Genomic DNA, 144,179 nt, shown 5'->3' on the forward strand with positions numbered 1-144,179 from the left:
GTCAAGTTATAACCAAAGGAACTGTCATTATTTGGATTAGCAATAAAAGTTGACGGAGCTGAAACCGGTTTGGCTCAGTGGATAGAGCGTTGGCCTGCGGACTGAAAGGTCCCAGGTTCGATTCCAGTCAAGGGCATGTACCTGGGTTGCGGGCACATCCCCGGTGGGAGATGTGCAGGAGGCGGCTGATCGATGTTTCTCTCTCATCGATGTTTCTAACTCTCTATCTCTCTCCCTTCCTCTCTGTAAAAAATCAATAAAATATATTAAAAAAAAAAAGTTAATGGAAAAGTCCTTTTGAGTCAGAATGAGCTTTTTGTGACATTCTCTATCGGACTCTGAAGAGAGTTGTGGCCTTAGCTGCATGAAGCAGACCCAAGCTGCATAAAGCCTGACCTGCTTTAGCCACATTATCTCTGCTTTTTCTCTGTTTTATATTGGATCATGACCAAAGATTCCACTGAATTTAGAGCTCTGCAGTTTAAGAAAGGAAAACACCTTCCACAACAAGAAAAATATCTGAAGAGCACTGGTCTAATTTACTTATGACGTGAAGTGGTACATACTTGGAGTTCTTTCCTCTTCTCTCCTGCTGTCAGTTAAGCATCATTAAGGAGGCAATATTTGTAGCAGATAATTCCTATCTGTGTTTCTTGGTAGCCACAGAACTGAGTTTTTTTAAATCCAAACTTACCTCAGTAGAATTTGGAAAATGTAACTTAATTGATGGTGATTTAATGATTCCATATTTTAGAGAACAAATATTGGATAAAGTATGTAAATCCATTTCAAAATATTCAGTTATCTAAACAGAATATTTCTTTCAAATTAGCATTTACTACTAATTTCTACATAATTAGATGTTTTCTCTTTATTTGGTGTGATAGAATGCAGTGTTTATGACAATCTTAACAATGTGACACTTGAATTTTAGAATAAAGTCAAATATCAAGGGCATAATTGATAGGAATTTGCATTCTGCCCTTTCAAATACAAATAGTTCTTCTTTCTATTACTATATTCCCAGAATACTCAATTATTTCAACTCAATAAGAAATACTAAAGACTTCTTTCTGTCTTAGTGACTCAATCATTAATACTACATGACGGAAAGAAATTTGATTAAAATATGCAATAGGAAATGAGGGAATGAATATTCTTCAGGAAAAAATAATACATGCTTGTCTTCTTTAAGATATTTTTCTTTTCTAAAATAATGCATCATAAAAAACTAGCTTCCCCCCTCCACATAATTATGTTGTTAAATTTCAAAGCTAATTTTAATTTAAGTATCATTCTTAAGGAGAAAGGAACTTTTAACAATTTCAACAGTGTCTGTGTTTTCCATGTTCACACAAATTCAAGCTAACGTATTCATAGGCTACAGCCAATTCTTCTCAGTCAGGCTTGCACCACTGTCCCTGCCCTTCAGGAAATGTTTGCCTCTAGTCTTCATGATCATTTGCTAAGTACCTGGTGATAATCTGTCTGCTTTGGTTGACAGCCTTCCAATCCTGTCTAGAGCTATGGTGCATCACTCTAGGAGACTCATAAATAAATCGCTGTCACTTCTTCTACTGCCTAGTAAGCCTAGGAAATCAATATGCTTCTTTTTATGTGTGGGCTTCCAGGAAAGTTTCTCATAAAAACTGTCAAATTGCTTGATAACTGAACTACTTCCAATTTTAAGCATGTAAAGTTGCCAGTCCGGGACACACTGTAAAAGCAAAATGTTAATGCAAATGTAATCTGGATATTTAAAAACTCCATATGTCTTCATAAGGATTCTCCTATAGTAAGGTCTGTATGCCCCATAAAGTACATGCATTCTGTCTTTTGTCCTCACCGAGTTTTCTGGCAACGATTCTGCATATCTCTAAGATAGTTCTTCAAACAATTATAGTGAATGTTTTTTATTTGCTTTTGCTTTTGCTTACCTTTATGGTTGTCTTTATGTCATCATTATAATACATTATTAAAATAATTCATTTGTAATCCTTAAATCAATTTTGGCAATTTGTATTTTGTAAAATTAATGTATAAAATATGTTAATGTCTCTATCAAAACTGTGAATGCAGCCAAACTTAGAAGGAAATTCATAACTTTAAAGTAATATATTACAAAAAATACTGAAAATACATGTCGCATATGCCCCTGATAGAAAATAAAGCAAACTAAACCCAAAATTTAAATTAAAAAGATATGTATGGCATTAATTAAATATTTTATTTTTTAAAGATACTAATAAAACTGAGAAAAAACTAAACAAATAAAAATATAAATTTTAAAAGATATAATCACTACCTATTTCTTGCACACATTTAAAAATTAAGAAAATATTAGAAATAACTTTATGCCAATAACTGTCAAAGTATGGTATATAAAAATCCCAGGAAAAAATTGTTCTTTGCAAAATTTAACCAAGAAAATTCAAAATCTATTATTTTATAATTATTAAATCTAATCTATTAATTTTGAATGTTCTCAAAGGAAATTCTGGACTAAGACAGCTATACTAAATAATGAGTGAGTAATACCAGTCTTACATAGACTTTAAAAGTTTGATAAGGCCAGCATAACCTTAATACTTTAACATTATTTGACAATATACATATATAAATATCTTCAAATTTACTGTGTATATTAAATGTAATCACAATGGATATTCCATACTTTTTTGTTTTATGTAGAACTTGACTCATGATTTTAAGCTTATATGAAAATGTAAAGGCCAAGAATAGATATTTGGGAAATAAAAGATAATAAGGAAAGATTTGCTTTACTGATATCAAAAGTTTTGATAAAATCCAGTCATCAAATTTTTTGAACAAAAATTTTTTTTAAAAAAAATAGACTAGTGGGACTTAAAAGAGAATTCAGAGATAGGCCAATGACCTGATTCTATAAAGCACTGGGGGGAAATTGTCTTTTTCAGTAAATGGTGCTAAACAATTGGATAACCTTAAGGAAGTAAAGGAAACAATTTCTGCCTTACATCATCACAAAATTAAATTACAGATGTATTATAGATCAATATATAAGATGAAAAATAATTAAATTTGAGAAGATAATATAGAAGAATATCTCTATGGTCTTGAAGTAGGCAACGATTTATTAAATACTAGGGGCCTGGTGCATGATTGTGCACCGGTAGGGTCCCTCAGCCTGGCCTGTGCCCTCTCACAATCTGGGACCCTTCAGGGAAAGTCAGACTGCCAGTTTTGGCCTGATCCCCACAGACCAGGCCTAGGGACCCCACTGGTGCATGAATCCATGCACCGGACCCCTAGTATGTATATAAGATCTTTGGGTAATCTCTTCCTGCCCTCCCCACTTCCTTCTGAGATTCATCAGTATGTTCCATATTTCCATGCCTCTGCATTGAGCATCTGCCCTCTGGTGGTCAGTGTGTGTCATAGCTACCGGTTGAATGGTCAGACCATCACTTAGGCTATTAGATATAGATGATATTTAAAGTAAGTTCTGACTATAAAGGTTAAAACATAAATTGATCTGTGTATAAGACATGTATCCTAAACTATTCATAACTGCATCTGTTAATTAATGAAAAATTTGAATAGTAGGGTGCATAAATAACTTGTGTTTTATTTATAGAATGGAATACAGTGCATCATATAAAAATCAAGAAACTGTAGTTACATTCACTAACACAAGTGAATCTCACAAACATAATCTTAAGCATAGGAAGCAAACATAAGTTTAAATAAAAGAAGCCAGACCAAAAAGTATACATCTCATATGATTTCATTTACATAAAATGAGGTGTTTTAAAAGCTATAAATAAATGCAAATAAATAATTGTCATAAATGTCAAGATAGAAGTAACATTAAATAGGGAACACTATGAGATTTCTAGAGGGACTATGGTGTGCTGATTATATTCTGGTTTTTAAGTGCCTTGGTTAACCACATGTTAACTTCGTGATATATTATTAAACTGTAAGATTCTGTGTTCTCATATTTTATTAAATCTAACATGTAATGGATTAAAACAGAAAAAAGGAACAATGAGAAGAGAGGTAACAAAGAAGCAAGAGGGAAGAGGCTCTGTGTTCTACTATGGTAATTAGCTGGTAGTTTTTGCATAATTTTCCCAAAATATATGTAGGATATTAATTTTGGTATATTTAAATTTGAGTTTCCAGTTTGAACTTAACCCTAGTTCATCTTTAGCAATATTCAGAAAAACTCTAAAATCTGGCTTAAGTTGTCTATTGGTAACATGCACACTAATCAAAGAGAGAACTACAAAACAGATCGCCAGCACCACACATGATATCTATAGTTTGGCTGGCCAATATCATTTTCCACTTCACTGATATCCATGTTCTCCTGTTTGTTTCCCAACAGATTTCTAAAGATATGAATTAAAATATGTTCCCAAGAAGCACTGTGTAATCTTTATTAAGTTTAATTTCAAAAAGAAAAATATTCTTATATCTAATCTGTCCCTGTCTCTGGACAAAAATGTACCAATGAATCTGATGACTAATTGGTACCATTTTAAGCTCTCTACTGTTTTAATTCATGACATTGTTATATTATCGAATACAAAACAATTATATGAAATTTGACAGCTAAATGTCTATTTGCTATATCTAATTCCATAGATTTTAAAGTCTAGGTTAGATTAAAATTTTTTTCTTGAAGGAAATAATATTTTCTTGGACGTACATTATGTAAAACTAGTGGCCCAGTGAGCAGATCCGTGCACATTCAATGGAAGTTAATTAGGAGAAACATTTGTGCGGTAATTTGCAGAAAATTACATGTCAAAATAGTATATATAATATAGTATTATAAAATTAAAATACAAAATATTTTAATATAGCTTTTGTCTATAATAGAAGTGTCAGACATAAAAAAAATTACCAATTAGTGATTAATGAATAAACAATAACATGATATGAAACAGCAGACATGATATAAAAATAACATGATATAGGAGAAACCAAGATGGCAGCATAGGTAAACACTGGAGATTGCTGCCTCGCACAACCACTTCAAAAATACAACTAAAAGACGGAACGGACATCACCCAGAAACACAGGTTGGCTGGCTGAGTGGAAATTCTACAACTAGAAGGAAAGAGAAAAGCATACCGAGAGTCAGAGGAGGCACAGTGCAAGTGAAATACTAAGGTACAGAGGTGCATGTGGAGCAGGCTGGCGGCTGAGGGTGCGGTTGTCGTTTTCAATCGGGAGGGAGTCTCAGGCTCTGAGTTCCAGTTCTTGGAGAGTCTCTAGGGACTCAGACTCATACGGGAGAAGCGGGACTGTCTGGCATAGGTCGGAGCTCGAGGGCAGCTTTCTCTCGGAGGGGCTTGCAGCGATTACTGGGACACTGAGAAGCAAAGCCTCTGAGGGCAGGACTGAGAGCAGCCATAACTGCTAGCCCCGCCCTGTTGATCCTGTGGGACCTGCCCCGCCCAAACCCTGCAGGGAGGCTTTTGCTGGATAGCCTCAGGCAAAGGCTAGATTAGTACCTCCTTAGAAATCCAGGAGCCAGGAAGCCCAGAGGTCAGAGTGGGACCATCCAGTTTTCAGCTCTGTGGAAACATAAAGGACACACTCAGGGGGCAGACTCAGTGAGCACCAATTCCCATTGAAGCAAGTCTTTCCCCAGAGGGGTGTCTCCAGCACAGAAGTTCTCCCACTGCAGACACAGCTGATTCTCACAGCCAATTGGCCTGGAGGCCAATTCCTCCCAGTGATACCTACAACAATCAAGGCTTAACTACAACAAAACTGTGCACAAAGACCACAAGGGGGTGCACTAAGAGTGTCCTCCTCAGGTTATTGGGGAGGCTGAACCACTGGGCCCTAGAGGACACTTAGCACAGAAAACCACTGTATCAACACAGGGAAGCATAAAAAATGCAGAGACAAAGAAAAAGGACACAAATGACAGAAATGGAGGAAAGCAAACTACTGGATATAGAGTTCAAAACCACACTTTTAAGGTCTTTCAATAATCTTCTAGAAACTGCCGATAAACTTAATGAGAGCTATAAGAAATCTAATGAGACCCTCGATGTTGTGATAAAGAACCAACTTGAAATTAAGCATAGACTGAAATAAAGAATATTATACAGAATTCCAACAGCAGACTAGAGGATCGCAAGAATCAAGTCAACGATTTGAAATACGAAGAAGCAAAAAACAGCCAACCGGAAAAGCAAAATGAAAAAAGAATCCAAAAATATGAAGATAGCGTAAGGAGCCTCTGGGACAGCTTCAAGCGTACCAACATCCAAATTATAGGGGTGCCAGAGAAGAGAGAGACCAAGATATTGAAAACCTATTTGAAGAAATAATGACAGAAAACTTCCCCTACCTGGTGAAAGAAATAGACTTACAAGTCCAGGAAGTGCGGAGAGCCCCAAACAAAAGGAATCCAAAGAGGACCACACTAAGACACATCATAATTAAAATGCCAAGAGCAAAAGACAAAGAGAAAATCCTAAAATCAGCAAGAGAAAGAAAGTCAGTTACCTACAAGGGAGTACCCATATGAATGTCAGCTGATTTCTCAACAGAAACTTTGCAGGCTAGAAGTGAATGGCAAGAAATATTCAAAGTGATGAATACCAAGAACCCACAACCAAGATTACTTTATCCAGCAAAGTTATCATTCAGAATTGAAGGTCAGATAAAGAGCTTCACAGATAAGAAAAAGCTAAAGGAGTTCATCACCACCAAACCAGTATTATATGAAATGCTGAAAGGTATCCTTTAAGAAGAGGAGGAAGAAGAAAAAGGTAAAGATACAAATTATGAACAACAAACACACATCTATCAAGTGAATCTGAAAATCAAGTGAATAATCTGATGAACACAATGAACTGGTGCCACTCAAATGCATAAAGAAAACATAAATAAGAAAAGCAAAGCCAGCTTTTAAAAATCCAAACAAAAATAATTTTTTCTGTCGACATATTTTGTCGACAATGCTGCTTTCCTTCAGCTTCAGAGGTACGTTGTGCCAATAGTTGGTCTTCAGATACATTCTGGCGGCACGTGCGATTGGAGCCAGCGAGAGCTTTGTATGTATTAAACATGTGCAAGTCAACATTTATTTTTAAATTGTCAGTGCATGTCATAAGGACCAGCTGGTTGGTCAGTTAGACAGTTGGACAGACGTATGGTCAAGTCACTTAGCCTTTTATATGTAGAGATGGGTTTTAAAAAATGCTGTTCTGGCTTTCATGGTATAGGAGACCACAATTTGAAAATAATTCCATTGGTGCATTCTTTATGCTAGTAGAAGTTCCAAAATTAAGTAAAAAGTCAATATGATTTTAGTAAAAGCAGTACAGGTAATCATTCACTTGGAAATAAGAAATTACAGCACTGGGTAGCACAATCAGTTTTCTGCTGACGGCAAATGGTTTATTCTGCTTTTATATGCTTTAGATTTGTCAGGGCTTTGTAACTGTTTTTAAGAACTAATGCTAAATTAGCAGCTTCATTCAAAAATAAAAAGTATCTTTTAAAACTGCAAAGCCTGAATTAATTAAAACTTAATGACAAGAGGAAAAATCTTCACTAAAAGGTAAAATTTAATAGTCATTTATTTGATTTAGATACATCTAAGAACTAGCAAAACGTACTAATCTGCATTCAATTCTCATGAATACTGGCTGTAGAAAGCAAACAAATTCTGGTGAAGAGTTTCTAAAATCATAAAAATGTTGCACTTCATTGAAAATTATTTTTGTTTGGATTTTTAAAAGCTGGCTTTGCTTTTCTTATTTATGTTTTCTTTATGCATTTGAGTGGCACAAGCTGTTTTACACTAAAGAGTTTGGTCAGCATTCTTGGCAGGCTGCAGATTTAGATTTAAAGAATCGTTAGTATGTTACTATTTCCACTCTCCCAATCATCCTTTCTTACCTAGTTTAAAGCAGTGCCAGCACAAGTAGAAAGATAATGAAAGGTCAAATAAACAATATAAAACATAAATATCATTTTAATTTAAATAGCATTTTATAACGCATTTAGATGCTAAGACTATCTCTCATACTCTTTCTACATGCTGATAATGGTATATCTTTTGGCAAAATATATTGAAAATAATTTGACAAAAACACGGAAGGTGATTGATATTTTGTGTATTCATACAGATTGAAGGATAAACAATAAGGCTTAATTTCTCTAAGGTTTTGTTCATTTTTTTTCCAGTTGTCTTATTTTCTTCTCCCCCTGAAAGTCACTGTATTTCAAATTTGCAATAGTCTTACTATTTAACTAGTCACCAGTAATCAGATAGCTATCATGAATATTATGTTTCATTATTTGAGGGCATATGATCATTTGTCTTAATAACCAATTTCTTGATAGATAATATTTGTACAACAATACATTCCTGTGATAGGTACCCCCAATATTCTATTATCATATAGCTTCACAGTCTTATAAGGATCATTAGAAAATTTTCAAGCTAGACAAAGGACAGTGATCATGTGATTTCCTTTCACCACTATTTAATATACTAAAAATAAGTTTCCTACTTTCAATGTCAGAGAGCACATATCATTAATATATTTCCAAATATTATTTTCCATGCTCTTTAAGCTCTAACTCTGTGAAAACTATTTCCCAGTATATCAAAAGTGTATAAAAATAAAAATATATTTATTGCAAAATAATGGTTTGCAATAAATGTATCTTTGGAAATCTATATTTCCAGGTTTAATTATTTTAGAACACGCATTAATGAGGTCATATTCTGAAATTCCAAAATGTATAAGATTCTGCTCCTAATAGGAGTAATCTTTTAAAAAGCTACTAGAAAGATCAGCAAACAAAAGTTTACAATTAAATTATATGATAGCACCATGAGCCTGAGGCATCAAGTGAAGATGAGCTACTAAAAAAGAATCCCACTCTTAACTACATTCATCCAGTATATGTAGATATTAAGGCCTTTTGTTGCTAATGTATTGCCTTTAAAAAGCAGACATCAGACTTTTTTTTATAGTGAGAATTAAGTAGAGCAACATAAAAAGGATAAAACTCCATTATTATTTCTTCTTTGAAAAACTTGCAGGAAATAAGCCCCCTTTCTTCCCCCCCCCCCCCCCCGGCTTTTTTTTCCTTTTATTCTTCTGTAGATTAAGGTTGTTCTCATCTGTGGAATGAGGTTCATCACCTACATAAATTCTTTTTACTTTCTTTTATAGGCAAATAGGCTCCCTGTTGACTAATTTAACACCTGCAGATTGGCCCTATTATAAGCATACAATCTGAATAACTGAGATGGTTAAAGTTGCTTATGCTCATTCAGAAGATTCTGCCTGGCACTAAAATGTCTTTCATGGTCAGGAACACACAAAGTGAATTTTGAACTGAACAAATAAAATAGAGTGATTGTCCCCATGTGATGATTCCAAGGGATTATGCTGTTCTATTTTGAGAATTGATATTTCACATGTAAAGGATTTCTCTGTTACTCCTTTCTAACCTTCTTAACTCAATTCATATTTATTAAACACTATTAGTGAGCACTAAGGAAAGTTTTCTGTGTGGATAGAAGCTCACAGGTATTATGAGAAGTAACCTGACCAGAATATTCCAGAAAATTGGTAATCTACTAGATGTCATACAATTATATGCTAAACCGCCATTGAAATGTTATATGTAAGTACATCCCCATATTGGACAAATGCCTAAGGACACTCAAGTTAAAGGGATATTCAAAGTGAAATAGAATTAATCTAGTAAGATTTCTTAGAGAAGTCAATTCTTAAACCAAAAGTTTAAAGCAAATGATGAGCACAGATTGCTAAAGGAGAGTTGTTTACCTTCTAGTCAGCATTGATTGAAAAGGTAATAATTCTTTATTAAATGTCCTTATGGCATCATTTATTTAGCCTTTTTAAATCAACTTACCACATTTGATTTCTTTATTTATTATATTATTAAGCTGTAATCTCCATGAAGGCAGAAGCCATAATGTTTCACCCATAATTGTATTCCCAGAAATTAACATTGACTCTGCTATAGTAGCCAACAATTAGACATTTGTTGAGTTATTTTACAGATAGACATGGAAATAAATAAGTTTCAATACATTAGTAGAAAACTAATTTCAAATATCATATTGTCATCTCCCAAATTTGCTATGAATTCCCCTCTGAGAACTGCTTTTGCTGTGTCCCATAGATTTTGGGTTGATTGCTTTATAATTTAGCAAAAATCTAATTTGTTATCAGGAGGAGCTAATATTATATATATATATATATATATATATATATATATATATATATATATACATACTAGAGGCCCGGTGCATGAAATTCGTGCACTGGGGGGTGGGGTTCCCTCAGCCCAGCCTGCTCCTCTCACAGTCCGGGAGCCCTCAGTGGATGTCCTACTGATGGCCACAGTCTGGCAGCAGAGGCTCAGAGCAGGCGTCCCGTGTGTGTGTGTGTGTGTGTGTGTGTGTGTGTGTGTGTGTGTGCCTGCTGGGGCCTGCCCCCAGCCACACCATGGAGGCTTGGAGCAGGAGCCCCTCTGTGTTGATCTCTCAGGCTCCTGGCCTCCACTGCATGTTGTATTCTCCCTTGAGCTATGGCCAGGATGGGGGTGTTGCTTGCAAGCTGGGCTGTCCTGCTCCCAGATCACCATGGCGACCGGGGAGTAGGGAAAGTCTGGGGCTGCCTGCAGGCCAGGCTTGCTTTCCTGCTCCCAGATCACAATGGCAACTGGGGAGCAGGCAAAGTTTGGAGCTGCCTGCAGGCTGGGCTTGCTTTCCTGCTCCCAGATCAGGCGCAGCTGGGGGCTGCCTACAGGCCGCACTTTTCTACTTACCGATGGCCGGATCACCACAGCGACCCAGGGCCCAGCAGTGTGGGGCTTAGGCGGCACGGGGGTCCTGGCTGAGGGCTCAGGTGGCACACAGGGGTCCCGGCTGGGAGTGGGACTTATGTCCCGCTGCCCAGGGCTGCACATGGGGCCCAGATGGCAGCTCGCGCTGTCCCGCCCTACCTGTGGTATAGGATAGAGGCCTGGTGCATGGGTGGGGGCTGGCTGGTTTGCCCTGAAGGGTGTCCCGGATTAGGGTGGGGGTCCCACTTGGGTGCCTGGCCAGCCTGGATGATGGGATGATGGCTGTTTGCAGCTGGTCACACCCCCTTGAGGGTGGGGGTCCCCACTGGGGTGCCTGGCCAGTCTGGGTGAGGGCCTGAGAGCCGTTTTCAGGCTGGAGGGCAACTTAAGCTCCCAGCCTCTCCTTTTTTTCTTTTTTTTTTATTCTGGGATTTATTTACCTTCTATATCTGTCACTGGAGCTGAGAGCCAGCTCCAGCTCTGAGGGCTGAAAGCAGGTTTCTGGGTCTGTTTGGCTTCTATAATTGAAACTCTTGCCATCACTGCAGCTCTAAGCTCTGAGGCTGAAGCTGGCTGAAAGCAGGTCTCTGGAGCTTGTTTAGCTTCTATAATTGCAACATAGTTGCTTAGAGTGCAGCTCAGAGGCTGGCAGCGGCAGGCGGGGAACATTGGATTCCTCCATCACTGGAGCAAGCAAGCCTCCTCTTCGCTTCAGCTGCATGGCTGCTGGCCGCCATCTTGGTTGGCACTTAATTTGCATATCGCTCTGATTAGCCAATGGAAGGGTGTTGAGGGTTATGGTCAATTTGCATGTTTCTTTTATTAGATAGGAGATTATATATATAATTTAAATTCTTTATTGTTTAAAGTATTACATTAGTCTCCTTTTTTCCCTCATTGACTTCTCCCCGGCCGCTCCCACCCCCCAGCTCATGCCCTCACCCTCCTACTGTCTGTGTCCATTGGTTTTGCTTATACGCTTGCATACAAGTCCTTTGGTTGATCTCTTACCCACACCCCCCTTCCCTGCCTTCCCTCTGAGGTTTGATGGTCTGTTCAATGCTTCTCTGTCTCTGGATCTATTTTTGTTCATCAGTTTATGTTGTTCATTATACTCCACAAATGAGTGAGATCACATGATATTTATCTTTCTCTGATTAGCTTGATTGGCTTAGCATAATTCTTTCCAGGTCCATCCATGCTGTTGCAAATGGTAAGAGTTCTTTCCTTTTTACAGCAGCATAGTATTCCATTGTGAAGATGTACCACTGTTTTCTAATCCACTCATCTGCTGATGGGCACTTAGGCTGTTTCCAAATCTTAGCTGCTATTAGCATAGAGGAACATATATCCTTTCTGATTGGTGTTTCTGGTTTCTTGAGATATATCCCTAGAATTGGGATTACTGGGTCAAATGGGAGTTCCATTTTTAATTTTTTGAGGAAACTCCATACTGTTTTTCACAATGGCTGAACCAGTCTGCATTCCCACTAGCAGTGCATTATGGTTCCTTTTCCTCCATATCCTCACCTGCACTTGATGTTTATTGATGTTTGTTGATGATAGCCATTCTGACAGGAGTGAGATGGTACCCCATTGTTGTTTTAATTTACATCTCTCGGATGATTAGTGACTTTGAGCAGGTTTTCATATGTCTCTTGGCTTTCTGTATGTCCTCTTTCAAAAAGTGTCTATTTAGGTCCTTTGGCCATTTTTTTTATTGAATTCTTTACCTTCCTTTTGGTAAGTTGTATGAGTTCCCTATAAATTTTGGAGATTAAACCCTTATGGGATATAACATTGGCTAATGTGTTCTCCCATGCAGTGGGCTCTCGTTTTGTTGATGGTTTATTTTGCTGTGCATAAGCTGTTTATTTAGATAGTAGTCCCATTTTCTTATTTTCTACTTAGTTTTCATTGTCCTAGGAGCTGTCTGTAAAGATATTTCTCCGACATATGTCTGATATTTGCTGCCTATAGATTCTTCTAAGATTTTTATGGTTTCCCTCTTACCTTTAAGTCCTTTTTCCATTTTAATTTTATTTTTGTGTATGGTGTAAGATAGTGGTCTAGTTTCATTTTTTTTCAGGCATCTGTCCAATTTTCCCAACACCATTTATTGAAGAGACTGTCTTGATTCCATTGTATGCTCTTGCTTCCTTTGTCAAATATTAATTGCATAGTGGTTTGGGTCAATCTCTGGGTTCTCTGTTCTGTTCCATTGATCTATATGTCTGTTCTTGTGCCAGTATCAGGCTGTTTTGAGAACAGTGGCTTTGTAACACAGCTTGATATCTGGCATTGTGATCCCTCCAACTTTGTTCTATTATTACATAATACTATTAGAATTATAATATTGTTAATATTATAATAAGCTAGTATTATTTCTCCACTCTATTGACTTTTCACTCTCTTAATAGTTTATAAACAAAAATTTTCATTTTTACTATAATCCTTTAATTGACATTTTTTCCATCTAATACATAAACCATGGTCTTCTCTAGGGCCATAATGTTCACCTAAATTTTTCTCTTAAAGTTATTTTTTACATCTATGTGAAATATATTTAATATATATTGTGGCACCACTTTGAGTTCATTGTGTCATCTGAATGTTCTATGGTGCACAGTTTAGGAACTATAGGGGTATTGAGATTTCATATTTCTTCTTTTTTATACTTGTTTTATGGCCCATTTCAATGTCTATATTGGTAAATATTTCATTTTCAGTTGAGTAGAATTTGTATTCTCTAGGTATTAGCTATAGTGTTCTATAAATATCATCTATAATAATAAAAGGGTAATATGTTAATTACAACAGACATCCTTCCAGATGAAGCTGGGGCCAGAGGGAAGCCCAAGTCCCCGGTGCCGGAGGGAAGCCGGTGCTGGTAACTGGGGGAAGGAAGGCCTACTCTTGCATGAATATCATGCATCATGCCTCTAGTTAGGAATAAAGTAATCAATAGTGATATTGAGATCTTTCATATCTATATCGATGTTTTATCTAGTTTTCTGTCAATTACTTAGTGGTGTTAAAGATTACAAGTATGATTATGGATTTGCCATGTGGTCTTGCCAGAACATATTTTATGTATTTTTCAGTTACATTATTTCGGAAATGAATATTGATGAGTGTTATGTTTTCTTGATATATTGAGCATGTAGTCATTATGAAATGTCACTGCGCCCTTTGGTAATACTCCTTGTCTTGATAGCTATTTGTTCCTATATGTAGATGATTAGTCACTCCATGTTTATTATGATTCAATATGCATAGTATACTAGTATAATATCCTTCCTTTTAGTCTCAGTGTCTTTGTATCTTTATACATAACACGTATCTTTAGTAAAAGTTGTAAACCAAGAAAGAAGCTTAAGCTAAGAGAGAAACAAAAACATTGTATTTTAACGTTAGCGGTTACAACTGATTCAGGTAGCAATCTGAAGAGTGCTCAGAAGGGAGCCAAGAAAGGCAGAGTTTATAAAAGCTTGAGTTACATGTATCATTCTCATTCTGGACCTCTTTATGTAAGTGAAGGATTCTGGTTAGGTTAATAAGAATTGGTTGAGTTTAACATGCAAATGAAAGAAGCTGGTTGGTAAAACAGGTTGGCTCCTTTCAAAATAAAGAATGTAGATCATCTGGTTGTCATGGTGAGGAAGAAATTAAGGTCCAAGCATGACTGAACAGTTCAGAAGTTCCTTGAGAAACATGCTGGGCGATGCCTGACAACTATATCTAGTATCACACAGAATTGTCGTTAAAATGCCCTTAAAATGCCCTTTCTCTACTTATTCATTCTTCCATTCCGCCCACCCCAAGAAAACCCCTGGCAACCACTGATCTTTTTACCATCTCCATTGTATTGCCTTTTCTAGAATGTCATATAGTTGGAATCATATACTATTTATTTTTCTCATATTAGTTTCTTTCATATAGCAATACGTATTTAGGTTTTTTCATGGCTTTTAATTCATTTCAGTTTAGCAGTAAACAACATTCCATATCTGGCCTTACCACAGTTTATCCATTCATATATTGAAGGACATCTCAGTTGCTTTCAAATTTTGGTGATTATGCATAAAGCTACTGTTGACATTCTTGTGCCTTTGTGTGTGTGTGTGTGGGGTGGGGGGCAGAGTTTCCAGAAGTTGCTGTTTCTTTGTCAACCTCCTCTGGCCTTCCCGAAGTTGTGTAGTTCAGTGGTCAGCAAAGGATTTGCAAAGATTTTGCATGCCGATTTCAGTGCTCTTCTCCCTTGGTTTCCGCCTTCCCATGTCTTTCATCCACCCTTCTGGATTTTCACCCAGCCCTGAAGTATGTGCTCTGTGACATATCACTTCAGTAAGGCTGTAGCTCTCTGCCTTCCTAAACAGCCCATGGATTAGAGATCGTCATTGAACAAAGACCCACAAATGAGTTATTTTCATAAGAGTAGATTCTGTATTGTGATGGTAGAGCCCTCTTTGGTATCACTCTGCTTTTGCTCACTTTCCATCACCTTTAAGTAGATGTTCCCTCCAGATTTTTTGTAGGATAATTAATCTAAATTAACTACTTTGTGTTGACAGTGAAGAAGTTCAGAACATGCCATTCCCAAATATGCCATTTGTTATATTGATTAATTTGAGTTGAAGGCTCTCTCTGAACTCCCCTCATCTGTCTAAAGAGAGATCCTACAGAAGGAACTCAGTCCTCATAAATCTTCTCTCTGGGAGTTTCATCCACCAGAGTTCTTATTACCGAAAGAAAACTGGAAGGTGACAACCACACCCAGACATGGTTTCTCACAAACCACAAGGCCCATTCATCTTTCCTAAAGATTATTTACTCTCCCCTAAGGTGCCTACATCCCTCTACCCCTTTCCATATTAACTTGGTATATAAGCTCTCAAATTTTCTACCTTTTAGGTATTCACTTCTTTTCCTATGATAATCCTGTTCATTATCAACTTACTGACATCAATAAATGTGTATACCTTTGTTCTCTTAATCTGCCTGCTTCAGTTTGTTTTATAGACTCAACTATTAAACCTAAGAGCATAGAGGGAAAGTGTCACCTCTCCTACAACAGAACCCGGGAGCTCTGAGTTATAAATCATCAGTAGTAGTGAAAGTCATGACCTTTTCCGATTCTGATGCTTTCATAGTTTATGCACATGGGGACGAAAAATGTAATGAATATAGGTTTTTACATTTTAGTAGTTTATCAGTACAGGGCAATATGTAAATTTTTCCAAAACAAGACCTTAACTTCGGATCATTGTTTTCTAGAAGAGCATTGTTTAGTTGTTCCTTTTGCCTTCATTTAAGAAAGACAGTTTTGGCTGTGTTAAAGCCCTGGATTGATAATGTTTTTGTTTGTACAATGAGAAGCAGTTGTTTTGGCTAGATTTTTCTGGTAAAAGAAAGAACTCATAACTCAAAAGTAAAATGGCAGACAATCTAATTAAAGTAGACAAAAGGTAGAACATGTTCAGAAAACTCTTTGCCAGTTGCTTTATATATAGCAGAGAACTGAGAAAGTAAGTCCATTAAAAGTCTTGTACAAGAATCTTTATAGCATGTTTATGCATAGTAACTCAAAAGTGGAAATAACAGATGTCCATAAATGGGGCAATGGATAAACAAACTACAGTATTATAATAAAATTAAATACCACCTGGTCATAAAAAGGAATTAGCTACTGATGTGTGCAACAACATGGGTGAATCTAAAAAATAATTATACTTAATTGAAGAGTTTTATACATAAATAGATATATGTACAAGAAGTTCTAGAATGTTTAAAACTAACATATGGTGGTAGAAATAACATTGATGTTTCTTCTGGGCATTTGTGGGTAGAAAACTGATTGACTGAGAAAAGATACAGGAAATATTCCAGAGTTATAGAAATGATCTATGCCTTGATAATGACGCAGGCTATATGACATATGGATTTTCAAAGTTCAACTGTAAAGCAATTTTAAGTTCTGAATATTTCATTGTAGGTAAATTATACTTCAATAAAAAGCTGACATGAATTGCAAAAACTTATAGAGAAACTTTATAAAAAGACTCATCATTTTTAGTTATCAGGAAAGAAAAATTAAAATCAAAATGAGATAGACCTCACTCACACCAGAATGACTAAAAAAAATGACATCAAGTGTTGGTGACAATATAGAGAAGAACATGGTAAAATGTTACTGTAAAGTAATTGGCAATTTTTAATAGGATTAAACATATACCTGCTGTATTACCAGTGATTTTATTCCTAGTTATTAGCTCAACCTAAGTCACCCATGTTCCAGGAAGCAAGTGGTAAGAGGGAGGGTGTGCTTCCTGGTCATCTACATGAAGACAGTAATTTCAGACACAGGAGGAAGCTGGACATTGAGGGGAGTATTTTGTCGCCAGTGAGTGAGGAAGGCAGTGATGGGGACCCAGGGTTGAAAGGAAGTTGGTTCCGGCAGTCTGGAGAATGGGATGGTACAAGGTCAGACAGAGGAGGTAATCGGAGTGATTCGAGTCTGGTTACATTGAACAAATAAGTTTGTTGATTAGGCAAATAAGTCAGTACATTGGGACTGATTAGATTTACAAGTATCTTACTTATTGAGAAATTATTTTACAAACATGGAAAGAGGGAAGGCTCATTAGAACCTGAGGTTTTGTATTGGAAGTAGAGGAATGAACTGTGTTTTGTTTTTAATATATAGTCTATTCCTCATGATTCACAGATTCCATATTTGAGAATTCACTTACTTGCTAAAATTTATCTGTAACCCCAAAGTCAATATGGCACTCATGGTCGTTCATGGCCATGGACAGAATAGTGAAAGTTTTAGTTGCCTGACTTGCACATGCCCACTATTTTCTGTACAGGTATGTGGACTGAAAATGATACATTGATGTGATGGTTGGCAAAATTAACCCAGAGTTGGTGGATTGGAAGATAATATTGTAGGAGTCTTGATTTCCTAAATGAATGGGTTACATGGTGGCAATGTAGGAGAGTGACCTGGATTATTTTAAGAGTGAAGGGACATGACAACAGAAAGAACACTATGTCCATCTTTCTATCTTTCTGTTTTAGTATCTTTCTTTTTGTCTATCTATGTGATGTATAAAAGACAACATTTCTCAATCTTTTTATTCTAGGAAATCCTTGAAATACATTTTTTTTTTTAGATTTCTCAGAAACAAAAATGTATAGCATTGGCTCTTAGTAACTTAATAAGGTCATTAACTTATAGATATACTGTGACAACAATAATTTTAGTACAATTTTAAGTAGAAAATGATATTTTCCTGTGGATGTGCTTATTTTAGCCAATTCATTAGCCTATGCTATTTGTGTGGTTTTCCTTCCCTATTAATTACATTCACTTTAATGTGAGCCTGTAAGGCAGATAGAGAAATTTTTAGCTTTTCCATTACATTTTTTTTTGTATCCAAGTAGATCTTACAATCTTACTATAAATTTTTGCTATGCAAGTTGCTAATAAAGTATATATATGGTACATTGTGTGTATATATATGGTACATTATTTGTTTAGGGGCAGTTTCAAGCTTCCTTCTTTTTAAATCTATAGGCAACCTTTCTTTGGAAAAAATGGAAAGGTGGTTCGGCATAGCTTACCTTTCATGAATTTAATTTTGTTTCTTTGTATAAATTTTCAAAACCATAAGGCAAACTTCAGTTTTTGTTAAATTGTGGCTTAAAGGAAAATGGAATTTAATTTAGAAAGGTAGGCTAAATATATTTAAATAAAAGTTGTAAGTTAACATTTATTGATTATATTGACAATATTCAATAGCAAATTTGATCAAACATGATCCAAACAATATGAATACAAACTTGCCTAAGACACTGATTGATATAAGACTTAGAAAAAACTTTCTTTCACTGCATGGTATCATGGAGGGTAACATATAAACATAGTGATACAAAATTATCATAGAAAGGTGCTGGTTTCTTGAACTCTTATAGGCCTATGTTTGCTTAAAAACATTATTTTTAATAATAAAAAATAAAGAATAAAACGTCTTTAATGTGAAACCTGAATTTACATTTTGCTACACAAAATACTCAATTCTCAGATAAAATTGAGATAAATACAAAGGCATTCATTTTCAATTAGAAATTAATTATATTGCTCAAGATGCTTGTTACACAAAGCAGCTTGCTCACACATGTAAGAAGCTGAAAACAGTAGCTTATTATGAATGGCCTGATCTTCTTTCGCAGAAATTGTGAAAGAAATGGACTGCTCGCTTAGGATAGAGCAGAAATCCAATTCTCTGCCCAACAGTAGGTTCAGAAGAAGGATCGTGGCCGGCTCAGTCTAGAAAGGGAAGGCAAATACTGTTAAATTCTGTTCTGCAATTTTTTAGAATCTTTTAATGGAGTTGAGACTTGTTGATTTTCTTTCCTCTGTCTCAAGATTTTCTTTTTTATTGTCATTGTTTTGGCTTTTTTTGGCAACATGATATTTCATAGATTTAGTTTCCTTTTACATCCAAAGACCTTGTTACCTGAAGTCAAAGCATTTTCTCCAAGGCCTTGCAGAAACTTGTTCAACTGGTTGATGTATTGAAAACTCTCTCTTAAGCAGACTAATTTTTAAACTCATTCTTTACCTTCAAAGCACTAAGCAAAATCTGGCCTACTATTTTCTTGAAAGTACTCATGCAGTTCGCGTTTTGGCTAGAGCCTCTTGCCTCAGCCTTCCTCTGCTAAACCATCACAACAGTCTTCACTTAGCAGAGGATTTATGTGCTCCTTGTCTGCATTTTCACACAATTTATAAATATGTTCAAGTGAACTGGTTTTTGAGTAATAAAGCCAAGATTTTTGTAAATTATCCTGATTATCTCCCCCCTTCCCCCTCCCCCCCAATTTATCATTATGAATTGTGGACATAGCACCTCTCTTTGAGAAAACAATTCTTCATTGTTTACATTCCTTTTTTTTTTTCAACAGTCAAGACCTCTGCTAAAACAAATTATTGATGGAACATCATAAATATAGATACCAATATAGTTTCTCCAAAATAGGCCTTTTGTTTCTAGGTATGAAGACAAATATACTAAATATGTCTTTACCTTTGCTTGTTTCAAGCAGTATTTTGCAACAGAAAAAAAAAGTTTTCTTAAATTTCACCATCATTTATAAAATTTGAAAATGATAGAGCATGATACTTATTGCTGAAATAGGATTGCTCATCATCTGAATAGAACTGCTATTTTTCAGTTATTATAAAAACCTTATTTAGCATATTGACTTTTTCTGCTGTTTGAGAATGTAGTTGATTAGATTTTGCACACTGAGACTTGTCCTAGAATTTTACTGACTATAATTTTACATGCTAGTATTAGTTTCTCTTCAATGGCAGGACTTTTTCTTTCCTAAGCATTAATTACTCCAACTAAATAACTTGCCTCCTGATAACTGTTATTAAATGTGACATTTTTAATAAAGCTTTATTCTGTACATTTTGAGATTCGAGTGGAACGTTAAAGTAATCAACACCTTTTCTTTTCATATAAATGTCATTTTTAGCTATTTCCTTTCAATTTGAGTGAAGCTGTTGCTTTATTTGTAAGTTATTTGTTGCAAACTATAAGAAAGGAATAGGGCAAATTGGAATATCTAGTCATGTAAAAAAAAGGTTACATACTTCATTATATGGGCAAACTTCTTCAGTGTCTTTTGTTGCAATAGTGTATATGCACTATAGTGAGTATGTACATGATTCAGAAACTTGCTATTGTTCACATTAACCTTGTCAGAATTTACTGAAAGTCAAAGCCTAGTACAGTGATGGCGAACCTATGACACGTGTGTCAGAGGTGACACGCGAACTCATTTTTTTGGTTGATTTTTCTTTGTTAAATGGCATTTAAATATATAAAATAAATATCAAAAATATAAGTCTTTGTTTTACTATGGTTGCAAATATCAAAAAATTTCTATATGTGACACGGCACCAGAGTTAAGTTAGGGTTTTTCAAAATGCTGATACACCGAGCTCAAAAGGTTCGCCATCACTGGCCTAGTATTCTCCTCTGTATCAAAACTAATATTTTAAAATTGCTATATAGGATTTTCAAAGCAATGTAAACACACTCATAAAATATAAAACAGAAAAACAAATTACAAATGAGAAAAATTTTAAAAAACATGAAGAATTACAATACTATCCGTATCTGACCTTCACAATTCATGTTTTGCAATGTTTAAAAAAATACTCCTAAAATTATGGTGGTGTAGGAAAAGACAAGTGAGTTATATAGCCACGAAAATGCTTCATGTAGAATAAACATTTCTTCCTATGTTCTTCCTATTTTTTTTTTATTAACTTGTGGATATTGTTCCTCTCCACAAATCAATCAAAATGGATTAAGGGGAAACTGAGAATGGTAATTAGAGAGGAAGAGGTTTATGCAGTTCACAGTTTACTAATTGTCTCTGATATTCTCACCTCATTTTAGACCCTGAGAATGGAATCACACTGCATTCCCCAAGTGGAGTGTAAGACCATCAGTCAGTCTGCTAAGTGAGCTGCGTCATCAGTGTCGATCACTGCAAACTTTAATGTCACCTCGTGCCCCAAGTTATAGTGACATTTCATGACACCCTAAATGTCTACAAAACTCTATTTGAAAACTATATGTGTATACAAAATTAAATATTACTATGTATTACACATATTATATGTACATATAAATTACTATATATGTATGAAAAATACAGAATTAACCGGTTTTCATATTCATATATCTGTGTACATTTATATACATATACAGACAGAGAAAATTGTTAATAGTATTGTCATTGTTAAATTTTCTAATTTTTATAATTTTACAGTAGTTAGGTAATTAATGTAAGAAAATGTCTAGAATTTAGGAGTTAATGGTGTTTTCAATTTTCTAATGGTTTGAAAAAAAGAGGAATACAAAATCCAATGGGAAAAATTTAAATGAGGAACCTGGAGAAATATATATATATATAAATACTCTTTATATTACTTTTGCAACATTATGTGAAAATAAAATAGAAATCAGCTGACATTAACCCTAATGTAAACTACGGACTTTGGATAGTAATGATGTCAAAGGAGGTTGTAACAAATAAGGAAATTTGCTTTTTTTTTGGTTCTTTTGTTGTTGTTGTTAATCCTCACCTGAGAATATTTTTCCATTGATTTTTAGAGAGAGTGGAAAGGAGAGGGAGAGACAGAGGGAAACATCAATGTGAGAGAGACACATCGAATGGTTGCCTCCTGCAGGTTCCAACCAGGGCCAGGGAACCTGCAACCAAGGCACATGCTCTTGACCAGAATCGAACCCGGGACCTTCAGGCCTTGGGCAGATGCTCTAGCCACTGAGTAAACTGGCTAGGGCAAGGGAATTTGCTTTTTATTAAAGGCCCTGCTGCTTCTTATTAAAGGTCCTGCTGCTTCTTTTAAATCATTTGTAAGATTATTTTGATAATTCATCAAACCAATTTTTCTCATACAGCAAGCATTAACCTAAAAAATTTGCATTTTCTCATTTCATAACAGGTTTCTTAACACTCCTACTTACAGTAGCAAATTTCAGGTCTAATTGTGATATCAATAAGTAAAACACACAGAATGGCTCGCTGAATCACTACTTCCTGGTGCACTTTGCAAAACCCAAATGATTTCGTTTTTCTATATTTAAAATCTTTTTTTTTTTTTGCTTGGTTCTTTATGATATAAATGCCAGCTGTTGTGATGGTTTGATTTGGTTTTTAAGAAACTCATCAAACATTTTATGTCATTCCAACTTCAAGCAGAAGGCACTAATAGTCCTCAAGGTACAGAGCCATAGCATTTCCTTCTGGAACATTGAAAATTTTCTTGAAAAATGAAGGCAGTTGCATGTTTTAAAACATTTTGGAAGATAATCCAACAAAAACAATGATATTTCATTTGCATCAGCCTCTCAAGCATTCCAGCATTTTTCTAGGGTGCATTAATCAAACTTGAGCATCTGCTGATATTGAAGGGCAAATTTAAAAACTAAATTCTCAAAAGGAGAGACTGAGGTCAGCTTGGATTAGCTTTCAAGTTCACTTACAACTTGTTACATTGGTCAAGTTCTTATTCTGTCCATTTCTGGTTTCCCGGTGTGGGACACAGTATTAATTATTTCTATCATCTGTGTATATTGTGAAGTTACACGTTACTGATTTTGCACAATTCCTGGCAAAAATGAACTCTGTACTTCATGGCAGGTAATGTTGTAGCTGCTGCTGCTGCTGAGGGTTCTGATAATCTGATCATCACTGCAAACCCCAATCTTCTCAACAGAGCCTTTTGTTTTTCCTGAGTGCTATTCAACAGAGGCGGTATCACTAATTCTCCCTTCCAGCCAAAAATATGCATGGCTGCAGAAATGTCACCAGTAGATAGATAGATAGGCTGAAAGAGGTGGCATTATGAGCAATTCAAGGTATGACCACAGAAAAATGTAACTACATTCCTTATGGCACTTATAAAATGCCTTTATAGCTAATTCCAGATGAGCTGCTACTTGAAAGAGATATTAGTGATTGCGAGAATATTGTCAGGTAGGTGATGACTTAGGAACACAATAGATATTTGATTATGTAAGTTCTGGTATGTGTTAGAAAGTTTATTTCATACTCATATTTTATACTACTGTCAACAGAGTACAGAGGCATTATGTTAAAGAGAAAATACTCAGCCTTCACCAGTGTTGCCCAATGGATAGAGTTTGGTCCATATACTGATGGGTCGTGGGTTCAATTCCCTGTCAAGGGCAAGTACCTGGGTTATGGGTATGCTCTCACCCTCAGTCAGGGCACATGTGGAAGGCAAGTATAAGTTTTTTATTTTTATTTATTTAACAGCTTATTGAGGTATACTTGATATACCAAAAAAAAAAAGTGCACGTATATAATTTCACTTTCAAATGCAAAACAAAAAAAGGGCTTTTGATTCTGTCACAAGTACATAATCTACGTAGAATGATTGAACAACTTTATCAAAATTCTTTCTTGAACTAAGTCAAGAAGGCTCCATTTTGCCGTATTATGTATAAGGAACTCATACACACCCTCTGGATAAATCCACGTATTCTTGAGCACTTTTAAGATGTAGTTTGTGAGGTTCTACATTCTTTATAAAATTGCTTTGTTGAGTGGAACATGGTTATCAAGAGAACTAGTTTTCTAGTGTTCCGATGTCAACAAGCATGAGAGTATTCAAAGATAAGATCACAAAATGCATTTTCCTCAATAAATGCCAGCATCCCTTTAGCCTCAGTTCAGCTGGAGATGGTGTTAGTGCTGTATATGGGACATACTGATCTTTACAACCACTTCGCCACCTTTTCTATTTTCTGAGCCACACTGGGATTTATTTTTGCTGGGTGCATTCACTTTTAATCATGTTTTTGTCGTGCTATTTTCTGCTGTGCTCTAAATTATCATATATATATAACCCCTGGCTGCTGTATTCCCTGGAGTCTGTTTGGGAATGCAACATCTCTTGGCTTTGGTTTTTGTTTACTTTGTGCCAAGTACTTCACCATCTGGACATCCTCCTCTATTACCTACCAATCACATTGAAGTCCCCAATTCAACATTTCTGTTGTTAGATGTGTGGTATTTTTTTTTTTATGAAAAAGCAACAGGCTACAGCAGTTATTATATTTTTTTTCTTCATGATCATTCAAATTTCAAAGTAGCTTCTTTCTATTGATATTTAATAGCTCTTTATTTACTAATTTTTTAAGTATTATGGGGTTAAATATTGTATAGTACCAAAGCAGGAAAAAGAATTACCACATAACATAGCCCTGGCTGTCTGGCTGTCTGTGCACCAGCTCACTTCCCTTCGTAATGCTCACCGGCGTAACTGGGCAGTGCATGGAAGTGGAAAACAGTTATCATTCACTTCTGTAATTCCCATTTCTGTCAAATTCACCTACACAATTACATAGATTTTATCTGCTTACTTAGCTTTCATGAATTAAAAGTAAATTGGATATATATATTCAATATATATATTTCAATCTTTTGACAAAGTCATATTATAGTAGTGGTATTTTTAAAAGCCAAAGGAATTTGAGAAAATGGAAATTCACAATTTCTCCATAGATAATCAAGTCAATTTTCACACAAGACAGTTTTCACACACTATACATTTGTGACTGAAAATGATTGAGAAGTCAATTATATTTTTCTGCCTCCTCTTTCTAGTTCCCTTTAATACACACACATGCTCTTATACACACATACACACACACACACACACACACACACACACACAAGCTCTCTTTGCTGCTTTTACTCTTTAGGGCCCATAAACTACTTATTTCTGCTTCAAATCTTTCTCTATGCACAGCAGATGAAAGATGCATTGAAGCTGCTAATATTATAAATCCCTCCGGTGTTTAGTGAAATGTACGTGGGCAGAGCTTTTGACAGGAATAGAATTTCAACAACACCACTCAGTGATAGGAGTATTTTCTTCACAAATACAACCAGCAAGGCTAAACCAACCTGTCATCATACTTTGCATTTAATACATGCAATTAATCAGTGTGGTGTCAGTTACCTATCACGATTTTCAAAAGTCAATTAATAGCCTACAGAGTCTTGGGCTGGTTATCACTCCTTTAGGAAGACATACCTAATGCTTTATTGTGCAAGGTTTCCTATGGTCCACTGTGATGAGGCAGACATGTTTTGCTGCAATACCGACCATATATCTCCTATGCTATCACCACCTGAAGGGAAGGAAGAGAAAGTCGGTACTTCTGTAATTTTCTCCTCTTACCTAATATACGCACTGTCTTCACAAAAATCACAAAACATTAAGGCATCAGGATGTCTAAAGATTAGGAAACTTATAATTTTACTTCTGTTTCTTGCTAGAATCTGCTCTGACATTTTTAGCTAATTGGCTATTTCATTCATCAATAATTTCAACAAAACACATCCCATGATATTTACTCATTTATACATTCATTCATTGACTGCTCCGAAGGTATAACAAATACATAAAAAGCAAAATTCTCAGCTCTCATGAATTTCACATTCTAGTAGGGAAGATAAAAACCAGAAATGATTAAGTAAAAAGATAGGATGTTAATATCACTAAGTGGGTTCAATTGCTGCTGCTGAGGGTTCTGATAAACTTGATCATCATCATGGTGAAAACAAAGGAAGAAATTGCTAAAGAGACTAATGGACCTCAATTTTAAATAAGACCATTAGGAAAGGCCTCATTGAGGGAGTTTCTGGAGAACAAAGATTAAGGAGGTGAGTGCAGGTACTATTCGTAGAAGAGCTTTCTGGGCAAAATAAACAGACCAAAATCAAGCACCTATGGATGTTAATGCCTTACGTATATATTGCCAGATGTGGGGTGAAAACAGAATGAATAAGGGGGATAATAACAGGGCAAGAGGTCAGAGAGGATATGTGGTTGGAAGATAAAAGATACACATCATGTAAGTCACAGGGGTGGGGAACCTTTTTTCTGCCAAGGGCCATTTGGATCGTTATAACATCATTCACTTAAGCAATTGACTTAATATAAATTTATGTTGCTATGAAAACCCCTACATTTATTGAATTTCAAGGTCTGCCTGTGGTTGCCTTGGCAGGGCCAGACCAAATGATTTTGTGGGCCTTGGACAGCTCAGGCCAGATGTTCCCCATCCCTGGTCTGGGACATTGTAGGCTACTATGATTTTTTTTTGTTTTCTTTCTGACTGGTATGGGAAGCCATTAATGAGTTTTGAGGCATGAGAGCAACATTATATGATTGGCATTTAAAAATATATGTCTATATATCAACATATTGATGTCAATATAGACATAGATATAGATATGGATATAATAGATAAGTTTCCCCAGCTTCCGTGTGGATATTAGACAGTTGGATCAAGATCAGAATTAGGGAACAAATTAAGAGTCCTTTGGTCATGTCACTGTGGTGGAGGTCGTACATAAACTATTAGCTGAATTTTAAATATGTTTTGAGAGTAGAGCTGATAGTATTTGCTGCCAAATTGAATGTTTGTTATAAAAGAAGAAATATCAAGGGTAACGAGATTTTTAGCCTTAGCAGCTAAATACTGGTGTAGCTGCAACCAAGATGAAGATTTGAAGAAAGGCAGGCTTTGGGTGATAAAACAAATCTGCTTTGAAAATGTTAAGCTTGAGAGGTCTTTTGAATACTTTGCTAGAGATATTGAGTAGGTGGTATTATATAGGTTGGAATTTAGGGATTTAGAGAAGTCCAGGCTGGAGAATACTTTTATAATTTATTGATATTTAGAGAATATTTAAAGCCATGATTATCAGAGAATGAATTTAAAAAAAAAACACACAACAAAAACAAGCTAAAGATTGTGTCTAGAGGCCCTCCAATGTTGAAATACTAGAAGATAAAAGGAACAACTATTGATACAGAAGGCAAACTACCAGGAGAGTGAATACACTGGAATACAATTGAAGAATTATTTTTAGAAAGTGGCTACATCTAAAACTAATATAATGTTATATGTCAATCATATTTAAATTTTTTTAAAGTGTGAGTGATTAATATATAATATACTGCGCATAACTAAAGGATGATAAAACTGAAGAATGCTATTAGATTTAGCAATGTAGGCATTGTAAGTGATTTTGATAGAAGTAGTTGTGGTATGAAAGTCTCATTGCAATAGCTTCAAGTGAGAATAGGAGAACTGCAGATAGTAAAGATAAACAATTATCTATTAAGTAACATAAAGGAAGAGTGATACCTGGGGAGAAATGGGGGCAGTGTGTGTATATATATATATATGTATTCCAAGATAAAAAAATATCATATGTGAATTGCATTATATGGGAATGGTATCATATCAAAGTCAGCTGAAGCCATCTTTGACCTGTTTTGACTTTTACATTTTATTTTATTTTAAATCTTTATTGTTGGAAGTATTACATATGTCCTACCCCCTACATTTATTTTGATCATCCACTAAGCTTTCTTACTACTAACTCTGTTATAATTTTCTTGAACTTTGTTCAGTTATCTTTCTACCTCTTCTGCCAAACCATTAATAAAATTCTGGGCTCCAAATCCCACTTCCATTAGAGTGTGGTAGTCTTAATATTAAAAATGTGTCTTTCTAAACAGGGTAAAATAAGCAGTTATTTTTTCCTAAATGCATAGATTCAAGCTCCATTTTTCTACATCTCAAATAAAACTCCAAAATAAGCTCAATATTAGCACAAGGCAGATAATATGCATCCATTTAATCAATATTTTGCTTCTATTGTTATCAGTAAATCTTAATTTTTAGGATATAGAGGACTTGTTTAAATTGAGATTGCTTCTGACTAAAAATGTGGATCCATCGTTATTTTAAATCAGTAATTTATACTTTTTTAAACACACATTTAATTAAATGTTTCTGAGGTAATGGCTTCTCAGTAGATGTATTTAAATGACCTTCTGGGTACATTAGAGACTAAACTGAAAATTAAAATATACCAATAGATTTTCATAAATTTGGAAAGGACTTGGCAATGTCTATTGTATTTTTCAACTATCATCACAAAAAATGATGCATAAGAAACCACTTATTGATATATGTGCCCAGTATACATGAGGTGGAGAAACACAGTACACTGTTAATTGGCAGGACTGCAAAGTCAGTTTACAGGGAAAGTAAACATAGAAAGGTTTGAAAATTGTAAATGAGAGCAGTTTCATTCAACCTACCCCGCTATTATTGCCTTTTGCTAAATTCTCAACTGATAACAAGGCACAGTTCAAGATCTGTCCTCAGTAGTGGAAATTAAAAATAAAATGATAGTATTTAAAGTAGTTCAACTAATATTAATTTTAGTGATTACGTATAAAGTAATATTATGGTTGAGACCAGGGTTTTTTTTAGAAAAGTCTGACATGAGTTCATATCTCAACTTTTTCACTCAATTAACTATGTGTCCATGAACAGAGGTATCTTCTCTCTCTTCACTGAATTTATGATGATTTGGATTTCATATACTTATCTAATTGTTAGTGTTTGGCCTGTCACTCCTGGCAAACTGAAAGGTCCACAAAGACATGGATCGTATCATTTTTGATTGCCAGTGTATAACTAGCACTTGTCACACAATAGGGACTCAATAAATAGGAGTTGAAGGAAAGGAGGAGGAAAGGAACTTATGAGTGATGGGTAACTGGATGAAAGGAGGAGACAAAGAGTTTTAGGCAGAGGAGAACTCAGAAGAGTAGGTTCTGAAATAAGAAAGAATATAGTGTGGAGGTTTGAAAGTGGTCTGACCAGTGTGATTAGCTGAGTGGGAAGTGGCATTAAAAATGGTTTATAAAAAATTAGTACGCTGATGGTGTAAGGAATCAAAAGTCAATTTTAATAGTAATATTTTTTATATCTTTATTGTTGAAAGTATTACAGTTGCCCCCCCCCCCATTAACCCCCTTCACCTTGCCCCTGCACCCCCCCCAGGCCTTCATCACACTATTGTTTGTGTCATGTGTTATGCATACTAGTATATGCATATAAATTCTTTGGTTAATCTCTCCCACCAGCACCACCCCTGCCTTTCATGGAAGTTATGTGATCAGATCTGCCTTTTAAAAAACACTCCTATGGTTTCCACCAAAATGGTTCTGGGTAGATGTGGCAAACGTATTCTCATCCAGCTGCACACACATTGCTCTGTCACCTCCCCTGCGCTAGGCATTCAGGGAGCTGGGCAGGACTGGTACCCCATGCACAGCCCAGTAGGGAGCTGGGGCTGAGCTTTTTTCCAAAGGCCCGCTGAGAGTCTGAGAGAGCTTGCTGTTTATCGGAGGTTGACTAGGCCAGTTGTAAGCATGTCTGCTATTCCTGGTCCTCTGGAAGCTGAAGAATAGCCAGCTGCCTGGACTGGACCCTATGCCTGCTCTGGTCTGGGAGAGCTCTAGGAACAGGTTGAGTGAAGATTCTTCCTCCAGATGCCTCCACCACCTAGCCAGTCCTCAGGGGCAAAGTTTTTATCTCCCTTGTGAAAAATGAGGCACATCCTATTACACCAACACACATTTGGAGGCTGTGAAAAATGTGTTTTTTTAAAAAACAAATGAATACTAATCCATAAAAGGTGAGACAAAACATCTTGTCCCAGAAAATCAAGTAGAAATAATATTTCAAAGTATCAAGTAAAAATAAAATGAAGGAAAATATGAGACCTGAAAAAAAGACTCCTAATATAGTAATACTAGAGCCCTAGTGCACGAAATTTGTGCACTGGGGAGGAGTTGCTCAGCCTGGCCTGTGCCCTCTTGCAGTCCAGGACCCCTGCCTCCTTACCACCCACCTGCTCGCTGCTTTTTACCACTCTGCTCACTACTCCTTAGCACTGCCACGGAGGTGGGAGTGGCTCCCGCCACCACCACTGCACTCACCAGCAATGAGCCCCACTTCTGGCTGAGCGGCACTCCCCCTATGGGAGCACACTGACCACCAGGGGGCAGCTCCTGCATTAAGCGTCTGCCCCTAGGTGTTCAGTGTGCATCATAGCAACCGGTTGTTCTGGTCGTTCCACCATAATGGTTGCTTAGGCTTTTATTATATAGACTAGAGGCCCAGTGCACAAAAATGTGTGCACTTGGCGGGGGGGGGGGGGGGGTTCTCAGCCCAGCCTGTGCCCTCTCGCAGTCTGGGACCCCTCGGGGGATGACCACCAGCTGGCTTAGGCCTGTTCCCCAGGGGATTGGGCCTAAGCTGACAATCAGACATCCCTCTGGCAGCCCGGCAGCCCTCCGGGGATGTCCACTTGCCAGTGGGGAGCAGACCTAAGCTGCAGTCGGACATACTTAGCGCTGCTGAGGAGGCAGGAGAGGCTCCCACCACCACCGCTGTACTGGCAGCCATCAGCCTGATTTGTGGCTGAGCAGAGCTCCTCCATGTGGGAGCTCACTGACCACCAGAGGGCAGTTCCTGCATTGAGCGTCTTCCCCCTGGTGGTCAGTGTGTGTCATAGTGACCAGTCATTCCCAGTTGTTCTGATATTAGGGTCAGTTTTCATATTACCCTTTTATTATATAGGATAGAGGCCTGGTGCACTGGTGGGGGCCAGCTGGTTTGCCCTGAAGGGTGTCCCAGATCAGGGTGGGGGTCCTGCTTGGGTGCCTGGCCAGCCTGGATGAGGGGCTGAGGGCTGTTTTCAGGCTGCCCACACTCCCTCAGGGTGGGGGTCCCCAGTGGGGTGTCTGGCCAGCCTGGATGAGGGGCTGATGGCTGTTTTCAGGCTTCCCCACCCCCTTCAGGGTTGGGGTCCCCACTGGGGTGCCTGGCCAGCCTGGATGAGGGGCTGAGGGCTGTTTGCAGGCTTCCCCACCCCCTTCAGGGTTGGGGTCCCTACTGGGGTGCCTGGCCAGCCTGGATGAGGGGCTGAGGGCTGTTTTCAGGCGGGCCAAGCCTGCAACGGAAGCTCCCAGTTTCTCCTTTTTTTCTTTTTCTTTTTTATCTGGGATTTATTTACCTTCTGTAATTGAAACTTTGTTGCAGCTCCAACTCTGAGGTCGGCTGGCTGAAAGCAGGTATCTGGGGTTTGTTTAGCTTCTATAATTGCAACATTGTTGCTTAGAGTGCAGCTCAGAGCCCAGCAGTGGCAGGCGGGGAACCTTGGCTTCCTCCATCACTGGAGCAAGCAAGCCTCCTGTTCACTTCAGCTGCCTGGCTGCCAGCCGCCATCTTTGTTGGCAGTTAATTTGCTTATCACCCTGATTAGCCTATGGGAAGCATAGCGGAGGTACGGTTAATTACCATGTTTGTCTATTATTAGATAGGATTAGTATTGTCAGAAAGAGAAAAAACTGAATGAAGGACCAGTTATCATTAAAAAAAAATAAGAAAAGGCAATTTTCCTAAGCTAAAGAGAAAAAGAATATAACTCCCAAGAGAAGTCTGCCTGTGTTTTTCTTCACTGAATCCCCAGAGAATGAAAAATGCTTGGTACATAGTAGGTACTAAATTGATTTTTATGTGAATTAAAAAATCCCCAGTTTCCTTCTGGCTAAATATTACGAAGTGCTTTTAAGATAAAGTGGTAAAAATTAAATATAATTTACTCCAGATGGTGAAAACATTGCAATCGCAATCAAATAGGAAACAACAATGAAACGTTGGGATTTTACTAATATGCCTCTGCATTTTACTCTTAATACAAAAGATAATTAGATATTATTGATCACTCCTATGTGTCATAAATATGTCAGCCATGGTGATTCCACAAGAAATGATCAATGGCCAAAAGATTTTCAAAAGTATGTTTAGGCTAAATTTGAAAAAGCTTAAACAAAACTAGGTAACACTGAAATACATGGCATTTAATTATGTGAATGAAAGTGTGTTGTTGTTGTTTTTAGTAAAAAAAAAAGGTGACTATTTAATATAGTAGTTTTGTAATCTTTTATAACACTCAAACACTTGTTAAAATATAAGTAATGGGCTTTATATCAGCATATAGCCATTGGACCTTAAGGGAATGGATAGGTTACCATGGAAGAGAGATGTATCGCTGTGGTTTTACCCTTACTGGAGTGTTGCATGTCTTTTACTGAGTGAGTAAGGCAGCATGGTGTCAGGAATAAAAAATTGAATGTAAGGATCTTGGATTTACTTTCTCTAAAATTTTATAATTTCCTATTGATAACTGCTATTTATAAGGATGATTTTTGTTAAGTTCTTAAAATTTTTACAGTGTAGTTTCTCCCTAAAGCTACTATTATTTGTTGTTTGGGATTTTGATAATGATTAGTTCAAAATTAACTGTAGATAACTTTTTAAACCACTCAAAGATGAACTACTTTTAGAAAATAAAATCCCCAAGTATATATTATAAACTGCATAAAAAGGAATTACATTCCCTTCTGGCTATGTCTGCCAATAATTCCAAATAATTTCATATGACTCCCATTCTCCTTTGGTATATAGGGAAGTATAAAAAGAAATAACAGCAACTTTTCAAAGATCTCTCAGGACTGCAAATATCTCCATGACTTTTATGGGATAGAATGAATCATGTCCTATCTATTTTTAACATGGTTCTAATAGTAAATGTTTACTGACTTGTTTATCCCAGCCAATTTTCTCTATATCACCCATTAGGTTGTATAATGTTTATTCATTTCAAATGATAAAATATGCCATTAGGTACATGAGTGTGCAGTACTGCCAAACTCAGGAAGGCAAAAAGAACCGCAGCCCCCCTTTTTTTGCTTTTGGTACCATGTATCCATGTGGTGAAATGTTGCTAAATTGTTGTATGAAAAAGTCTAATAATTTATCAGATTGCCTAGACATAGACTATCAATGAGATTTGCTTTGTAGAAATACATAATGCAGTATTATTAAACGGGACACAGTAATGATTATATTGAGAACAAAATGAAGTTTTCTCTTGTTTCTGGCTCTAAAATCATATTCTACTGACTAAATACAAAGATAAAAATAATACCTTTGGCCGTAACCGGTTTGGCTCAGTGGATAGAGCATCGGCCTGCGGACTTAAGGGTCCCAGGTTCGATTCCAGTCAAGGGTATGTACCTGGGTTGCGGGCGCATCCCCAGTGGGGAGTGTGCAGGAGGCAGCTGATCGATGTTTCTCTCTCATCGATGTTTCTAACTCTCTATCCCTCTCCCTTCCTCTCTGTAAAAAATCAATAAAATATATTTAAAAAATATATATATATTTTTTTTAAAAAAAATACCTTTGGCAAAAATGGAAGACTGTTTAGCATTAAGTACAGAAGCATCCAAAAAGAGGAGGAAGACACCACATGGGACTTTGGTAAAATGCTCAAACAGTTTATTCTGCTGATTAAGTATTAGTCCTTTTTTTTTTTTAGTAGAAAATGTTTATTTTGTTTAGGAGCATGTTCTTTTAATAAGAGAAATAACATCAAGTGCTTTTCTCCTACTAATAGGTTTATTTTTAACAGTTTCAACTAGCATGATTTTCTGGTTAACTATCCCCACTTCAGCATCTAATGCCACTGCAATCTGGCCTCCCACAGAGCTTATTGTACCAAAGAAAGGTGAATTGTAAGCAATCTATTCAGATGTGGGAGAGTCTTATAATTGATGTTCTATTGATTTTTATCCATCTCCCTTTTATAGAAACTCTGAACCAATAAACCAAGAATCTTGAATTTTTTAAATCAAATCACTTCCATAATCACTGCATCTCTTCCATAATCAACCCTTGCACTGCTTTGCTCCACATGTTTCTAGGGAATTCCCATCATTGCTGTTCTTCTCATGTATTTTTTTTTTTAATTTTCCACTTCAGGTCCCTGGACAAATACTTAAGCCCTAGAGGAATACTATGTTATAATGAGTATAATAATGAAGTAATATTGCTACATGCAACAGAATGTGTAAATTTCACAAAAATAATGTTGAGGAAATAAAAGAGTGAATATATTTAAAGTTGAAACTAAGATATAACTAGAAGTCACAATCACCAATACATTTCCCAGTTCTCCCTAGGATGAAAAAATAGAGTAATTTATAAAATATCTTGCATTAAAGTTTGAAATATGCAGAATTTGAACATTACCTGCCACTTACTTAGTGATAATATTTGCTTCCAGACAAAGTATCTAAAAGGAAAGGTGCTTTGAGTGCTGAAGTAGCGTATAAAATTGCATATGCCTATTGTAAAACATGTTGTAAGAATGAAAATAGAAAAATATATTTATCCTAATCAGCTAGCAAAGGTTCACTCATGAGGAGTTAAATTAGATTCATTACCGTGAAAGACTCATCATTCAAATGTTAGCATTAGAGCACATACATGATCTTCATAATGCACTTATTTTGTAAGAAGATAACTAGATCCTTCTGCCTTTAGTGTTTATTTTATTATTTTTTAAAATATTTTTTTATTGATTTCAGAGAGAGGAAGGGAAAGAGAGAAACATGGATTGGCTGCCTCCTGCATGCCCTCTGCTGGGGGTTGAGCCTACTACTGGACATGTGACCTGAGCAGGAATTGAACCAGTGACCTCTTGGTTCATGGGATGATGTTCAACCAACTAGGCCACAATGGCCAGGCAGTATTTATTTAACTCACAACACACTTTAGTTTCAGTATTACCAGTTTTCCATGACTATGAATGCCAAAAAAATAAAAATAATAATCTAAGGAAGTCTTTTGCTTGAGCTTCAATTCTAGGAAACTTAACCTATATCTGCCTCTATTCACTATATTCATAGAGAGTAAGTTAGAGGTAGATGGCCGTTTCATAATATTTCATTGACAAAAATTGTAACGGTCCAATCATATATTTTCACCAAATAAGGTTTTGCTAAAACTCAAGGCTTTAAGAGAAATAGATTTGTATAGACAAAATATAGCAAAAGTTCAAGGAATCAAATGAATAGGGTATGACACTTAGCAACTAAAATGGAAACACCAAAAGTAATATCAATTGTCCAGGAATAAAATGGATTTCCAGGGCAAATATGATTTATTCATGCCATGCCAAACTGTTTTGCTAAAGGAGACAACATCCATCATTGTAAGAAAGTGCTGTTTTCAGGCTACCCAATAGCCATGAAATATTCTCAGTCCAATTAAAGACCAAGTCAGAACTTTAAAAACTGACAGCGTATCATTTATCTCTATTCAGTAAAGAAAACTTTTCATTTTATATGTCACTGCTTAGGGCCTCTGCTTTCTTAAAAATCTGAAAGAAAAATAAAAGTGTTCTCTTTCTTTATTGGCTTATTAACTTTCTTATGTAGTGTTTGTGAGAATGCACTGTCCTGAAGGAAAAGAAATAAAAATCTAAATGATTTTTAGCCCAAAAAGCAAAATAAGATTTTCCCAATTGGTAAATTTATTCAAAATGGAATATTAAAGTCAAATAGCTCCAGGCAAAAACAGTGACAATTAAGGGCAATGAGTATGAAAAGCAAGGATTTAAGAGGGAAAAGGAAATCACTTTGCTTGTCATTAAAAGTGAAAATGATTCTAACATATCAGTCTCACTATAAACTGCTTGATGAGGCAGAGAGCAAATGCTCTTGTTGGCAAATGCTTAGCTGAGATCAAAGAATATTGTAAAAGGAGAAAAAGAGCAAATAGTGAATATAAGCAAGGTGCTCTAACAGAAAATTCACCTGTACCTCTCTATTCACATATAAATACTACTGACTATTAATCTGTACAAGAGGTTAAGAATAATGAGACTTTGGTTATTTTTGTTTTTTCAGAAATAATCCACTAAGCTTCTAGTATGTGGCAGGTGCTGGGCCCGGTCCTACTGATTTTACTCAGTTAGGGGAGGGGGGGGGAGATATAGTAATAAATAACAAAATGTGCTCACTCCTTCAGAAGATTGCAGATTAGGAGCAATGGCCAATAATCACAGTAGTAATAACTAGTAGTAGTAATCACACCACTTCCTATGTGCCACAGATTGTTCTAAATACTCTACACCTGCTAAGTTATTTAATCCTTATAACCATACTAGGGGCTCGATGTATGAAATTCATGCAAGGGGCTCAGCCCTCGCAGCCTCAGCTTCATCCAGAAGGTCGTTAGGCAGTCCAGTCTAATTAAGCACATCGTGCTTTTATTATTACAGATGAAGCAGGTGCTATTATGATGTATAGTTTTCAGATAAAAAAATTGCATTCGAGAAAGGTAAATTGTCTTGTGTAAGATCATTCAAATATTAAGTAGCAGAGTTGAGTTTCAGACCTACGGTCATCTGGCTTCATGGAACTGTAGAAATTAATTTATGAAATCATGGAGATCTATGCAAAACCCCATACATTCCTATTGCATATGGTCATAGCAATTGTGATGTTGCACAGAATGATACCAACCATCAAAAAGGCCCTCTTTGCATTATTAAACAAGCATTAGAGACATAAAGAATTACAGAATGATGCTACAACTGTACTCCAATACTTTGTGGCACCAAGCAAATGACAGGGAAAAAAAATCTGTGTTCCAAGTCATTTGATGCCTCAAACAATTTTGAAAACATTGGATATCTGACAAAACCAAAATTGCCTCAGCAATTTTAATCCATTTATTCCTTAAAGTTAGTGTATTTCTAAGGAATTAAAATATCCACTTGTCTAATTCAACTTGTCAAAATGTGTCTAAGGGCTATGTGCTGCTGTCGAGTATCTATGATACTTGGAGAAAATAAAAGCGTATTGACTATCAGAAAAACTGAAATGACATGAGTTGGTTTAAGTGCCCTTTTGCTCATTGATCTCTTGTACCAAATTAAGTATATCTCATTCTCTATAAACTTACTAAGAAATAATGATGCTATTAACAATGGTCATTTTTTGTTTAAATATTTTTTATTGATTTCAGAGAGGAAAAGAAAGGGAGAGAGAGCTAGAAATATCAATGATGAGAGAGAATCATTGATTGGCTGCCTCCTGCACAACCCCACCTGGGGGTAGAGCCCGAAACCCAGGCATGTGCCCTTACCGGGAACCATACCATGACCTCCTGGTTCATAGGTCAACACTCAACCATTGAGCCATGCCAGCTGGGGAGACCATTATTTTTTGAACACTAATCATGTGCTAGGACTCATAATAAGATAATGGTAAGATTCTAAAGCTTGGACTAGTTGCTGCTTCCCAAGCCTTGTTGATGGCCTCGACTTGCTGTATTAGTTAGAAATCTTTTGGCCAGAAGTGTGAAGAATCTACTGCAAATTGATGTTAGAAATATCAAGTCAGGTATATAAAAATCAAGTCAGGGACTGGATTGGCTCCAGGGACTCAAAGCGTTTTTTGAGAACCCAATCTTATCTTTCTCTGTCATCTCCGCTCAGCTTTCTTTTGTATTGTTTTTGTTTATCTTTTATTGCATAGTCTCTCTCTGGCAGCTCCTGGCTTACATTCTAACCCTTTCAACCACCAGAGGAAAACTGTTTCAGGTTTTAGTAGTTTTAGCAGAGGTAATACGGTTGTTTTGGACCTGGTTAAGGATATAATCTTATATCTCATTCTATGACTTCTAGATTAAACTAACCACACTGTGATTCTATTATGGGGTGTGGGCACTTTCTGTACCCAATCATAGAGTCTGGATCACTCACAAGATTACCTTCCAAGACAGGTCAATGACAAATAATCCAGGATCTTTACAGAAACTACAGGAGAACAGAATCAATACTTACTGAGGGGTTGAAGAGTTGTTAGAATATTACATAGATATGCATGAAATTCTTGAAACATACTTATAGTAAAAAATATTACTTATCTGAAATTCAAATTTAGCTGAATATTCCATACTTTTATTTGTTAAATCTGGCAACCTTGCTCAAGACATTATTGCTTATATGATAAATTACTTTTTTTCAGATATGTTAATAAGCAGGTCCTAAAAGGACATTCATCAATAAAATAATAATAAACGAATAAACCAAATCATACATGTGATAATGGCATATTCTATGTGCCAAGAATTATTCAAAACTCTTTTTATGCAATAACTGATGTAATCTTGTAAAAACCTGGGAAGTAAATAATTTTATTATCTTTGTTTTACAGGAAGGAAATCGGGGCACAGAGAAGTTAAGTAACTTGTTGAATGTGAAATGGCCAGCAAGGGTAGAACCAGCATTGGACCAAGGTGAGTGGCTGCAGAGACCTCTTACAGGTAATTCTTCTAATGGTGTCATCTCTATTGCATTCCGGCACAGAATTAACAAAGCTACCAGTGCTCTGGAGAAGGTCAAACTTTTATTTCTCTACTCAGGTCTTCATAGCCAGCTTTCTAGTGCTGTAATTGCAAATTACATGACCTTTTCCATATACTTGAATTCTAAATGTAGTATTATTAATTGATAAATTAAGAGACCCATTTCCCCTGTTAGCTTCATATCCAGTATCTCTACTATTTCCAAATAATCTACTAAAAAGACAGAAATCTAGCTTTACCTCTAGAGAACTTATCTAATTAAATTCCATGACTTTGGTTCTTGTTGGCACCCTGTTACTGCGGAAAACCAGTCCTTAATACTGGAGCCAGTGATGACTTGCCCTGTTACATAGCTGTGTATATTCATGCACAGAACTCGGTGCTTCTGCAGAAGAACTCAGATAAACCCTAGGTTCTCCATACTTGGATTCTCAGACTTCAAGGTCTTAGTCCAAATATTATTATACACCCTGGGGTACAAAATGGTCCTCAGAGCCCTTTTATTTTATTCAGGAAGAAAGAGAGGAAAACTTACACTGAAATCTGACAACGCTTTTTGGTTGATCACCCAAGTACATAAGTTAGATTTTCTCCCTGTCACTCTTCAGAATCAAAGTGTTCTGTAAGTGTTGCAGGTGAGAATTTTTTAAAGTAAAATTTATTGTAACAATTCCTATTCTGGGCTCTTAGAGGAAAATAATTGTACAAAAGCTGCTGCAGCTCAGTGGTCAACAGAATTAAAGAGGTTTTAAACTAGATTTAGGAAGTTATTTTTAAATTTTCCAAATAGAGGCTGACTTTTTTTAAAACTGCTCTAATACTGCCAAATTATGCATAATATTCTGAGTGATTTCCCACATACCTACTGAAAGGTTAAGGCGTTTTAACATAAGTATATTATGGTGAAAAGTGTCTGATTAAAACATATGCAAACTAGGTGTTTTTTCAGGGTCAATTTAGATGCCAAATTCCTACACACAGATATAAAAACAAAGATACCTTTTAAATCATTTTTTTTTAGAAAATGATCAGTACCACTTAGCAAAAGAAATTGGAGAAAAATTTACATAATGCACTGTTTCATATATTGCCAACTCTCCTTTAAACACCAATATTACCTTCCAAACACAGTCACACAAAACATTTTCTTTCATGATTTTTTTTTTAAAAAAAACACCTTCACATGGTAAGCAGAAGGCATTTGTGCTTGCCAAGATGGACAACGTTTTAAAATAAATTTGAAACCAGGCACTTGTCACTGGTGCTGCCGGAGAAGCAGTAGGACATGCAGGCTTTTGCCTCATTGTCGTGCATTCTCTTCATTCCTTAGCACCTCGGCCACCTCCTAAGTAAAATGGGATTTGTCTCTGGATGTAGCAGCTTGATTTTTTCTTTACAAAGTAAAGCCATATGAGAGATGAGTTGATTTAGAAATGAGTGCAAGGAAAACCTATATGCATTTGGTTTCTTAAAGTGAATCCTTGAATCCTTACGTTATAATTAGGGGTCTTCTTTGTCAAAAAATATTTATTTGGGCCCTAACTGGTTTTGCTAAGTGGATAGAGCGTCAGCCTACAGACTCAAGGGTCCCAGGTTTGATTCCAGTCAAGGCATGTACCTTGGTTGCAGGCACATCCCCAGTGGGGAGTGTGCAGGAGGCAGCTGATCGATGTTTCTCTCTGATCAATGTTTCTATCCCTCTCCCTTCCTCTCTGTAAAAAAATCAATAAAATATATTTAACAAAATATTTATTTGGGACCACCCTGGATTAGCTGTTCCAAATCTCGGGATGGAGCAGAGGAATCAGAAATGTAAAGACTGCCCTGGCCGGTTTAGCTCAGTGGATAGAGTGTTGGTCTGTGGACTGAAGGGTCCTGGGTTCGATTCCCGTCAAGGGCACATGCTTGGGTTGTAGGCTCAATCCCCCGGTGAGGGGCATGCAGGAAGCAGCTGATCAATGATTCTCTCTCATCATTGATGTTTCTATCTCTCCCTCTTCCTTCCTCTTTGAAATCAATAAAAATATATTTTAAAAAACAAAGAAATGTAGACTATGGCAATCTGCTCAAAATGAGGTATCCGTATGCCTTTTTTCGATAACAGTGGCTGAGAGATATGAAAAACTATAGTGGGAACTTGGCACATTATTCGGAAAGGTAATGTTTAGGAGCATGTTCAGGCAGCTAGATCTGGGTTCAAATCATGACCCTGTCACTGAGATGTGTCCATTATCTAACCTCCTGGAGTCTCAGTTCCCTCGCTGAATGTTATGAGAATGTAAGTGTATACAGCATCTGGCACATACTGAACATTTAATAATAAGCCATTGTTATTGACACCAAAATGTGGGTGGAGTCCATGTCATTGTCTTGCAAAATAGAATAAAGTTGCAGACAAAAAACGATTCATGGAACCAAAGTTTGTTGGCAGAAGCCAGTCTTGGAAAAGGTCTAGCTGGGGTTCTAGGGGCAGGCCAGTGTCCAGAGCTTCCTTTCCAGGTTACAGTCGGAAGTAGTTTAGCATCCAAGCTAATTAAAGTCTAGCAGTCCTTGTGTGGAGGCCCCCATGGCTATAAGCCCTGTGGGTGCAGGGGTGAGCTCCCCACCACAGGAACGTACATCAGGAACCCATTGAGTGTCGGGGAGAAGAGAAAGAGAAAGGAAGCACACACCTTTTAATTTAGTGGGTGGAGACAGCCTTGCTAGCTCCTGATCCATCCTTTCAAAGAATTTTGCCTTAGTAACATCCTTGGGATTGGTTTATACGCCTTACTGCCTTGTGATTGGTTATGTGCACGCTGTCTGTCTTAGCAATACCCATACATTTTGAAATTCATGCCTCCCATGCGCACACTTCCTTCCCTGCCCAGTTGGGGTGTCTTAGTAACTCTGCCCAGTTAAGTTCTTGGGTTTTACTTTCCCTTCCCATGGTCCCATCCCAATCTACCTAGCTTTGGTCTGTCTCCTCATTATGATGAAGGAAAGCATATCAAGCATATTAATAAATAGAATTCGTAAGAAGTGTCTATTTTTGTTACAAAACAAGATATTTTAAAGAAATATATCATTTGAAGCCGGTCCTTTTTGACTTCAGTCTGCTCTGCTTCTATTCACACTACCTTGGAAGGTTTAGGGAGCTCTGGCCTGTAGGAAGAAGGAATTTTTATTTTCTTTTTTCCTTTAAAACATTGCAATTAACTAGTCCTTTCTTTCTTTGAAATCTGGCTATTATTAGTGCTTGCTATTATCTAGTCCTTTCTTGAAGAGGTGCTATTGTAAGGCCTGAAACTGACTGACCATGGCTGAGAAAATGACTAATGTTAACTGCAATACCCTTCAGACGAAGATACCAGAATGCCAAATCATTCATTTTAAACTTAATAAATGTCAAAGGGATTTTGACTACTCGTACTGGCATGATCAGCATAGTCTTTCTCTTAGGCTATTAGGCTATAAAAAAAGACAAATATATCAAAAAGCAACATTTTTTATTTGAAATAAAAACTTGTAATCATAGAAATAACTAAGCCCCAGAAACAGTCTGTCCTATTATCTGAATGCATTGGAATCAGAAGAGTACTAAAAAAGACATTCTCTGAGAACAAACGGACCTCTACAGCCCAAATGTTATTGGCAATGGGTTACAGTCGAGTTTTGCCCCTGGCTGGCTCTGCAATCCTCACAGTCTACTGACTAAAATTGCCTATGGCCATCTCCATTTGGGATTTTGCTTTGTCATCCACACCGGCAAAATAGAAATCCGTTAGCGAAGAAGCCCTTTCCTGTGGACAATAAACACAAGATCCCCTTCAAAGCTGTTCATTTTATGTGGGTTTCTTCCCTTTTGTTTTCCTTTAAAGCCTGCAAATTATACTTTTTATAACTTTAACAAAGTTACTTTTCAGTTATATATTAATTCATTCAGCTCTAGAGACTCTTGCCTTTTTTTGAGTCTTTACCTGAAAAAATAAAAGCGACATTTTTATCCTTTCATCCATCCTAGCTCTGTTCACTAAAAGGGCCTAGAAGTAATAGCAACAATAGGACTAGACACCTCTATGCTCAAAATGCGAACCCTGAAATGCTATAGCAACTACTGCAGTTCGAATTATTGACTGATTCCAGAACTGGTATAAGAAATGTTCAGTTAGTCTGTGATGTTTGTATGTGAAAGCAAAGGACCAGTAAAAGTCTGATGGTGCTGAGAGGAGTTAGAAACAGGGTTAGGCAGACAGGGTAAGGGGTGGAAGAAGAGGAAAGAACAGACATAACTGCAGGGCCGCTCCAAACCATAAGGATGTTGATCTTGCAGGTGCAGAATGTTACAGGATTCCAGGGCAGGAGGAATAGGGAAACAGACAGAAAAGTTAAAGCAAGACCAAACAGTGTGGGCAATTTGCAGCCAGCTTATGACTAACAACCATTATCTTCCCCAGCCAAGGACACAGCAAATGGTTAGAAAAACTTCCCTAATAATGAGAGAATGCAGGAAGGGAGAGGGAAAGGGAAAGGGAAAAAAAGGGTCCCTTCGCTCCCTAAGCAGAGAATCCAGCAGCCTCAAGGCTTGGCAAGATAAAGTTGTCAGGTGCTTTTCATGAATTCTGGGGAGGCCACAGCAAAGTAAAAAGGGACCTTGAGAATTAATCTGTACCAAAATAGTCAGCAGAGGAATTGAGGCCTATAGACAGGAGCGTATATAATGCTTTGGTCCCCCACCCAACTTGTTCTTCAATTAGCTGAGAGCTCGGGCTGTCTGTGTTTCATGAGCCAGATATATAGGTTTGTTTGCTTTGCTTTTGCTTTTCACAATGCAATCAGTGTCTCTCATATAAATTCATTATATGAGAAGACAAGGGTCGTGGTTGGAGACATCTCTCTCCCACTGGCTCAGGGGGCTCTCTCATCCGGTAGCACCTCTCTAGTGTTGGTGAGTGATGCCTATAACAGTGTTAAATCAAAAGGACCTTAAGACTTAAGACAAAAATAAAAGAATTTCCACTGAACAAGAGTAAACTTTGTGTAACAAAAGTAAAATCAGGCCGAGACTGGTTTGGCTCAGTGGATAGAGCGTCGGCCTGCGGATTGAGGGCTCCCGGGTTCGATTCCGGTCAAGGGCATGTACCTGGGTTGCGGGCATATCCCCAGTGGGGGATGTGCAGGAGGCAGCTGGTCGATGTTTCTCTCTCATCGATGTTTCTAACTCTCTATCTCTCTCCCTTCCTCTCTGTAAAAAAATCAATAAAATATATTAAAAAAAAAGTAAAATCAGGTTCTATTGCTTAATATACATTGACTATATATATATATTTTTTTTTTCAAACAGCGAGTTAATAAGAACAGTGGATATAGTTGAAGAACAATAAGTAACACAAAAACTTTATTGATCACCACTTGTGCATCTAAAGTACCACTTTCTTATCCTGAAATTGGCAATTAAAGGAGAACTTAATATCAATATCATATTAACTGCATTTTAGTATAATTCAATAGTCCTACCTGATGATGAAAGGTTTTTAAGAGAATAATTTAGTTAATAAATGAGGTAGAAACACCAGAATTAGAACATTGCCATTTTGCAATTTGTAATGATATAATTGTTTCAGGCAAAGGAGTAAACAATTAGATAAAAGATTGATGGGAACTTTACAAAGGAGAAATTAGACTGTTGCCTGCAGAACACATGATCAATCTTATTATCAAAAGGGAAAAGTCCAGATATTTTGTTCCTCTTCGAACCATTCCCAAAGTTGAACTTGAATTTAAGCAAATGTCTAACGAATATTTACAATTTTGAAGAAAAAAATTGTTCTTCTAACAATTTAAAAGGCATCAAAAGGAAGGAGACAGGCGAATCAAGAATGTAATTCATACCATTGGACAACTAACTTGATTTTTGAAATATAGCAAGAGCATGGAAAAAGAAAAAGCAGAATTTGGAAAGAATCATTCTAGATTAATAGAAGGCCCAGAAACATAACAATAAAATCAGTGATGTAACGAGTACTAATTTGAACAATCTTATTTTAAACAGACATTTTGAGGGGCTATGATTTTGAAATAATATTAGAGGTAAAGGAACTTTCAGATTTGTTTTGAAAAAATTTCCATGGCTTTTTCTATAAAAAGCCTAACAAAGCTTATTGAGGGGTGTACTTGAGAAACCATGGCAAAAGGCTTTTCTGTATGTGTAAGTGCCCGATTAATTCCAGGAAAATCCCTCTGCCTGACTCCTTGTCTTATGCAACAAATGCCACCAAGCTGAGAATTTGCAGAAATGTTATCAGGTAGTAATTTTTTTCCAAAGTTATTTTGAATTTTTTTTTCCATTTAATTTTGGAGCAGTTCTAAGTTTAGAAGCTGACCATGTACAGGGATGGTCAGTCAAGTCTTCTGGGTTCCTTGAATTCCTGGTTCTCAAACATCCATAAACTTTTTTGAAAGTAAAAGCATTTTTATCCATTACCAACACTGGAATATTGTCTAATTGTCTTGCCACTGTGCCTTTCTGAAGGGCAGACTACCAATTCCAGACCAAATTGTAGGCTTTGAATTCTGTCAAAATATGATGCAATTATCTATTTGCACCCAAAAAGACATCCAAAATGACTGCAAAATTAGATGGGATGTTTCTTTGTGGAATAAACACTTCCTATTTCTAAATGAATAAATGTTTGCTATAATCTTAAACTATTGACTTCTTCATGTTTTAAATGGAGAGAACACTAAATTTTGAAAGGCAATATTTATATGTTGTCCAGATAAGATCATCATTCTTTAAAATGAAGGTATGTGTTAACCATGAAAGTAAACTTTGGATTCAAATAAACAATTCTCACTGTTCCCAGACACTGTTTTGATAACACAATAGGCTTTTCCATAGAACAAAGAACAAGCTTTTCTTTTACGACTCAAAAATTGTCAGGTTGTAACCTGAAAGTTCCTAAAAGATTTTTTTTAATGACATCACTGAGAAAAATAATCTTCTTGCCTGGTAATTGGTTTCAGCCAAAACATCTCAAGATATCATTATGACAGATCAAGGGTTTTAGTTTCCCAACTTTTTCAGGTTTTACTACATGTAGTTCAATTGCTGACTTGAGAAGTTTTTGAAAAGTTCTAGTGGAAGTTTTAGATGGAAAAGAAATTGCAATTAAAACTACTTTAACTCTAATTGTGTCTTTCTTGGGACATATCACAAAGTAGTAGTAGCTGATGAAGAAATAGAAAAAAATAAATACTATAAAAATACTTATAATCTGAAGATAAAAACCTCTGAATTCTGGTTATTTAAACAACAAAATTCTTACAGCTGGGTTCAAGTTATTGATCACATATACAAGAATTTGTATTGCTTAATTAATTATCCCTTCTGCTATATTGTATGAACCAAATCAAATAACAAGGCCAGCCCTATTTTAAGGGTTAAGAAAATAAACTCTTGCGAAATGTGAGAAGTTGCAAAATCATATTGCAAAGGCATGGATGAGGAAAAGCTAAATAATTGGGGCAAAATATGCATTATAAGGGAATGAAGACATCTCTTTGGAAATAAAATAGCACAATACAAGTTTATAAGATTGATGATACTTTTCTCTATATCTATATATAAAAGCCTAAGTGACCGGCTGTCGGGCTGGTAGCTATGACGTGCATTGCCCACCGACAGCAACTTTGCAGGGTGCCCTCTCACACTCCGGGGCCCCTGGGGGATGTCAGACTGCTGGTTTCAGCCCGATCCCCACAGGCCAGGCCGAGGGACCCCACTGGTGCACAAAGCCATGCACTGGGCCTCTAGTATATTTTATAATATATTAAATAAAGCTATAATATAGTATAGTATATGTGTTTATATTTTTCAAAGAATCCATAGAATCAGTAGTTAATATAGTAGTTATCTTAGCTGCTTTGTTCAAATACCAGGCATCTCAACTATATAGTTTACTGATTTTTGAAGCTCATTTATGATTTAAAAGGCTAATGTACTATTCTGTTTATTAAATGAAAAACCTATAAATGAAAACCTATATCCTTTCAGCTTTCTCAGCCAGGGTCACAGGAGTGAATTAAGCTGAATGCCTTAAGGAATCGCTTTGGTGTAATGAATTAACTTTTTCTCTATGCATCTACAATGGTACTAAGTACCATAATTAACAAACTTGAGAACAAAATATAACAATTAAATAAATATACTTTATTAAAATTACATGCTTGGCTTTTTCATAGAATTGATTCAATCTTACTAAATAAATTTTACTAAGTTGAAGTATTTGAAGTTCAAGTTTTCATTGAACATCCAATAATCAACATAAAGAATCAGTACAATGCTCCATTTATGTTATAAATAGTCCTACAATATAGATTGTTTAATATAACCAAATATTCCCCAGCTATCATCTGCAAATGTGAACACTCCATAAATCATGAGTACCTTTAGAGCCATAATTTCAAACATCAAAGGAATAAAACAAATGGATGCATGGCAGTACTTGGTAATGACACTATTTTTGTTATATAAAATTGATTTTGTTCATTAAAATAAAAACAAAAACATATTTGTCTTTTCTCACTTAGGCACTTTCTGTTCAAATGTTCTCTGTACTCCAGAGCAATATCTATCTTTCAATTCCAGCAGTGGCGCAACCCAGAGTTCACAGCATTTAGATACCACAGCATTTAGATACCAGCCACAGCATTTAGATACCATCAAGTTTTCTGTTGGGACACAGGTGCATAGAGGCTCATTGGTCTAAGATTGCTAGATTTAGCAAATAAAATTGTAGGTTGCTCGATGTAATAACACATTTTTAATATATGTCCCAAATATTGCAAGGGGCATCATTATTTATATGAAATTCAAATCTAAGTGTGTGTTCTATATTTTGTCTGGCAATCCTACATTAGCCATTAAAGGTGATATTTAGGGTGTGGGTTAAAAATTTGTATTTGTTGAGCATAAAACCCTACTGACCAAATTCACCAGTGCATTTTTTAACAAACATATTTTTTGTTGGTTTGAGATGTTCCAGGTCCTTGAAATGGCCAAATTGCCAGACCCACAGGAGGACATGTCTGCTCTGGTCAAATGGTGGTGCTGTGCCTGGATCCTTTCTATGTATACTCTGCCATTTTCAAACTTTTGGCCAGCTCCTCTTATTATCTATCCTTCAATACACTGCTTCTTTCCAGAAGGAGAAAAAAACTATTTCCTTCACATGCATCTTTCTTTAAAAGCAAAGAATTTTTTTAAATTGATTTTGGAGAGAGGAAGGGAGAAGGAGAGAGAGATCAAACATCAATGATGAGAGAGACACATTCATTGGCTGCCTTCTTACACACCGGCTTCCTGACAGTTGTAAGCACACATCAAGTCCTTGCTTTACAAGTTTGGAAGAAATATTGAGACCTTGAGTTTTATATTTGGAGCTTATAGTTTAGCCTATAAAACCAAACTATCCATGCATCCAATAAATTTTTAATTCCTTTACCATTTCTTGGTGCAGTGAAACAGCAGAGTACTTCTGAACCAGCTGAGTTCTTAACCTTGAATTTCATATTAGAATAGTCCTCTTGAGTATCACCTCAGGCTCAGTTTGACCTCAATTTCTGGGACCAAAGCAAAATTGACCCTAAACAGGAAAAAACTGAATCACCTCACATTCTTGTTCTCAACCTTATCATTGCTGCTCATTCAAACACGATGCTATTTCAGTTCTGACTATTCAGCTTACATTTTCCCTTTGGCACACCACAAGGCCATATTTTTATTTTAATAAGATAGAGTCCTTGTGCCCTAACCAGTTTGGCTCAGTAGATAGAGCATCAGCCTGTGGACTCAAGAGTCCCTGCAGACACATCCCCAGTAGGGAGTGTGCAGGAGGCAGCTGATCGATGTTTCTCTCTCATCGATGTTTCTAACTCTCTATCCCTCTCCCTTCCTCTCTGTAAAAAAATCAATAAAATACATTTTTTTTAAAAAAAAGATAGAGTCCTTGTTCTTAATGAGCTCTCAGCTTCAAAGCCCTCATCTCTATTGTCCACATCATCTGATCTCTGTTATTCTTATCTCTGTTATTCAGCTTGGCATTTATTATTATTATTATTATTATTATTATTATTATTATTGCTCTTGCTTTGCTGAAATCTTACTAATAAGTAGATTTTTACCTAGAGGTGTTGTTCTGTCACTCCTTCTCCCAGAACTAAGGTCATTAGCTCTGAAAGATCTGATTTTTCAGGGGTAATGACTCAGTTGCAAAATAGCAATCAGTGACTTGATAAGTCATCTAATTCAGTTCATTAATGCCCCTTATTCCTTCAGCTATGCCTTTTGACTCCCTGTTTTCCTGTCTCTCTGGTATTTCCCACATTAATAAACAGATGTCATTCTTCACAACTCATCTATTAAAAAATAGAACAGTGATTATTGGTGAAATTATTATGCTACTAAACTTCTTATTTCCTATATAAAAATGTTAGATCACTATTCATTCAAGAGAAAATGAATAATTTGGATTTTATGCACACCTTACAAATTAAGGGGTCTATATTTTCTAAATTTCTCCTAAAGAAAATCTATCTGAAGAGATAACTAGTGTCAATAATTTGCCAAAGCTTTGGGTTCCATATTTCAAAATACATAAGTAGTTCAAATTGAGGTAGAGACAATATTTTAAAGTGGATGTACCCACCAGCTCTACAAATAAAGACATTCTCATGAAATTATAGACTGAAGTGAAGAATCAATCGCTGTGACTGAAAGTCTGAACTCGGTTTCATTGAGCTAAAATCAAGGTGTCAGCAGGACTGTGTGCCTCTGGTTCCAGAGGATAATCTGTTTCCTTGTGTTTTACAGCTTCTACATGGATTAGGACCTGAATATGTCTGGGTCTGCCAATAGATTAGCTGTCCTACCACAAAGACTGTGTGTAGCCTTTGAATTTCTGTCTGTTTCTTCTATAAAATGGGGCTAGTCAGGATATTTGAGAACTGAATTAAATAAATTAACATTGTCATATCGGAGGCAATTATATCATCTCCCAATTTACATTTATTATTAGCTTTAACATTTAATATTAAACCTTTTCTTGATACTTTCTATACCAGAATTTTTCAAAGGGAATTAATTTTTCATTTGTATGTGACTACTTCTCTGACTTTGTTGACTTTGGAAGTTTTAGAGGTTTTTAGCATATTAAGAAAAGCTAATCAAATCACTGATTGTCCAGACATAAAACCTCAAAGACAGATGCCTACATACTTCTTAATGCTCCAAATATTCATTTTGAGTGAATTGATGAGAATTATCTAGACTTTGCCATTGGAATTCCAGATATCCTTGCTCTGTCTTAAACTTATCAGCCAAGTCATCTCTTCAATTAATAGAGGCAAATTTAGTGAAAATCAGTCAGAGTAACTTAAAGGAGAAATGGGTTTCTCTTAAATCAGCTTAATATCTCAAGGTCTCTGAAAGTTCTTAAAACAGCTAAAGCTCTTTCAGAATATCTGAAGGAGAGAAAGCTGTGAAATTGACACAGGCATTAGAGGTAAAATTTGCTTTTTAATAAAGAGACACTGGCTGAGACAGCACCTTAATCTTATTGGAGACTTAGACCAGAGTTTGGATCAATAAACTTATATCACAACTTTAGCTAAGGAACTAAGTCTCTGCTTTTGACCATAAAGATTATCAGCTATCCAATATTGGTGTTTATTTAAGTCATTTTATTGCTCTAACATATTTTAAAAGAGCCTAGAATTTTGGAAATATGAAATGTTTTTTTTTTTCCAAAGCAAGTTTTTATATAAAGTGTTGATGGCTGAGTAAAAGACTAGACTGTATCTTTATATTGCCTAACTCCTTGGCATGCTATTTATTTATTGTGAAATATATTCTGGGATATTTAATTCTGAGATTTTATATAGTTGGCTACTTTTCATTATTCAATTTCTGACTTAGATATTACTGCCTAAGAGAAGCAGCTCATGAACATTTATTATAAATTAGTATTTCCTACCCAGTTACTCTTTGTAACATCACCCAACTTTATTTTCTGCATAACATTTGTCTCTCTAAAATTAGCCATCCATTATGTTGTTTTCCATAGCATGTATGCTCCATGAAAACAGAGACCTCTATACATCAAGTACCTAATAGAGAACCAGTTCCTTTAGGCGCATAATAAATACTTGAGTTAATGAAATACCAAAAATACTTTTTGGGTAATGGCATTTTATGATTATATGCTTTCTAGTACAGTTATTTCTCTAGGATTGAAAAACTTTCTAATGTATCTTAATACTCAAGAGGTTCCCTGCAGTTGGCAAATTCAGAAAACAGAGATCATTGTTCTCAAAGGTCTTTGAAATGCATTTCCAGGACTGATTGCAAAAGAAAGGCATAGGGTCTACCTTTTCTAGAAACTTGACCTAACAAGAGTTTTCCCTTAGACACATATTCTTTAACTTTTGTAATGAGACAAGCTAGAAGAAAAAAAAATTTTTTTTCCCTTTTAGAGTTTTCTCTGATAGAAAAGAGTATCAGTTGACTCAGACAAATGCAGGAGGATAACTGAATTGCAAGACTTTTTTAAAAAGAGATTTTCATACATTAACTGAGATACTGTTGTACCTCTCTCTAAAGAATACTATGAAGAGTTCCTAATTGTTTATTTCTAGAATTTAAACCAGTGGAAATGTTATATTTGGTGTCTTTTCCTAAATGAATAATTTTACTACCTTTAGTACCCAGTCCATTATGTGAAGTGATCTAAAGGCTTGACCAATGTCAAAGACAATGCATGTTAGGAATCATGATTTATACTCAAGAATTTACGTGTATATGAATTGAGTGTTTCTAGAAACAAAGCAAAACAAAGGTGGCTATTTTAGTAATTGTACTCATTCATATTTAGAGTTGAATATATTTTTCTGTGAACTTGACCTGTTATTTTATTAACTTACTAGGAAAACAAGTAGAGAAAGCTGCCAAATTCATCCAAAATTATGAGATGTCATTTTTGCCTGCCAGTATCTAACAATCACACTTTTCCTTGAAAAAGAGATCCCCCTATCTCCCACTCTCAATCCTTACAGCTTTAGAGAGGATAATCCTCCCAGCTCCAGAAGTAAGCCTTGATTAATATAAAATAATTATCAAATTTCACACCCTACTCCCAAGTTAGTACATAGAAAAAATATAGATAACATCATTTAGACCCTGAGTTAACCTTCATTTGAAACCATTCCCATCCCTGGATTTTCCAGTTAAGTGAGTCATTAAATACCCTTTTAGCTTAGACTGTTCTGGGTGGTTTCATTTCTATATGTAACTATAACATTATCATTTATTAGTCCATGTGTTTTACATGTAATACTGTAAATTTTCCCAAGGAAATTATGTTTATGACCAAAGGTAACATGTAAGATTAAAAGAAATATATCTTAAGGTTTTAGAAGATTCCGTGTGAAGTGAATACCAAGTGCAAATTTCCTCATTATGGCTGAGATTAAACACAAGATCCCCTTACTCCCACAAAAAGTTACATGAACTTAAATATTTAAATATGAAAAAAAATGTATATATGCATTTTGTAGATAGAAAAGGGAGAGGTAGGGAGATATAGGAGTAATGGGAAAATAGTGAAAGGAATTTGCTAGTTAAAATCTCACTGACTATACAGTAAAGCTGATATACAAACATGTATGACTAATAACAAAGATCAGGTACCTTATACATCTAAAGCCACAGATTGGGTGTTATAAAGCTTTAGAAAGTCATTAGATCATTTAAAGAGGTATTTAGAAAGTCATGAAATAATCCTCTGGCATTGACTCAGGCTGAGATCAACATATTTTGGGAGATAGGAAAGCCAATCAATGATGAGAAGGTCTGCTGACCCTTGATTGCAGGCAGACCTGGGCAAACAAATGGCCGACCACCTCCTGGTAAAGCCACATCTGTCTTCTCCTTGATATTGACACAGGCCATTTTCAGAGCCTCAACACTTCACTTAGTGACTGGCACAGAGAAGATACAGAAAAAATACCGTATGCCTGAATTAATGAGCATATGAGTACATGAATGAGTAAATGAATCATGTAGCTCCTATCAAATTTAAGGAATTGTCAAGTTGAGGTTACTTATATCGTAAGACTTTCAGGTCACCGCATAATAAAAGCCTTTAGATATCCCCTTGAAAAACTGAGAGGAAACTGCAGAGTTGCATATGCTGTCTCTTTGCAAACATTCATTATCCTCTGAAACAGGCCCATTTCTGATAATTCTGCTGTTTGAATATCACCCTAGAAAAAAAGATGGAATTGCCTTAAAATAGCCATATATTCTTATCTGACATTCCTGAAATATGTGAAATAAATAAATAATTTTTAAAATCCTGCCGTTTCCCAGTAGGAATAAAATCACCTAACTAGGGGTACAATCAAGTATCTTCAAAAACACTTAAATATTTATAGTATTCATTATCTTATATAACTTAATGCTGTGGTTTTTGTTGCTTTGGGTTTTTTTTCCTTTCCATTTGGAAAGTTTGTGAACTATGTGTATGTTCTAAAAGATAAGGAATATTTTTAGATGCAACTTTTTTTCACTAAGAAGCTAGCTCTTTTACAATTATCCTTTGGGAAATGAAATAAACAGAAAGTATTGAGTGAAACACATAAAAATGTTATTCCATGACTGTGAATGTTTTTAAGATACAAGAAGAAAGTTGTTTGGAATTCTGAAGGTAGGATTAAATGGAGCACAGCAGAATTCAGAGTGTCCTTTGAACCCAAGCTTAAATTCAGGATATAGCCAACGTAGCATATAAAGGTTTCAAAAAAGTAATTTTCCTTAAAATAAAATAAAAAATACTTTGCACCTGCCTGTAAACAACCAAAGACTCTGCTGTAGTCTGCTCCTAATTCACTTAGACTCTTCAAACCAATTTTTCAGCCTGGACTTTCAAAGGTCAGAATGAAACTAAGATAATAGAGCAGCACACCAATAACGTTAATAGAAAATTATATTTATATACCCTTAAAGTACAGGAAGACCTTTCCGACACTACCTAATTTGAACTTCTGAACAGTCTCTGTGAGAATCATAAGAACGGTCCCCTTTGACCATCATGGGCAAATGACTCATCCACTGTTTCATAGTGTTTAAGTACAAGATTTCATGAACCTTTCATGGAAGGCTCTTTACAATAAAAATTGCCCTGTATATGTGAATGTGGATATTATGATAATAGATATAGTCAGTTCTTATGGCATCTGTCATGGAGAGTGAATGACATTTTTCATGACCTTCCATAAGAAGACATATATACAGGAACAGCATTGCTTATTAAAGAACTTTTTGTACTAATTACTATTAGTATGATTAAATTCTTTGTTGAAAAGTAAATCAGTTGTTTATTGCTGTATAATGAACCATCTAGAAACTTACATGCATAAAACAGTAATATTGACTTATTTTGCTCACTAGTCTGCAATTTGGTCAGGTTGTGATGTGATAAACCATCTCTGCTTTAGAAGGATCTGGTAAAGTGACTCACTTGGGGACTAGAGAATTTACATTTTTAAATTAAATTTATTGGTAAGATTGGTTAAGAACATAAGCTTCAAGTGTAAAATTTTTTAGTACATCATCAGTATATTTCATCGTGTGCTCGCCATCCAAAGTCTAATCCTCTTTGATACCATACATTTGACCCCTTACCCTTCATCCTCCCTCCATACCCCTGTCTCCTGGTAACCACCATACTATTGTATCTATAAATTTGTTCATTTTGTTCATTTGTTGCTTTGTTTTATATCCCACAAATGAGTGAAATCATATGATTCTTGTCCTTTTCCATTTAATTTATTTCACTTAGCATGATACTCTCAGAATCTATCCATGTTGTCACAAATAGCAGTCTTTTATTCTTTCTTATGACTGAGGAGTATTCCATTGTATATATGTACCACATTTTTTTCAACCATCCATCAAAAGACACTTAAGTTATTTCCATATTTTGGCTACCATGATTAATGCTGTGATGAACATATGGGATATATGTATTTTCACAAACAAACATTTTCAAATTTGTCAGGTAGGTACACAGAAGAGGGATTCCTGGGTCATATGATAGATCTATTCTTAATTTTTGGAGGAAACTGCATACTGTTTTCCAAAGTGACTACAGAAATTTACATTCCCACTAGCAGTGTATGAGAGTTCTCTTTTCTCTACAACCCCTCCCAGCTTGTTATTACTTGTCTTATAGATAATAGCTATTCTAATAGGTGTGAGATGGCATCTCATTGTAGTTTTGATTTGCATTTCCCTAGTAGCTAGTAATGATGAGCATCTTTTCATATATTTGTTGGCCATTTGTATGTCTTCTTGGGAGAAGTATCTGTTCAGGTCCTCTGCCCATTTTAATTGGGTTATATGAGTTTTTTAAAAATATATTTTGGATATTAATCCTTATTGGAGGTGTTTTTTGCAAATATGGAATCCCATTCAGTTGGTTGCCTTTTTGTTTTGTTGGTTTCTTTTGTTTTGCAGCAGTTTTTTAGTTCAATATAGTCCCATTCATTCTTGTTTTTACTTCCACTGCCTTTGAGGTTGAATTCATAAAATCCTCTCTAAGACCAAAGTCTAGAAATTTGGTACCTGTATTTTCTGTTATGTATTTTATTGGTTCAGGACTTATATTTAAGTCTTTGACCTAGTTTGAGTTCATCTTTGTTATGGTGTGAAATAGCAGTCTAGTTTTATTATTTTGCATGTGGCTTTCCAATTTTCCCAGACTTTCCTTTCTCCATTGTATGTTTTTGGCCTCTTTGTAAACAATTTGTTGCCTATATATGTGTGAATTTAGTTGCAGACTCTCAATTCTATTCCATTGGTCTGTGTGTCTATTTTTCTTCCAACAACCTACTTTGATTATTGTAGCTTTGAAGTATAACTTAAAGTCAGGGAGTGTGATACCTCAGCTTTTTTTCTTTTTTTCTCAGGATTGCTTTGCCTATTTGGGGTCTTTTGTGCTCCCATATAAATCTGATGTTTTTTATGTTGTTCTATTTCTTCAAAAAATTCCACTGATTGTATTACATCTGCTTATTGTTTTAGGTAATATGATCATTTTAACTATGTTGTTTCTTCCAATCCATGAACAGGAAATACCTTTCCATTTCTTTGTATCTTCTTTAATTTCTTTCAAAAATGTCTTGTAGCCCAGCTGGTTGAGTGTCATCCTGTGCATCATAAGATTACCCATTTGATTCCAAGTCATAGCACATACCTGGATTGCAGATTCAATCCCCTGGTCAGGACATGGAGACAACTGATCAATGTTTCTCTTTCACATCAGTGTTTCTCTCTCCCTCTCTCTAACCATGTCCCCAGGTGAGGATTAAAAAAATTAAAAAGTAGAAAAGTCTTGTAGTTTTCAGTGCATAGGTCCTTCACTTCCTTCATTAATTGTATTTCTAGTTGTTTTATTCTATTTGTTGCCATTGTAAATAAATTATTTTTTCTGATATTTTATTGTTAGTGTATAGAAATGCATCAGATTTTTGTACATTGATTTTTGTATCTTGCAAATTTGCCTGTATTTGTTCATTATTTCTAATAATCGTTTGGTGGACCCTTTAGGGTTTCTATATATAGTATCATGTCATCTTTGAAAAGTTACAATTTTACTTCATTCCAAATTTGGATGCCTTTTATTTTTTTCTCTTACCTGAATGCTCAGACTAGAATTTCCAGTGCTATGTCAAATAAGAGTGGTAAGAGTAAGCATCCTTATCTTGTTTCTGATCTTACAGGAAAAGCTTTCAATTTTTTACCATTGAGTCTGATATTGAGGGTTCATCATATATGATCTTTATTATGTTGAGGTACTTTCCTTCTATACCCCCTTTATTGAGTAGTTTAATCATAAATGAATGTTGTATCTTGTCAAATGCTCTTTCTGCATCCATTGATATACTGATGATTTTCATCCGTTATTGTGGTGAATCACAACACTTTTCATCTCCAGTCACAGTTCGATACACATTGATTGATTTTCATATGTTGAACCATACTTGCATACCTGAAATGAACCCTACTTGATTGCGATGTATTTTTAATGTATTGTTGTATTTGATTAGCTAGTGTTTTGTTTATGATTTTTTAAATCTGTATTTATCAGAGATATTGGTCTGTAGTTTTCTCTTTTTTTTTGCGTTGTCCTTGCCAGGTTTTGGTATCAAGATGATGTTGGCCTCATAAAATAAGTTAGGAATTATTGCTTTTTTTGCATTTTTTGGAAAAGTTTGAGAAGAATGGGCATTAAATATTTTTTGAATGTTTGGTCAAGTTTACTAGTAAAGTCATCTGGTCCTAGACTTTGTTTTCTGAGAAGTTTTTATGACAGTTTCAATTTCCTTATTGTTGTTCAGTCTGTGTAGATTTTCTAGTTCTTCATGATTCAATGTGAGAAGGTTATATATTTCTAAGAATTTGTCCATTTCCCCTAGTTATTGAATTTGGTGTTGCATAGCCTTTTATAGTATCCTTGGATAATCCTTTGTATTTCTTTAATGTCTTTGTAACCTGTCATTTTTTATTTTGAGTCCTTTTCTCTTATTTTCTTTGGTGAATCTAGCCAGAGATTTGTCTAGTTTATGTATCTTTTCAAAGAACCAGCTCTTTGTTTTGATAATTTTTTCTAATTTTTTTCCCATTCATTTGAGTCTGTTCTCATTTATATTATTTGGGCTTTGGGCTTCATTTGTTTTTCTCTTTCTACTGCTTTAAGGTAAAATGTTAGGTTGTTTATTTGAGATTGGTCTGTAATGCTAGAAAATTCTGTCTTAGTTCCCCAAATTTTGTTATGTCATATTATCATTCTCATTTGTCTCTATGTATGTTTTGATCCATTTCTTCTTTGTCCCTATTGTTGTCCAGTAGCATGTTGTTTAATCCCCACATGCTTGTGGTTTTTCAAGCTTTCTTTTTGCAGTTAAGTTCCAGTTTCAAACCACTGTGGTCAGAAAACATGGTTGGTATGATTTCAATTTTCTTAAATTTCTTGAGACTAGTTTTGAGTGCCAACATATGGTCTATCTTTAAAAATGGTCCACGTGTACAAGAGAATAATGTATATTTTAAAATTATGGGATAGAAAGCTGTGCAAATATTGAGCATGTCAATTTGCTCCAATGTGTCATTTAAGGCTAATATTTCCTTAATGATTTTGTTTGGATAATCTATCTATTGCTGTCAATGGATATTTAGCTCCCCTACCATGATTGTGTTTTTGTCAGTTTCTCCCTATAGTACTATTAGTAGCTGCTTTACATATTTCAGTGTTCCCTGATTGGGTGCATATACCAGGTGTACCAGTTAATAATGTGGATTTTGTAATCAAAGAAAACACAATAATTTCAAGAGAAACAACAAAAGTGCTTTATTCAAAGTAATGTCCATTGCTAGCTACACATTTCCCCCATCTTTCAGGTAATTTGTGAATACCATCCCAAAGAACTTTTCTTGTTTTGAGGTAAACCATTCAGAGAACCAATTTTCCACTTCCTCGTACGTTTTGAAGTGCTGCTCAGAAAGTGTGTGCCATCAATCGGAACAAGTGGTAATCTGAAGGAGCAAGGTCTGGTGAATACAGCGGGTGGGTTAATACTTCCCAGGAAATATCTTTTAATGTGTCTTTAACTGGTTTTGAAGTGTGTGATGGTGCGTTATCATGAAGCAAAATTACTTTGCCGTGTCTTCTGGCCCATTTTGGTCATTTCATGATCAAAGCTTGGTTCAAATTGATTATTTTTTGTCAGTAGCGATCAGTATTAACAGTTTCACCTGGTTTTAGAAGCTCATCATACACCACACCTTCCTGATCCCACCAAACGCAGAGCATTGTCTTCTTTCTGAGGCGATTTGGCCTTGCAGTCGATGTTGATGGTTGACCTGGATCAACCCATGATTTTGTGCATTTGGGATTCTCAAAATAAACCACTTTTTATCATCAGTCACAATTCAATGCAAAAATGACTTTCTTTAAGGCTGTTGAAGAAACATTTTACTGATGACTTTTCGGTTTTCCATTTGTCTTTCGTTCAGTTGATGTGGCACCCATTTTCCTTCCTTTAAAATCTTTCCCATTGCTTGTAAAAGATCTGGAATTGTTTGCTGAGCAACGTGTAATCTTTCTGCAAGTCGTGTTTGAGTCTGACACGCATCTTCATCCAATAATGCTTGCAATTGTTGGTCTTCAAACTTTTTCGGTTGACCTGGATGTTCTTTGTCTTTCACATCGAAATCTTCACTTTTAAAGCGTTTAAACCAGCGTCCACAAGGGTCTTGAGATGGAGCATGTTCACCATAAGCTTCCCGAAGTATACAGTAACTTTCAGCAGCACTTTTCTTCAAAATAAAGTAATGAATTAAAACTTCCTGCAAATGCTCTTTTTTTTACACAAAATTCAACATTTTTAAGCATAAAAATATCTATGATGTTAAGAGCTTTAGAAAATTTGACATATGAAGTTTTGAAGCTTGCTGTCAATACAACAAAATAGCATACATATCAAATCTCATATATATCAACATATGTGTAACTCCATCTATTGAAAAAAATCCACATTATTAACGGGTACACCTGGTATATTGTCTTCTGGATATATGGTCCACTTTATCATCATAAAATGTCCACCTTTTTCTCTTGTTGCCTTTTTTATCTTGAAATCCATTTTGTCTGATATAAGTATGGCTATACCTGCTTTTTTCTGGGTGCCATTCCCTTGGAGTATCATCTTCCACCCCTCCCTTTGTCTATGCTTATCTTTGTAGTGGAAATGGGTCTCCTAAAGGCAATATATAGTTGGGTCATGTATTTTAATCTATCCTACTACTCTGAGCTTTTTTTTTTAATATATATTTTATTGATTTTTTACAGAGAGGAAGGGAAAGGGATAGAGAGTTAGAAACATCAATGAGACAAAAGCATCGATCAGCTGCCTCCTGCACACCCCCTACTGGGGATGTGCCTTTAACCAAGGCACATGCCCTTGACTGGAATCAAACCTGGAACCCTTTAATCCCCAGGCCAATGCTCTATCCAGTGAGCCAAACCGACTAGGGCTACTCTGAGCTTTTTAAAATATATATATTTTAATTGATTTTAGAGGAAGAGGAGGAGAGAGGGAATGAGAGAGACAGAAAGAGGCATCTATGGGTAATCCAATCCACAACCCAGCTATGCTTCCTGACCAGGAATCGATCAGGTGCACAGGACGATGCTCAACCCAAAACTCTTACCCTTCTAACCTTTAAGTTATATTTAAGTGTTTAAATACCCTATCCTGAACAAGCATTGTGATTTTCTGCTTCTGTCTGTTAATCATCTTATTTATAGTTTTGTTTCTTTTTGTCTTTTTGTCTAATTTAGAAGAGATTTTTTTCAGTATTTCTGGTATGTAGGTCTTTGTGTTTTCAAATTTCCTCAGCTTCTGTTTGTCTGGAAAAGGATTTCTTCTTCATATCTAAGGGATAACTACTGGACATATTATTTTTGGCTGGTGATTTTTTTCCTCTCAATATTTTGAACATGTAATTCCACTTTCTCCTAGCTTTAGGTTTCTGTTAAAAAATCTGATCATTATCTAATGGGATTTTCTTTATAGGTTACTATTGTCTTCTTTTCTCTCACTACCTTGAGAATTCTTTCTTTGTCATTAACTTTTGACAGCTTTAATATAGTGTGCCTTGGATCAGTTCTTTTTACACTCAGATAATTAGGTGTTCTATTTTTCTTCTTGGCTTCCATAGGTTTGGGAAATTTTCAATTATTTGTTTGAATAGATTCTCTATTCCTTTTTTTCCTCTTCTCCTTCTGGTACAACAGTTATTTTTATATTGCTCTTTCCAAAAAAGTCAGATAGTTCTTACAGATTTTGTTGGGGTTTTTTTACTCTTCATCTTTCTCCTTTCACCTGAGTCATTTCTAGGTTTCTTGCTTCAATATCACTAATCCTTTCCTTCGCCTGGTCCACCCTATTTCCTAAGCTCTCTAATATATCCTTCATCAGCTCCAGAATTTCTGCTTGGTTCTTTTTTATAGTTTGACTATCTTTGATAAAGTACTCCTTTTGCTCATTGATTTTATCCCTGAGCTCATTGAGCTGCCTTTTCTGAGTTTTCTTGTATCGTGGTTTTCTTATATCTCGTTGGTCTTTTCAGAACTATGGTCTTGAATTGTCTGTCATTTAAATTACAGTCTCTAAGTTTATTTTTAGAGATGTTTTATTTTCTCTCTGAACTATCTTTTTACCTTGGGTATTCATGGTAGTTGATGGATTATTTCTCTTCCTGGGCATTTGAGGGAATGTACTTATTTCTTTTAATTTTTTAGCAGCTTGATAAGTAGAGGTTTTTCGCTTTCCAGTAGATGGTGCTACAGTGGAAGTTTTTGTTTTTTTCTTACCTGCACTACTGGTAGTTTGGGGATCTCTTTGGGTTAGTTACTCCTCTTCTGTGGAAAATGCTCCACATTCCCCTAAGAGTTGGGTGTCCTTTTTTATGTCCAGGTTACCTTGGTCTCAGAGCACCAACCCCGTGGTGGAATGGCAGGTGATGGGGCCTCTGGCCTGTGTGTTCCTGATGCTGCTTTCCTGCAGCCAGAAGCCACCACCCAGGCCACACTGTCTGAGGTGTTGCAACTGCCTCTACTAGTTCCCCCGCCATGGGTAGAGGAGGGATGGATGCAGAAGCTGGTTCTGCCATATGTGGCTTTGTTTCTTTAACTGGGTTTAACCACACTGAGTAGAGACCACTTAGGCTGGAATGTTGCCACTGCTCCTTTGCCATCTGCCAAGTGAGGTCTGTAGCTGGCAGTGGGAGGATGGTCTGGGGTGTGAATTTCCGCATCTCTGGCTTTATTTTCCTGGTGATGGAGTGTGCTCTGCTGCCATCCTTTGCAACCCCTTCTGTACTGAGGACATTGGGCTTAGCCTCAATGTGTACTGGCCACTCAGGCTTGCTTCTGACCTTCCTCTGCTACTGTATCTGCTGGGGCCACAGTAGATGCCAAACTGTGCCCATTCCGCTCACTTCTTCATTCTCCCCCTCTCCCCATCCTGCCTCTCCTTCTTGCTCCCATGTGCCCACCTTTAGATGTCTTGATGCACAGATCTCTCAGATGTGTTTGTGTGTTGAGCAGGGAATCTTTTGCTGAATTACAGTTGTCCAGGAGGTTTTCTGATGCTGCTGTGATGGCTTGGATGTACTGCTAGGATGACTCACTGACATAGCTGCCAGGTTGGTGCTGGCTGCCAGGAATTCAGTGAAGGCAGTGGGTCAAGTGGGCTACTCTCTTCCAAGTGAGCCTCCTCTTTCATAAAAATGAAATTTGTGATTTTTTCATTAAAAGGTTTTAAAGAAACAAAACTTGCAGACTTAAATAAAACATATATACCTTTTCAGATCTTCCTCCTAACAGGATTGAAACATATTATACTATAACTAACGTAAAAGCAAAGAGATTTAAAGAGTCTCCTTCTTCCACAGTTTAGAACACACACATATATACACACACAGCATTGCTTTCAACCAGATTGGTTAAGAAAACAAAGCAAATATAACTTTCATTGACTTATACACTCAACAGCAAGTCAAACACCTAACTTGTGCAAAGTGAAAAAAAGATCAAGGTTTTATATTAATTCAGATTCTGTAAAGCATAATAAAACCCTGCTTAGGTAAAAATTAAATGTGCCTCAGTATTTTTTAAATTAAGCTAATTACATTTACTTTTGTTTTTGTAATTAAAGTATAATACATTGCTTCTGTTTTAAGTGCACAACTCATTGTATTTGGGCCAATAAATATGTGGAAACAAAGCCATAATCAAAATACAGAATACTTCTACCATCCTCAAAAATGCTCCCTTATTATTCAGCAGTCTATGCCTCCCTCTGCACCCAGATCCAGACAACCACCTGTGACTTTCCGTCGCTGTAGACAAGTTTGCATTTTATAGAATGCCTTATAAATAAACTCATACAATAAGTATATTTTATATTTGGCTGTCTTTAAAATGATGATTTTGAGGTTTATCCATGGTGGTGCATAGATCAGTATTTTATGCATATTTTTTAGTTCATTTTCCTGCTGATGGGAATTTAGGTTATTTCCTGCTTGGGCTACTGCGAATCAAGCTGCTATAAACATTCGCATTTAACCACACATGCATGGTTTAGAAAGCAGGAAGGGACTTTGGTACTCATTAAACCCAGAACTTGGGGTTTCCCTCTTTGGTCTTTCCCATTTCCACTTGGTTGTGTCTATGGCCACCATAGAGTCTTTTCTATAATTCCTCACGTCAGCGGCATAGTAGAATTTCCAGTGTAGTTCTGCTGCCCACACCATCATGAATCACAGTTTACCGTGTTTCAAGGCATACAAGTGAATAACTCACCACAAGGTGGTCCATTTTCAGGTTTTAACACCTCCAAAATCTGCATGATTTTGTTCAATCTCTAGATTTAGGTCACTAATTTTAGTATTCTATTCAGATTTTATTTTATCTGAGGAAAAGTGTTCTGTTAGGAGCTTATTCTGATACTGACTTTTTTGACTTATACAAGACTCATCCTGCACCCTGGATTTGACAAATTATTTTCTCATGGTGAGCTTTAACTATTCCTGTACCCCTTTCATTTCCTTAAACATGGATATTTGTTCACAGGTTTCTTTAGATTTAGGTTAAACATTTTGGGGTAAGAATAACATTTAGATCAGTGGTTCTCAACCTTCCTAATGCTGCAACCCTTTAATACAGTTCCTCATGTTGTGGTGACCCCCAACCATAAAATAATTTTCATTGCTACTTCATAACTGTAATTTTGCTACTGTTATGAATCGTAATGTAAATATCTGATATGCAGGATGTATTTTCATTGTTACAAATTGAACATAATTAAAGCATAGTGATTAATCACAAAAACAATATGTAATTATATATTGTGAAATATTTATATCTAATTACAAATATGTTTTTTCCGATGGTCTTAGGCGACCCCTGTGAAAGGGTTGTTCGACCCCCAAAGGGGTCACGACCCACAGGTTGAGAACCACTGATTTAGATGTTTTTATATACTTCTTATTGTAACACATGGAAAATAACGTCAGTAATGCTTTGATGATTAAGGTAGTCTCTGCCAGCGCTCTCTATTGTAAAGACAAAATTTTCCCTTGGCAAATGTAAGCAATCTGTCTGTGTTATACTTTGGCACCATACAAATATTGTGTTTCCCACAACATTTTACTAAAAATTATTTACTGAATCAATTATTATAGTGAAAATGGTAAAACAGTGATTTTCCTAATTGTAACGCTTCTTCACTTATTGGTTGACATGAACAGATTTTTCTTTACTTATGTGACAATTACAGTAACTAATTACCAGGGCAGTATTTACTGCAGTGAGCCATCAGACAGCAGGTTCAGGAGAGAGTTTCTGGGTATATCTGTAGGGGCACTGGGAGAGGGACATATGGAGTCTTACATGATATGGCGGCACTGAGACCAGACCACAAGAGCAGGTCTTAAAGGTGCAAAGTCAATCTAAAAGTTTGACAGAAACCACTTGCCAGTTATTCAAATTTTAGACACTAATTTGCATTCTATATATCTAAATTATAATGAAATGATAATGAAAAACAACACCTATTTTAAGAGTTTGAAAATTGTGACCTTACAATATTAATTAGATCCTTAGCATGTTGTGAGAAGCATGTTTCTAAACATCTTGTGGAATTTTGTCAAGGGAAGCACAGATATTTATAGGCACTGCTAAACAAAAGAAAAAGTAAGAGAGAGAGGGCAGGGGGTAGGAAATGTATTCTGATTGCCCTTTAAGAATGCCAGGGAAAACAAGTAAGCTGACATGAAAAATTTAGATAACTTTATAAATAAATTATTTAATGTGTCGTGTGCTTAGAATTCCTCAGTAATGGAGGAGACTTTTGGAGTTATCTATATCAACAGAGTATTTGATATTTGATAAAGGCGTTGAGCTGTAACTGATGAAGAATTTCCCACAAGATACTCTGTTCCCTGGGGTTCAGTCTACCTCATCTTTAGTTAGTCCTGTTCCTTGCATTATAAACATAAAATACATTGGCTTGTAGCATTAACAACCCTAATTATAAGCAGATGTACATGGTGCACCTGCTACACCACAGTGTGCTGATTCAAGTACTATGTTTCATACAATATGAAGACAATTCCTACCATATGACAGCCCTTTAAATATTTGAATTGTGAGGCTTTCAGTGCAGACACACCTTGAATAAAGATGCCATGGAAAACAATGGAGATCCATTTAGTTTTCAAGAAAAAAATAAATAAAACATATGCATTTATTAAAAACTAGAGGCCCAGTGCACAATTCTGTGGGGATTGGGCCAAAACCGGCTCTCCGACATCCCCTGAGGGGTCTCAGATTGCAAGAGGGCTCAGGCCAGGCTGAGGGACCCCACTGGTGCACAATTGGGGCTGGGGAGGGACTGCAGGAGGGCTCCAGGGTGTGTCTGGCCCATCTTGCCCAGTCCCGATTGGCCGGACCCCAGCGGCAAGCTAACCTACCTGTAGGAGTGTCTACCCCTTGGTAGTCAGTGCGCATCATAGCGACTGGTCGAATGATTGGACACTTAGCATATTAGGCTTTTATTATACAGGATTATAGTTATGTTTAGATGGATGTGGGAACTACTAACCATCACCATTTATGTTAAATTGTTTTTCATAATTTAGGAATTGGTAAAAAGGATGAGTTTCTTTTTTAGCTTGGATTCTTTGTCTATCAATTAAAAGTTAAAATAAGATGCTAATATAACATTTGGATTATTAAAACCAAATAAAACATATTTTAACTGGCTATTGATAAAATAAAAATACAACACATTGCCAAGTTTCAGTAAGGACTAAAATAAGTAGCACTCTCCCCATCTGTAGCAGTGTTGGGTGCTGGCTGACGGCACATAACTTCTTGATTGTTCAATGACCTCCCATTCATTTAATTTGAACGCTTTTCTGACAGCTTTAATCAACCATAAAATGTTACCAGCAGAAAACAAACTAAAACCTTCAGATGGTTTGCATAATTACTCAATATTGTCATAAGTAATAAGCATTGTTTTCAATGTTCAATCTTCCCCTACCTCAACCCCAATTATACTTTTCAAATAAAATTGAGCTACATAATAAAAAGCTTGGTAGAATATGATTAATTAACATCCATTTCCCTCAACAAAGGGATCTTCCTATTGAAAAAGGGAACTCAAGTGGGAAATATCCTTGCTGAACAAATTAGGCCAGGAAATCCCTCTCCCTAAATAAAAAGGTATTAAATTTAGCACACTGGTATTCAACTGGATATATACCTGTTGGTATACTGCCTGCTTCTATTGAAATACACAAAGCAATAGTAATAAAAGATTAGGCAAAAATTCCATTATGCTTTATTTCTATGAAGTCAGCCAGTTAGGCGTGCTTACCAGAGGTATATTCATGTGGGCTCTATCTCTATGTACCAGGTAGCCAGCTGTCATGGGTAGCTTAAGGAAAGTGGACACTTTAAAATCCTTATGCCCCAGTAAGAAGTTTTTTGGATCCTTCAAAATTGAATGTTGAGAAAGCCCTCAATCATTGGTAGCAATGCACACCAGAAACACGGTTGTCACACTCCCAGCTGTACAAAGAATAGAATTCTGAAAGCCTGTTTCCTGCTGTTAGCTGTGGTTGTCTTTGGTGTTTGGTGTGCAAGTAGAGACATACTGAGCCAGTAATTGTTCAAAGTGAGGACAGGAAAGGCAGACCTAAATCAAGGGCAGTGGTTGCTTCAGCAATTAGAGAGAGAACAACCACCTCACATCTATATGTATCAGTCTGGGGCTTATGCAAACACATAACTTTCAGTTATTCAGAGTATGTTTTGGTTCCATATAAAATTTTGGAATATTTTTTTTAGTTCTGTGAAATATATATCTTAAAATAGAATTTCAACTAAAATGTATATTAATTATATTCCACCCATATCCAGTCAGTTCTCTTAATTTTAAAGACAACTCTAGTCTTATGGAAATTTTTTTAAAAGAAAATCACAAACAGATTAAAGTCACCTGCAATATTACCTCAGAAATAATCCCTATAAAACTGTTCCTATAAAAATGTTGTAGAGAAATGTATAGCTACACATGTAAAGCAGATACTCAATACAATACACATAAAATATGCACTAGAAGTTTAGCCATTGTTGCCATATTATATTTTCTGTTTGGCAAGCAACACTTTTCACTTAAATACATATCCTAAATATGACCTCATATCACTATTTTGCAGAAACATTGTATTTAATGTTGAATAGCAGTCCATATAACTAGTCAATGAAATGGAAGTTATACAAGACATTACAGTGTTAAAAGGACACTGTCAGGGACAAAATCAAGCCCTAGTATTAAGGAATCTAATAACTTGCTAAATTACACAGGATTAAGAGTCGATCTAAAAAAAAAAGTTAATCTAGATTCAGATTGTTTCCTATTCTGGATCATGAATTGGTAGAAACTTCCTGTTTGGGTCAGATTGGTTTGAATGACTTCCCTCAATGTTGATTACAAATGTCTAAATAACATCTCTACCTAGATGATAATGTCAGCTTCCAAATTAACCTTCTGAAGTGATTTAAAGAAAAAATAAGTCAAGCTTTGCTGTTTTGTAGTATATAGCAAGTTTTACCTTCACTCTCAAATTCGTCATCTTTTACTGAACATGAAAGAACATTAAACAGAAGAATTGAACCCTTCTTTATTGTATACTCTCAGCCATTATAGTCATATTAACACGAAAACCAATAGTAGCTATTACAATTTCCCCATTATTTACCAAATAAATTAAGTAGATTGCAGGTGTTTATAATAGGGTTCTCCATTTGATTCAAACTGCAATTTTTATTGGATAAACTTTTCCATAGATAATGTTGGCTTTTTAAATTTTATTTTCTCACTATAAATTGCTGAAGATTTTTCTAAAGATCTGGGTATTAGATGTGTTCATACCTGCACTAATTTCAAGATGCCTCAGCTATTTCTGCATTTACCATCTACACTCCTGTATCTATTTTTAGAACTAGACTCATATACACCCCAACACTTGTGGATCTTTTTTTTCTATTTCAGAGCTTCCAAGTTTAGGTATACAGTCCCAAAACTAGAAAGAACTTATGGAAGCAGTTAATCCATTGGAGACGCTGATGCTACTATCCCTGAGAGACTAATATCTAATGGTGTTCTTTTGAAAAGAATGCAAAATAACTAAATTTAAATTTGAGTGCCAACAGAAAATAAATTAGATTTCTTGTGTCTCAGCACTTAAAAGCTCCCTGATGGGCTTTAAACTAGTATCCACTATTATTGAGGGATAACTTGCACTTTATAAGTCAGACACTTTTGTCATTAAAACACACACCCATACAAACAAACAACAACAACAAAACTGTTCAGTAAAAAAATCATTGTGGCCCTAACTGGTTTGGCTCAGTGGATAGAGCATTGGCCTGAGGACTGAAGGGTCCTAGGTTCAATTCTGGTCAAGGGCATGTACCTTGGTTGCGGGTGCATCCCCAGTAGGGGGTGCGCAGGAGGCAGCTGGTCGATGTTTCTCTCTCATTGATGTGTCTAACTCTCCATCCCTCTCCCTTCCTTTCTGTAAAAAATCAATAAAATATATTTTTTAAAAATCATTGTGGAGCTGCAGCTAAAATTAAAATATTGTGAGACTTTAAAACTTGAGCTTTGCCTTCCAAGTAATAGTCTAATCCCAATCCTGACTCTTTTGCTTAAAACCAAGTCCACCCTCTTGATTGTGATAAAATGATTTTCCTTAATATCCTATAATCCAAAGTCAGCTTGATCAATAACACAATCATAGACTCTTTCTTACATAAATTATTCCTTAATATCAAATAAGCTTATGTATAGATTTAATCTACCACCCATTCCTTGTGCAACACAACTCTTTACTCCTATTCTGCAAATGAATTGTGGAGAAACAGAATGCTAAACTGAATTTGTGATTTTTATCTTCCAGTCATGGCATTACCTTGATTGAAAGAAACACTTTGAAAACAATGGCTTGAAAATCTGGACAGGATTGCAAAGTAAAAAATATAGTCTTGAAAATATTGAAATAGGAAAGACTTGACTGGTCACAATCCTACAGAGAAGAAATGCCCCCAACTGTGAGTACTCTACGCAATGCTGTATTTCCTCTGAAAACGTTAGTGCCGTACTAACTATAGCAGTGTAGACATTTTGGAAAATCTGTTATTTGTGACAACATGGCTGGAACCTGAGGGCATTATTGCTAAGTGAAGTAAGCCAGAGAAAAGATAAATACTATATGATCTCAATTATATGTGGAATTTTAAAAGTCCAATATCATAAAAAGGGATTGAAATGGTGGTTGCCAGGGGCTGGGGTTTGACAGAAATTGGGTTAAGTTGTTCAAAGGGCACAAAATTTCAGTTATAAGAGGACTAAGTTCCTTGGGTCTAATGTAAAGCTTGGTGAATATAATGAACAATACTATATCAGGGACAGTCACGTTGCTAAGAGAGTAGTAAATTTTAAAGTTTGTCAACATAAAAAATGGTAATTATGTGAAGTAACTAAAAAATAAAGCATAATATGCTAATTAGACCGGGTGTCATTCTGGATGACCTTCCGGATGAAGCTGGGGCTGCAAGGGAAGCCCGGGTCCCAGGTGCCAGAGGGAAGCCGGTGCTGGAAGCCAGGGGGAAGGAAGGCCTACTCTTGCATGAATTTTGTGCATCAGACCTCATATATATATATATATATATATATATATATATATATGTAGGTATGTATATGTATGTATATGTATATACACATATATATGTATGTATGTGTATATATATATATATATATACACATATATATGTGTGTGTGTATATATATATATATATACATATATATATATGTATATATATATATATTAGAGGCCCAATGCACAAAGATACGTGCAAGAATGGGCCTTCCTTTCCCTGGCTGCCAGCACCACCTTTTCTGTGGCTGTAGCCTCCTTTACACCTTTGCTGCAGCCCAGAGCTGCCTTTCTGCCTTCGTTCCATCCCGGAGCTGCCTTTCCGCCTTCCCACGCTGCCCAGAGGCCCAGAGCGGCTGGGGCAGTGAGGAACGCCTGCAACCTGCCCCCAGCTGCTCAGTGTCTGTGTATGCAAATTAACGCATCTTTTTGGGTTAATTTGCATCCTCACTTCTGATTGACTGGTGGGCATTGTGAAGGTATGGTCAATTTGCATCTTTCTATTTTATTAGTGTAGATGTATATAATCATCACATCACATACCTTAAATTTAAATTTATACAATGTTATATAACAATTATATCTTTATAGTTTGAAAAAATAATTATAGATAGGTTTTTATATACTTATTAGTATATACATGTTTATTTCTCCATCAGCTGAGGATCTAGAACAGGGGTGGGCAAACTTTTTGACTCGAGGGCCACAGTGGCTTCTTAAACTGGACCGGAGGGCCGGAACAAAAGCATGGATGGAGTATTTGTGTGAACTAATATAAATTCAAAGTAAACATCATTACACAAAAGGGTACGGTCTTTTTTTTCAATAGTTTTATTCATTTCAAACGGGCCGGCCCGCTGGCCGTAGTTTGCCCACGGCTGATCTATAAACAACAACATCCTCATAGCAACAAACAAACACATATTCCAATTGAGATTTTTAATACCATTCTCTATCAAAAGGAACCTGGGCTCCTTGGAGAAATGACTGACTCTAGTGCTAAGCAAGGGAATATAGAAGATGAGCCTGCAGCACCTTTTAGTGTCAAAAACTAAGTGCTTAAAAAACAAAACCAATTTAAATATGCTCAAGGGACATAGGAGCCAACTGAGAGAGCTCCCAGTGGTCAAAGATAAAAACTTAGCAACAAACTAAAATAATATCTGACTACAAACCAAATTAGGAAACAAATATCCCTCAGCCTATACTGAAATTAAATACACAGATGGATAGATAGATAGATAGATAGATAGATAGATAATATCCTGAGAAAGAGAATTCCAGATAATGTATGTAGACAAGCTCCCTCAAGGGTTCTAATTCCTCAGCCCTTAAAATTGGGCTGCACATCATGGACTCCTTTCAACAAGTACAATAGGGAAAGGGGGAAAAGAATAACCCGACATACACTACCTCAGCCTCATGATCCCACTTAACACTCATAGTGATAAACTGAGTTGATGACATGTGTCCTTTATAAAATTCTATGAGAACTGCATTTTACCTCTGTGTTTCCCATTATCCCAGTCTAAGCATGATAAAATCATCAGGAAATTCCCAGCTGAGGGAAATTCTACAAAATACCTGATCAGTACTTCTTCAAACTAGCACATTAGCCAAAAACTAAGGAAATACACATAAAAGATGGATTTAGTTAATGGTAATACATCAATTCTGGTTCCTTAGTTCATTCAAGTGCATCACATGTGTAAAATCTTAACAGCAGGGGAAACTGGGTATGGAATATGTGGGCATTCTTTTGGAAATTTTCTGTACATCTGAAACTATTCTTGGAAAGCTCATTGTATAATAATTGTGCCATGAAGAAACAACTACTGTGATTAAGGGACTAAAATAATGTAATAAAATTGTTCATCGAAACCATCCCTTGTAGGTAGCATTGTTTAAAAAATTATATTTTGTTTTTATTTTTAAATTAAAAAAACTTTGCAATTGGAGAAAATAAATAAAAGCAGAATGATGAACTGCATAAAAAAGACTTTTGTTTAAAAAGCTATGTAAGCACTTAAACCAAAATGTTACTGTAACTAAACTTTGGGTTATATCAAAATGGCCAAAGCCAGATTAATTGTAAGCCTGGGTCACTAGAGCCAACCTTTCATGGCCCCACAAGTGACAGGAACCTTGAAATGCCCATCTGGTCAGTCTTAGGAGGATCTCAGTGCGTCTTAATAAGTATGAGGCAAACTTTCAGGTTTCTCTTTTAATTTCCTCTAGCTAAAATAAAATATGTATGGTGTGAACATTATTTTCTATCATTAGACCACATATATCTAAGTATCATTCAGTCAATATGTGTATGTATATCATTCATTCTTATAGATCTAGTGATAAAGAATGCACATGATGATACACCAATAATTAAGTCTTTTTTTAGAAAGGCTTTCTCACTCTTAAAAGTGTCCTTCACAAAGACAATCTCTACTACTTTTGAACATTGTCTGGGTATGATGTCTGCAATTATTGTGACCTTTTGCATCAATGAGGTGATAAATCCTGATTACCATGCAAAAACTATTGGACTGGACGAGTTAGCATAAAAACTAGAAAGAATCAGTGTCTTGGTGAAGCCAATAAACCATTGAAATAATTTATGTAATGATTTATGAAGGCCTATAACTTCTTGTTAGTGAGATAATAAATAGGCTTGTTGTTTAATCCAGTTAAGTTTCACAACCATGTCTCTAAAGTTGTGATTGTTACTCCCACCAGAATTGTCAATAAATTATTCAAGTTAAACGAAAGAATAACTAAATGAATGGAAGCATATCTTAATGTAGGTTAAATGTCCTGAGACTTAGGAAACACTGTGAAATGGAATAAGATGAAGCTTTCCATAAAGGTATATATCAGAGCATGGGAGTTGTAATATGATTTATGGAGAAATATGAACTTTGTTGTATACATGAATATTTCTAAAAATTTATGTCAATATCAGTTCCATGGAATAGATATCCAAGCAAAAGCCCAAAGTCACTTAAAAGAAAGTATTGATTATTTTAGAAAATAAGTGCTTAGAAAAAAATTCTACACATCTATACAAGCTACATTAAGCATCACTTTTGAAGGCTCAGAGAATTGCATTTGTCTGGACTGTAAAACCCAAGTTTAGATAAAGAATCTAGCAATAAAGCTGAAAGGCAAAAAGGAACACGGTATTGTTAGTGCTTATCACTCCTAAGGTCCATTCAGTTCAATGACAGTTTCAAAGGGATGTGCTGATAAAGGATTTGCTTGTAGTTTGAGTGGTTGCTTGTGCAGTAGTTCCACTAAGCCTCTTACACAATAAAAAAAAAAAAAAAAGCTAAGACACTTATGAAGCTTGAATAGATGAATGAAAGTGGCAGGAAGCCTTTCCCCTTAGGCTTTTGTTATATATAAATTATATACTATAACATTTATAGGCTATATTATATGCTATGTGCATGTATATTACTGTGCTAATACCAAGAGGTAACTGACATTACTGCCTTAGTTCCAGAATTTTTATAAGAGCATATAGCAAAATCCTAAATGTTCAGGAAAATAACATTGTTTTTACTTTATTATAGATAGACCAGAGGCCCAGTGCATGAAATGCATGCACTCCGGGGGGCGGGGGGTTGGGGGGGTCCCTCAGCCCAGCCTGCACCCTCTCCAATCTGGGACATCCCTCTCACAATCCAGGGCTGCTGGCTTCCAACAGCTCACCTGCCTGCCTGCCTTCCTGATTGCCCCTAACCACTTCTGCCTGCCAGCCTGATCACCCCCTAACCCAGCCATGGGCAAACTATGGCCCGTGGGCCGGATCCGGCCCGTTTGAAATGAATAAAACTAAAAAAAAAAAAAAAAAAAAAAGACCGTACCCTTTTATGTAATGATGTTTACTTTGAATTTATATTAGTTCACACAAACACTCCATCCATGCTTCTGTTCCGGCCCTCCGGTCCAGTTTAAGAACCCATTGTGGCCCTCGAGTCAAAAAGTTTGCCCACCCCTGCCCTAACCACTCCCCTGCCAGCCTGATCGATGCCTAACTGTTCCCCTGCTGGCCCGATCGCCCCCAGCTGCCCTCTCCTGCAGGCCATCTTGTGGCGGCTATCTTGTGGCCACATGGGGGCGGCTATCTTGTGTGTTGGGGTGATGGTCAATTTGCATACTGGTTATGACTAATTAACATATCCAGTCATGACTGTGAGGGTATCGTGACCAATTTGCATATTATCCTTTTATTAGTATAGATATTCCCTGGAATTATCTAAACCCTATCACTGAATATGCCAGTTCATTAGTAGCAATGACTAAAAACATATGCCAGAAAATATAGGACATATTAATTTATTCTATTTTATTAATATGGCATCATGTTTCATGTATCTGATTACTTTTATGGGCTTCTGGATATTGTTTATAAAAATACCCAAATAATTTGAAGGATGAGATGATATTAGCTTCTTATAAATAGAATCAATATCTACTTTTAAATCTTGTCTAGTGGCAAATTACTTTAAAAACATTTTCAGATGCTTTGACACTGGGATTTTAGGACCAGTATATTTCCAATTCACTCTTCTTTCCTGGATGTAGCCTATTTGAAAACCAACTTAAAGTGTGGGTACTCAATCAGACACCCTCATCCTGAGTGAATGTTGATCAAAAGTTTTGTCCACTAATCCTAGTAAATTTGCTAAAGGTCTGATTGCCTCTTAGTTTTCCAGTCTCCTCTTTTAGAAACAGGAGGTTTCTCAATCGTCTATGTGGCACCAGATGCATTTTGCCCATTTGCAACAGGACAGAAGTATATTTTTAAAAAGTTTTTCATACCTATGCTTTAAAATACAGAGTAATTACTTGATTTTATACTGTCATAATTCTTACTAATTGGTACTTTGTTTATATATACTATTTATTTCTTTTAAACACCAGCCATTTATTTAAGTTAGAAATGAATGAAAGAGTTGCATGTGTTCAACTTAAATCATTTTATATATTTCATTCTGTATAAAGTTCCATACTCTCCATTTTGACATCATTTTTCATCAATCTTTACCAAAAGATTTTAATGTTTTTCTGGTGCATTTCTCTTATAAAATGTAAAAACAGTGCTAATGTTCAAAGAATTTAGCTGCCTCATTACAAGCTCTTTTAAACCATTTTATTAGTCTCTTTCTTGACCAAAAAGAATACATTATTGAATTTAATAAAAGGATAAATGAGCTTTAACAAGAAAAATTAAAGCGAGGCCTATGAGGGTGAGACAGAAAATAAAATACAGAGGGCCTGAAAGAAGTCTTTGAGTGTGATCCTAAAGCAGTTGTTATGTAGTATAAAAGTTGAAAGGTAATAACTCTTGAGGATTCTTTAATTGACCAATCTTAAATAAAGAGAAATTTCCAAGTTGACTTCAAATCTCTTAGTAACTTATTTTTAAATTTATAAAATGGAAAATATATTGTAAAACATAAAGTCATATATTGTATAACTAGCCTTCATCAGGCACAGCATTGAGGGTTTATCGATGAGATTAGTGCCCTAATGGAATGGTTCGGTTGGTTGGAGCAACATCCTATGCACTGAAGGGTTGCCAGTTCAATCCATGATCAGGGCACATACCTAGTTTGTGGTTTTGAACCCTAGTCAGGGCTCATATGTAAGGCAGCTGATCAATGTTTCTCTCTCTCCCCACTTTCCTCTCTCTAAGCAAGTCCTTGGGTGATGATTAAAATAAAATAAAAATTAAAGGAGTTTAATTATTTTTCAATACATATTACAAAAGAATTGCTGCTGTACTAGGAATAATTTTGCTGTGATAAAGTTTGTTTTGCTTATTTTAAGCAAATGTGTGGACAAAGCAAAAAGGATGAATAAGAAATGTGACTGAAACGCTGACATGCCAAGTAACTGACAAATGTTTCTTAAATGCATATTCTTCTGACTATTAAGAATTCTACTTATACTATCTACTACTGGACATTTTTTAAGTCATGGAAAAGACTCCTGGAAGTTTGCTGCAGAAAAATCTACTCCTTCATGAGAACCAAGATGGCGGCATAGGCAAACACCAAAAATTGCTGCCTCGCAAAACAACTTCAAAAATACAATGAAAAGACAAAACAAACACCATCCAGAACCACAGGAAGGCTGGCTGAGTGGAAATTCTACAACTAAAAGGAAAGAGAAAAGCACACTGAGACTCAGAGGAGGTGCGGTATGGAAGTAAAGTGCAGAGGTACGGAGGCGCATACGGAAAGGGCTGACAACTGAGGACGCAGTGCAAGTAGAAAGGGCTGGCAGCTGAGGACGTAGCGCACGTGGAAAGGGCTGGCACCTGAGGACACAGTTGTCTTTTTCAATCAAGAGGGAGTCTCAAGCTCCCGGCTGCTCTGAACTCCAGTTTTGGGCGAGTCTCTGGGGACCCAGACTCATATGGGGAGAAATTGGACTGTCTGGCATCAGTTGGAACTTGAGGGCGACTTTCTCTCAGAGGTGCTTGCAGTGATTACTGGGACACTGAGAAGTGGGACCTCTTAGGGTAGGACTGAGGAGCAGCCATAGCTGCTAGCTCGGCCCTGTTGATCCCCTGAGACCCTGCCCCACCCAAGTTGTGCACGGAGGCTTTTGCATATGAATTTTCAGATTTGCAATCTGAAAATTACCTAACAAACTGCAGCTGGGTCAGAGAAACCCAGAACTTCCAAAAGAAGGCCCAAGGCCCCACAGCAGCTTGCATTGCTTCACAGCTGCGCTCCTGCTGGGTAGCCTCTGGAAGAGGCTAAATTAGCACCTCCATAGAGATCCAAGAGCCAGTGTACCCAGTGGTCAGAATGGGACCATCCAGATTACAACTCCTCAGATCCATAAGGGACACACTCAGGGGGCAGACTCAGTGAGCACCAAAGCCCCATTGAAGCAAGTCTTGCCCCAGAGGGGTGTCTCCAGCACAGAAGTTCTCCCACTGCAGACACAGCTGATTCTCACAGCCAATTAGCCTGGAGGTCAATTCCTCCCAGTGATACCTACAACAATCAAGGCTTAACTACAATAAGACTGTGTACAAAGCCCACAAAGGGGTGCACCAAGAGTGTCCACCTCTGGTAATTGGGGAGGCTGAGCCACTGGGCCCTAAAGGACACCTAGCACACAAAGCCACTCTATCAACACAGGGAAGCATAAAAAATACAGAGACAAAGAAACAGGTCACAAATGACAGAAATGGAGGAAAGAAAACTACTGGATATAGAGTTCAAAACCATACTATTAAGGTTTTTCAAGAATTTTCTAGAAACCGCCGATAAACTGAGTAAGACCCTCAAGAAATCTAGTGAGACCCTCGAGGTTATGAAAAAGGACCAACTTGAAATTAAGCATACACTGACTGAAATAAAGAATATTATACAGAGTTCCAACAGCAGACTCGAAGATGGCAAGAATCAAGTCAACGATTTGAAATACGAAGAAGCAAATAACACCCAACCAGAAAAACAAAAAGAAAAAAGAATCCAAAAATATGAAGATAGTGTAAGGAGCCTCTGGGACAACTTGAAATGTACCAACATCCAAATTATGGGGGTGCCAGAAGAAGAGAAAGAGCAAGATATTGAAAACTTATTTGAAGAAATAATGACAGAAAACTTCCCCTACCTGGTGAAAGAAATAGATTTACAAGTCCAAGAAGCACAGAGAACCCAAAAAAAAGGAATCCAAAGAGGACCACACCAAGACACATCATAATTAAAATGCCAAGAACAAAAGACAAAGAGAGAATCTTAAAAGCAGCAAGAGAAAAACAGTCAGTTACCTACAAGGGAGTACCCATACAACTGTCAGCTGATTTCTCAACAGAAACTATGCAGACCAGAAGGGAGTGGCAAGAAATATTCAAAGTGATGAATACCAAGAACCTACAACCAAGATTACTTTACCCAGCAAAGCTATCATTCAGAATTGAAGGTCAGATAAAGAGCTTCACAGATAAGAAAAAGCTAAAGGAGTTCATCACCACCAAACCAGGATTATATGAAATGCTGAAAGGTATCCTTTAAGAGGAGGAAGAAGAAGAAAAAGGTAAAGATACAAATTATGAACAACAAATACACATCTATCAACAAGTGAATCTAAAAATCAAGTGAATGAATAATCTGATGAACAGAATAAACTGGTGAATATAATAGAATCAGGGGCATAGAAAGGGAGTGTACTGACAATTCTCAGGGGGAAAGGGGGTGTGGGGGGTGCGGGAAGAGACTGGACAAAAATCGTGCACCTATGGATGAGGACAGTTGGGGGGGGTAAGGGCAGAGGGTGGGGTGGGAACCAGGTGGAGGGAAATTAAGGGGGGAAAAAGAGGAACAACTGAAATAATCTGAACAATAGAGATTTAATTTTAAAAAAATCTACTCCTTCTTGAGCAGTCTACACTATTTTCCTTTTGGATTTTCAGGTTGTGAAGGTAGCATCTGTTAAAAGAAGTTCATCATGTGTATAGTTTAGTCACAAAGAATACTGGGAATTGTAGTTAGAGGAACCCAGCAAAAGGGACAGAGATGTGTAGAAAACTTTAGCTAAGTGCTCTTTTTATACTATTCTAGAGGCCCGACGCATGAAATTCATGCAAGAGTAGGCCTTCTTTCCCCTGGCTGCCTGCACTGGCTTTCCTCTGGCACCCAGGACCCGGGCTTCCATCACCTCCCTGGCTTCATCTGGAAGGATTTCCGGTCTAATTAGCATAGTACACTTTTATTGTTATAGACTAGAGGCCCGTTGCATGAAGTTTGTGCATGGGGGTGGAGGGTGTCCCTCAGCCCAACCTGCACCCTCTCTAATCTGGGATCCCTCTCACAATCCAGGATTGCTGGCTCCCAACTGCTCATCTGCCTGCCTGCCTGATTGCTCCTAACCACTTCTGCCTGCAGCCTGATCACCCCCTAACCATTCCCCTGCCAGCCTGATCAATGCCTAACTGCTCCACTGCCAGCCCGATTGCCCCTAACTGCCCTCCCCTGCTGGCCTGGTCACCTCTAACTGCCCTCCCTGCCAGTCTGGTCGCCCCTAACTGCCCTCCCCTGCTGGCCTGGTTGCCCCCAGCTACCTTCTCCTGCAGTCCTGGTTCCCCCACAACTGCCCCCCCCTCAGGCCTGCCCCCCCACCAACTGCCCTCCCCTGAAGGCCTGGTTTCTCCCATCTTCCCTCCTCTGCCAGCCTGGTCCATCCCAACCGCCTTCCCCTGCAGACCTGGTCCCTCCCAACTGCCCTTCCCTGCTAGCCTGATCGCCCACAATTGCCCACCCCTGCTGGCCATCTTGTGTCCACATGGGGGTGGCCATCTTGTGTGTTGGAGTGATGGTCAATTTGCATATTACCTCTTTATTATATAGGATTGTCTTCCAATGTCTCATAAGCTTAAACGTTCCAAAGAAGTTTGTACTCATATATGTATTTTACGTATTAACTTTTATGGGATTTTCTTGAGAGAATGTCTAATAAAACGCCTTTTATTAACAAGTCCTGAATGGTTTTAAAAAATGCAGTGACCTTTTTTAGCTGCCAGAAGGAGGGCAGTTAGGCTGGAGACACATGGCCTTCTGTATCTGATTGAATCTGTATAGCATCCTGATCATAATCATTCTTGTCCCAGGACAGTGAAGTCAATTGAGCAGTTGTCAAATTTGTGCAAGGTTTTTAGCTAGTGTAGAGATCTGTGTATGTATAAACAACTATAATATGACTGAAGATGTGCCATGGACTAACCCAGGCTATGTTAGGCATCTATTTCAAAAGATATTTTTTTTTTACATCTCTAGTTGGAATAAAATCAGAGCAAATTTTTTTTAAAAAGTAATTAAGAGAGTTTCAGGTTTACATTGTACTCATGCGAGAAGACAGGAAAAACATAATGAAATCAGCCAGCTTATAGAAAACCTTAACTATGAGAACTAGCTATGGTAGTAGAACATAAAATTACCTCTGATGAAGAGTAGACCAATTATCCTTTAAATTAAATGAGAAGTTTAGCACTAATGAACAAAAGGTGGACACTAATTTAGATATTTTTACATCTCCATTTTCAAAGAGATTGACAAGAATCTTGATTCAAATCAATAGGGCCAATTCCCCTGCCATATTCTTCCCTGTCTGTGATAGAAGTACAGGTAACAAGATAAGCCCAATTTTATTAACTTCTGCAGGCACTAAAAAAATAATATGAATACTAGTATAGCTAGTGCTTTTCTTAAAAGTTATTCATGGCTTTTTATAAATTACCCCCATGCTTTGTCAGTCAGTTGAATTCATATCTTTAGGATGGGAAGGTGGCAGATGTGCAGCAAATATAATCCTTGGTTAGGGTTTATAACTTTGCTGTCACATCTAATCACATGCCTAACATAAACTCTCCCAATGCTGAGCTTTTAATGGAGTTATTTGGAAAATTAACTTGATTAATTACTACTACTACTGTGTTATATGACCCTTAATCCTGAAAAAAACAGTAGTTAAAGTTTTTTTGTGTGGTTATACAGGTTTGTATTTCTGTTCTTTGGTCCTGTCTTCCAAATTTCATTATAATTTCTCTGAGGGGAAACATTTTTTTTCCATCCCTCACAGCATCCAACAAAATGTCTTAAACACGGTTGAATATTTGTTTAATTAAATACTCTACTTAATCTTTCACTTTAAAAATCTAAAAAAATATATCATGATATTTCATAGTCTTACTTAATACCTTTGTGAAATAAGTAACTTCTATTATATGGAATGTGAAGCAGAGACCAATCACTAAAAGGTATGTACTACTAAAAAGAAAACATAGAATATAAAACCATACTCTCTGATATCTATCCAAGTTTTCTCATTGCCTTTTAGCAATAGTTACATGTTTGTTTTGTTTTACATTTGTTTATTATGGCTTATGGAGTTTATTTACCAAATAGAAATCTACACATCCTAAGGAACTTTCGGCTTACAAAATTTGGAAACATACAATTTAGCTCTAGTTTGACAAAAACGATCTTGCTAAGCCCTACAACAAATTGTTTCAGAAAAAAAAAAAAGAAAGAGTAAATTTGTTTATGCAATAAGTTTTTTGATTGAGGAAAAAAGTGTGTATATATATATATATATATATATATATATATATATATACAGGTATAATTGTTTAATGTGGATATTTTTATTTTAACTTAACATTTCCCTAAGCAAATAGCATTGCTACATGATAAACCAAGACAAGGTCAGTCTGCCCAGCAGAAAATTAAATGCAAGTCAGTAGAAATCTGACTTGAGGGGATATAATTAATATAATGCTAATTCCTCAGTTTTCTCTGCCTGGGCCTAGATTAATTAAAGTCCTGAGATCACTGCAACTCTAACAGAGTTCAGTCATCTTCTGGTCTCTAAACATTAAAATGAAGGTTAAGTAAGACCATAAACAGCCATGGCTTAAAGCTGCTCTCCCTGACATATGCCTTAGATTTCAGTATACGTGGGAACCACAATGCATGTCAGTTACCAGAGCAGACAGAAATATTAGGTTCACATATATGAAGTTGTGAGTATTCTACCATTTTTTTACCTGAAAGTTTCATGTTTTGACCTCACGTTGATTTTAAAGAATTGTTTTTAAAACATTTTAAATGGATTTGGAATCAGTGTAAAATATAATCTTCATTCTACAAATACTCAGGACCATAAAGCAGTAATAAGAATTATGCCAATTAATAAATTTAACATAATCTGCCCTAACAGGTTTGTCTCAGTGGCTAGAGCGTCGGCCTGCGGACTGAAGGGTCCCAGGTTCGATTCTGGTCAAGGGCATGTACCTTGGTAGCGAGCACATCCCCAGTAGGAGGTGTGCAGGAGGCAGCTGATCGATGCTTCTCTCCCATCGATGTTTCTAACTCTCTATCCCTCTCCCTTTCTCTCTGTAAAAAAATTAATAAAATATTTTTTAAAAATTTAACATAATCAAAAAATAAAACTCTTCCCAAGGTTAGAACTGCTACACTAGTGAAAAGAAACATAATTTTTTATGGAAATATAGTGGTGTTTAAATAGTAAATATGCTCATTCCTTAATAGTTAGTCTTTTAAAGTAGTAGTCATAATTTTTAGCAGTTTTTGTTATTGATTTATATTCTGTCTTATTTCAAAAATGATTTCAAGGGATTGACCATGCTCCCATCGATCCCCAGGCACCTCAGAGCTTTGTGGCAAGCAAAGGCAGAAACAACTGCAAGACATACAGAGAAGAAACACAAGTTGAAGCAACCACAGGAAGGATGAAATCTACACTAAATTTGAAGATACTGGGGGGCGGGGGGCAGGGTGAGCACATGCTCTTAAAGAAGCAAACAGATTTAAAAAGACACAGGTGAAGAATTTCAAGAGATGGAATACCACCAAATCACAAAACAAAATGAAACAAACAAACACACTGATAAAGCAGACAGTTAAAGATTAAATTAAAAATACTGGGAACAGAAGTCACTAAAGGAGCTATAAGTCACATGGTAGCCTCTAGAGCAAACCATTCAACTTTCTGAAGTATCCGTTTTTTATAAAAGGGAATAAAATGCATTCTATAAACATTTTCAATTTGGCACACACACACATATGTGCACATAAAAACATAATATCCCCAATGTTAAAAAAGAAAAAACTAGTAAGATCTGACAGAATTAATTTTATCACATAAGGGACTAACATAACTATGATCAAAATTGTCTACCCTGGCCTGTGTGGCTCGGTTGGTTGGGCGTCATCCCATGCACATAAAGGTTGCCAGTCCAATTCTGCCTTAGGTTGGGGGCTAGATCCTGGGTAAAGAGTGTGCAGGAGGCAGCTAGCTGATCAATGTTTCTCTCTCTCCCTCTCCTTTCTTCTCTAAAAGTCAATTTTTAAAAATATTTTTTTAAATGTTTCCCTTTTTACCTCCCGCAGAGCATTTTAGTTGCAACTCCTTAATCAGGAAATGTAACTTCATTGAGTTTGGTAGAGTAATAAGGGGACGATATGAAATGCATGTCGGGTATTCCCAAGCTAGTTCAGCAGCCACTATTTTCAACTGAGTTTTGGTGTCTTTGGGGGAAAGAAAACATTTTTTATTTATTTAGATGTATTTGCCTGTCTCATCCAAGACTTGTGAGATTCAGTCTCCATCTGTGCTTTCACCCTTCCTTCTGCACCATGCCCAATCACAGATGTTTGTGTTCGTTATATCCCTAAGCCAGTTATATATGTCCTTCCATCTGTCGTTACAATGACACGGTTATTTAGTCTTCTTTTTCAGTGATGCCTCTGCCATGCTGGCTTTGGTGTGGTCATTATTCTGTTTTCTTTATCTGAACTTTTAGAAACCATGGTTTCAATACTTCTAATGTTAAAATGTATACTAGCACTATCACCATACGAAGTAAATCCACAGGCAAGGTCAGAGAATATCTGCTGTCATTCCCAATTGCAATTCATTAAAGTTACACTTAAGTCCCAGCATTGAGAGTGAGACAACACTAGCTCACCACAGTGCTGCACTGCGAATCATGGTTATCGATATCAGTCATCAGAAACAGTGGCTACATTTGTTGCTAATCTCAACGGAATCCATTTCACACTAATATGAAGGAATAAGCAGCTTCTAAGAAAAAATATATTAAGATGAAAAAACAAGTAGTATGTTAGGACTCATGCAATAAAGCCTCTTAGGCTTAGGTTGACCCTATTTTCTTTAAGAAGTAGAAACCATACTTTTCATATCAACTCTGGGAGACTTCAAATCATAGACACACAGTAGCATGGACCTGTTTCATTCACAGTGCAGCACAGAACAAAGTTAATCATTCTCCCTTTGGATGGAACACGGTAGAACACAGAAGGGTTGCCACATTACACAACTCCTGAGCAGCTGCATGTGGCCTCCGCGAGTTCCAGGTGCTAGTGAGTTAGCAGGAATCTCAACTTGCTCAATGACAGCCAGACCCCTGAAGAAGAGAGAGCAGGGTTGGCATGGGCGATGGTGCCTGACAGAGCCTAAAGGTGCCCATCTAAAGTTGGGGTGCCAAGCAGATTTGCCATTAGATTAATGTTATTTTAATGTGGCAATTCATACAGATATTTCTTCTTGTTTTCAGTGGCTTGTGAAATAAAATTGCATTAATTAGTAACTCTCCTTGGCAAATCAATTTTAGTTCCCAGGTAAGTGGCAGCAGAGAGGGTAGAAGCAGCATGTGAGGGGCTGGGCAGGAGATCGAGCTCCTTTTGATGAAAGCCTAATAGTGCCCTATGACCCTGGAGGAAATCAGTGGCATGTCAGTGATGTGGACTGAAATGTCTGATGAAGCCGTCAGTGAAGCAGCCAAGCAAATGGTAGGTCTCAGTGCTGCCACCTTTTCTAGGAACTGCAGGTGATTCTTCTGAAGATTTTGTGGACTTAACAGGAATATTTTTTCTGAGTGTTAACTATATTTGCAGTCAATATTGGGTACGTAAGACTATTGAGATAAGAAAATAAATTCAATTATAGTTTAAAGGAGACCTTGAAAATATAGTAGTGGACTTTATAAAAAGTCTCTCCAAATCTCTTTATTTAATACTTTATTCTTTGATTGTTCCCACATAATTTGTTCACATGGCAGAGATCATGTTATTTTATTAGCTAATGATTATATCTTTATTTAAAAAGCTGTGGTAAAATTTCTCATATTTTTTCTGAGTGAACTCAAGTTTCACTGTGAGGCTGAACTCTGATATTTGACAGATAAATTCAATATAATTTAGAGAGCTCCTTTGAAGGTGTTTATGTCAATATATATATATATATATATATATATATATATATATATATATACAGATTAGATATAGATATGCTTACTTAGAAAATACATTCTAAGTAAAACTATCATCTAACAATAATTAACTATTAATTAAATGGTATAAAATAAACTCCGACTTTTACATTGAGTGAAAATATCTATCCTAATTAATTTGAAAAGTAGGGAAAGAATTTATAGAAAAACAAACAGAAAGGCTAAATGAGGAAGAAACAGGAATCAGAGTAGGACCAGGACTTCTCTGCAGATTATTAAGAGCTTTTGATTCTTCTGATGCCCCAGCCTCATCTTATGTTGTTGCATCAAGCATGCCATCTTTAAGAATTCTAAAGCAAAATATTGAGTTGGTGAGAAATTGAATAGGTATCAGTGTCTTAAAGGAGAAGCCCCCATTATGTTAGTTGGTATTCAAAGGGTTTATAATTCACGTGGAGTGGTAATACCTACAAACATCACTTCTAGTAAACAGAAGTCAATGCTCCTTAGTAGTTCAGACTCAAGCCATACTGCCTGTATTTGAATTCAGTACTCCATAAGATTGTTTTTATCACTAATAAAGTTGACATACTGGTAGTTAAAATACTTCAAACATTACCTGGAACAGAATCTACACTAATAAAAGACAAACATGCAAATTGACCACCTGTTTGCTACACCTTAAGCCACACCCACCAGCCAATCAAAGCGACTATATGCAAATTAACCAAACCAAGATGGCTGCCAGCAGCCACGGAGCTGGAGCAAGCAGGTGGCTTGATTGCCCCAATGATGGAGGAAGCCAACTTCCCGCCTGCTGCGGCCGACCCTGAGCTCCACTCAAAGCAACAAAGTTTCAATTATAGAAGGCAAATAAATCCCAGATACCTGCTTTCAGCCAGCCATGGCCACGGAGCTGGAGCAAGCAGGAGGCTTTCCCTCCTGCCCCCTCTGGCTGGCTCTGAGCTCTTCTCAAGGCTACAAAGTTTCAATTATAGAAGGTAAATAAATCACAGAATAAAAAAAAAAAAGAAAGAAAAAAAGGAGAGGCTGGGAGCTTTTGTCGCCGGGGGGACTTGGCCAGCCTAAAAACGGCCTTCAGCCCCTCACCCAGACTGGCCAGGCACCCCAGTGGGGACCCCCCACCCTAAAAGGGGTGTGGCCAGCCTGAAAACAGACATCAGCACCTCACCCAGGCTGGTCAAACCTCCATGGGGTGAGGGTTCCCACTGGGGGGGGGGGAGGAGGGTTGACCACCCTGCAAACAGCCATCAGCCCCTCACCCAGGCTGGCCAGGCACCCCAGCGGGACCCCCACCCTGATCCGGGACACCCTTCAGGACAAACCAGCTGGCCCCACCAGTGCACCAGGCCTCTATCCTATATAATAAAAGGGTAATATGAAAACTGACCCTAACAGCAGAACGACTGGGAATGACTGGTCACTATGACACACACTGACAACCAGGGGGCAGGTGCTCAATGCAGGAGCTGCCCCCTGGTGGTCAGTGCGCTCCCACAGGGGGAGCTCTGCTCAGCCACAAGCCAGGCTGATGGCTGCCAGTACGGCGGTGGTGGTGGGAGCCTCTCCTGCCTCCTCAGCAGCACTAAGGATGTCCGACTGCAGCTTAGGCCTGCTCCCCGTTGGCAAGTGTACATCCCCCGAGGGCTGCCGGGCTGCCAAAGGGATGTCTGACTGCCAGCTTGGGCCCGATCCCCCAGGTAGTGGGCCTAAGCCAGCAGGTGGACATTCTCTGAGAGGTCCCAGACTGCAAGAGGGCATAGACCAGGCGGAGAGACCCCCCCCCCCCCCACCGAGTGCACAAATTTTTGTGCACTGGGCCTCTAGTATATATATAAAAGGCTAATATGCAAAGTGTCTCCTTGGGATTTTGACCGGGAGACCGGGAATTTGATCGCTTGTTATGACATGCACTGACCACCAGCAGCCAGAAGGTCTCATTTGGCCCTGATCGCCAGCCAGTCCTAGGGACCCTACCTGTGCATGAATTTCATGCACTGGGCCTCTAGTAAGTATTATCGAGGACTAGCTTCTTATGATTAAGACATAAATGAAATGTAGTCAAATGTTGTATACCATCCTGAAAACTAAGGAAAATCAAGTTCTTAAAGGTAATTCCAACAATAACTCTATTGATAAATCATATTTGTAATCTCTAAGAGGATTTTTATGCTAAAGAAAATCTGATACACTGAAAAGTTTACCACCCAGTTTCTTTCAGCTTCTATGGGCATGATGCCTGTAATTAAACATGCATTTGTTTTGCTTTGCTTTATTTCACTTTGAGTAGTGGCTTCCTCTTGCTTCTTTTGTTTATCAAATAATTATTTTATTCTTGATATCTCAAGACCTTCCCCTGATAAGAACTACCCACATGATATTTAAAGCACAGTTACCTTTTTTTTGAAAATCACTAGGCTGAATGTAAGTAGTTATAACTATTGCATCAAGGACCTCTCCACTTCCCAAGGTGATGGAAGGTGAATGGAATTGGGAAAAAGTAGGGCAAGTTTTTGTAACTTGGTAGTTTTAAAAATATCTCTGGACTTCTTTTTTCTTTTTGAGTCTTCCCTACACTAGTCTAACATCCATAGCATATTAAATGTCGTAAGCCAATAAAATTTATTGAGACTGTGTTGGTTTAAAGATCCTAGCCTTGTTCTGTACTCTTTTATAATAATCCTGGAACCTAGGGGTCAAAGATTTCATTGTGAACAGATTTTAATAGTTATAATATGCTTAGGAACATATCATTTCCAGGAAAGGTTGACCTAAACTTACACCAGAATAGCATTATTCCTTCTCTTATATCAGTTTGTCCCAAATTATCTTTTCTGGGAAGATACCTTTAAAATACCTCATTATATTAAGCTTTGCTTTATTTTACTTCAAGCTATTAGGTTTTTACAAATTGAAGGCTCATGGGAACCTTTTGTCAAGCAAGTTTTTATTTGCATTATTTTTCCAACATTTGTTCACTTTGTGTCTCTGTCACAGTTTGGTAATTCTTGCAATATTTCAGATTTTTTATTATTATATCTGCTATGGTGACCTGTGAGTAGTGACCTTTGATATTACTATTGTCATTGTTTTGGGACACCAGGCAGCACACCCATATAAGACTGTGAATTTAATCAATATATGTTGTGTGTGTTCTGACTGCTCAACTGACTGGCCAGTCCCTTGCCTCTCTCTCTTTCCTTGGGCCTCCCTATTCCCTAAGACACAACAATATTGAAATTGGGCCATTTTATAAATCCTGCAATGGCCTCTAAGTATTCAAATGAGAGAAAGAGTCAATCAAGGTGGCAAACTTCATTGCTGCCTTAGTTGAAGAAATTGCCACAGCCACCCCATCTTTCAGCAACCACCACCCTGACCAGTCAGCAGCATCAACATAAGAAAAGATACTCCACCAGCATAAAGATTATGACTTGCTGAAGGCTCAGGTGTTGGTTAGCATGCTTTAGCAAAAGTACTTTTTAGTTAAAGTACATAAATTATTTTTTTTAGACATAATGCTATTTATATTGCACACATAATGGACTACAGTATAGTATAAACACAATTTTTATATGCAGTAGGTAATCAAAATATCTGTGTGATGCATTTAATTGTGGTAATTGCAGTGGCCTGGAAATGAACTCACCATATCTCCAAGGTATATCTGTTTTAATGAATTATTTAGTCTAGAAATACCTACAGTATTTAAAATTCCTCCAGTGAATATGCAAATGACCATGTAAATGTAAGTGGTCATCTCTGATTTAGATGTTCATTGATAACAAATTACCAACTTACACTTTACAAATTATTTAGCACATGCTGGAGATAGAGACACTTCAGGAATGAGCCACAAAATAACTCATCTAAATGATAGCAATGAACAATAAATTGGATAGGAACCAAGATAAACATTCCAAATATATTATTTTGCCTGAAGCTGGCAATTTTATCATTTATGTAATCCAAATGATAATCAAAATGTATAATTTAATAATGATCTATTATTTATAACTGTATCACTAAGGTCTAGCAAAGGGCCTGGTTTATAGCAGGAACTCAAATATTAATTAAAAGAATGAATGAGTAAGTGAATGAGAAAATAATTATAGCAACTAGAGTGCAATCACTGAACTTGGAAATAAAACTGGACTCAGGTTTAAAGCTTCATTAGTTCTTCAAAAGCAGCTACAAGTTCCCTTATTAAAGAATGAATACCTTGATTTTTACCTCTGGCAAAATGGAGTAACAGCTATAATTGTAACAAACCAGGTACATGATCTATATGATTATGCAAAATGCTTATAAAAGAAGTCAAAGTTCTAAATAAAGAGATAATTTATGTTCACAAATAGGAAGACTCAATATTGTTGAGATGTCAGTTCTCCATAGTTTAATCTACAGATTCAATGATACAATGAAAATCCCAGCAATTTTTTATATCAACAAACTAATTATAATGTTTATATGATGAGGCAAAAGACTCAGAGCAGCTAAAACAACACAGGACAAAGTTAGAAGACTGACACTACTTAACTTTAACAATTATCATAAAGCTACAGTCATCAAGACAGTGTGGTATTGGCAAAAGAATAGACAAATAGATAAATTGAGCAAAATCGAGAACCTAGAAATACACCAACAAAAGTAGAGTCAGCTGATCTTTAACAAAAGAGCAAAGACAAGTCAATGGGGAAAAAAAAATACTTTTTCAACAAATGGAGCTGGAACAACTAGACATCCATGTACAAAATAATGAATTTGACACAGACTTTAAACTGTCCACTACAATTAGCTCAAAATAGAACATAGATTATAAATGTAAAACTTCTAGAGGATAACACTTAAAAACAAAATCTAAGTGACTTGGGTTTGGTGATAGTTTTTTAATATAAAACCAAAGCATGATCCATGAAATAAAAAAATTGAGAATGTGGACTTAAATTACAAATCTTAGCTCTGCAAAATATACTTAAGAAATAAAAAAACAACTACAGACTGAAAGAAAATATTTACAAAACACATGTCTGACAAGTGACTTCTATCCAAAAATGCAAAGAACTCTTAATACACAAAAAAAATCCCATTTTAAACAGTACAAAAAAATCTGAACACATGCCTTACCAAAGCAGATATGTAGGTAGGAAACAGGCAATGAAAAGATACTCAACATCATATATCATTAAGTAATCGCAAATAAAACAGTAATGAGATAACATATTGGAATGGCTAAAATCCAAAACATTGACAATACCAAATGCTGACTAGGAAATGGCACACAGGTAACTCTCCCTCATTGCTAGTGGTAATGCAAAATGGTACAGCCATTTTGGAATACAGTTTGATAGATTCTTAAAACGCTAAATTTGGTCTTGCCATACTCTTAGCTATCACACTCATAGGTATTTATCCAAATAAGTAGAACACTGATATGCAGAAAAACACTTGAATGTTTATTGTAACATTATTTTAATTCTCAAAACTTGGAAGCAGCTAAGATATCCTTTAATAGATAAATGGATAAACAAACTGTAATGCCCAGTAGTGCAAACACATTATCTATACTAATAAAGAGCTAATATGCTAATGGCCGAACGACCAGGTCATTAGCATATTAGCTGGGGCGTTGCTCCCGGAGACGGGGTGGAAAAGGGGAGACTCCCAGAGGAGGCGGGACCAGCCCTAGGCGACTGGAGGGTCTGAGGGCGGGGCTTGAAGCATCCAGAGAAAGCCGAGGGTTTGGGGGCTGGGCCAGGCGCACTGGAGCTCTGTGTGGACAGGTTCGGGTGTCAAGGCAGGGTGGCGCGGTGCGATTTCAAACCACGCACTGGGCTCCTAGTTCAATAATAAAAAGAAATGAAAATATGTGGAGAAACATTAAATTAATTTTGCTAGATGAAGACAGCCCAATGAGGCCACATACAATTTGATTCCAACTATATGACAACCTGGAGAAGGCACAACTACAGTGTCGGTGAAAAAAATCAGTGGTTGCCAAGGATTTGGAGAAAGGGGTTGAGAGAGAATTGGAAGGAGCCCAATGGATTTGTAGGGCAGTAAAACTATTCTTCATGATACTGTAATGATGAATAGATTATGTTATACGCATTTGTCAAAGCCCATAAAATTATATGACACTATATATATAGTGTCCCCAAAGAATGTATACATACTTTAACAGCTGATAACTCAATTGATGTTTCTTTCTTTTTTTTTTCTTTTTTTCAGATAAAACCATTGGAATTAATGATTATTCAAAGTATGTATAATGTCAGAAGTGGAGTTCATCCATTGGGAAATTAAAGTCATTAACTTTATCAACAGACTGAACTTTATCAACATGGTCTTCTATAAGCAATGGTAAAGCATTAATAAACTCAAAACCCATTATTGATAAAATTAAATAAATTTGAAATAAAAGAAATTTCTTCTACCTGCTGAGGAGCATCTACAAAAACCTACAGCTAACCTTCGTCTATGTGTCTCAGTGGTTGGAGTGTTCACCTGCACACCAAAGGGTCATGGGTTCAATTCCCAGTCAAGGGCACATACTCAGGTTGCAGGTTTGATGCAGGTCACGGTGTGTACAGGAGGCAACCATTCGGTGTTTCCTCTCACATCACTGTGTCTCTGTCTCTCTCTTCCTGCCTGTCTGTCTGCCTCTCTCAAACAAAAACATCAATAAAAACAGCCCGGGTTGGTGTGGCTCAGTTGGTTGAGCTCTGTCCTGTGCACCAAAAGGTCACAGGTTCCCAGCCAGAGTGCATGTCCAGATTGTGGCTGGTCAGGTGCATGCTAGAGGGAACTGATAAATGTTTCTCTTTCACATCAATGTTTCTCTCTCTCTCTCTTATCAATAGAAAAATTTACTCAAAACATACCTTCGGGTGAGGATTAAAATAATAATAATAAACAATAAAATATGCTCAGTGTAGCCAAATAATTATTTCCATGCAATAATATGTAATGGCCATTCCCTGTAACTAAAACTCCAGTTAACTCTATGAACGTTTATTTTTTTAAATCATTTTTTAACATATTTTATTGATTTTTTACTGAGAGGGATAGAGAGTTAGAAACATCGATCAGCTGCCTCCTGCACACCCCCCACTGAGAATGTGCCAGCAACTAAGGTTCATGCCCTTGACCTGAATCGAACCTGGGACCTTTCAGTCCGCAGGCCGACGCTCTATCCACTGAGCCAAACCGGTCAGGGCTGAACATTTAGTTTCTACATTATTAAGCATCAGATGCTATGCTAGGAGCTGAGAACTTAAAGAGACAGTAGAGTATATGTGTACTATTTTAGCATAGAGGTTCAGAGTGCTGGATTTATAATACATGATTTGGGTTCACCATCCAGCACCACTCTTTCTACCCAAATGATTAAAGCCAAATATTCAAATTAGCTAAGCCTTAGTTTCCCCTACTGTAAAACAAGATTAAATAAGATAACACATATATTATCTTGTTCTAACTAATGAATGGGGCGTGGTATGTGTTCAATAAATTATTACTATTGCCATATTACTATTAACATAAGAATAATGCTTTCAAGCCCATCATCAAGATTCTAGAGAACATTGAAAAGATTTTAATAGGCTTATTTCTCCTCACAGAAGTGGTAATCATTTGTCAGTTTAAAAATATACTTTTTGAAAACCTTCTGCCTTTAGTATCCTGTTTTTCCATGGCTAAAGAAACAAAACTTCCTTCAAAATGTCAGAATGCTACATGCGTCACCAACTAAAGTTGTCTCAGTTAGCAAACTGCAACTCAATTATCTATGTGAAAATAAAACTCCAGAACCCAGTCTAAAGGCCTTCAGCTGTAGCAAAGATCACCTGATGTTTGAAAGTTGTATTCAGCCAAAACAACTAATATACTTTCAAAAAAAATTTTTTTTTTCATTTCAATTAGGATATAGAATGTCTCTACTGGCAGTCTTCAAAGATTCCTTTTTTTTTCCCTCAGAAAATTTTTTAAGTTTATTTTGTTTTTATTGTTTGAAATATTACAAATAGTAGTACATATGTCTCCTTTTTCCCCCATTGACCCCCCTCTAGCCTCCCCCATCCCCTGGCACATGCCCTTACCCTCCTAGTGTCTGTGTCCATTGGTTTTGCATATATATATATATATATATATATATATATATATATATATATAATCTCCAAATATAAACTAAGAAGTGATTGTATTTCTGATCATCACTTTTGGTATAGGAGGCAGGCCTGGGAAGAAACAAATGAAAGAATAAAAACCCTCTTTAAAACATGATTTTCCTTCAAGAGCAGCAGCAGAAGGGTCAGATACTGTGAAGGGGGTAAGCCTGGACACAGTGGAGATCCCACTACAAACTTCTTCAGAATTTCCAGGTTAAGTATCTATTTCAGTGGCTAGAAAGGGTCACTACTCAGAGGCAAAAATGTTTTATAAAAAATAAATGAATCGTGCAAAATGTGATGCCAGAGGGTACCTTTTTAAAGTACTCCTGGATGCCAAGGTCTAGGAATGGGCTGACAGCGTAGAAAATAAGTAGATGATAATTGGGCATTTTAGGCTGAATCCCCCATTCCCTCTCCCATCACTGGTGAATCATAAACAGCCCCTGGCATTCTCCTTGTAAAGTTTTACCAGTGGCAAATTGGGACTGCATTCGCTGGTACAATGTACCAGGCAGTTGAAACTATGGAGGAAATTATTATAAATGCAGTGGGATTGTGTGGTTATTTCTAAACTTCACTGATGCTATAGAGCAAGCATGTCAAACTCAAAGGCAAACACGGGCCAAATAAACAAGATTTAAGTTTATGTGAGCCACAAAAAGACAAATGCTTCAATTTTCATAGGAATGTGGGTTTATTGCAAAAAGTATAATATAAAAAAAAAGAACATGAGCAATGATAAAATTAATGTTTTCTTCCTGACACTTGGCATCTCTTCTCTGTTACTATCTTTCCTACTTCAGGGGAAATCTTTTTTGCAGTAGTTACTTTCAAAACTGACCCAATGTTAATGTCAGTAATTCTAGATCTGGTAGGAGACTTATTTCCTTTCATAACTATAAATAACTGATCACACCGTTATATTAACTGGGCCGCAAAAATATTCATTGTGGGCCCCATGTGGCCCACAGGCTGTGAGTTTGACATGCTTGCTGTAGAGAAAGATAATGAAATACTGAAGACAGTTACTGAGCATTTAAAACCCAGGTATAAAAGCCTGAAGGCCTCCTTGGTAGCATAAAATGCCCTTATCTCCTACATCAGGAGTACAGACAAAATTGTGTATCCTGGGCATAAGACCAACCCCAGAACACAATAGATTGAGAAGCTAGGCTTCCAAAGGATAAATGGTCTAGCTAGCCAGACAAGTCGTTTAAATCAAGATCAGAGCCTGACAAAGGGAATGGAGACATCGAGGAGAAACCCTCTAAGATTTTAGGCACCCAGACTCCTCAGAACCTTCTGAGCCTATAGAAGTGGCTGGCCTGATGAAGAGCCAGCCCTTCCCTCCTGCTGGCAGCAATGCAGAGGCCTCTCCCCATCAAGGCAGCAGTTTTCCCCTCAGGATCTGCCCTGCCTCCTGTTTTGAGTTACTAGGCTCGTAGCTAGGGTTAAACTGTAGTGTAGTATAGACTAGTTGAGAACATTCCAGGCTTGTTAAGAAAGGAAAGGTCATATATCCCATAGGAACTGCAGGACCTATTTAGCATGAACCTGCAGAAACTGAAGGAATATGCATAGGAATCAGTTCTAAGAGTGCTTATTCAATGGATCCAGAATAAAAAGTGACTGGGAAGAGTTCATAGATTTGAAAGTATTCTCCTAAGATAGAGGATTTTAAACAAGCAAAGACTTCAGGAGCTAGTTTCTCATAAAATGGGAAACGGGAAGAGAAGGTTGGTGTTAAGCAAGGTTGAACTGCTGTGGCAGATGGTGGGGGAAAATTTTAAAGGCTCGGGTAACTGTGCATACTTGAATAAATATAATCTGTATGTTCAGAACCCACCAGATGATTTCCTTCCAGGGAAAGACACAAAGGCAAAGGAATGCTTCAAAGGAGGCATAAAAACTTAACAATTAACTGGTTCTTTTCTGTAGACTGGAGCTGAAGATAGGAGAAACCCTCATAGATCTTTGCTTGCTGACAGTAACCAAGATCACAAACACTCTAACAACAAGAGCCAAGTAGCTGAGTTTGAAGGCTGTAAGTGAGTGTCATATTGACTGACAAGGGTGCAGTTGCAGCCCCAAAGGCCTGGCATTTAGACCTTGATTGAGTGGGTTAACAGAACCATAACAATCCTAGGGGCTACGTGGATGGGTGTCCAGCAAGTATGTACCACTCAGCTTGTACAAGAATGACTGCGAGGCTGAGAGGATATCCCATATATCAAAGTAATATTTTGATTAATTTAAAATAACTTTTAATCCAATTTCAAAGAGAACAATAAATTAGACAGAAAGGGAACACACAAAAGATTTAATTTGGTGAACATTATGATAATCTGTCTAGGTCTAATATGTCTATATCTCATAGATTAAGTAGGATGAGAAAAACTATATAGGCCCCTCCCCCAAAGAGAGCAGAGATTAGGAAAACTGGCTCTGTGAACTGAACCTCTAAAAAAATTCCTTAGACTAGAGATGAACTAATTGAAGGCGGACAACGAGATATGTGGCATTAAATATATATTTGAATATCAGCAACAATTCAATATCAATGCAAGGAGAGAGTGGAGGATGGAGGGAAGAAAAGGAGAAGTGGAAGAAGGGAGGAAAGAGATGAAAGGGAAGAGAAGGAAGAGAGGATGGATGAAAGATAGAATTTAGTGAACGAACAAAACTCCCCGATTCTGAAGATTGTTAGATATTAATGCAAAATCTCACTCACTGGGGATTACTTAGAAAAATATAAACAGCTCTCATTCTGAACTAGTTTAAATGTGCTTAAATAGAAGCCTTAGCTGGGAATGAAGTTCCTTCTACTTTAGTCATTCTCTATCATGCCATGGAGCTAGACACAATGCCTCATAAAAAGTTCTCTCAACTTCTAGGCTTGAAAGTTTGAGCTAGTTTTGCTGAGATTCACACTTCAGTATTACTGATCTAAGAGGTTTGTGAGCACATATAAATGTTTGGATACTGATCTGAAATACACCCTAGGGCTTCTAGCGTTGTCTGCTACTTAATTAGACCTTCCACATAAGAAAAGAGCAATGAGCTGGTGTCCCATCTCCAACAGATGCCTATGCCAGATGCTCATAGAAACACACACTCCATTTCCCATAATGTTGTCTATTGTTCATTTTTACACTGTCAAGAAAGCTTTTCTGAGAATATTTCTAGAATTTACAATGAAAAAAAAATAGCCAATAAACAATAAAGGGGCTAAATTCTATTTCAATATTTTTCCTGCATAAGATTTTTTTTTATGAATTTCCTCTCTCTCCTCTTGTTCTAGTGCTCACACTGTAACTTCTACTTAATTTTCCTTGGAGTTAACATGCACCGAAAAGAGCCCTGTTTATCCACAATATCCCAGAGCAATGGATGATGCCTGAAATGTTATGGTCAGATATTAATTTGTTCACCTTACGGCAGGCTTTGATAAAATACTATTGTGAGGGGATTGCTTCCTAATGCAGTGGGAAAAGATGGAAGAAAACAAAGAATATTCTTAAGATAGAAATAACTTCAAGAAAAAAATAGACTCGTGATAAATTATATCTACTGTGTTATTTTGTTCATATTTGTCTCTACAAAGTTTCTCAGGAAGGCATTAGAGGACGTAACTCAAGAAGAGGACATCTAGCAACACTCAGTCAAATTTATTTAGAATCAACACTGATTTTGCCATTAAAAAATACCAGTGATATTACTATGTACCTCACATTACATCTGATATAAGAATATACTTGAGAATATTTTCCTAGAACTAGGTTAAGAGTGTATTCAGGGGCACCTTGGAATTGTAATCACATTTCTTACTTCAGACCTTCATGAATGTACAAGGGGATGTAGTAGAGAGAACACAGGTTTTGAAGGCAAATAATATAATTTTTATCACTTACTATGTTACAGTCTCTATTCACCTCATATGTGTCATTTGAAATTATAATAACTAGCATAGAGAGTCATTAAACTCAAAAGATAAAAAATATGCAAAGCATCTAGCATAGTACTTAGTACATAGTTGGTGTTCAATAAATATTAGTTTCCTGCTCATTACTCCTACCCCCACTATAAAAATTTTCTCTCCAGAATAATTTCTCATGTGATCCATCCACTATTTCCCCTCATATATGATATACAACACATATCAAGCTCATGACATCCTGACTTTGGATATTTTGATAAAATTACCTCAAATTTTACATGAAATCTATCTAATGCCTTCTCTAAAATTTCAGCAGATTCTTAAGAGTTTACATTCATGGTCATGTCTGGATCCTGGTTTCTGCCTCAATGAACTCTCAAATTCCCTCGCATCTCACCATCTGCTGCCATTTGTTTCTCTCTACTCCATGAGGATTCCTATACCAAACTAATTTTTACCCTTGATTATGGCAAGAAAAAAAATATATAAGCACAATAGAGATTCAATAGAGATGGGAGACTTAGAGAAATACACTCTGTTTCTACACTTCCCTTGACTTTCCACAGTTGGAATTTTCTTATTGGACATATTTTTCCTCATGTTCCAGCCCCTTGCCCCATTACTTAGCCTCACTCTCTATCTGTCTTCATTATTCTCTTTTTTTCTCCTACCAGCGAATTTATGCTCATCTCTTAGTTCTTAGGTATCTTCCCTCCATCTTCCCAGCTTGCTTCTTCTGGAGCTCACTTTCCACCCTCTGTTAACTTAGTAGAGAGCACATTTGGTTTCTTCACTCAGAAAAACTTTGACTCCAATATTAAAATTATATTTTTCTTATCACTTTAAGAATACTGGATATACTTGTGGAAAGTGAATATAATTAATGATAATTCTTTTGTAGATAAATATGATGTAAAATATAAAGGTGAAATATTTTTCCACAACATATCAAAATAAGCCTTATTTTCCTTTTATTTTTTTTTATTTTATTTTTTTGTATAACTGAACCACTTTCAGCATTCATGGATAATCGAATTCACTGTCACATTCTACCCTGAGTCTCTGTCCAAGAATAAATAAACCCTAACTTATTATCATAGTCAAAACAAGCCTTCCTAGCACAGGACACATAATACTAGAAAGTTCCAGTGTTGGTCTGACACCCCAATTAGACTGCAACCTTCATGAGGGCAGCAATTTTGTTTTATTCACTGTAAATCCCTGAAATGGTGAAACAGTGCTTGGCATCAGGTACAGAAATACACAAAAGCAATATTCATTCAACAGAAACTGACTGGGCTAAGCAATGATGTCAAGTAGGTTAGATGTATTCAATTCATTTTTGATTTACAATATTTTCAACTTACAGTGGATTTATTGGGAAATAACTCCATTGTAAGTCAAGGAATATATATATATATATATATATATATATATATATATATATATATATTAGAGGCCCGGTGCACAACAATTTGTGCACTCAGAGGGGGGCATCCCTCAGTCTGGCCTGTGCCCTCTCGTAGTCTGGGACCCTTCGGGGGATGACCACCTGCTGGCTTAGGCCTGCTTCCCGGGGGGGATTGGGCCTAAGCTGGCAGTCAGACATCCCTCTGGTAGCCCAACAGCCCTCGGGGGATGTCCACTTGCCAGCGGGGAGCAGACCTAAGCTGCAGTCGGACATCCTTAGTGCTGCTGAGGAGGCAGGAGAGGCTCTCACCACCACCGCTGTACTGGCAGCCATCAGCCTGGCTTGTGGCTGAGCAGAGCTCCCCCATGTGGGAGCGCACTGACCACCAGAGGGCAGCTCCTGCATTGAGTGTCTGCCTCCTGGTGGTCAGTGTGTGTCATAGTGACCAGTCAATCCCAGTCTTTCTGCTGTTAGGGTCAGTTTGCATATTACCCTTTTACTATATAGAATAGAGGCATGATACATGGGTGGGGCCAGCTGGTTTGCCCTGAAGGGTGTCCAGGATCAGGGTGGGGGTCCCACTTGGGTGCCTGGCCAGCCTAGGTGAGGGGCTGATGGCTGTTTGCAGCTGGTCACACCCCCTTTAGGATGGGGGTCCCCACTGCAGTGCCTAGCCAGCCTGGATGAGGGGCTGAGGGCCGTTTTCAGGCTGCCCACACCCCTTTATGGTGGGGGTGCCCACTGGGGTGCCTGGCCAGTCTGGGTGAGGGGCTGAGGGCCTTTTTCAGGCTGCCAGGCAACTGAAGCTTCCAGCCTCTCTTTTTTTTTATTCTGGGATTTATTTACCTTCTATAATTGAAATTTTGTTGCCGCCACTGGAGCTGAGAGCCAGCTCCTACTCTCTCCAGCTCTGAGGCCACGGCCTGCTGAAAGCAGGTATCCGGGGTTTGTTTAGCTTCTATAATTGAAACTTTGTTGCTTTTGGAGCTCAGAGCTGAGCCATGGCAGGCGGGGAAACTTGGCTTCCTCCATCACTGGAGCAAGCAAGCCTCCTGCTCGCTTCAGCTGCGTGGTTGCCGGCCGCCATCTTGGTTGGGTTAATTTGCATATTTTGCTGATTAGCCAATGGAGGTGTAGCGAAGGTACAGTCAATTACCATGCTTGTCTATTATTAGATAGGATGTGTGTGTGTGTGTGTGTGTGTGTGTGTGTGATGAGTGAATGATGTTTGAATCATTTTTCTTCTTATTCTACCCATGCTAATAATAGTACTATATTATTTTGTTTATTTATTAATATGTCACAACTAAATAAATTAATGGATTAATATAAAAAATAATTATTTCTCATGTTTTTGTGGATTAACTGAGCTCAGCTAGATGAATGTCATTTGGGTCTCCAAGGCCAGCTGAGATGAGCATTGGGGCTGCTGTTATCTGAAGTCCAACTAATGCAATTGCAATGTGAACTTTACTCACATGTCTGGCTCTTCAGTGCTCCTCCATGTGACTTCTATCTCCAGAAGATATTTGAATATCTAGTTACTGGTAGGTCAGAACTCTAAGACATTCAGGCACAAGCTGCTAATCCTACATTTTTTCACTTGTTGCTCATGACAACTCACTGAGATAAGTACTACCACTGCCATAGTCACTCAGTCAGTGAGTTGTAGAGTGTGCTCTTGGTCCTTGTGGTCTGGCTGACTTTGATGCCCAGGCTTTATATCATAAACTCTGACTTAGTTCACCAAAAGATTCTACCAGTGAGGTCTACTGCCATCCATTTCTCAGGGCATGGCCAGCATAGTTGTTACATTTATGTTTTTTAAAAATCCATACATTTGTTTTTACAATTCAACAGGCAATTGAATACTATTTAATCCATTGCCAACTGACTACATGAACCAACTAATAGGACTAGAAATTTATAGTTGGTCATGTTTGCTTTTAAGGGATAAAAATCACCTACATTTATTTTCTGTTGTTGTTTTTTTTTAATTAAAATACATATTGGCACATGAACAGGTAAGTTAAAGTTAACTAACAGAATTGAAAAATAGTATAGCTTGCTTGCTTCCATGAAAAACTTTCAGAGTAGTCTAGAATAGCCTGTATAAAAAAGCCAGTAAAACATAATACATTATTCATTTTTTGGTAAGTGATTTCTTCTTGATATTAAAGCATGATTAATTTTCTCTATTCAAATTTTATTTTCTATTTTACCAAGAAATCATGAGAAAAACAAAGATGTCCACACCTATAGATGTGGATAATTAAGATGGACGAGAGTAAAATTGGTTTTAGAAAGCACTTTACACCTCACACTGTTCAAAATTGCCCCAAAAATATATAAATGAAAACAACATTATGTAGATCTTAAGGCAGTTTTACAGATGTTTAGTTGTTTAATCCTTCCTTTTTGTCTAATACTACTCTGAAAAGCTGATAGTTTCAAAATCTTTGAAAGAAACTTGCCATTCTGAATTTCACATATTCAGATATGTATTTTCCTTTTACTCTGTAGTTTGGCATTCTGTTAGGAACCCAGTATGATTGAATGATGTGATCACAGATTATCTTCAACTTTCAATTTGAAGTGCATTTGCTTAAGGGGAATGAATTTATTTATTTGCTATTATCAAGTCCCTATAATGTGTCCCTATGTTTATTCCAGTACATTGTGTCTTAGAAAAGCAGATCTAGCATTTCAAATTTCCCAAGTGACTGAAAGAAAAGAACTCAGTGGTGGAGACTCAAAGGAGAATGTGAACTTGCATTTTAAAATTAAAAACAAAATAATAATCCCTGGTAATAAATCTTTCTTATTTTTCCCTACTCTCCAATTCTTCAGGGACTAAGAAAATGGAATCCGGCCTAGAATTATTATAATAGCCCAGAGCATAATCACAAAAATAGGGCACACAGTCTGAAATCCTGAACTTATTTCCTGGCTTGCCCTAAATTTGTTAGGAATTGGGGAGGGGTTGCAGTGATTATTGTATGTATGGATAACCTAAAGTACATGTTACTCCCTAAGAACAAAGAAGCATCATTCTATCTTTCAGCACCTCTTGAATCTATAATTAATATTTATAGTGTTGAGGCTTGGTAGAAATTTTGTAGTTAGTCTAATTATGTGAAGCTTTTAAGATTAGACAAATCTTAGTATGATTTCAGAATAAAAGAAAAGTTTTATTCTGGGGATTTAAATTAGCACCAAAAATAACTGCAAACTTTATAATGAATCTTTTTCAAAATGAAGTTATAATTTTCTATCCACACTTGTAATCATGGTAGACTTTGAATAATAATGAGAACTTTCTAAGCTCTAAATACAGTTCCTAAACTATGGTTTAAAACTTAAGAGTTTGGGCTCCCTTTTGTCTCCAGTGACTTAACTAGTTCAATTTCTAAGCTATATACAAGTTATCTCTGAATCATTCTATGAGTTAACATGGAAAACAATGCACAAAGTTGATGAATAAAAATAAATTCCTTAATAAAAATAAATTAATAAAAATAAATTCCTACTGTGAGGAAAAAATGGTGAGGGGCAGGCGCTTCTCAACTGAAGAGTTTATTGAAATATCAAAAATAGATGACAGACAAATACATCGAAACACTGTCATTTCTATTCTAATAAATACAAATCTCTTCTCCTGGAAGCCAAAGACAACTTAATTTAGTAGAGGGAAAATATGCAAACTGCTCTATTGATCTTTATGAAGTGAAAGATAATCAATTCTAATAGCCCACTTAGGAACAATGAATGTCTTTCATCCTAAGTTTAATGTAGAGGGGGAAATGAGGGGACAGAAGAAATAACAATAAAGAGGAAAAAAACATTGTTAAAGCATCCTCCTTCGATTGGTTCCCAGCACAGAGGATCCTCCAGAGCAGGGACCAAGACAGTCAGGATGTGACATATTTGCTTGTGGTTGGGATTAAGTTATCATGGCAAGAATATTCTATAGCAAATAGCTTATTTAATATTGATTTAAAGGTATTTATTTATACTTACCATGTATTTAGGACATTGCAATGATGAGATGATTCCCTGGAGTAAAAGGTAAACTCTGACTGGAGAGAAGACTATTTCATTTGCATTTCTATTGAACCATGTCTATTCTTATCAACCACCATAAGTTAGGCTCTCTCTCCAGTGTTAAGACAACACAAAATATTTACATATAAGCAATATAGGATGTTATGCTAGAGTTCCTTAACTCTTAAAGAAACCCTCACATTGCACAGAGAAAAGTGATTTTCACTTTATATAGTGAGAAATTCCCATACAATAATTTTGTTTACTTCCAAAGGATTTAAGTTTTTGTGCCACAAAATCAAGTCCAATACAGGCAAATAATATTTGGATGTGAAAGGTTACCTAATGAGTTAGAGGAATATACCTAGCGAAACTAAGTCCTGGAAAAACTACCCTGTCTACTACTCAATTCAACTCCCTGATGATTGATTCCCCAATACCCGCATAGCTTTGACTTGTAAAAAATGCTGTTTTATGCTTTTGTGGGCTTTATGTAAAGTCATAAACTCATATTTGTTCAAATTTAGATAAAAGTTAAAATATAATGAGTAATTCAAGTCACTTTAAGATTCAGAAATGCTAAATACCTATTAATTACATCTGAAGTCCTTGGAATATTCAGCTTTATGCTAATATTTGGAATTAACATTATAAAACTTTTGGATGTTTAACTGAGCAAAAATAGAGTTGAATTTAGCAAAATACATACCTGAAGATACATTATCTAATTTCAAAAATGAATTTTTAAAGTACTTGGCATGACACACTTTTCTAATGATTTAACTGGGATAACAATTATAAAATTTCTTGAAAGATATTGTGAATATATGGTGGCATAATCGAAATGTGATAGGCTAAAATGCTTTGTGCTTCTAAATAAATGTGAGAGATTTTACAGCTGGAAGTGTGAACTTAAACTACAGGATTGCGAATGTGTCAAGAGGAATAGATATAGACTAAAACATGATGAGAGATTTTTTCACAATGATGATCTAAAATTGGATCATTTAGTTTAAACAAAGAACATTCACTTAAACCATGAGGAGAAATAAAATATAAAGTCTAAATGTAAAAAAAAAAAAATGTGATTAATTTAGATTACAAAACCAACTGCCTAAAAGACTTGCAGGCTTCTAAGTTTAAAGGAAACTTTTATGTCAATCCCTTTATACTTTTGTGTGTCCAACTTCCAGTAAAATGCAGATATCTAAACTGATGACACAAACATGGGTAACTCTATGTCAATTCATTCTCTTCACTAAAAGTTAAATTAAATGCCTTTTTGCATAAAGTGGAAAAAACAATTTTTTCTCAGCAAGTTATTTGAGTTGCTGTAATCGGGCCATTCAAAGAGATTCAGAGTCTCAAGGAAGTGTCAAGCCATTAGGCAACAAGAAGTCCTCATCTGGGGATTGTAGAACATTTGCTTTAGTTAAAAAGGTGATATCACTACCAGTCAGAATAGTCTAGGTCAGTGGTCGGCAAATTGCAGCTCGCGAGCCACATGCGGCTCTTTGGTCCCTTAGGGTGTGGCTCTTCCTAAGCCTTAGTAGTACCCTAATTAAGTTAATAACAATGTATTTAGGTCTGAAACAAAAAAGCACATTGATTGCCTTGACAAGGTGTATAGTTATTTCTGTATCTGTATAGTATGTATATTTACATAGCTGACAAATCATTTGAGGACATCGTCAACATATCATACCTCCAGGCATGATATGTATTCAGCATACTCAACCTGAACTCTTATCTTTCTGCCTTAACCTTTATTCTACTCCTGTATCATACTCAATAAGTAAGGTAAAAAATGACCTAGCATGGTCATGTTTGTTCTCCTCTACTTTAGCTAGAGGAGTGATAGCTCTTGATTCAGCCTTGACATTCTCTTACTTAAACGCTTTAGTGAATCTTAATAACTTACAAGTTAAAATTCAAATTCCTGACCTGGCCAGTTTTATCACTGGAGCATCACCCTTGGACCGATGGATCACAGGTTCAAATCCCAGGCAAGGGCACATACCTCAATTGCAGGCTAGATCCTCGGCCCTGGTCAGGGTGAAACAGGAGGCAGTCAATCAATGTGTCTCTCTCACATAGATGTTTTTTTTCTTTTTCTCTCTCCCTCCTTCCCTTCCCTTCACTCTCTTAAAAAAAAATCAATGGGAAAAATACCCCCCAATGAGGATTAAAAATAAAAAGAATTCAAATTCTATAATAGTATCTCCCAGGACCTCATGCAGTAAACCTTGTCCACCTCTCCAATTTCAGCTCTCACCATGTCTTCACTCATTTGTGTTGTTCACACTGAATTGTTTATAGTTCTCCACACATGTCAGGATATTTCCACTTACACTTCCTTTACTCATGCTTCTCTATTCAGTTATACTTTTCCATTCTCTCCCATTAATTAGCATCATAAGACAGATCATCTATCATCACCTGCAGAAAATAGAATTCTAATTCCTTTTCCTCCCTTCCAGTAACAATTTTATTGCTGTACTTCCTGTTTAGTTTACAAATTATCTTTGCCTGATTCTACATTCCTTGATTTCTCTATGGTTCTATCATTTGACTCCTAACTAAATAAAAGACATTCAGTGTAGATCTAAAGGAGAAATGCATACATAGATATCATCTCAGCGAGGCTTTGAAACGATAGGCAAGATAGTGACTTATACAAATGACAGAAAGGTTGCTTCAGGCAATTACATACCCTGAGCAGAGGCATGAGACCGAAAGCAGGGAGCACATAACAATGTAAAGCCAGTGATAATGAAAATGGTTAAAACAGCATGATGCAGTGGCTATTACCAACCTGGCTGTCTTCCCTGGGTACTTGAAATTGTCAGGAGGGCCTATCCAATTCAGGAATCCTCTTTACTTTAGCACTTTATATAGATAACAAATGAATTTTTTGAGAATGATTGAATTAAAACTTTATAAGAAATACTATATTAAGTCAATAAAAGTATAATTTCCTACATCATTTCGTAGGAAGAATAGAGTTCTGTGTATTTCTACCTTTCTTTTGATCAGGAATTATCTGCTGATGTTCTAAGAGGACAGTTTCAGCTCTGGGCTTCAGTTCTCTTTCTCTCTTTCTTACTTACTCCCTCCCTACCTACCTACCTATCTACCTACCTCTCTCCCCGCATTGTCCTCATGCTATACCATTCTGTGCTGAATGTTTTCATCCTTGCATTACAGAACTTCAGTCTCTACTTTAAGATCACCTTAAGTATTTTTTAAATCAAAGTGATTGTTAAGCTAGTTTAGTTCCTCTCTGTGATGTGCTACCAAATGTCTGGCCTGCATTACTTGGTACTGTGAACTGACTTCTATTTGAGGGGACCTGGATTTTTCTGTCTCTAATCTTAGGACATTGTGTTCTCTAGCCATCTGCTTCTGGGCTCAGCCTACACAGCAGAGATGAAAAAACAGGGAGTTTTATAATCTATTACTTTTGTAGGAAAGAATAACTTCTAGATTGAGTGTAAACTAACTAGAGAATCCCTACTGCATGAGAATGTAGAGGTCATAAATGCAGTTATTCTTCAATAGAAAACTTTATACTCAATATCATGTAACCTTAAGAGAAAACAATTTATGGCAGGAAAATAAAATTATGAAGCTACTACATTTGGAAAGTTAGATGAAATAAAAAAAAAATCACGGAGGATTTTATATGCAAGGCTGTATGTATATAAAGACTGAATGAACAGAGAAACTAAAGGTAATTTCATAAAAAATAATAAAACAGAAATACTTATCACACTGAATTGTTGCTGTACCAGCACCTCCTACTGTTAGAGTAAAATAAACTGTGTTTTTACTTTTATATTGGGAATGTTACGTGAGATGCAGGTATTGCCATTATGTACATTAGAGTTTGTTTATAAACATTATCATGTGCTCCAAAATTCTAAATAGATATATTTTTTAAATCATGAGTTGAAATTTTCCATTAAAAGCCATGACCTTTTTCCATAACCAACAAGAAAAACTTTATTTTTTTCCAGGTTGTTTTAATACTAAAAATAAATTGCTCCTGAGCAGACATGCATTTATGCAAGAGTAGTCTCTACAGCAGCTATTGCTAAAGAACAACCATACCAGCTGAAAGCATAAAAACTGGCCTGTATTTACCCTTGGAAATTGAAAATTCTTAGTGGCATGTGTTATGTTTGATAACAATGTTACTTGGAAAACAAATTAATGATGTTCAATCAACATCAAAAGGCACATTGAAACATGTCAGAAAAGAGTTATTTTGACATATTGAAAATGTGGTACATATTTTTTAAAAGATCTTTTTAAGTTTAATTAATTTTATTCAAGTTGGATTTCCTTCAGATAAATGTTATATCTATATTTTAATATAGCATATTTAGCATTTAATCATAAGTTATTCATTGAAATGTTTTGGCTATCATCACACTTTATTTTTCTTTTGCTCTTGTGGGAATTCTCTATATAATATAGGGTACCTCTATTTCAAAAATGAAGAAAAATGGACATTAGGTCTTAAAACTGTAAAACAAATAAATATTATATGTAAATCATATTAACCTGATATTTTAAATATTTCTTCATCTTAATCACATTGTTAATTTTGTCATTGTACATCTTGCTTTTAAGCAATGTTAATACTTTCTCACAAATGTTTAAATTATTACATAGATATGACTACTCCAGATTAATAGTTCATTCCTTCCTTTTTATTTTTGTATATATATAATTATTTTTGTTACCTCAACATTTCAATGTTCTAGATATAAAAACCTCATGAGAGGTTGAATACATATGCAAGAATGACTTCCATGGATATTTTTCTTTAAAATGTAGAAATGTGTGAAAATATAATGCCAATTTGAAATTTTAGTCATGAAATATTTAAAGGCTCAACCATAGATCATTTGCTCTCACTTATGATTTAGAAAACATAAAAGGCTACCAAATGTACCAAAATCTTAGTATGTATGAATCTTTCTGACACTGTATTAGATACTCTAATATGCCACCCAGATCTTCCCTTTCGGGCTAAAGCATTCATCCCCAGGTATAATAACTTCTGCCTTCTGTTGATCACAATGGCCACCTCATTAGGAATAGCTCTCCACAAAAGAGATGCCTCATTCCAGGTTGCATACTCTTCTCAGGGACAGCCAAAATCCAATAATACTGTTGATGTTGGGGTACAGAGATCCATTCTCCTTGCCACAACTGTCAATACGTCTGAAGGACTTGAGCTTCAGAGCTCCACTGGGGACTGATGCGGCCTCTGCTGAAAATACATCACTATTCAAATTCTCCCTTTCCCCATTCCCTCATCCCTCACTCTCTTATTGGTACTCTCCAGTATACCATCTGCATGCAAATGTCCATTCTGGAGTCTATTTCCAGGGGGAAATGACCTATGATGATTAGTGCTGGGAAACAGAACCTAGCATGAGATTTTGGAAACATTGCATCCACTGTCCAAATAACATCCCCATCATTGGTGTTAGATGAAGCATAGACAGTCTCTGGCATGTGGTTTTCCCTGCTGATGAGCTGGGATAGGATATCAGTAGAAGGGAATGTGCTAGTGAATATACTATCTGACATATTTGAGAGCTTCAGAGTAGTAGCGGTTATAATGACCATGGAACCAAATGGCCCTTACTGGATGTTATTGATACATCAGAGAAAAAATATGAAAAGGTGGACTTTTCAAGGCAGAGTATGAAAACCAGAAGACCTCCCTGGTAAAATATAAAAACAATCTTATCTCCTGCAATCCTGCAGATAGGAGATGATTCGTATCAGACCCAGGACTTAAGAGTAGAAAAAACTCCCAGTAAGATTGATTTCTCAATTCCAACAAGTCTACTATGCCAAGGTCAGGTCTACTATTAGGAAGGTGTGAGAATATAAAATTAAATTTGGAAAACCTGTGTATACAAACTAAAATGTATCAAATCCCCACATGTCCCGGGACCCCTCTGGTCCTGTAAACGTGGCTCACTGCTCTTTGTTCATGGCTGATGCTCCTTCTCTTGCTAGCACATAAAGTTTGAATTTATTGAAATGGGGACAATCTCAATGATTCAATATTTAAATTCCTAGCAAGGACCTAGGAGACCAATGCAAGCATTCTATTAGGATGGCTCTTAGAATCATAGAAAAAGCCATGGTTCATAATTAAGTGAAGTAAAAGTGAAAAATGTCATGGAAGACAATAGAAGAAAAGTTCAAAAGACTCAGAGAAGTAAACGTGCTAGCACAGGTAAGCTATGTAAAATAAGAAAAGTCCAAAAACTCACCAGATAAACTATATTCCATAGAAAAACCTGGAGGACCCTCTGTTTAGCAAAGTGATGAGAAATTTGTCTGTGAGAAAGGCACCAACATTATTAAGCTCAGTGGTGGCTGTCCTTTATAGGGCAAGGATAACAGTAGGAGATGCTATTACAGAAATAGGTTTTCTGCTAGCAAGGGGGATGATGTAATCCCAAAATAGGAAAGGCCATATGGTGTCACTTAACTGGAGACAAAAGTTGGAGCAATTATCCTAATGAGAAGCAAGGCTGGACTGGTAGGAAGGGTGGCCTAACACACAGAGCCTTGGAAAAGGCTAATAGAGCAGTGTCCGTAGGGACATGATAGGGTGTTATTCAATCAACACAAACAACAAAATCAAGGTTGGATAATCAAGAAGCTAGGGGTGGCTACCTCCTAAAACTCATAATACCTTGCAGAGTATCCAGACCTGAGCCAATTTTTAGATCCAGAACCTCTTGCTTAAAACGATAGGCCAGGTCCCCGAAGAAAGGGCTCTGTCTTACCGCAGAAAGGGCATGTAGTAAAATGTCCTCTAGCGCTTTACCCATGGGATCTGTGGCCATTTACTGAACTTTACATTGAGGAAAAATGAATAGACAGATTTTTTGTGACTCCTGGACACAATATCTGAATTGAGAAAACTGAAGTATCTACATGTCCATTCCTTACCTCCACCTTTGTCAGAAGTAGGGATTGTGGAGGGCAAGCAGTAATCTGTGTCCTTTCTAAGTCTGACCTCCTCAGGTCCCCTGGGTCCACAAATCTATTTTACAGTAATTCCCCTGGCCCCTCAATACATAATTAGAATGGATACACAGTACAGTTGTCAAAATTCCCACATTGGTTCTATGGTTTATGAGGCAAGAGCTATTATAGTTGGAAAAACCACGTGGACGTCTCTGAAACTAACCCTACTCCCAGTCAAGATATTAAATTACCTAACTGTATTGTATAATGTATACAATAGTATAAATACTTAAAAGGTAAAGGGCTAATGATCCCCATTATAACCCCATTTACTTTTCCATTCTAGCCCTCTCACAAACCAAACAGATCCTGAAGAATAACAATGAACTACTGCAAACTCAACCAGTAGTTCCCCAATTTCAACTTCTGTGGTTGATGTGCTATTTTTGTTATGGGAAAATCAATAGCCCTGAGGTACACTACCATTAATTTGATGCCATTTTTCCCCCATACCTATCAAGAAGCAGTTGACATTCACATGGGAATGACTACAGTATACATTTCAAGTTTTCCTCCAGGGCTAAGTTTACCTTGCTGCTATATTATCTGAAATACTCTACAACATTTATATCATCTTAAAAATATTACAGTAACCCATACATTGAATATACACAGTCCATATATGTGAAGGTTTTATATGTCCTATGGCCTGGGGCATGCCAGGAGACATTCGTTGTAAAGGACAAAGTGTGGTATCACATCTCCCACCACTAAGGAAACAACAATACTTGGCTGGACTCTTCAGAATCTAGAAGCAATATAATCCAAGATTTCAGAACACTGCTCCAAATCCATTATTTACTCCAAATATAAAATACATTTACTGATTGCACAAAAGGCTCCTAATTTTGAGTGGGGCTAAGAAAAGAATACAGCTCTACAGCAGGTCCAGATTTCAAAGCAAGCATCCCTGCCTTTTGGGCCATATGATCCAACAGACTCTATGGTTTTAAGGATATATACACTATCTAGTGGGAAAAGATAATGTGTAGAATTCTCCAACAGGAAAATTGCAACATAGATGCCTAGGGTTCTTGATCAAGGCCTTGCCATCTGCAGCAGGGAATTAAATGTTATCTGAAAACAACCTGTATTGTCCTTCTGGGTCTTGGCAGAGATATGCCAAATGCCCAAGCAGCTAGAATACCACATTGTGAGTTGCATTCTGTCCTAATGTAGTGAACCCAACAACACTCCCTTGTCAAATGAAAACGGAATGTGTGGGATCGGGCAAGGACAGATACAGATGGCACAGGGTCTGTTCACAAACAAGTAAAACAGATTTTGGTCTCTCTGTTCTGTCTCTTAACCCCTGACAGTGACTGTATATCAAGGGAGGATCCCTTAAGACTAGATCATGGAAGAAAAAGAGGCAGCCTGGAGTCACAGACACATCAGCTCAGTATGTGAATTTAATAGAATAATTAACAGCTAATCAGGTTATCTTCATCTAGGGATGGCCATGGATGTCAGCCATAAGAGAAATCCTTGCAATGGTCAGAACTTCCGACAGTGTAGGGGTCATTCACTTTGTGTGGGGAAATGGCCTGAAATAAGAATATGTATCATCTAATAATTAGGTGGTGAATGACTTGGCTACTAGGTCACGGACATGGAGAGAGAAAATTGGAAGACTAGGAAGTCTGGGGAAAATGTATGTAAATAAATATATGTGAATTTCTTTGTATTGTATGTCAACACCCATCCAAGAACATCCACCACAGAAATGGCACTAATATCAAAGATGGAATGACTCAGCCATTTGACATCAGCCAGCCTCTGTCATTGGCCATCAGAGTGCTCTGGAGTCATGAACAGAATAGCTATGATGGGAGGGACAGAAGCCATGTAGGTGCCCAATAGCATGTGCTTCCATTCACTAAAGCTGATTCAATTATTACCAGTACTAAATATCTAAATTTTCAGCTACAGAGACCAAATTTCAGGCACCAAAATATAGTGGGACACTAGTAAGTATGTAACAACTGATTATCAAAAAACGTTCTTATTTCTGAGATATTAATATTATCATTGTGGTAAATTACAAGTTACCAACCAGATATTACTAAATGAAGAAGTGTGAAGAGATGCACACCATCACCAGTTGAGGACAACTCAAGCCAGCTATAACACTGCATTGCCTATATGGCATCGTCCCTTCAGGAGACCAACCAGGAACTTGGTGGCCAGTTGATTATATTGAACACTTTTTGTCCTGGACTGGACAGTGAATCATCTTGATTGAGATTGATTTACACATACCATTAATAGTCGCTTCTCTTACCTGTAGGGCTTCAAAGAGCAATGAGTGCTAATATCTGAAGGATAACAGAATGACATGGGATTCCATATAACATCATACTTAATATAATGGAGCCTCTTGTATTAAGGAAATGTGGTTGTGGGAACACAGTCATGGGGTATAGTGGTTTTATACCATACCATACCATGCCATAACATACCATACCATACCATACCATACCATACCTACAGAAGCTGCTAGCCTGAGAGAACAATAAAATGGACTTTTGAAGGTGCAAATACCTGCTTAGAAATTATAACCTGGAGAGTATGAGGCATTATCCTCCAGGACTCAGAATATAGCCCGACCCAATGCCAGTTGCTTCTTTACTAGGTTGATTGTATGGAACCAAGAAGGTGGATAAAAAGAGACCATGATTATTAAGAGTCCTGGTTTCCCGTTTGGGAAATTAGTACTTCCAGCTCCTGAAATCCTAGTTTCTGCAGTTCTGGATGCCTCATTCTCGCAGAAAGTGAACACTTGTAAAAGGGAACTCAGCAAGAGCCCCCACTGAATGGCAAATTCTCATTCTCAGCTGCAGAGACTATTGACTGCTGAGAGCTCATAGTTGAATTGCCCTCTGAGGAAGGTCACTGCCTTACCCAAGGTTACACCCTCGTCTCAGGGACAGCTTGCATCAAAGGCCCTGACCAGCCTACCCTAATTTGGGACACCTATGAAGGGCTCTCCAAGATCCAGAGTCCCACTTGTGCCAGATGAACCCTCTGCTGCAACTGAATCCAGCTCAACTTCTCCCCCAGCCCAGTCCTTCAGCCCTTACTCCCTCACAGGTGATGGTCCCAAGAGCACTTATCAGCCACTCACTGGAGATTCTCCATTTTAGCATCTACTTCCAGTGAAACCCAAACTGTTATAAATGCCATTGATCCTTTGAATTCTTCTTTGGAAACTTGTTCCAAATTTTCTACCCTTTATTTTTAAGCTACTTCATACTAAAACTTCTAAGATTTTACTTTTTTCATTCTTGCTAACTTCCAGTAAAAATACTGGAAGCAATGTTCATGCAATCTGGCATTCAATTTTCAGTACATATATATATATTGACCATTTTATCAGCAGCAAATATACAGCTTTGAGTGAAATTACCCCATTCTCTGCAACCTCACATAGAACACAGTCTGACTTCTCAGTAGATATGAGTGTTAGGAAGGGAAAACAACCATAAAACTACTGCTCAATTTAAAACAAAACCATATACGTTTTAGCCAATTCCCACATGCAATTATAGACCAATGAATGACATCATTATAAATAGCAATGTTCTTTTTCCGCTAAAATTGCTCCAAAGATTAATGTACTGGTACAGGTTTTCTTATAAGTTTAACAAATGTATAGGTAGGTGGTGAGGCCTTCCTCCCTTTCTGATTGTGAAAAAAGGCTTTGTGAATTATAAAAAGTATTTTACTTTTTAACACATGATTAAATCTTTATGTACTTTTAGAACTTTTAAAAAAATCTACTCACTTTTCCAATCCATTCAGAATAGAAATACTGCTAACATAAATAGGGTGTTAAAAGAAAAATTCTAACTAGGTCATTACATAGGTGAGACAAACAGTACTGCCAGGTAAAATTTTTCTTGTTAAATTGGTCTTCATTTCCCAAACCTCCTACTTTTCTTAAAGTTGTCTAGCACCATGAAAACTCACAGATCTCAGGTACTAGTTTTGTTTTCCCTTCTATTTTTTAAAAGAGTTCCTTCCAGAGGAAAGATGCAATCAATGTTCTGATTGGCTCCTAAACCATGTATTTCAATGTAATTGGAAAAAAATAGAAATGGTTAACAAGAAAAATTTGTCTCTATATCTACTGAAGTCTATGGATTAAAAAAATATAGGCGCAGAAGCTGAGGTGTTTCCTGACACATCAATGTGATATATGAGCAAGATAAATTATACAAAGGTATTCATTTCACTGCAAATGGCACATTACAATATCAATATCTTGAATTGCTCTCTATCCCCATAACTCATCTTCCTTCCCCACTCATCCTTAATGTGCCTCCACTCTAGTGATCAGCAATTCTAAAGTCAATTTAATGATAGGATTGATCTCCCATTTTTTTATCCAAGTTCCATATATTATTCTCAACATACATGTAGTTGCTATGCCATTTTTAGAAGACATAAAGATAACTTTATTGTTTTTAATATTGTGTAAAATATATTTATAATAATAAAAGCATAATATGCTAATTAGACTGGACATCCTTCCCGACAACCTTCCAGATGAAGTTGGGCTGTGAGGAAAGCCTGGGTCCCAGGGGTCAGAGGGAAGCTGGTGCTGGCAGCCGGGGGAAGGAAGGCCTACTCTTGCATGAATTCGTGCATCAGGCCTCTAGTTTAATCATAAATGGCCTTAAGATAGAATCAACATCCAACACATATAAGATGAAAAAGAAAACAAATTCTTTAAATTTTTAGAAAAGCAAGTTTATAATTTATAGCATGACATCCAACAAAATACTCCCCTTAGTATGTATTTAGGGAAATTAAGTTTAGGATAATATGGATCCTTTATTACCTTTTTTACTTTTGGTCTATCTTCCTCTCTCTTTCTGCCTATAAATGTAATATTTCTTCCAGGATGTCAAACATAGCACTATATAGTTCCCATAGAAAGCTTTCAATAGAAAATCAATGAGTAATTGAATTTAAAACTGATTGAATTTAAGTAAGTTATAGCAATAAATCTATATCAGCAGAAAGGCAAATCTATATCCCAAACAAGATCAAATAAGCACACCAATTGCATTATATGATTCCATTGAATTAAAGCATCTAAGAGGCTCACAGAGTAATATGTAAAAAAAAATCAATCTCAAGTATTGTGGAATTGTGCACCTGAAACCTGTATAATTTTGTTAACCAATGTCACCCCAATAAATTCAATAAAATGGAAAAAATCAATCTCATCACTTTGTTAGAATTCTTTAGGAAATATAAGATCTTTCAACAAGATAAAGTGAGCTTGAATAAAAGTTTTAAACTTTTTCTCTTATTACAAATAAAAATTAAATAATCTCACATTTGATAAATAGTATGCAATTCTCATATTTTGGAAAAAAATCAAACTGGGGTTTCAAGATTATAATTCAAAATACACAGTTCCTAATATTAAGGCTGGCCATCTCACAAAATTCACTCAGAAGTCACTGCCCAATAGTCCCTGGAATCTATGGTGGATTAAGTAGAACCAGTAAAGCGATAAATGAACAGGCCCAAAGCATTTAAAAGTGGAAGCTACAAGTTACACCAAACTGAGCACTATAATAGCTTTCTTACAGTGCGTGACAGTGGAAAGTGTCTTTTACTCAGGAATCAGTATGGCTGACTAGGAATTTAAAATCCTGGTATGCTTTCATCAGATTAAGGAATTCAACTAGACTTCACTCACTTCGTTAAGTGAGCAAATCATCTCTTCTCTATTTGCTCTGATTATTTGCTTTATAAATTGGCGATAGTCTCATCTTCCCTTGAATCTCAACAGATGGCATGAGGTTTAACTAAAGAATTTAGTAAAAGAAAATATCAATAAATAATTATAAAATGTTGTGATTCTTCTACAGTGAATTTGATCTTTACACATCATCAAAGTATTTGTAGCTGTATTTGGAATCAATCAGAAGCTCATCATAACACAAGGTTTTGTTATTGTCTATTTTTTCAGTCATATTCTTAATTATTCCTGATGAAAACTCTCAATAATTTGAGAGACTTCTAACAAAAGACTCAGTCCTCAGCCTTACACAGTTTATCTCTTTCCTCAACAACTTATCAGAAAGACACCTCGAACAACACAGGGGTCAGGGGTACTGACCCCAGCATAGCAGAAACCCACATGTAATTTCGACTCCCAAAAATCTTAACTAACTAATAACCTACTTTTGACCAGAAGTGTTACCAATAACATAAACAGTCAATCAACACATATTTTGTATGCTACATGTATTATAGTCTTACAATAAAGTAAGCTAGAGAAAACATGTTATTAAGAAAAATCATAAGGAAGAGAAAATACATTTATAGTATTTTTGAAAAGTTCTGCATATAAATGAACCTGTACAGTTCAAACCTGTGTTATTTAAGGTCAACTGTACTTGTAACTACAAGATTCATTTACTTATCCACTAAACACTCACTTCATATCTGTCATTCATCAAGCCCTTTCCAGATGTTAGAAATACAAAGATGACTGTAATATATTTCCTACATGCAACGATCTCCAACCCCTAGCCTAGGGTTTCCTTAGGGTTATGATGCTATAGGACTCTTGTGATTAATTACCACCGACCTCTTACTCAGGGCCATTCACTCAAGGAAACATCAGCCTTAATAACAAACCTAGGATTACATTTTATGAGGCAGCTACTGGCTTTTTGTGAAAGTAGTTTGCCCCCAAAGCACAATCCTATCCCTTGACCTTTGCCTTTTTCCAGTCTAATTCTTTCAGCTTCTGCACATTAGAACTCACTACAGTTCAATTCCATAATAAAGTGTTTAAGAGCTTATACTTCACAGCTATACTAACTGTGTTCAAATCTTATTTCTCTCACTTACTAGCTATGTACACATGATAAGTATGGAAGAATTTTATACCTCATTGTTCTCATCTGTAAGAGTGTTTATAATAGTACCCAGGGTTGTGGGGAGACAGATAAATGTAAAGCACATAGAATGGTGCTTGGCACATAGTAAGGACTTAATGACAAATGATAAGTACCCTCATCATCTTTATCATCACTATTACTATATGCCAGGGATAAACTTAGAGGTGGTTGGTAGCAAACTGCTTAATATTCAAGTGTCTATTCCCAAATGCCAAATCACCCAATCAATTTGAATATTCCCTCAAAAATCATCTTTGTATTAAAATAGGTCAGGAATGGCTAACTTGATATTATAAAATGGACCTTTGTAATAAATTGATTTTCCCTAGGGCTCACAAAATTTGATCATGGAGCAAAAAGAGATGCCGTTGCTAGATCTCTCCTCTATCTGAATGCTACTTGTACTACCCAAAGGTCAGTGCCTTTGATAGTAGTCTCTTTGCATATAAATTGTAGAGTCAAAATACCCTCTCATAAATCTGGTCCCCCTCCAGTGTTCCTCCTCAGTAAATGGTCACTCAACCCCTACAGTTGCATCAGCCAGAAACCTTGCAGTCATCTTTGATTCATCTCTCTTAGAACTTCACTTCATGCATCTATCTATCATGGATCCCATGAGACTTTATTTTCAAGATACCTCTGGATTCCATCTTTATTTCTTCATTCCCATTCCCAGCCACCTTGGGCTCTTACTTGAACTACAATAAATTACGTCATGATCACTCTTGCACTTCATTAATCCATTCTCCTTCAGCCACCAGAATAATCTATTGAAAACACAAATGTGAATGCCTCTCTGTCTTCATAAAAAAAATAAAAGACTTTCATGGTCCCTCAAATGAAATCCATTACAAGAACTTTAAGACCCTTCAGGATCTGTCAATCAAGTACAACTTAGGCCAGCAAGTCTTCCCCATGCTTCTCTCATAGACTGAATGTTTTCAAAATCTCTTGGCAACTCAGCTTTCTTCACTTCCATTATTGCTATTCCCTCTGTCTGGAAAGCTCCCTAACCCACATTCTTTCTCTTTTTATTACTTTTTTATTGATTTTAGAGAGTAAGGGAGAGGGAGGGAGAGATAGAAACATCAATTATGAGAATCATTGATCAGCTGCCTCCTACATAGCCCTTACTGGGGATAGAGCCCACAACCTGGGCATGTGCCCTTGACTGGAATCAAACCCAGGACCCTTCAGTCCACAGACCGACGCTCTATCCACTGAGCCAAACCAGCTAGGGTCCTAATCTACATTCTTTCAACTGCTTCTCTTCCCTCTGTTTGGAAAGCTCACTGCCCCATTCTTTCAACCTGCTAATGCCTATTCATCCCTCAACTGTTCACACCAGATCCCTTTCTCAAAGAAACCAGACTAGATCAAATCATCTTTTAGAAATCATACCTCTCCTTCCTGACACTTAGCAATAATATAATTATATTATTAATTTGTACAACTTATTGATTAACATATGTTTCCTCAAGTTTAATGTAAATCACAGAAAGGGGAGAGGGGCCTTATATCTTTCATTCACAGTTGAGTTCCATAGAAACACAATATATTTTTTGATGCACAAATACATAGTCTATGCGTTTATTTATTATGACTCTGCAGAGCTACCAACAGCCAACAAACGTTTTAGAGTTCTTGGATTTACTGACATCTAAAATCTTTATTCTTAATTCCACATTTTATTTTAGAACAAGACAGAACCACTTCCGCCTCCTAATGTTCCACCGTTTCTTTATTAACAGCAAGTTCAGGTCTCAGTTCTGGAAGTTCGCCCAGCTCTTCACAACAGAAAAATAATAAGTACTTTATTCACACTGTAAAGAACTAAACATCATAGAACAAAAAAGTCATAAAAAGTTACCGCCATCTGTGGGAGTTTTCATTCTGCCTAAAGTGGAAGGGGCAAATAACCACCAGTCCCAAGGCCTTCAACAGCATGGAGTATGAGAACTTTAAAACTATCCTTAGTGTTCTAGGAAAACATGTATTTTAACTATGAAGGGAAATTTAGAAAGTATTTCTGCCTTTATATGAGAGTATATCTAAACCCTGTTTTAACGCATTGTCCTTGCATTTTCTTTGCATGTACCTGTGGCAAAGCATCTGGCAGGGTGGTTCTTCTGCAAGAAACTTACCTGCATACTCCTCCAATTATAAATGATTACTTAGGCTCAAAATAGGTTTCTTCTTTTTTGTGGAAAGATACTTCTTTTGTGTTTCCCACTTATATTTTTGGACACTCCATGTCAGCTTTCTTGAAGGGTGCTTCTTTTTCCAAGAGCAACTTAAATAATTATGATCTTTTAGATCCTGCCTTGGAAATCTGGTAGATTTCATTTGTTTACTAAATATCTGCTCCCGCCTCCTCCTGGGGAGAGGATTATACTTCCCCATCCCTTAGAAGTCAGGATTTGTGACTTGCTTGACATGGAAATTGAGTAATTTTATGTATTATAGATGGAAGCTGTAAGTGTCCATCAGGCATAAGTGCTGTTCTGTATAGAAGTTGTTCAGGAAGGCTGTGTCCCAGAAATAAGAACAGAGCCAAAGCCCACCCAAATGGGACATGAAGCAAAAGAGAGAAGTAAACCTTTGTGATTGTAAATCATTGTAGTTTGAGCAGGTTGTTACTGTAGCATAACCATACCTACCCTGACTGATAGAGTGATCTATTTTTCTCTATCCCTCGTCTATAATCATAGCTTCAATTTTCCCCAAAAGACTCTTCATCTCTCCCAGGAAAAATCACCTAATCACTGTATGCATTTTCTACATGCTTCCTGAACAATTTTATCTGGGTGCTGTTCATGCAATTGATAATCGTGACCAAAACTAATTTTGGCATCTTCCTTTTAAAAATGTTATCTACCTTCCCTTATTTCAATATCACTTACCTGTGAGAATAGTACTCAGCTGCTGTTTTTCTTAACCCCACTCCCTATTTAATTAATTTTTAAGTTTTGTTAATTCTGGAACCCAAGTAGTTATTGAATCTATTCCATTCTCTTTATCTCACTGAGAAAGTTCTGGTTTAAATCTTCATCATCAGTCTCCTAGGATTTTAGACTAACCACCCAATCTTACATGATTTCAAATTATTTTCCAAATTTTCACCAGTGTGGTCTTCCAAAAATTCAAATGCACCTTTATCACTTCACTGTTTAGAATCTACCACTGGAACCCCAAACATTCTGTACAAAGTCCAAACCTTTAGCACAGCATTTGAAATTCCTCATAGTCTGACTCTAACCCATCTCTTTAGTTTTACCCATAGAGACACCCCACTTCCATCTTCCAATCTACCAAACGTTTCCTAAAGGCATCATATGCTCTAAAACCTCTGTTATTTTGCATGATTTTGTTTATCAATGTTGCTTTGCTCCCAACAACTGGCTAGCTAACTCTCCTTATACCTGTGAGCAGTCACAACCCTGGTGATCAGCAAAAGCAGTGGCAGACACAGATGAGCCCTCCTGGACTCTACCAATTCATGTATACCATATAAGAAAAAAGGTGGTTGGCGGGATACAAATAGAACTAAAGCCTAATAGATCATGAAAACAAATGAAGTACAGAATCTTTAAAAGTAGGAACCAATCTAAAGTGTTAAGTAAAAAAAAAAAATCCAGTTGGATAAGAATGAAAAACTTTCTGTTAGATTTATCTATTACATGAGATGGTAGTTTGCAGTAGGTTGAATCAATGGAAGGTGAGACTTGGAAACATTAAACATAAAAATCTCTCTTAACTAGTATGGATCAGTCAGGATCCAGAAGCGTAGTGAAAGAGCTAGAGGAGACATACTAGGGAGAGAGACTCTTCTCAGGATAGGATATCAGAGTAGAGTCTGGAGAGAGAATACTTAGAGATGCTAGAGGGGTCTTAGAAGTCAAAGGCAATGCTTTTTAAGGGAGTTGGAGTCTTAGATAGTAAAATGGTAAATCGAAATAGAGTTGTTGAGGGACAAATACTATTTGCCAGGGCGAGGAAGAGCAGTATAGGAGAGAAGTACACACTTAGTCATGTTGAGCTTCAAGGGGGAGTAGCACTATAAAGTAGAAATACCCTACAGATTTGAAAATATTGGTGTGATAGTAGATGAAAGGTCACAGTTGACCTTTGTAAATCACATCCATTTATTTCCTAAGAAAACAAGACCAAAAATTGTCAAATTGTTCTCAATGGGCTGAAGTACAGGGTTGCATTTATCATCTTCCAATCTATGTTTCAAAACAGTACTTTTAATATGATTTCACCAAGCATCATTTGACAAAATAAAATAATTTTTTTCTATCTTTAAAAAGAGCAAACACAGTACCAAACGGTGTTTAGATGATGTTTAAAAATTGGGCGATGTATAAACCACACACACACATACACACACACACACACAAATATATATATACACACACACACACACAAATATATATATATATACACACACACACAAATATATATATATATACACACACACAAATATATATATATACATATATATATATATACACACACACACACACACAAATACACACACACACACACACAAAGAACCATAGTAAATTTCTGATAGAGACAGAGACAGAGAGGGAAGATAGATGGTTTTTAATTTTTAATTTGTCTGTTGAGAAACAATTTTATTTGGGAGTAGAATGATCTTTCCTTACTGGGGTAACTTAATTCCTTTGAAATTAATTTTCCCTTTGGTAAGCTAACCTCGCAATCTTAGGTCCCATCCCCAAATTGTATGGATGTTTCGAATATTAGATTTTGCTTATAAAGCAAATGGTCACCTTAAACAAAAGTTATCCTCTCTATATAAATTATGAACCTGTATACAAACACAGAAATATAAAATTACATTGCTTTGGGGGATATATTTTCTAAGAGCTCAGCATTATTTCTAATTAAAACTATTTTTCCTAAAACCAAGTTTCTAGAGGTTTTATAGGTTTTTCTTTTTGTCAGAGTGCCTCTCACCTTAGACTTTTAGATTTAAACATGCTTTCTTATAAAAAGTTAGAACTAGGTTATAATGCCTTTGAGATACTTTATTTTATTGAATTTTTCTATATAATTTTGACTTCACTTTCTTAGAGTGAGATAAAAATGGATGTGGATAGCCACATAGTCTGTTGCTCTAGCAACACTACGTTGTCATTGAAAATCACATATATATGTCTTCATAACATCAAAAATCCACACGCTATGTGAGTGTCCAAAGGATTCCCACAATCAGGTGCCTATACGTTGTTACAGCATTTTCTTTTCCATTTTAAGTCACTGATACATATTAGAAACACATATATGTTCCTGCCATGGGGGGAGGGGGGGAGACACCGTTTTTATGCTCTAATTAAGATACTTAAAACGTGGCAAAAAGGGCACTGCTTCTGCTATTTTAACTTCTAGTTTTAGTAGCCCTTTACAAGTCTGATTTTTCCTTTATCATGCTGCATCACTTTAAGTTATCTTTGTTACTGAGCCCCAGAAACAGAACAAACAACTTTGGGCTTGCAGGGACCATGTGACCAATGACTGTTTGACAGAGAGGGGAAGCACTCACACACCACTCTTTGGTGGCCTGTGTGAAATGCATCAGTAGCCTCCATCTACTAGTAGATGGCGAGTACGTGTCCTCATCAAGAAAATATAGTGTTACAATTGATACTACAAAGTCTTAGAGGAATTTAACTTGAATGAGAAAGTTCTAGTTCATAGCCTTTTATCATTTACAGTCACGACACTGTGCTAATTTTTTAATATATATTTTTATTGATTACAGAGAGGAAGGCAGAGGGAGAGAGAGAGATAGAAACATCAGTGATGAGAGAGAATCATTGACCGGCTGCCTCCTGCACACCCCACACGGTGGATTGAGCCTGCTACCCAAGCATGGGCCCTGACCTGGAATTAAACTGTGACCTCCTGGTTCATAGGTCGATGCTCAAGCACTGAGCCACATGGGCCAGGCTGTGCTAAATTTTCTTTGTAAATATCTTCAGCCATGCCAACACACAATAATTTTTATCTTTTGTGAAAATTATAATCTAGTTCTTGCAATCACTAACATGGGTAGAGACTAGATAGCTACTTTAAGATAAGCATTTGAATAATTAGGTCAATTAAGGAGAGCATGTTAAAAGTCAGAGAGTCTTTTTAGACGTTGATTCAACCAAAATAATGAAGAGTACAAAACGGTGAAAGAAAAGCTATCGCTAGGTATAAAAAGAAAAGCAGTATTAGTCAGAAAATCATCCCAGATACAGAATCTACTTGACAATGTTATATAAAAACTAAGTTCTAAACCTCCAGCTTGCTTTTATATTTTTATGCACAATACACAACCATAAAAAGTAAACACCCTGCAGGGCTAATAATCTGGCACCCAAAGCAACACTCCCCATCCATTTATACTTGAGACTGAGGAAAATCTGAGGGCTGCATGGAGGAAGGTGAAAAGCACCACACAGCACAGTTACTTATGAATTTATATTGGGGGCAAATGCCTAAATAATTCATTTAAAATAAGTAAAAATGTTTTATGATCTTCATGTACCCAAATCAAGTCAAAATAATTACTTAAGTAATATATATATATATATACTATATCACCATCTTGCACTGTGTTTTGCCCAGTGAAATATAATTCTTTTTTTTTTTATACTTCATTGATTTTTTACAGAGAGGAAAGGAGAGAGATAGAGAGTTAGAAACATCGATGAGAGAGAAACATCGATCAGCTGCCTCCTGCACATCTCCTACTGGGGATGTGCCCGCAACCCAGGTACATGCCCTTGATCAGAATCGAACCTGGGACCTTTCAGTCCGCAGGCCAACGCTCTATCCACTGAGCCAAACCGGTTTCGGCTAATTCTTTATGATACTTTCTATTTATGTGGCTTCTAAATGTCAACCTTCTCAGAGAAGCCTTTTCTGACCACCCAGTTTGAAACAGTAGCCGCTTTCCATGCAGAGAATACTTCATCCTTTACGTTGCTTTATTTTCTTGGGCTTCTCCCCACCCCCCCACCCCCCCAACCACCAATCTGAAATGATATTGTTGATGTCCTTTCTAACTTGGTTATTCCCTGCTTCTCTCCCCCTAATAATGTAAGCCACTGGGGACAGAGACAACATCTGCTTTATTCACCCCTGTGCCCAGCACCTAAATTAAGGTTTGCCTCACAGAAGATGCTCCTGTCATTCTTGAATAAGTTACCACATTTCAGTCAGAATTTTTTAAAGGTATGCTTTCAGCTGCATTGAAAAACTTTCTTTTATATCTCCCCCCCCCAAAAAAAAATTAAGCTATTATAATAATCAAAAGAAAGAGAAAAAGTGCACAGACTTATCACTTGACAAATGCTGGTAAAACATTCCTTCTATGTTTAATCTTTAATATCTTTGATTTCCCCCGTCTCCCTGGGGAACAAGGCACACAATCTCTCTTTTTACATGGATTTGCGGATGTGGGGAAAGTTATTACTCACACTGGCACCGTTTAGGAGGTTATCATCTCCAATAGTTAATACTGGAGCGAACTCACTGTGGCAAATATCTTCACAGAAGCTCTGATCTAGAACAGCAGGTTAGGGATGGGGAGCATCCGGAACTGATGAAACCTTACCTTGATCTCTTCAGGAGCTGGTGACGTGAATGTCTCCGAATAGGTGCTGCTTGCTGGTTTCTGCTTTTTTTTTTTTTTTTTCAGTTTAAATGAGACTTAGCATCAGAAATGTTTTTCAAAATAGACAACTGAAGTCATGAATATATTAAAGTCAATATGAAAAAGATAGCATTGAGGATGTCACTTATGTCAGCTTAACATTTAAATTCCCAAATATAATCAGAAGTTGTACCTTCAGGAAAGCCTCTGGGATGACCTCGTCTCTAACAACAGCTCACCTTCCTGGGGGAAAGAAGGAATGGAAGAGTCAAAGAGGGAAGGGAAGGCAATCGAAGGAGAAAAGGAGGCAGCAATTCCTCAGCCGCCCTAGAACCAGTCACCAAGCACACGGCAGGTGGAAGTGGTTCCTGCCACTGTGAGGGCCATTTCACAGAAGGCCCTGATCCAAAACCTCCCCATCATCTCAACGCCTCATCTGTGGATTGATATTAGCATTTCTATCCCAATTGGCTTGAAGTTAATAGTAATAAATGCTGTTGGGGGAATTGTGACCTTAATTTGACTGTTTGACCTTGTTGATTACAGAGGGAGAAATACATAGGAAAAGCCGGAAGGGTTGGGGTATAAGACAGAGTGGCTAGTGAGACTTCAAAGTCATTCCATGCAGTCACAGTGTCCTTTCTCTAAAGTGAAGCAATGAAGAAAGTGCTGGAGATGCTTTTGGCTTTTTTATTTGTTTTGTTCTCTAGAACATGCAGGTCGGTTTTAAAATGTGATAGATGCAAGGATTTTATTGCACATACAAATTACAATACTGTAAGCATGGCCTTCAATCATGAACCAAAATGCCACTCAATTTTGCTAGTCTGTTCTCACATAAAGTAGATGTTTTCTGTCCCCACTTCCCACCCCAAAAATAGTATTTTCCTCCCAGACCCAGCATTGTGTCAAACTAACCAATCATGAAGTTGTAACTTCAAGAATGGGCTTTAGCTTGTCACTCTATAAAAGCAAAGCCTTAGCAACGTAGCAGATAATAAATTGGACTTGTGATGGCTATTTTATGAGGATTCTGACCTCATAATGTAATATTTTTAAATAGAGATTATTGTACAAAGAAAAAAGTAGATATGAGAGAGAAAGTAAGATAATAAATCTGGTCTAATTATGAACAGTAAAAAATAGCTGAATTCTTTTGTTTAGTACCTATGACCTCCTTCCAAATTGCTCTTGTTTTATTTGTCCTTTCTCGTACGCCTTTCTTGTGAACCCAGACCTCTGGAGGCAGAAGTGACCTAGTTGCTCCCCCCCACCACCACGCCCCCTCACAATGCATCTTCCAGAGAAACATTAGGATAAAACAGAACTGCCCTAACCGGTTTGGCTCAGTGGATAGAGCGTGGCCTGCGGACTCAAGGGTCCCAGGTTTGATTCCTGTCAAGGGCATGAACCTTGGTTGCGGGCACATCCCCAGTGGGGAGTGTGCAGAAGGCAGCTGATCAATGTTTCTCTCTCATCGATGTTTCTAACTCTCTATCCCTCTCTCTTCCTCTCTGTAAAAAATCAGTAAAATATATTTAAAAAAAAAACAACAGCAAAAAACAGAACTTACACCTTAGTAGATATTATAATCTGGGTGCTTTTTGTTTGTTTGTTCTTTTAAACTTAAACAAAAAACAAAATTTTATTTCAAGTAGGAAATATCCAAGTAGTTTCAGAGCAAGAAAAAAATTCCATGTCAGTAGATTATAGAACACGGGCCACTGGAGATATGTCACGTTTGCTTTCTGTTATTCTGTTATTATCACAGAGCAATTGGAAAACTGGATCCCTCTGGGGATTCTGGGCTTTTTAACAGTTTGACTGAAGGTGCATCACTCGATGTAGAGCAATTTCTCTGGTGTTTGTAACTGACAGAGACTCTTTTGACCAAAGAACATCAATTAGAGGAGTTTAAAGGGAAGAGCCTAATCAAGAGGAAATTCCCTGAATGTAAGGTTTTGCCTTAGATAATCATCACAATAAAGTCCTGAGTAAGTATCAAACCCATTTCACAGAGAAGAGAAATGAGGTTTCAAAATCTGTTCATTTTTACCCAGATTATAAGTGATGGATCTAGATTTAAATCCTTTTTTTATTGACCTTGAAACCTGTGTCCTTTCAATGCACTGCACTGCCTCTCTCTGTCTGGTCCTTATCAACTTAGTCTCAATTGGCCAGCAATGGGTTTGAATTAACTAGTTCCACGAGAGCCTGAGTAATGAGTGAGACTTAATATGCTTTGTTCCAAGGAGTGTACATATTTACACAGGAGGGAAAATTTCCTTAACTAATGAAGGATTTCCTAAGTCACTATCTTTCGGCTAAGCATCACTTTTCTGGTAGAGTGACACTGGGGCTGAATGCTCCACTTGCTTCCTTCAGTAGGTCACGGCTCTCGATAGTCAAATATATTTAGTCCAAGGAGACAATTAAGCATTGTGCTACACAGTTTGTTTTGTTCTTCAGTGATTGGTACTGGCAGGCTTTCAAGCAGTTGCTATAACATTTGGGAGAACATTGTTTGCTGGGGGAATTTGGTTCAGTTCTTAATAAATGCATTTGTCATTTTTCTAATTTTCTTTTCCGTATACTTCAAATGCTGCGGCTTCCAAGGTTTAAAACGAGATAACCTCAGTTAGACTATGGATAGCCAAAAAGACAGAAGCAACATGAATTCTTTGCAGTAATAGACTTTTCCAAAGGTGTTAGTGCATCACAATTGAGAGTTGTTTGAACTGCTTTAGTCAGGCAACAGGAAGTAATACATTAACCTCATGCTGTGGCTACTTCCTGAACTACAAATGGCGTTAATACCGGCATCTCACTGGGCAATTAGTTAGAGCAGCGATTTTCAACCAGTGCTCTGCAAGACTTTTTAAAATATGCAATACCTGACTATTTAGTCAGAGGCACCAACTTCTTTTTCCCTTAGATTGTCAAATAAAATAATGACAACAGCCAACACAACCATAGCTGTCTTGTGTGAACAAATGAAAATTATACCTATTTTTTTGTCAGATTGGCAAAAAAAAAGTAAAGTAATTTTTTGGTGTGCCGCAGAATGTTAGTAATTAGTTTATGCGTGCCATGAGATGAAAAGGGTTGAAAATCTCTGGTCTAGAGCAATCAACTTCACCATACACCATATCCAGTAAGAATTAAGGGTCAAGTTCCAGAGCTAAACTTCCTCAACTTGAATCTCACTCTGTTAACTCGTAGCGTCATGGATTATATTAACTCACTTAGTTTCTCTTGCTTCTATTTCTATTTAACAACAAGTGAAAAATTACAAAACCTACCTCATTACCTGTATGATTAAATGAATATTGCATATCTATATACTAATATATAAAACCCTAATATGCAAATAGACCAAATGGCAGAAAAACTGAACAACAGAACAACCGGACACTATGACCTGCGCTGACCACCAGGGGGTGCGCGTGGAACATGGCAGGCGTCGGCCATGGTGGGATGGTGTAGCAGGTGAGCCAGGGCTCCAGACCAAGGCGGAGCACCGGTCACTGTCATCAGGGTGAGCCTCTGGTGGTTACTGAAAATTATTTGCTCCTGTGTGCCACGGTCCTGCCTGGCACTCACACCTGCTTCCGGTCCAGGGTCTGCTCGCACCCGCTGTCAGCACCAGAGCCATTGCTCACACCCACTGCCTGCGCCATCAGTGGGTGCAAGTGGGGGTTGCCAGCCACAATCGCCCAAGGGCTTCTTCACCTCCCCCTGCTCCTGAGGGGTGATCAAGGCCAGCAGCTGCCTCTTGCACCCACTGCCAGCGATGGCCCCGCTTGCACCCACTGCCAGGCACCCAACTGCCAGTACCTGGCACTGGTCCCAATCGCTCTGCACAGTCAGCGGGTGAGAGTGGGGCCGGCGCCCTCAGAGCGGTGGTGGGAGCAGGGCTGCCAGCAGAGAGGGGACCGGGGGCTGTGATGGGAAAGTCCGGGCAGTGGCATGGAGGATGGGCTGAGACCCACCCCTTGTCCATGGCAGCCTTGCAGCCCACAGTTACTTTCAAGGTGCATGAATTTGTGCACTGGGCCCCTAGTTAAGTATATGAAAGAATGCCTGACACATTCTGTTATTATATGCAAAACTGCTTTGTAATTCACTTAGTACTTCAGACAGCTGTGATGTGATTGTGTGGCATCAGACTGAGCAAGAAGGGGTTCACTGTCATCTTCTTTAGGATGTGAGAAAACACGATTCATGTGCGGTGCATAGGAGAGCCACATGTGTGGCATTGCATTCAATCCTCATTATGAGTGCTCAAAGGGGACAGTGTTTGCCGACTGCTTAAAGTCAGAGGCCAGGGAAAAGAGGAGGCAATCACACTGCCTCCACATTGGGCAATCACACTGGGCATGAGAGGCACAATGACTTCTCAGATCCAGAGAGAATAAAATTCCATGAGACCTCAGAGAAGAAAATCAAACTTTTAAAAAACGCTAAGTGGATCCAAAACAGGGGTTACAATGATAAAATACAATAATCTAGAAAAGGTCCTAAAAGCTAAGGTGATTATGGCAAACGCTAGGAATCATTATAGACAATGGGAGGATGTGGTTGAGCATACAGTTCTGGTTTACATTGGCTTAACTGCACAATGCACTAGGAAGAGTGAAATTTTGGAGGACCAAACTTAACTTTGGAAAAAAGCCTTTCTCCAGTAATGTTGAGAGATGATCAAATAGAAGTATGGTTGGTAAAACTTTTATTTTCAGTGAGGACAAATTTATTGACTGAGAGCCTAGATAGACAGGTATGAAAAGCAGAGAAAAGCAGCAGAAGAGAATATAGGAAAGTTCCGGAGACAAGTCCATCTATTGCCAAAAAAAAAAGTTGTTTTTGCAGCTACTGCTCCTGCCTGCCATCCACCACCCACAAATCCTCAGAGTTACTGCCATGGGTTGCTACTGGAAATCAGTCAGACAAAACACCCCAACACATGCAGCTTTTAACAAATCTCTGGTTCTGAACATGAAAAGGGTAAAAACAGGTGAAAATGAGGAACTTCCCAGGAGAGATGATCATTAGTAAAAGTCTTCTTTCAGGGACTGCCTACAAATTTCTCTCAGCCCCGGTACATTTTCCCATGTGAATGGAATGATTTAATATATTGTTATATCATCTGAATGTTCTCAATTAGAAATTTGAGATATTAAGCATCTACTTCTAAAAATGAAAATGCCTCTGGGAATGTGAAGAAACTTGCCTCCTGAATATTTAGCAGAGAGGAACTGCTTTGGAGAATTGGGTTCTAACCAAAGCTGGATGAGGTTAAGTAACTTGGAAGTAAGAAAAATTCAAGGAGGTGGCAGACCTCAACAGGAAGACACTGAATGACAAAACGGGAGCCAGTGGGTACTCAGGGAAGTAGGAGAAAGAAGCAGAAAGGGAAAGAGAGACGTACCACTGTTAAATTCTCCATCAAATTCAACGTTTTCTTTGGACTATCCCTGACCCAAGAAAGTAAAGAAACCCTCCTCTCGGTAATTCTATTCTAGACTGTATGGCTCCCGGAACTTGGGTTAGATTTTTTAAGTAGACTGTTTTATTTCAGTAACTTTTATTATCAGTTAACAGATTTCTGAACACTGGTTTTGAACCTAATTATAGAACTTTTTCTGGGACTGTGTGCCACCTAATGTCTATTTAAAATCATTAGAAAAAAAATTTTAATTGACAGAAACTAGACAAGAGAACAAACTGCAAGTGCAATGGAGAAAAATGAGCAGAGGCTCAGAGAAGAGTGGGTGAACATACAGGTGCACCTCAAAGGTATTGTGGGTTCTGCTCCAGCCCTCCATCATAAAGCTAGCATTGCAATAAAGCAAATCGCAATCTTTCTGCTGGTGGAGGGTCTTGCCTTCCTTTTGTAAAAAATGCAACCCCTGTGAAGTACAATAAAATGAGGTATGTCAGTATAAAGGGTCAAGCCATCCACAAGAACAAAAGAAGGGGTATCATCAGTCACTGCAGCTACAGGGTTAGGAAAAGGAAGTGTGGAAAACCCGAGCCTCACCAACTCCAGGTGCCCGAGAACATAGTTCAGGGCTGGCATATTTAAAGACGGAATCCTGGCAGCAAAGAGAACTGAAGGAATGAGACCCCAATTCGAAGTATAAATTCTGCACAAATTCCTGACTGACAGCTAAATTACTTGCACCTATGGAGGAGCTCATGAAGCATGGTGGGAAATCATGCCGAGGCCAGAGGAATTTATTCTTGAATGATAGGAGAGCTGTGAGTTTGGTGCTTTTATTATCGGATACATTCCACTACACATTAGATAGCTGAAGTATAAAAGATTGGCAATACTCTGCACTGGGAAGAATGTAGAATAATCGGAACTCTCATTAATTGCTGATGGGTATGTAAATGTGTTCTGCCACTTTAGAAGAGAATTTTGCAGCATCACAAATTGACATGTACAACTATCATATGACATACCAATCACTTTCATAGATATTTTCCCAAGAATGAAAACATGTCCACACAAAGATCCATATGTGAATGTTCATATAGACTTTATCATAATAGCTCAAATCTAGAGATAATCGAAATATACAATATGTGGGAAAAACAACTGTGGAATGGATAAAACCAATTTTGGTATTTTTGTACAGTGGAATAATACTAAGCAATAAAACGATTGGACAAAAACAACATGGATACATCTCAAAATCATTAAAGATGCCAGATACACAAGAATATATACTGTATTACCCCTTTTATGTAAAGTCCTAGGAAATGCAAACTAATCTATAGTGACCAAAAGTAGATGAGTAGTTTCCCGAGTTGATCGAGGCAGCCTACAAAGGGAAATGAGGGAACTTTGGGGGGTGATGGAATTGTTACACTTGTCAAAACCCAGTGAACTGCAGAATTATAATGGGGAGGTTTACTGTATATAAACTGTACCTCACTAACACTGTTATCAAAAAGTAAGTGGTAACTTGTAGTTCATTGGAATAATTCAAAAATCATTTTTATGTGCCTTTAAACAATTATTTACATAATTTTAGTTTTTTCTAAAAAATCAAAGTCAGCAATACTTGTGAATAAAAAATGGCAATGTAGCCAGCTGTTTAACATGTGAACATTTCTTGCTTTCTCTATTTTCCCTTCATTTGTGTGCATAGCGTTTCTCCTGTCCGACTCCTCTCTCCTCACACTCTGATAGTTAAAAATGCTTACCACCTGAACGTTCTTCTAACAGTTTTGAAGTTCAATACATTTGTAAAATGGGTTCTTTATAGGAAAAACCTTTTTATAAATGGGAAAAGAAATAATGAGGGGAGGAAAAGAGGTAAATACTTTAGTTTTATTTTGATATCTACAGAAGGGCCTTTAGATACTTTATAGCACTGTGGCAAATTTTTAGATCCATCTTTCCCCTTCTTCTCGATTAACAGAATCATAATTTCACTCGCTATGGCATTTCTCTCAGCTAAAAACCCAACAAATAAACAAATACAATAGTATTACTTCATTCTTCCACCTCCCTTGCACAGTTGAGATCAATGAGACGTAAGCAGAAATGGCTTATGGGAAATCTTAATAAGAGGTTGATACAGTTCAGGTATAATTTATATTTTGTGCTCTTACCCTTCTCCTTTCCATAAGCACAGACACAATGCTGGAATCAGAGAAGCCATCCTGAAACCACAGACTATAAGCATAACAACAACTCTTAAGGTTGGTGAAGCAGAAAGGTAAGTGGAGCCTGAGTCCTATCAGCTTCCTTAGGCTATCTAGCCAAACTTGTATTTTCTAAATCCGGACTTTTTGTCATGTTATAAACAAAACAGCTAATTTGATTAAGTTGAATTTTATATGCCACTAAATTTATTCATAAATGATACATGAAACTCCTCCACAAAACCTCTTTTTATAGATAAGAGACTGGAGGCGAAGAAGATTAAGTGGCTTCCTTTTCAAAGTTCTCCCTCTACTTTTAATTAATGACTCATTTCTGAAATCCAGGTCTCTTGACTCTCCATACTGTGAAAGACTCTCTAATGTATGAAAAAGCCAAGAGAAGACAAATTTATTTCTTCAACCACACAAATACAGAAAAGCTAAAAGAAACCACTGGAGTTTAAAAGCTTGAACTATAGACATTTATATTAAAGGATTTTATTTTGTATTAAGTGTACCTAGGATTTGAGGTGAACTATACTTAACAGGGGTTAAAGTACTAGGAACTAAAAAATGTATCTTCCTGAAATAAAAAAATGAGAAATTATTTTTAAAATAGACCACGATCTTGGCTAGGAGATACAACATTGTTAAGATACCTGTTCTGCCTGAGTTAATTTACAATCTCATTAAAAATAAATATTCAGAAGTTTAGGTAGGTTTATTATCAAGTTCGTCTAGATACCAATCAGTCAAGAATATCCAGGAAAACCTGATACTCCCTCCCCCAATGAAATTAACAAACATTATAAATCTACCATATTTAAAACATCACATACACACACAAGGTAAATAAGTGAACGGATGGATATGTGAATTAACTTGATGGGGAGAAGTCTTTTCATACATAATGTATATATGTATATCAAATCATTATGTTATACACTTTAAATATCTTACAATTTTGTCAATTATATCTCAGTGAAGATGGAAAATGCTCAAAAATTTATCTAATTTTGTCTGTAAATTTAACAAAGAACCAAGTGAATTTAATACTATTCTAGGCATAAAAAAAATGAAAAGGATTCATTGCTTATACCACTCACTAGGAAAAATGCCAGAAAAATCAGAAATTTAAATAGTAAAAGTGAAACCATATAAACATTAGACAAAAAGATGGGTCCATATCCCTGTAACTTTACTGTTGGGAAAACTTCTCTAATTAAGTCAAATCCAGAAGCAAGGGAAAAAAATGATTGCTAAATTTTGACAAATAGATTACGTTAAAATAAAAATGTTTCATGGCAAACACCAACACAGTGATATATGATATAAGCACCATGACATAATCATAATAGTGTCCAACTTACAAATGTCACCAGAATGTATGATTCTTACAGATTCTTACAGATAAAGAAATATTAATGTCCTTACCCATATGAAAAGATGTTTAACTTGTTCATTCAAACTGAATGCAAATTAAACCTAAATTAAATTTCCATTTCTCAGCTACAGATTAGAAAATACCAGAACTTTTGACATTACACTTTGCCAACAAGGTTGGTTAAAATAGTTAATCTTAGGTTTTGCTAGTAGGGATGATAAGCAGAACTATATATATGAGGCAACATCTGTCAGAATTATGTAAACATTTACCCTTGACCCAACAATTCTACTTCTAGTGATCAACCCCAGAGGTACACTGACAATTTTAAAGAGGCATATATACAGGGATTTTTATACAGCAAGTGCCCACCAAGAGGGGACTGGTTGAATGAGCTATAGTTTGCCACCAAAGTGCCATACTAAGCAGCTGCCTAAAAAAAAAAAAAAAAAAAAAAAAAAAAAAAAGGAATATCTGTTTTATGATTGAATAATCTTTAATATCTGTTAAATTTTTTTCACTAAAGTATAGTTGACATACAATATTTCAGGTATACAACATAGTAGTTCAACATTTATGTATCTTAAGCTACGAACACCATGATAAGACTAATAACCATCTGTCACTGTACAATTATTTTTATCTGAAAAAAAAAAGATGGAGCCAGGTCAGTGTTGCTCAGTGGTTGACCGTCAACTCATGAACCTGAAGGTCACAGTTTGATTCCCAGTCAGGGCATGCAGGAGGCAGCTGATCAATTATTTTCTCTCATCATTGATGTTTCTATCTCTCTCTCCCTCTCCCTTTCCCTCTGAAATCAACAAAAATATATATTTTTTTAAAGATTAAGAAAATTGCATATTTAAGAAAGTAGTGTAAAAATCTATATACATTTAACTGTAATTGAAGGTTAAACCATATTCTTAAAATAATGGGAAGAAATAGGGTTTTGTAGATAGAAAAAAAGCTAGCGATCCCTAATATATTGTTTTATAGCCTTTATGTGGAACTCAATTATTTTACGTAATTGTAAAACAAGAATACATTTAAACATGTTTTCAAAAAGCTTGGCTTTGCAATGATATGGATGAACCTAACTGTGCATTAAGTTGATGGCATAATAACAAAGAGAGAAACTATTCCAACTTACTTTAAAGCATAGTCATTTCATACATCTCAAGTGGTATACACACTAAGCCAAAATAAAGAAAAATTTTAAAAAGGAGAAGGGTCTTTTTAAAAATCTTAAGCTGTTTTCACTAACTATATTTTTGATGGCAATGTCAGTGGTTTTTATTCTAATACTATTGCATAGTATGTGTTGTGGGATAAAGAAATTATTTTGGCGTCTTTGAAATCCAGGATTTCATGCACTAGAGATGGAAACATATGATTGATGAGATGAAACTCTAAATTGAAATGGAAATATTAGCATAAATGTATAACTTCAGTCTTTATAAAATAAACTACCATTTCCAAGCTCTGTTCAATGGAAAAGCCTAGAAACACTGACCAATCAGTGGTAAGATGACCCTTAGTATCCAGATTGTCACCTTTAATGAGCTCTGAACACTATCTCAGTAAAAGCAATTGGTCTTCCTGAGGCAAGACTGATTTGAGATCTAGGGCAGGACATTTCCCTGGAAACCTTTGTGACAACACAAAGCAAGAAGCTAGCAAAGATATGTATGTATGATATGTATGAAAAATATTTTATATGATGGAAAGTTTTAAAATATTTTTTTTCCAAAACTATACACTCATGCACAGAAAAGCTAAGCACAGATGGTTCTGCAAGACCCTCTAGAGCAGTGGTTCTCAACCTTGGCTGCACGTTAGAATCACCTGGGAATCTTTTTAAAATCCTGATTTCTGGGCCTCATCCTCCGGAAATTCTGTTTCTTTGTTATGGGGTGGGGCCACAACATTAGTCACAAAGACACAGAATTTCTGGAGGATGAGGCCCAGAAATCAGGATTTTAAACAGATTCCCAGGTGATTCTAATGTGCAGCCAAGGTTGAGAACCACTGCTCTGGAGCAATAATAATTACAAAATCCTTTTTGTTGTTGTTGATCTTCACCCCAGGATATTTTTGCATTGATTTTTATAGAGAGTGTAAGGGAGGGACAGAGACAGAGAGAGAGAAACATCTATGTGAGAGAGACACATCAATTGGTTGCCTCCTGACGAGGGCCGGGGTTTGAGCCTATAACTGAGGTACATACCCTTGACAGGAATTGAACCCAGAATCCTTCAATCAATGGGCTGATGCTCTATTCACTGAGCTAAATACAGCTAGGGCACAAAATTATTTCCTAGAAATTTATCCCACATGCTGGTTTTACCTTTAAAGCCTAAATCTATCATTTTGACTGCAGGGACAATAAAGGTGGCTGAAAAGTTATGTCGTGTTTGATTAGGCAGAAGTGGGACAACAGAAGACTTACATTCACTGGAATCATTAAAAATTGGATGAAGATCTCCCCTAACAAAAACATTACACATGGACTTTGTCTAAAGGTAGAAAGATAAGAAACTGGGATATTCTCATGGAGAATGCTGGGTGGAGAATAACTTATCCAACTTATCAAGCTAAAATGCAAAGGTTTCCATTCATAATTGTATCATTGGAGCAACTTAATATTATGTTTTATGCTGCAGAAATGTGTATCGTGTTTTCTTTTTTCCTAAAGCAATGTGGAAAAATCAGGAACAGGGCCAATTCAGGAACTTTGCATTGCACTTTATTTTAAAATCAGTTGGATATATGTACAAATATGTTCCTAATTTCCCTAAGATAACCAAAGGTTAATTTAAGTTCCTTTATATGTGATAAATAGGTTGAAAAAGAGATTTCATGGTTATCTAGAAATACATTATTATTAAAATTATATAAACTTTAATTTTATTCAAACAAACTAAAATTCGAACATATAAAAAGTCTGAATTCAGAAAGTAGTATTGCTTCAAGGCCTTAAGAGGTTTATTTGTGGTTTGTAAAACTAGTCGATAAAGGGAAGCTATTAAAAGTCTAATAAGAGTATAGTTATTACAGAACTTACAGTTTAAAATAAACTAAATTTAAAATATTAACATTTATTTGGCACTTTAAAGAAGAATATTGGAAAGTCTCATACCTATATGCCTGTTCACACATAAAAAACAAGTTCATTCCTTTCCTCCTTTTCTGTGCTAGAAATGCCTATAAAAAGTCCTATAGTTTAGATGTAAAATGAATTTGAATATTACCTAGAGCAGCAACATATTAATTACCTCTTTAGGGTTTAATTACATCCACATTGATCAGTTAATATAAAACCAGACTAAGATCATGACTATATCACCAAAAGAGCCTGCTCATGAAAAAATCAATGAAATTAACTATTTTTAATGGATTTAATGAACGAGTACAGTTAACCAACGTATCATTAATTAAAAGGTAGTTCAAATAAGCAGATTATCCATGACTAATTGTTGGTTACCTAAATATAGAGGCTGCCTAAATGTAGACAGATATTTACATTATATTGAAGAGAAACATTAAAGTGTTAAATATTATCAGCCTGTTCTCAACACTTCACCATTCTGAATTGGCAAATCAAATTACTATAGAATTCTTGAACTTTGAAAACAGTTAAATACATTTACTGATAATAAAACCAAAGTACACAATGTAACCCAGCTGGTAACTTAGAAAAATATATCACTTACAAGAGTTTGCTAACAAAATACCATTAGACCCCATGTTGTCTGTTGCATTGATGGTCCATATGGTGATGCATTTATTCTATGTTGGCAGACGGAAAAGAAATCAGATTGACACATCGTTGTATTTTTGCACACCCTGCTAAGTTTAGTTATGAGCTAGTTATATGTGAAATATGGTGTGTTTGTTGATGGATGAACTTGGATTACATTTTTTAATCGAAGAAATAATTTGAGATATATTTCCATGCTCTAGTCATCCAATAACTGCTGTCCTCCCAGGAAGAATGAAAGAGAGCAGGGCTGGTGGCCGCAGGTTGTCTGCAGTGGCAAGAGCTCCTTAAAAGTTGCTGTGCAATCTCCAAGAAAGTTTTTGGACAAACCTAGACTACTAGCATCAGTCTGGAGCCAACCTGACTTTGAAGAAATGGTCGACTGAAGGGATGAATGGATCAGCTTTTTGGTCCTGGCCACAGAATCTGGTATTGTCCTGCCACCTGGTGGTTGCTTTCTCACACGTGACTTGGCAGCATTTATACCTGCGTGTGTTATGTCTCCATCTGCAGAGGAAACAGTGATGCTTGGAATGGCCTGCAGAAGCCTGGTAAGTCACTTTCTCCATGTGAAGAAAGAAATTACCCCGGTTTTAAAAGATAAAATACAAGTGCTCCTATATGTAATATACGAGACAGGTGAGGGAGGCCCTTTGCAATTTGGTCTCTCTCTGCCCAATGCCCAAATTATCCCACCCCTAGACTCCTCCATCAAGACCAACTTGCTATTACCCAAATGCGCTGTATTCCCTCATGAGCTTCTCTGGAGGCACAAGTCCCTCCCTCATTTGGCTACACTGAGCCTTCCTACGTCAACTGGATAACTACGTCCCCATGATGCCTACACTGACTCTCAACTTCCCATGTGTTACTCAAGGGAAGTTCTTTGAAAGCAAGGATTTTATCGTGGGTTGCCTCAGCACTTACTGTGCCTCTGTCCCATAAATATATGGTGTTTGTATTGATCTGTTCAACCCATTGGAAGTGTGCTTAATTTCTAATTTAGCACAATTATTGTTATAGAAAAGTAAAGCAAACATTTATTGAAAAATGATTTTCCAGGCATGGTCTTCTAATGCTTTGGAAATAAGATTTCTCAGTTGTTCCACATGATGTAAGTATATTCATGTAAATTTTTGGAAAATTTGGATCCTTGACCTTACAAGAAATGAAATCTTGAGTAGTGCTAAAAATTTTTCCTAAGATTGATTATAAAAGAAAATCTAAAGAAACTGTAAATATCATTTTTAAGTTTCATTCTGCCTGAAATGTTGAAATGAAAAATAAAACTGGATGTATATATTTTTTACTTGAGAAATAAAATTCCCAGGATTAGTCTTCAAATGTGAAAAACCTTTAATCTCAAATGTGCAATATAAATTTTCATGGTGGTCAGAAGGTAATTATGTAAAACCACCACCTTTTACTTGAGTTAGCTCATCCTGGCCTATCTTCAAGCCACACCTGCTTGCTGTATCAACTAAAATAAACATTTACTCATTTCCGTATTACATAACTGAAATAGTTTGGAAGAGTCAGCTTAGATTTATTTCATTATCTGCTGAGTTTACAGCTAAATTCTGGTTTTGAATTTTTATTTCCCAGAGATATCTGATAGAAGATAAAGTTTGATGCTCAAGGTTGACGTGAGGAGTTTGCAGAACTATTGGTTATGAAACAAAATCACTCACATGTGTAGATGGGACATTTGATATGGAGAAGTATTAACAGCAAAGGCTTAAAGGGCTGTGATAAATGATTTCATGTAGCACTCTTTAGCAGGTAACTGAATACAATCCATCATCAAAATGGTCTTATGTGAGAGTTCACCTGACTCATTTCTCATGTCTTGGGTGACTGTTTGGCAGATAACTTTGATAAATTTAGAATAAACAAAATACCTGCTGTGTTAATTTTGTTTATCCAGTTTTTAAAGAGGTAAAGAACAGAATTGTATGAATTATTGTAAAGTACCATGTATATCACAGTATATATGTGAAATCTTAGAATATTGACATCAATGTGCTTTTAAGGCCATAAAACCCAAAGCAATGAAATGTCATCTTTTGGAAGGAAATTCATATTAAATATGAATGTAAATGTGTCTTAAATGTAATTGAAATCAAATAAACCAAAATTTCCCTAACTAGGAAAAAGCTCTATTCAGTGTTCTCGCTTTACATCAGATAGATGTTTTATTATCTTTTATTCTAAGTTAATTCTGAATTTTCAAACCTAAGAAAAGCTTGAGTGACATCATACAAACCCAACAAGCCTTTAGCTCTGTACAGAGAGGTAGTTTCCAAACTTGGATTATTAATATGTCCTGGGAATTTTCTAAATACATTGATGCCTTGGTCCTAGCAAGACCTACAGAAACATAATCTCTGAGGGTAAAGCCTGGAATCTATTTTAAAAGCTTTCCAGGCAATTCCTACATATGGCCTTTTAGACGAGTCAGCTGGTTGATGTTTGAGAAGAATGGGTCCTCAAATTGTAGTTCGCTGAGCAGTGGTATAGCATCCACTGGCAGCTTGTTAGAAATGCAAATTCTCAGAGCTCACTCTGACCTACTGAATCAGAAATTCTGGGGGTGGGGCCCAGAAACAGGCATTTTAATGAGCCCTTCAGGTGATGCTAAAGGTACTGTTTGAGAACCACTAGTTCTGAAAAGCAAGTTGGAAATTTATTTAATGCATTAACATTTATCAAATGCTCACTATTTTAAGAAAAGTAAACAAGCTAAGATCCCTAACCTTATTGAGAGCACAATATGAGCAATTGGATTATGTCTTTGTGATTTCTTTTTGTGATTTAATTTTTTTATTTTTTAAAATATTAATATATTAATTTTAGGGAGAGAGAGGAAGGGGGAGAAGGAGAGAGGAGAAAGGGAGAGTCAGATATGTTGTTCCACTTATTTCTGCATTCATTTGGTTGCTTCTTGTATGTGCCCTGACCTGAAAGAGAACTTGCAAACTTGGTACAACCTTGACATAATGGGAGGATGCTGTAACTAACTGAACTATTTACCTGGCCAGGGCTCTTTTTATTACTTTAAACGAGTTATTATTAATATATCCATTTATAACCATTATTTATTTCCTCTAGATTATCATTATAGATCCTATTGCAATGGGTTAAGTTTAAACAGTTTTTTTAAAAAGACTGTATTAAAATACCCTTTACATAAATTTTGAAAGTTTCTTCTTTTTGCTGAAATCACATAATTTAGAGGAACTACTAGCGTTGGTAATTTTGCCTCCTTTTATAGACTGCCCAAATAAGAAGCAAAATTATACTTTGAAATTTGAGCAGAAAGTCTTGCCCATGATAACAGAGCCCTAGATAATTACACAGCTTTCCCAAATATTATATTGTTGTCAGATCATTGTGAGATAGATATTCCTGTTATAATATAAATGTAGGAAAAATGAAGAAAGTGACTTTTTTATATACACGCATCTGGTAAATATTTAGGCTCAGGTTGTAAAATCAAATACTATGAATTCCAATCTCATCCTCTTTACATTAGATCCCACTGTCTACTTGATTGAAAATACATAGGAGGCATTCAATATATATTTGTATAATTGAACTAAAAAAATAGCCTTATTTCCAAAATGAGGAAAAGCAAGTCATTGATTTTCTAGTCTATTAACTCCCTCTGGAGAGAGATATCTTAAGAAACAGCACTTGGAATTTCTAGCCATGAACATAAAATAAGAAAACCAATTTATCTGCACTGAGAATACTGATTTTTGGAGGTATACAAAGTGAACTAAAATTCTAAAGAATTCAGTATAGTACATGGACAATATCCAGGGTTAATTGTTTTCCAGCATCAAAAGCTTGAATTCACTATTCTTCAGGCTATAAAACAAATTAGTACTACCACAATCTAAAGAGCTCATGTTTTTAAATATCCCATCAACATTGTAAATGAGTCATGTATTTTTCTAAACAGATTTCAGCTGAACTATTGATCACTATGAATTTTTGTGTAATGAGTATGAATTGCTCCACAACATCCAGAATTCCAGGCACCTCACATTTATCTTCAATCAAATCAAAATTGGATTATAGCCAGCCAGTGTGGCGCAGTAGTTGAGCATCAGCCCATGAACCAGGAGGCCGAAGTTCAATTCCCAGGTGGGGCACATGCCTGGGTTCCACTTACTCTCCAGTAGGGTCATGCAGGAGGGCAGCTAATCAATGATTCTCTCTCATCAGTGATCTTTCTATCCTTCCTCTCTGTAAAATCAATTTTTAAAAAATACTAAAAAACTGAATTCTAGCTGCCAATTATCATAGTTCACAGAGCTAATATCAATCCATTTTCAAGTCTTGATCCTTATTATTGATCAGACAAGGACACTGAAATTCACGCCGAAGTTCAGTAAAATGAAACCCTGCCCCCACTCCACCCCACACGTTTCTTCATGTTGGGCACTAAAGCCACTGACCATGGATCAGGCCTGAGGGATGATCAGATGATAGGCACATTGCATTTCTTTAGTCCAGCGGTTCTCAACCTGTGGGTCGTGACCCCTTTGGCGGTCTAACGACCCTTTCACAGGGGTTGCCTAAGACCATCCTGCATATCAGATATTCACATTACGATTTATAACAGTGGCAACATTACAGTTATGAAGTAGCAACGAAAATAATTTTATGGTTGGTCACAACATGAGGAACTGTATTTAAAGGGCCAGAAGGTTGAGAACCACTGCTTTAGTCAGTCTTTTCAAGGACCTCTGAGTTATAGTTCTCAACACACAGTCTTCTCAAACACCCACACATTTCAATGATTCAAGAAACAATTCTCAAAATTTCAGAAGATTCTACCTCTCCCGTCTCAGGTATCCCAATCTCAGGGCTTTAATTGTTTGTTACAGGCTATTTCTCTCTTCAAACCTCAAAACACAAAAGCATCTCTCCTCCCTCTCTCTCTCACATGCTAGCTCCCAGCACCCAACTCATTTGCTTAATGGACCAATACTTTACACTTTCTAAACAAAAGAACAAGTGGATTAAGTATTTGCCTGATTTTCCCTTACATTATATGGGAAACTTTTCTCTAAAATTCCAAAAAACCATTTATTTCCCTTAGAGCACGGAGAGCCCAGATCTTACAAATGTATTTTTTGCTACTCTGATAAGTCTATAGCAAGTATTACTATTAATAATGATGATAATAATAATCAGTTAAACATTAAAAAAAAAACAAGTATAATACTTCCATATATTATTGTGCATATAAATCACTTAACTTCCCAGGAGCTCTGTGCAGTCTAGAAAAATTATGAAAGGATACAAGAGCCTTCTTTCATTATTTTCCTAATTAACCTTAAAGATCACTTCAACTTCTTCCCATAGAGAATTTCATTAAAAAAAAAAAAAACACAACTGAATTTACAGAAGACCTATTTATCTTCAGTGACATCTCTTGTCATGAGTAAAGTACAAGAAATATATGTATGGGTCCACCACACACACACTCACACACATCTTGTAGACTTCATACGTCACTCGTGCGCACTACATATTGTTAGCATAGAGAGGTAGATACTAATGAAGGAAGGGAGCAAAGGGAATCAGACATCAAGCATAATAAATCAGACACGGAGCCTGCTTCACTAGGAAGTGCAGCATTCATAGGCTCCCCAGAGTACTGCCGCATCCTCCACTCTTGGGGCCTAAGCCTCCAAGCCGGCAGGAAGGATCATTACTGGTCATTAGCTGGTAGTACCAAGGGAAAGATAAAACGATAAAGTGAGCGGTGAGTGCATGCCCAGTAGGAGCCAAGATGGCACAGGGGGAGGTTCTTCTGTTGAGGCATATGCAGTAGAAGCCAGGATGGTGACCATAAAGGGAAATGCCTAGCCTGGGAAAAGAATTGGATTGGAAAAGGAACACAGAACCCTGGAAGATATGGGAAATGGATTGGTTATGGGGAGGAACCAGCACAAGCCCATGAAGAACTGGGGAACTGACTGGTTAGTTGGAAAGAGCACCTGGTCCTTTCCAAGCATGGTTTAACAAAGGCAAGGTCTCTCTCTCCCTCTCCCTCCATCTCTCGGTAACATGTGTTCATACTTTTGTGTGTCCGCATGCATTCTCTCTCCATAACAGCCATGCAGGCCTAGCAGCCACTCAGAGCCCAGCAGCTCTGTGGGCTCCAAGTACGAGCCTGGGTTCAGCAAAACAGTGGCCACCTAAGCAGTGCTGACCTAAGCACAGCTGGTGACAGAGGCTAAGCCAAGCAGCTGGGGACAGAGGCTGAACAGGACTTAGCTATGCCGGGGACTGGACCAAAGGCACAGAATTTCTGGACCTTGACCTTTCTTCTGGTTTTGAGGAAGACAGGGCTAGGCTTCTTCAAACTGGACTGAGCTGAACCCAGAATAGCCTTTTGTATCAGCTCCAGCTTCAAATGCTTTTTTCATGACACCACCAGGACCCCATTTCTCCGGGTGACAATATGACATGCACTCTAAAGGTGGAGGTTGAGGAGAGGGATTCATCCTAGTGGGACTATACTAGCAAAGCTGATTATTTATGCAAATTATTTAGGAAAATTGGAGGCTGACCTAGGTAGCTAATTAGATGTGGAGAATGAAGAAATTAAAGATAATGGAGGGGTCAAGTTCATTTTGGACCTATTGAGTTTAATGCCTCTGAGTTGTGCAAGCTTCCTAAGGACCAGTTATCACATAGAAGTTCCCAATAGAAAGATATTTAGGTCTGGAACTCGGGAGAGAGGTCTGAACATTAAAACTTCAACTTTGTACCAAAATGTCCAGCTTCAAGCATCATAAACTTTAAATTGCCTTTTTATTGTAATTATTTTAATCACTTTAGTGCTAAAGCCTTATCTTTCCTTGCATTCTACTAATCCGCAGAATTTAAATTCCTGTGCCCTCTTTTCCAGGGCACAGTATCTATCTTTGGATGCATTGGGAGGACAGAGGGAGTAGGCAACTTGCTGTTAAAAATGAATGTTGCGAGATTTCAAAGTTTTAAATAAACTCCAGGAGCTCTGAGACCTTTTGGTTGTAAGTCAATTGAAAAAAGAAAGCATTCTGTATTTTATGGTCTTAAGAAAAAATCCTAGGGGTCCAGAGACCAAATTTTATGGAGCTAATAGGTAAAAAGCTCAGTTGATCCAATTGATGTGAATAAGTCATCAAAGATAATTTAATCTCAATAAGTTGCCACTCCCCTCATTGCTCCTCCCAGTTTTCTTCAATCAATGAAATCATCATGTATATAATCTCTTAAACCTACAAAACTTTTTTCTCTAGCAATGCCTCAGCTGAAATTTACCAAATCCACTGTTTTTTTCTACAAACCTAATCTGCTGTCTCTCATTTGGACCTTACTGACAGTCAGTAGCCATCATGTCTTCCTGCCTTGTGTTTTAGAGTCATACACGCCTTGTTATAAATCCTGGCTTTCCTCATGATCCCTCCACTCCAGCCTCTACCCTACTCACTTTCTGGGAAAACTTGAGCAAATTATTTAGCTTCTCTGAGAATCTGTTTCCTTAGGTGTACAATGGGGGTGATTATAACTATTTCATGGGACTGTGAGGATTAACTGATAATGTATACTAAGGTACTTTGCACCTTAATGGATAAAAAATAACGGCTGGGCATCATAAGCACAAACTTTTTATTTGTTTTCTTTTCTAAAATATATATATTATTTCAGAGAGGAAGGGAGAGGGTGAGAGAGAGAAACATCAATGATAAGAGAGAATCATGGATCTCTTGATTCCTGGGTGGAAGCTCAACCACTGAGCCACACCTGGCTG

The sequence above is a fragment of the Myotis nattereri genome (genome assembly GCF_964212035.1).
Source record: "Myotis nattereri genome assembly, chromosome: 11".
NCBI lineage: Eukaryota > Metazoa > Chordata > Mammalia > Chiroptera > Vespertilionidae > Myotis > Myotis nattereri.